The following is a 144179-nucleotide window of genomic DNA, read 5'->3' on the forward strand; positions in this document are numbered from 1 at the left end:
CGCAAATAACAAAACACACAAACACGAGTCCAAAGAAAAACAAGATATAAAGCAACAGTGCTGACTTTCTGGATCCAGATAGCGTGCCTACCAATATGGCGGTGTTAACAACAATCACATGACCAGTGACGTCAGCTACAAGTTCTGAATTGTGCTATAGAAACTTGATAGTAACAATAGATAAGGTATTGTTCTGTCTACAGGTTTGCCTAACAGTGTTACACTGATAAAAAAAAAACATTAAAAAAAGGCAATAGATATTGCAAAACAGACATATTAACCTAAATAAACATTAACATAAACCCCCTCTTGAACCCTTGCATATAAAATAGAACACAATGACTAAAATGTCCAGTACCCACAATGCAATGTGGCAGACTGGCACTAGTCATCACTCTGTAGAGTTGAATTTTACACTGCATCTGTGCAGAACTTTACACTGACTTTTAACTCTACTTTTCAAGCTGGTTACTCTATATAGAGCTATAAATACTCTATCTAGGTTAAAATAGCCTGACTGCATTTTTTTTTTTTTTTACTGTATAGAAGGTTTTACAGGAATAAAAGCCTCATGATTTTGATCTGATTTGCATGTATTTATTATGTTATTAAAGGAGTGATATTTTGCTTTTTTTAAATAAAATTACGCATTTTAAAACATTTCCCTGTGGTCTACATAAACTGTAAATGCTATGCTTGAGTCTGAATTCTTCATTTATTCAACTCCACAGGTCCATCTTCAACCCTATGTCTGAGTAATGACACTAGAAAGGGCATTTTAAGCGCTGGCCCTTTAAATGCACATGAGTCACTTCACACCCCACCCCCTCCAGGTTGTTGACTGTGCTGCTCTGTCCAGTTCAACCACTTATGTTCATTAGTACAACCAGCTACTGAACATTTTAGGTAATCAGCTGAAGTTTGGACAGATTTTCAGTTTTTACTACAACCACTGCTGACAAACAGTTATGTTACTCGGAGAAATGTTTGTTGGAAGTCTGGACCTCATATGTGCAAATGTTTTGACGTAACTAGTTAAAGGTGTAACAAATTAAGCAGGAATTAAAACGGGTTGTAGAAATCCACTTGATTTTTGATAAATGAGTATAAAAATAGTTTTGCAGCACCTGGAGGGTTCAAATTCGAACTTTTTGAAGTGTTAGGGTCCAAATACACAAATAAATGTACCAAAGACTAATAAAAGTGGGTTTAGAAAAATATGACCCTTTAAGGATTGTGCACACCCACTCAAGCTATGTGATACCTAATACAATATACCAGGGGTGTTGAATTTATTTTAGTTCATGGGCCACATATAGCCCATTTTGATCTTAAGCAGGTGCGCCAAGTAAAATTATGACTTGATAACTGATAAATAATAGCCCCAGATTTTTGTTTTTGAAAAAGTAAAAGTGCAGTTTTAACAATATTCTGCCTCAGCTTCTCATTTACACATGCGTGTAATAACTTAGAGATCACAGATAATCTACAAAGACACAAAACAGTTAGTAAGACATAATATTGTTAAAATTCCACCTATTTTTCTAAAGAAATTTCAGGTTGTGCATGGTTGTTTAGACTATTCACATTTTTAATTCACATTTTTTTGTGAAAGGATTGTTATTGTAATTTTTGCATTTCACAGATTCATACCACGGGTCAGATTGGACCGTTTGGTGGACCGATTTTGGCCCGTGGGCCATATGTTTGAAACCCCTGCTATAAAAGGCTTTCAGTACATCGTAGGTTTTTTAGAGGAATTTTTTTTAACTTGCATAAATTGATTTTGTTATTTAAGGACTGTCCATATTCACACCGGCCATCTGATACTTAATAGGGTGAATTGTCCTAATGTGGGACACTGCCTAATGTGGGACACTTAAGCTTTACATTATATATCATTATTATTCTTTCATTACCATATCAGTCCAAAATACAAAAAATGTCCAACATTAGGGTAATACACCCTACATTATACACTGCTGTCCATTAAGTTGGAATAATTTTTGTTTTCAGAAAAATTCCCCTCTTTTATTCCTATCTACACCTATACTGAGTCCCAGTTATACTTCATCTGTCAAAAATAAATCACTTTCTCACAATCATTTCATGACTGATATTTTAGTCCAACTTTATGGGCAATGGTGTATTTGGAATAGAATAGAATAGAATAGAATAGAATAGAATAGAATAGAATAGAATAGAATAGAATTGCACAAAAACTGCTGCCCTGGCAAACTTAAGTCCACATGGAAAGACAATCAGTCTGGGATCAAAAGTGATTCTACTGTGCTCACTCACCATCTCAGTCTTCCTGTACACTTGTGAAACTAAGACTGTCAAAGAAGAGCTGCAGGAAAGGGTACAGAACATGGACCACATGACAACCTGCTTACCGCTGTTACAAGTGAAAGCTAGGGTGGTATGGCACACATTACCAGATCCTCAGGCATTACAAAAACAGTTCTGTAAGACACTGTACAAGGTGACAGGAGATGAGGGAAATAGAAAAGATGGGAAGATAACAGATAACAGAGTAGACTATGGAATACAGTATGTGATAATATGAAAGAGAATTAACAAGGTTAAAAACATCACAGTGTAAGAACAGGTACAAATACACAGTCACAAAAAAAACCAGAACAAAATCTAAAGTATAAAATGTAACTATAAATGAACAAGGTGCAGTAGAAAAGCAACAGGATGCATTTTTCTTGAGCCCATTGCACTGCGTCAAATGTAGAATATTTGCAGTTTGACGTGAATTTTTAAAATGCAATACTTGTAGTTACTTAAATCATATTAGTATACTTTACTTATTTCTCACTATCTTCTTAATTTAACTCATATACTTAGAGTATTTATTCATTTTCTCCTAAAGAAGTATAAAACTAAGTTTATCTGAGAAAACTGGACTTGAAACTTTCTGTTCATGTATTGAACACCCTTTGGAGTCGGACTCCAGTCCAGTTGGTGGCGTTAATTTACTGACACAGAAGAAGAAGACACAAGGCACTTCGTGACTTTTGATGAGCAGGAGGGGAGCACTGGAATTTTCTGAAGTAATGTGGAAGGTAATTTTAGATGAAAAAAAGCGTTAGAATTCTGAGAAACACCAGAAGTAAACAAACACATGCTACCGTGTTGTGCTGTAACTGCACAAACACACTAGTTGCTTTTCCATTGGACATCTACGCAAAATTTTACCGATATTTACTAAATGTAAAAAAAAACAGAAGTGCGTAATGTCAGTTTTTCCATTAAATCACAAATGCGATGATTTGTTTGTTTATTATCGCGAGATGACACGGGAAGTCATTCCATAAACATGGTGACAACATATGGTGTTGATTTACAGATATATTCATTATTATTTTATATTAGCCTTCTATCTCGTACTAAACTAAAAAATGATTGGGTTTCCTGGTGCGTCCACACATACCACAAGATTTTTCTTCTTCTTCTTCTTCTTCACTTGTTGTAATGTCCGTCAACATCCATTTTTTTAATTCATCTGACTCTAGTTGCAAAAAAAGATCATTCCATTGCAGTTTTACATGATATACCATTTGCGCTACACCTGAAAAACCACCTCTTGCCAGCGCAAAAAGTTTTAATTGAAAAATGAGACTTTTGGTGAAATTGTCATTTTTCCATTAGGGAAATTTTTATGCGCAAATTATATTTGCGCAATTTGAGGGTCAATGGAAAAGCAACTACTGGCTTGAACCGCTGCTTACATTTCAAGGTTCCTTTAAGTTTACCTGAGCAGTCAGGCTCCACAGGTGTGCTTAAGCTGTTCCACCAATGTGATTGAGGGTGTAATCAGCCAGAACACCTGTTCTTGGTGCGGCCATTTTGAAACACCATGAGTCAATGTGACCTTCTCATTGTAGTGTGCAAATCCTATTTATTCTTAACCTTTTGGCCTCTCCCTTGGGGAATGCCTTTCTCCTTTGTCTCTCATGATGAGAGCCTCTTGTGAATGAGACAAACCCAAAACTAAATAGAGATCCATTCAAAGGTAGATTAAAACTGTGTCATTGTGTTGTTTGCCTGTGTAACTGTCCTGTTTTTCCAGAGCTCTGTGTTGATGGGCACTTATCAGCCTGATTGTGAACACCTGCTGGAAGTTGTGGGTTGGCCCATATAAAGAGCTCATTTTCTTCTGCTACCCTCTCTTCTTCCTCAGCTCACTGGCACCAGCTTTTGCTGTTTGTTTTGTTCCTATTCTTTTTTTGTTTTGTTTTTATAAATAAACCTTTTTTTGCATCCAATCTGGTGTGGCATTCCTCATTATGTTGCAATTCTGAGCCAGTTGTAACAATTTCAATGTCCTATTCCCTTCACTTCCTTTTCTACCTACCTTTACTCTTGCCTAACTACATAAAATTACCCATGTACTGCTTGTGTGTGTGTGTGTTGCTGTTACAGTATTTTGTTTGAATAAAAAAATAACCCTGCAAACAAATTGGTCTTTGTTGTGCTTTCTTCAGTTTTGTTGCTTACACTGAGAAAGATCAATTTAATCGTACATGACATTTTTAAGTAAAATTAAATAAACTTAACTGGTAGACATGAAGTAAACTGAACTTAAAGGGGTCATATTTTGCTAAGCCCACTTTTATTAGTCTTTGGTACATTTATTTGTGTATTTGGACCCTAATAGTTCATAAAGTTTGAATTTGAACCCTCGAGGTGCTGCAAAGCTATCTTTATATTCATTTTGGAGAAAAATCAAGTGGATTTCTACAACCTGTTTTAATTCCTGCTTAATTTGTTACATCTATAACTAGTTCCGTCACGACATTTCACAAATAAGGTCAAAGACTTCCGACGAACATTTCTCTGAGTACGCCATAATTGTTTGTCAGCAGCAGCGGTTGTAGTAAAAACTGAAAATATGTCCAAAATTCGAGCTGATACCTAAAATGTTCAGTTGTTGGCTGATCGGAACAGAGCAGCACAGCCGACAACCTGGAGGGGGTGGGGCATGAAGTGGCTCATGTGCATTTAAAGGGCCAGCGCTCAAAACAACCTTTCTCCTGTCATTACTCAGAAGTAGGGTTGGAGATGGACCTGTAGAGTTGAATTAATGAAGAATTCAGACCCAAGTATAGCATTTACAGTTTATGTAGACCACAGGGAAATGTTTTAAAATGCATAATTCTATTTATTTATTTATTTTTTTAAGCTAAATATCACTCCTTTTAAGACAAAGGATCATGTTTACTTGCCTGTTTTGAGTGCAACATGTGTCCATGTTACACTACCGACTGTATTACATCCACTGTTGGATCTGACTGTACTGTTTATGATGACATTACACTATTTGCTGCTTGATTGTGCTCAAAATCATTACTTTTGTTTCTACACTTACACAAGTCAAACATATTTTTCTATTCATGGCATAACTCATACTTAAAAGAGTTACATAACCACCTTCCCTGTAGTTTTGGTTTCTTCTGTAAGTTACCAGTGTGCGTGGTAGGCATGTACACAGCACCAAAGACAGTTCATTATGGATGGGGAATCTTTGCCAGTTCTCTGTAAGACTGTGGGGAAACACTGCCTCAACCTTAATGAATGGAAACCTGTAAATTACACAGTTACCTCTATTTAAGAAACACTGCTGACTTTATAAGATAGATGGAAAGCACAGCTAAAGATATTAGTCACCCATCATTTTGTTTGCTCCGCCTTCACATGAAACTGATTTTTTTTTATTACCAATATCTCAGGTTCTAGTTAAAAAACGCTGAATTAATTTTAATATTCTCTAATCAAGATGCTGAGGAAAATCTCCTGTTGAAAAAGATAACACTCCAGCTGTTTTTGATGATGGTGATGATGATGCATAACAACATGATGATGATATAGTTAATGACAGTAACGGTCACAGGTCGTATGTACCACAAGGTTAGTGTTTTTATTGGCAGTGGGAAACAGCTATTACCATATTGCCAGGTTCCTTTCATCAATGGCTTTATTATTGCTGATTTATAAATTGTATTAATTACATTGCATTGTAGATATAGCGATCCTATATGAATTTATACTCTGTAAAATGTTTGAAGCGAGGTACATGAGACGTTACTTACTGAAAAAATGTGGTGGTAACGTAAAGACAAGTGAATACGTGAGACTGATTTTGAATAACACCATTTGATGTTATGGACATAGGTATTTATTTAACATAAAGTAGGAGATTATTGAGCATCACAGATTTTAAAATGCTTTGTTTCACTTTTTAAAATGACAAACAGTAAATGACCCATGAAACAACATCCTCACTGGACCCTGAGCTTTCAGACTTGAACTATTAATCAAATCTACAACAAACTTCTAAGGCCCAATCCCAATTCACCCCTTGGCCCTCCCCCTTACCCATACCCCTCCGTTTTGCCCGTACATGTGAAGGGGTGGTGTTGACCCGATTCTCGATTAGACTGGAGGGGAAGGGCTAATGCAGAGGGCTGTATAGCCCTCAAAACAGATTTTTCAGGACCACACTATGAATAGAGGGGTACGAGAAATTTCCCATAATTCTGCTTGAATCATTGGCAAGATGGAGGTAAACACAGCCAAAAAGTGCAGCAGTGTGAAAAAAGAAACACATAAATGTACGTGTTTTCTTCATAAACAACTTAATCATTTGGTCGACTGTTTAATGCCATTTCAGTGTGTTATAGATTGCATTTCTGTGGTTTATAGTTGATGGCCACAAAAAGATGCCCAAAACCCAAGCAACAGAGATGGTTACAGCTGCTGATGGCGTGGTGAATTCTTTCAGAAGCAAGGTTGTTGCATCTGGTAATAGCGGCATCGATGACTGCTGATGATGTAACAAGTCGCGAAGGGTTGTCCCATTTCATAGGGGAAAGTTTCAACCCCTACCCCATACAACTCCATTTCAATGGGTAGTGCCAAGTGCAAGGGCCAAGGAGGAGGGCTAAGGGGTGACTTGGGATTGGGCCTAAGACAATTCATGTAACTATATGTTTCAGTGAAGCACTGACTCACATGTGGAGCTGTCTCCTATAATATTGTATCAAAATGGCCACATCTCATGATTTCCTCATTCAAACTTAGGATTTAACCTTAGGCACATAAAAAGAAATGTGTGCACACTATTGTGCAACAAGAAGCAAACAGCACTTTTTGATTCATTCTTCAGTGCCAGGTTGTTTATTTGAGCTGTCATAAAAGCATTTCAGCATCAGCCCCAAGCAGTATTTAAAAAAATGTCATTCTCTGTGTAGGCATTTTGAACTTGGCACATAGCATAAATGTCAGGCAACTGAGGGGCTGAAAAGCAGAGTAAGGCCCCCTGCCTCTCACAGATACTCCTGCTCAACCAAGCATCTGAAACAGCCATTGTCATGCGAAGAGAAGGAGAAACTTGCCCAGGCTTGCTTGTATCTCAGTGTGCAAACAAGTCCTAAGCAACAGTCCTGAGACTGTGGCCAGCAGTCTTGGGACTCATCACATGTATCACATGTACACATGCACCCACACCAGTGTAGCGGGGTGGTGAAACATCATGCTGTAACCATGACATAGACACTGAAGGATTGGGATAAAGGTAAGAACATCTAAAAATGCCAGAGTTCTACTTTAAATACAACTGCTGACATATGATATGCTGAAGGTCATATGCCTGCTTGAATTCAGTCCATTCTCTGCAGTTATTGTGCCTTTCTTTCTTCATGATGCACACAGGTGTATGAACCTTTATTTGAAAGTGTCTTGTGTAGCATTTTTTGTTGCAAGCTGTTGCACTATTGATGCCGACACGTGGGCACAATAGGGGCATAATGGAGGGCGCCCACATGGTTCACCCCACTGTCTGTCAGTTTGTCTCCTGAGGGGGCAAACTGCTGATCCCAGGGGTGTGAAAGTCCTGCATCAGCTGAATCTTGACAAACAAACACAGTGGAACTGCATTGCACCCCAAACACAAAGAGACAAACACACACAACAATACAAAACTCACACACAGTTACAATTGCACAGAGTGGGACTGTGAGGTGATTTTATCCCACGTGGATCAATTTCACTCATTAACCTTGTCCTTCCACTGTGGCATGTTAGGAGCCACAATGGCCTTTAATAGCAACCATGAAATGACCACAAAGACATGTAACGTTTGACCACAATAGGCTTCTCTTTGCATCAGTGCCCCTGCTATTCTTCCTGCTGAGCTCTCTGAGACCCACATTATAGACATAGCAACAAAGTGTGAATTCACTATCACAATTCAGGTTTCATGTGCACCCAGTGACATTATTAAAACTTGTATTTATAGCATTACAATTCATTAAACCCATCTTTTTTACTGATTTGTGACCATAAAGTTTTTTGGGGGGGTTTTCAATGTCAGCATACAAATACTTTTTAGACATCATATGTCGCTCCTTATTTAGTGCATAATGTTATATAGTTATAATTAAGCAATAATATACTAAAAAAATATAATCAATTGCCTAATGTGTAACAACTGGCAGAAGCTCAGAGACCACAACACATCTCGTCCTAGGATCTGCTGAGTCAGGAAGTACTGGGTCACAAGATTGCAACAGACCGCTCATCCGCAGTGACAGTGTGTTTTAAAATGTCCCTAAAACTGCTGCAGTTTTTAAGTATCTGGTGTATTTGTAATAAAGCCTAGTTATGGAGTGGTGATACATGTGAAAGTGATACATTTGCTCTTTGTTTACAGATAATAACAATTAGGGGTTATTTAGGATGAAATGTTGTTCATTTCTTCTTCTGCTATTTTTAGCTCACATGCCTCTTTGTCGTCGTTGTCTTCATCTTTGTTAGCAATTTCTTCAAAAATCATCTCAGACGAAACTACCGGTTGGATTCATTTCAAATTTTATATCTAGTTTCCTTTGGACAATGGCTACAAAGTTTGTTCATAGAAGAAATGTGAGAAATTTATGCTTTTGACTTTTTTATGAATTTTTTAAATATTAAAAATTGCCCTTTACCTGTACTGGACCATGTTTTGATGGCTTATGACATGAAAATGGTTAGAGATATCAATGTAGTTACCATTGGACACTGATAGGAAGTCATGTGCGGACTTTCATTTATTTTGTTGAGTTCTCCTCCAGTGAAAGTACCACTCACTTCTGTTGAGAGATTGATCACCTGCATCAAGACCACAGGACTCTAACATGGCGGGTGAACCTGACAACCTCGCTCATTCAACTTGGTATTGATTCTTGATAGAACATGCCGGTGAGCTACAGGGTCATTGGTCCTATTTTTTGCACCTGGCTTGGCTATTGCAGACAAATAAACTTGTGCAGATGGAATAGTTTTTATTTCGATATGTTCACATGTGCACATATGGGTACGCACAAAGTGTCCACAAATAAACAAGGATTTGTGTAATTCTTTGTGATTACTGTGGGGCCAGGTGTCTCTTTATCATGCTGGACAGAGATCAGAGAGAGGATGACATAACTCCAACTGTGTGTTTATCCCCTTTTCTCCCTGTTTACCTTCATCAAGGGGTTGCTGTCTAGTCCTGGGCCAGCTCCCACCCAGTTTTGGGTGCCTGGCCTCCTTGGCCCACACAGCGGGCTGCCTGTGTCCCTGCCGGGCGTCACTAAGGTGCTATGAATAGGCACTGGCGTATGCTCAGCGTTGTCAGCTGGGCATTGGCACGTGTGGCTCATGTCAGTGCGGCCGCAGCGCAGTGCTCCCAACTGGCGTCACTACGCTGACAGCACATTTGGGTCGCCATGGAAACAGGGGTGAGCAAAGCTACCTCTGCCCTAACATCCAATGGTTGTATTTTCCAAACTCTGATCTGTCTCTCACTGTGTATGTTTCTTCCCCTTTTACCAGCTTCCCTCTGCTCTTTTTTTCTTTCCTTTCTTTTCCCTCTTCAGTTTATGTGACGTGGCAACACTCAGCAGGGAACTCAAAGTTTGAGGTTCTGTCTAGAGGGGTTTATATTGATGAGTTGCAACTGTCTGCGTCACTGCCATCCTGTATTCCCCCCGATGAAACATTCAGAAACACAGTCTCAAACAGGTCGTGCGTGTTTGATAACCATTAAAGAATGTTATTAGTCTTGCTGTACAAGCTCAAAGTTGGATTCCCCTTGGATACTGTGTAATGTGTGTCAAACAGGAGCTCCTTAGATACTCCTAAGTACATGGGGTCTGTCATGTATCTCTACTCCTATGACTCACTCTCATAGCCTAACTTCTCTCTGTTTCATGTCAGTTCAGCCGTAGAGGGATGATGTAGGAGTTAGAGGCCAGAGAGACGGGTGTGTGGGTCACTGCACTTTTCGTGGAGGTCCAACAGCTTTCTCAGGACAAATGAGCAGATTGCAGTGTTTGTACTTCTGCTCCATTTACCACTTTGTGTTTAATCACATATCACTGACTGTGTCCTGGCAGGCCGGCAGGAAGCCAGATGGGAGGAGGGACCAGGTACTAAGTTAAGAAAACAAAACAAGGAGTTACTCAGCAGCTGCATTCACTTCCTAATGTTGCAAATTTTTTAAGTGATTAATCTCCCCAAAGAGTGTGCGTCACAAAAGCCCTTTCTAACAGAGTTTAATGCCTGTCTACTTTGTATCCCCCTTTGTAGTATCTTCATTATTGTAACATATTTTATTCCTTGTAGTATCTCCATCTTTTTTTAGTTCTTTTGCATTGGTATTTCCAATTGCCATTACCAACAGTGTTTAGTTTACTGAAACTAGTGCAATTCAATAAGCAGATAGATTTAATAGTGAACATAGAACCATGATGTACAGTACATTTTACTTCTCTCTTATCCTTAGTCTCTCACAGCGATAAGCAATACTATGACACATTCTTTTCAAAGAAGGCATTTATAACTCAGTCTTGAAGGGTCTAAGTTCAAACCCAGCAGTGTCGGGAAGAAAAAACGCACACTCATCTAACAATACGCTGGACTGAAACCAGTCTGTGAGTCAGTGTCAGTAGTGAAGTACACATTTAATGTGTGAGTATTTGTGGTGCATGTCCATTAATGTTGAGCGACAGCACAGCTGGGGAATGTGTTGGCTAAAAAGGGTCAGTAGGGCATCACTTTAACCCAACTTTCCTAATATAAAACTGAATGTATCAACCTTAGCTTAACTTTAATTTTGATTTCAAGAACAACAAAATAAACATTGATCTTCATTTATGATACACCCAAATAAATGAAACCACAGCTTACCTTGTCAAACACTGATAACTAGATTCAGCTTGGATAATGCAAAAGTTATGTCAGATGTACTGAAAATGCATAACAGTGCAGATTAGGAAGGGGAAAGTTACACCAACACAAAGAAATTCAAGCATGATGCAGATGTTTCCTGACTACGATGAATACAAAATGATATAGTTCTGTAGAATCTTTAAGAACATACATTGTATTTCAGTAATATCACATGTCCTTTAGTGAGTTCTTCTAAATTGGTTCCAACAACCCCTGCCAAGATTTATGAACTCCTGAAATCCAGTCCAGCTACCACCAGCAGATGCACATGTGCATATATTCATACCAGCTGAACTGAAGACCCACTGTTAGACACAGCAGGTGCAACAGGAACGTGCCCTTTCTGTGGAGGTATTGGTAAAAGTCAACCAGTTAAATTACTTTTTCAACATATGTCAGAAATAGCTGAAGAAAAATAATACTGTGAAGTTTATTCATCACTTGCCATCTCTTCCTTCATCACACATTTAAAATGCAGAGATAATTAAAATCATTATTTCCTTTGTATATGATTCCCATTTGTGCACAAGATGACCTCTGTGTGACGTTTCTGCAGTGTTACTTTTCCCTGGGCTCTCTCCACAGCTGCCAATTATGGCATGTCTGTTGAGGTGAATGCCACATTGAATCTCTCACAAAGCCTCTTGTTTTTATTTCTCCCTCTTTATCTGACACATGCACATATATCTACTATGTGTATATGAAGGCGAATAAGGATAACATATGGCCCGATGTTTGATCTAGATGTTTATGCATTTTGATTTCAGGTTGTGCCCTGAAGACTCCCATGCATTTCTTATTAACTCCAATTAGCAGTTTCACTGATAGAGCACAATGATAAGGGTTGCCAGGATATTCAGGTTATTAAAGCTGTGACTCTATTTTGAGACTCAGTAACTCTGTAACCCACACACCAGAGGTAATGAGATCAGTGTTTAGCGTTAGAAAGATGGTTGTGAATTAATAGCTATGGCTTGATAAAACTGATAAACACAAAACAAAATAAACTACTCATTGTTTAATTCAGTTCAGTTCAATTCAGTTCAAACTACTTTATTTTGTTTGTATTGTTTGTAAAAGTGCGTTTACTGGAAGAATGGTTTCAATTTTCAATTATTTTTATTGCAATAGATATGGTATCACAATTAGCTTCTGTAGTATAGGCACATAATGACTAAAAAATAGGGGAGAAAGAAACACACACACACACAAATATAGCCAAATCTGAGAAAAGACTGACATTTTTGAGGACTGTCAGAAAAATGAATCCATCATCATTTGGGTGATGCCATCTGCACTTGTGGCCACATACACACACAAAGAAACAAACACTACTACACACTACAGCGTCAGCACATCAACGTCAGGCAATCCAAACAGTGCTCGATGCTAGGCAACCATGCCATCCCAGTGCAGATGGTGGGGTCTGATCATGTTTATTTTACTCTAATCTAATGCACTTAAATCCCATTGCCTACCCATGCCTTCAAAATGATGTTACTGGGAATATGCAAGAGCGTGTGTGAATTTGTATTACTCATGTTATGGGGACATAAATCTGTTCACTGAGTCACTTGTTAGGACTCTGCTCCCTCATGGGCACAATATAATGTCCTTATAATGCAAATTGTTAAATTTGAAGATTAAGATGTATTTAGTAATGTAGTTTTAGGATTAAGTAAACTAAATATGGGTAAGTTTAGGATATAAGTCAATGTAATATCCAGTAAACACAATATGTCTGAGTTTATGCAAAATATTGGGATGATGCCAGTAATCATTGCTGTGTAATGGACTATTTTTAATTGATATCCTCTAACCTGATGGCTTTGCAGCTCTTTCTATTATTTGCAGTTTTAGTCTTATATTATCCATTATGAAGACTATCTGCTCCTCTTTCAATCCTGTCTTCGGCTTCTCTGCATTGTGCCCACTTAGCAGTACTATGTGGCAACAGGATGTGTGGATCTACACAAGTTTTTGCAACAACCTCAAACTCTCCACTATATCCAAGATGGAGGTGTTACAGAAGAGGGCTTGTTACTTCTATGATCTGTTTTCATATTTGGGATGAAGCTTGAATTTAATTAGTGAAATGCATCGTTTTACTGAGTGGTACAGTTTCATTGGCACTGCACAGCTTTGCTATTAGCCAAGGTTTTTAGAGATTGATGAATGAGAATGATGTAAGACTTTTCCTTTCAAAAGAGGGAAATTTATGTGTCTGCAAATGTGGTATTATGTAAAGATAATCAACCCCACCTGCCAGTAGTGACAAGGTGCCTCTATTACCAAGGAAAAGATGTGGTCATATGTATTACTATCATTTTTTAATAAAACTGAAAAGTCACAACATATCTAAATAGGAATGGGTGAGCAAATTATTAAAAGGAAATAGTGTCTGATGTGAGTTGCCTTGAACTGTTTTCATAGAACATCTGAGATACAGTAAGTCAGTCAGTGCTGTATGTTGACATACTTCCTCCTCATCTGAGGTAGAGGGGTTTGTCCCGGCAGGACAAGAGTGGGCGTACATGGCCTTCCATGGTACAACCTAATGATGCACAGAGGTTGTGGCTGCATGGTAGTGTTTTGTCTTGTCTTAAACCAAAAACAGTTTGTACCATTCGTACACATCTGTCCTGTGCCATGGCCTGCCTCAGAGCCATAACAAAAAAAACAGACCAAACACAAGAAGAATGGTTAAATAAAAATTTATTGTAAGTGGTTTAAGAAAGCAAAATAATCCAACCAAGAGACAAAAAAAAATTAAACCATGACAAACAATGTTCAAGGTACTTTTTTTTATCCCTTAGGGGCAAATGATTGTACTGAAGCAGCATGAACTCAGACCATAGAGGGTGGCTGGGGTCATTCAGGACTGATCAGGCCTGATTCAAAGTTCTGACCTTATGCAGGTGTGTAAGGTCATTCAAGGTCATTCCTGTAATTCTGCTGCACACCTTCACAGTACCCTGGAATCTTTTTTTATTTTTGATGTTGAGTCGACCAAATCAGCAGATAAAAGAAAAGGTTAAAACTGACTCAATAAAACAAGGATGAAAAATCACGAAAGTCCTGTCGACAATAAAACTAAAAAAAAACAACTCAAATAACAAAGGAAAAAAAGGTCTGAGCTGTGCAGCAACACAGCCCCAAATGAGCAGGGAAGAGACCAGATGCTGAATGCCTCTCAGGCTTTATAGTCAGATCCCGGGTGAATTCAGGAGACAGAGCACCTGCAGGCCCTAGAGCTAGAGCAACTAGATATAAACTAAGGAAAAGACAGGCAGGGCCTGCTCAAGCACTATCCACCCATGTGCATGTGGACAGACTGGATGAGTTGGAAAAATGTCTGCAGCTCCACATTCCAACTATCATAATCATAGTCAAATTAATAAATAATAACACACCCTTACATTCTACAACCAGGTGTTTTTCCTGTTAAACATGTCAGACAGAGAACAGAGAATAGTTGGAGTCCCTTCATGTGAACTTTTAACCTTTAAGATGCACATGGTATCATCATTAACATTTTTACTAATCATATACCCCAAGAAACAACCATCACAGTGAAATGTTACACTGAAAAGAAGCTTTATCACAGCAAAATGTTGGCATTACTCACCTGACATATTCAAAAACAGTATTGTCAAAACATCTATCAGTAAAATGTTAACTCTTCTGAACAATTTCAGTGATAAAAAATAAAGGTAAACAGTTGAGTGAATATCATAACTCTATGGGTGTTAAACAGTTGATTTTAAACATCTGTTTTTGTCTCATTGAAAATGAAGGAGAGAAATCCAACAGTGTGTGATACTTTACATTAGGGCCAAGGCAAACATGATCCCATTGGTAGAACTGGGTACTTATGACTGGGATCCTCTAGGAGCCCAAGGTATTGGCTCAACCATATTGAGTCATTAGGAGCAAACTGATCAACAAAGTCATGAAAAACTGTAATAGTTATAGTAAGCTCTATTATTATTAGTTTATATTATATGACATTACAAATATTATAAAATATTTTTTTCAAAAACAGTAGCTCACACTGACAGTCATGGATCAGCCTATACACTGGACACATGGGATGAGATGTAGATAATAATCATTCCAGTGCAGACGTTTATCTTTAGACCTTTACTTAACCTTCAACATATTCATATACATTTGAACCCCAAAGCAAACTGACACACACTCATTTGCAAATATTTGACCTGATTCCATTTCTGACCTCTGTTTGTCTACCTTTGAGCCATATTTTTCTATCTGCACTCCTGTCAGTCATTAGTGTCAGTTTCTCAGGTGTGTCAGTTTGTGCACCCACCCTGCACCCCGCCCTCCCTCGCCATTTCAATTTGTTTGAAACTGAACATCTATTTATACAACATGGTTTTCTGGTTTTCCTTCGGCAGACAACTGTCTGTGGCAGCAGACTGGAGGGGCTTTAAGCTCTTCATCCCCCCTGGTGAGGCTCTGTCCCAGCAGGCTTCATGACACAGGCACAGGCAGCTGCCATGAGGCTGGACAGGCAACAGATAAATTGCTCTTTCACCACCAAAATAATGAAGCTGTGCACAGATACGGTGGCGCATATAGAGCTACATACCACAAACACTAAAACATCAGGTCACAAGTGATGGATAATCCTGGATTGTGGAATGGTATTTGACAAACGGGGCTTGGTCGATACTTATGCTCTGCTTGGGTTGAACTAATGTGTCGTGTTGGTTATTAGCCTCTGCTAATACAAATGTGAGACTTTGACAAGACATGATGAATGGACAGTGGAGGAAAAAGGACTGCACCTTAATCACTTCATGATGACTTCTCTAACATAAAGGAATCCTATAATTCACCAACAGTGCAGGTCAATGCTTCTATGATTTCCTCTGTGATTTAAAGTGACACATTATTTCTGCTGAGGACTTTCACTCAAGGTATTGCAGGATCTATTTTTGTCTTGTCGCTGTCATTAATAAAAGATTAGAAGTGTCTACTGGGGAATATGAATGGGAGAATGTCAGTCTCATACCATTATTACTTGCCACATAAACACATATGCACACAGTTCACACTGAGCCACATCCATAACTGAGACCAGTTTATGCTGGGGTCTCATCTCCTCAATATTGTGTGCTCAGCTGTAACACCTAAGAGCCAACTACTGACAGCTATTACAGCCGTACACAGCATGAGTGGCCCTGGGGCTGTGTATGAGACTAGAGCCAGTTAACAAGGAATAAATGACTGATGTTGTTTGTCTTCCCTATGTTTTTCTCAGAAAAGCAATGTCATTCTCCTTTTTTGTAGCTGTTTGCATGGCTCCATGCCTCTTCTACTCCTTCAATCCTCTGCTTATTTCATGGATTGCTTTTGACCAACCTTGCCCTCTCTCCGTACTGTTCCAGTAAGTTGCATAATCTCAGTGTGTGTCGTTTGGGACCTCGTATTGACATCTAAGCCCTCCACTGTCCCACTCCAGCATTGGCCACCCCCACCCCAGAAAGCGGGAAACCATGACACAAAATACGTGGGAAATTATTGATTCTATGAAGAGTGTGTTTGTGTTACTATGCTGCATGTGTGTGTTTTACATTTGACCTAGCTATCAGCACGACATAACTGTCACTTGGTGCCTACCAAATTTAAGTTATATAACCTGTCATGTGTGTTGGCTCAAAACAGTCATCAGTTGATGTTATGTGACCAGTGTTGACTGCAAACCAGAAAAGACTAGAACTCAGGGATTTAATACACGCTTAGCCCTAGACTGACATACAGCACACAATTCCTCGCTGACCTGATTCTCCTTATCTTGTCACAGTAAGGTGGGTGGGATTACACTGATACCTGATTGCTTAATATGAACTGAAGACAACCAGTTGACCCTCACTGAACACGACGACATTTGTCAACCGTAAAACTGACCTGGCAAATTACGTTTCTCAAAGCATTTTTAGCTTGATTAAAAGTTTATATCTTTGGACTAAGAATGTTTCATTAAACAATATGTATTTTGCAAAAAAAAAAAAAAACTTAGGCATTCTGTTTCTGCACTTACTAAACTCACTAAAGTGTCAGTATGAACAAAATCTGTAACTTAACAGTCACAAGTGCAAGACAGTTTTAACAGATGCAGGAGGCTTGGATTGAGGAAGAATATGGAAATAGCAATTAAATACAAAAAATAAAATTGTACAATAATGTGACATGCATTATACATGATTCATTTTTCACATTTACTATCTGATATGAAAAGTGAATGTGATCAGTAGACTGTATCCAATCCCAGTATGCACAGCCTATAGCATTTTAGTCAACTCCACTCAGGTCCAGTCTGTGTGTACTGCGTTGGCGTTGTCCTGCTTGGAGATAATTATACCACTGCGTCATCTAGTGGTAAATCTGTGAAACGCAAGTTTAAAATCAGAACAGTAAAATTTCAACTGTGTAAAGAAAAAGGTTGCTGGTATTTGATGGAAGCAATATCAGTACCATAAAGAGGTGATATAACATTTTATTAGTTTTAAATCTATATTCACATACATGTAAACATCTGAACTGGGAAAATATTACAGAAACATTTTATAACAGTACCTGTGCATTATTTTTTTTAGGTTGTAATCTGCTTCTGTCCCTTTGTAGAGAAAAAAGACAAAAACATCATGATACAAAATAAAAAAAAACTTGACTTTAAATACTTCTCAACCTGACCCAAAATGTACCTGTTTTGACTCCGCTCGATGATCCTTAATACATCAACTTCAGCCTCAACTAATGTAAAGTCCTATGTCTGTGTGTAGCGGATAATCTCACTCAGGTCGTATCCTGTCACTGCAAAGGCATAGCCATCACCATCACAGAACTTGGCGCCGCAGATTTGTGTGTCTGTCACACACTCATTGTGTAGATGGGCAACCTAAGTGGAAACAAGAAAAGTATTAACAGTAGTAGCAGTTAGAGAGTTTGACAAATGGGAAAGGAGGGCATAACTGTAATGTGATGACCTTATTATCCATTTATTTTATATTTAAATAACTGTTACCTCAACAGTATTGGTCTCTGGGGTTAAAGTCAGATGCCACACTCTGACTAGAGAATCCTCTGCAGCAGACAGAAGCTAAAGCACACAAGCACAACATTACACAAAACAGTGAAATAAATTAAGTAGGACACTTACGAATAATATAATTTCCCCTTTTTAATTTAGAATAATTTGTCACTGTTAATGAAGTACAGAAATTTTCTGTAAGTCTTTAATTTTTTCATTAGTAATCATATAGTATATAGAGCTCACCAGGCCAGAAAAAGGAGCAATGTCCAGAGAGTAAATCCAGCGAGCATGAGCATTAATTTCAACATGCAGAATTCCCGTCACTGCCTCATACAGACGGATCTGGCCTGTACCGTAACCTGCCGCCACTGTACCTTTCCACAACTTGACAGATGAGCAGCTCATACTGAGTTGAGTGGTGATGATGGAGGATTATTACATTTAGGAAATAAAAAGGAAAACAAATTACCAGATTAGACCAGGGTAAGAAATGACACAACAATAAAATTAAATTAAACATACATATAATATTGTATGACGAAAGGAAGCAGAGGAAGTAAGGATAGTAAATTAGTTTATAACAAGTGATGACTGATTATAGGAAGTCGCGTCATATTTGTTGGATGTTAACAAAGTGCTGTCTCATGGCTCAGTTTTGTTTGTGTTTTTTTTTAATTTTCAAATAAGCAAACGTCTTACTCAAAACCAGGGATCTTGTTCAGCAACTGAAATTCCTCCCCAGACTTCCACACACACAGGTTACCTCCATCATCTGCACTGACCATATCAGCTATGCACTCCTGAAGAGAAGGGAGGGATTATGTAACAATACGGTTGTAATTCCCAGAAGTATTATGTAAAGTAGCAATGCATTTATAATTCAATGTAGTAGGCTATCTTGTAATTAAAACATGACTTGGATGGATAGATGACAGACAGCGCACACATTAATTGTGCACGTATTACCACTTGCCTGGCTGCCAGAACACTCTGATGCTATGTCAGTGATGGGCTCCTTGTGCTCCTCCACGACCTCAGACAAGGTGATGTTACTGCCTTTACTGGGAACATCAAATACTAAAATGGCGCCAGATGACACGCCTGAAGAAAGAATGAAGAAGGGAGAAATATGAAGGGAGGAATATCATACCATGTGCATGTGCAATCACAATGTAAATATGTAAATACTATTTAAATTTCAAAATGTTTAATTCAAATTCACTATTTATATAAATATTTATATGAATACCAAATTTCTCATTTTCACTTGTATTTCATTTCTCAATTGTGGCTTTTATTCTACCTGTATTTTTCTTCGCACTTGTGCGTTGTATGTTACTGCTGTCAACTGTGAAAATTTCCCCATGGTGGATTCAATAAAGTCTCATCTTTTCTGATCTGATCTTATCTTATCTTATCTCATCTTATCTCATCTCATCTCATCTTATATAGTATTGTGCAGGGTTTTCTAATATAGTTCTAAAAAACAGGTAAAAGTATTTTACTCAATACTTACCCACACATATATAGTTCTCCCACACTGCTGATATCCCTCGAGCAAACACGGCTTGAGCTGGCAGACAAATGTGTTTGTTAGCAACCTAGATTTGGTATGTAAGTCTGAAAGAAGTTTCTCTTCCACATGCACACATACACTATATAGGACTGAAACAGAGAGAATGGTGTTAAAAATGTATTTCAAAAATCAGCCGGTGTTCTTTTTAAATGTGTAGGTATTATACTGTTTTATAATGAATGACTGGACAAGAAGAGAGAAGAGTACACATTAAAAATGTTAAATACATTAACAATATGTGCAGGTACCTGGTGATAATTGGTTTAATTTTAATGATCATGTCCACCCTCTGAGGTCTATTTTATTTTATAATGACTGATCAGTTGTGATGAAACATTTACAGTAACAACAACTTTACATGTATTATAATATATCAAACAAATTACATTAGATTAATGCATAAAATTACATATTCCATTGTTTAAATTTTTCATGAAAGTGAGACAGATGGTCCTTCTATAAACAATATGTACGTTTACCTGTAGGTGTTTCAGGAGTATCCAGAGCATGCCAGTATACCATAATGGAGCCATCTGATTCATACATCTGAAATGACACATTTACATACCAATAAAAGGCTGCTGGAACCATTCTGGTAATGCTTTCATTTAGATTCATGCTCAAAGGGTAATCAGTTGCAAATTCTGTCTGGGCTCCTGCTCATTCATAATACACAACAACAATATATACAACAACAGGGCTGTGGGAAAAAAGTAATACAAGAAACAGTGGGTTTTTCAAACATGACAACTCCTGATGACAGCAGAGACAGAGCAAACCCACTTCAAAAGTTACCTGAATGCCCTTCTGAGATGTCACAACCAGCAAATCACGAGAAGGCAGAACACAAAATGCAGCCTGTCAAAGAAAATACAGATTTTTATTTTTTTTTTTTTTTTGCTTTTTGTAACACAGCCTGTAATTTGAGATTTACTTTTTTTTTTTTTTTTTTTTCAAATTAAAAATAAGGCTTATCTTGTGTTAGTATAAAAGTTTAGAAAAGCAACTCACACACACACACCTGTAGTGACCTTACCTGCATGATGAGGGATGTGCTTGTAGCCACATTGGGCTCCTTGGATTGCAGCTGACGGTGGGAGTAGTTCAGACCATCCCAGGACGCACTCACCATGTTGACAACATTTGCGTGGACCACCGTAAAGTATGTGAGGCGCCGTGGGGCGATGCGTAATACGCCAAGGTTGTTGTACAGCGCCGATGCACTGTTTTTTATTTGGATGCTTTTTTCTTTATGATACATCAGGCAATCTTCTGTGAACGGTGCAGTTAGTCGAAATGGCAGTGGGTGCTGTATTATCAATACATGAGAAGGAAATAAAGGTCAGTGCAACTAGAGAAATAAGTTGCATTAAAATCACTGTAAACATACAATTCAATTGGACAACAACTGGTGGTAGAAGGTAAATCCATTAGCAGCTAGCTAGGTGTGTTAGCGAGAAGGCATCAGTCACACAGCAAAGCAATACACAGAGAAAACCGTTATTCATTTTATGGTTTGACATGTTTCTGCGTCAAATTATCAAATGGCCAAATCTGTAGGAGCTGCCGAACGCAATTTTACAGATCCAATGAATAAGAAATAAGCACTTTTAAGGTTAACGTTAGCAACAGGATTACCTCCGCGTCCTACGCAGCCATAGAGACAACGCAACCCGTACGTCCTACGTCATCCATGCGTACTCAGTTGCTGAGCAACCAACGACACAGAGAAGTGGATACAGAAGGGTAAGGATACGAGCAAAGTGGAGCTGATAACTTAGCACTAGAAAATACTGATAAGTCGTAAGCCATATATTGCTGGTCGTTATCGAACTGCGGATAGAAAGATTAACTGTGTGTACATTACTGACAATTTAATGATAAAACAGACTGACGATCCTGAGGGTTTTAGAGACACCCAGCAAGGGCTAGGCTAGTTTAGCTAATGTTTTGTCCCAGACATCCTTTCCTTAGAGTTCTGTCCTGTGACTGCCCAGCGATATGATATATCTACGGAAGAGGATTGGGGTCACTGGGGGAAAAAGGGCAGAAAAAATGATAAAGGTCCAATATATTTTTACTATTATCATTCTGAGATTAAAGTCAGAATTCTGACTTTAATTCTGACTTTAATCTTGGAATTGTGACTTTTTTCCTCAGAATTCTGACTGTTTTAAATATTTTCTTTTTATTTTTGTTCTGAGATTAAAGTCAGAATTCTGAGGGGGAAAAAAAGTCTGAATTCTGACTTTTTTCTCAGAATTCTGACTTTTATCTCAGAATTCTGACTTTTTTTTTGTCTTTTCAGAATAATAATATAAAAATATATATATATTGGACCTTTTTTTTTCCAGTGGCCCTAAACCTCTTCCATATATATCTTAATAATATTTGCCTTAAAAAAATTTAAAGTGCAAACCCCAGGCAGAAGGTGTGAGTTGAAGAAAGTGAAGGGGTTCCAAGACAAACATTCACAAAAACATAACTATTGTGATACTTAGATACAAGTTATGAAGCAACCAATTAAAGTAGGACTTCTATTCACAATGTATCACACATTTGGGCAGTTCTTATATGGTATAAAACGTTTAATGCTGCATTCAAGTACTGTTTGTCCATTTTTGTTCCTTATGAGGAGATGGGACCATTTAACACTTATATTTGATTAGGTAGACCTATGATGACCCTTGGCTCTACTGTCTAAGCTAACTAAACCATTCCTCTCATCCTCTCAGCCATTGAACCAAGATGCCCCGCTCAGCAGCAAAGTCCCAAGCTGACAAATGTGGACGCAGGTCATCTGTCCAAGTGACCACACCTCAAATGCAGGACTTAGAAGTGGAATATATTATTCCTGGTCAGTTAACACAGAACCAATGGATGGACATGTTAATGCATGAGGAGGCAGAGGAGACAGTGGGGGAAATCATGGACGAATTGATGTGCAAGGTCATGGAAGGTTGTTTCAAGGTCTACATTGAAAGACAGGTAAAGTTCTAAAGTGTTGTGCATTTTATTAAATTTTTTAAAAATTATTATTTAACACATTGATGTTGAAGTCACAGTACATTTTTGAAACCAGGCAGTTTTATTTTCACTCATGACTGTCAAAGAGAAATCCATTTTTAGTACAGTTTAGGTAAGTATATAACCAGTAATGTTGGCTATCTTTGTTGTTAAGATGGCACCTTATTCTGCATTGTGGGCCATAACACACCTCACAGAGATTGTGACACAACAGTTCCTGTGCCACGATGAAGGAGAAAAATCAGAGGAAGCATCTAAAACAGAGGACTCAGAGCCTTTGCCAGCAATTCCAGATTCTTGGGCTCAAGGATGTGTGCCAATTGTATATCCTATGCCACCATCATACCTCATTTCTAAAACGGTAATTCTTCTAAAAAAAAATCCATTTCAGTTAATTATTTTGCTTTTTAGAAAGATTCCGTATAGAAATATGTTTTACTTCTGTAACTATCTGTGTGTGTAACAGGAGGATAATATTAACGAATTACCGAAGGAAACCGAAACAAGAGTACAAACAAGAGAACAGCATCATCTGATGGCCCAAACTAACATTTCTCCAAAGCTGTCAGTAAAGGAGACAAGTCCCATCAAACCTACTGATGACAGGAGCTACAAACGGTTTGTTCTCCACCCCCCACCAAATATTAATCAGAAGAAAAAACAGCAGAAGCATTCCCTTTCTAAGACTGTTTTGGGCAAATTACTCCCATCTCTGTCCCATTCATCTGAAAAAAAGGTCATGAAGACAGAAGCTGAAGAGCATTCCGTCGTCCATGACCATTTGCCAAGATTAGTAAATCAACATAAAGAACATCAGTCAATACCAAAGCTTGAATATTCCCAACTCCCTCGACACTTTATTACTCCCCAGTATGAGATTGTGGATAACAACTACACAAAAAATATCTCCAAGAAACCAAATAGAGACTCCAAAGTAGAACAAAGATGTAAGAAGCAGGAATCTGAATGGGCAGTTGTGCCCCAGAAGCCACAAACAAGTTATGTGAATCAGCCAGCAAAGAGAAGAGATGAAGTGGATGTCTTGGTGAAGAGGGTCTCTCTCCCTAGACCTAAAGGAGAGGGGATAGTGACCCCTGGGCCTCTCGGGACAAAGTGACCTTGGCCAAGGGTGTTTCTCTTTGGGAAGGTCAGGCACCAGAAAAGCCCCCTCAAATGCAGTCTCTGATCCATCCCATCAAGCAGACGCCTATAAAAAAACGTAATCTAGCTGTGCCAATGTTTTCTATGGGCCATTTTGTCAAACTTCCACCATCACTACAATGTGTTTCAGCTTTAAAGATGTTACACTTTGTGTGTTTTATTGCTTTTGTACTTATTTTTAAGCAGGAAAAACAATGTGTTGATTAAAAACTCCACATTGTTTACTGCTCATTGTAGACTATCTGTGAAAGATGTGTGTCATGTTTTTAAAATTTTGCCATTTTTTGACTTAATTTTCAGCGTCATTTTATCTATTCAATGTATCTATATTTGCACTGTATTGATAATATAAAATAAAGATATGTGTACTACAACTGATGTCGATGTCTCCTGCTTAAATATATCAAATATAGAGGCAGATCCTTTCAATATATAGATTGCAGCATTTTTAAGGACAAACACTGTCAAGTGATAAGGTGCAGATAATAAAAATAAAAAAAATAAATGCCCGTAAATACATAGTCTACGCTGAAAATGTCAATACTCAAGCAAATGAAATGGTTTGTAGAAGACTGGCGGTCCTTTGTATTGACTTTTTTTATGTAAGTTTTTCCACATAAATTGAGAATTGTCTTAAATTATATAGTTGATGTTCTTCATTCACACATAGCCTACTCTGAATTTACCGTAGATCTGTCCACTACGTCGTACTTGCACGCTAAACGTAAATTGCTTATACACCCAACCCTGCTAAAACTGAACGAACATTTCGGACCAATCACAATTCACCCCGTCGCTTCTGGACCAATCAGAGACGTATTGTGCAAGCAGCAAGTTTGCTAGGCCCTTTGCACATGTGAGAGCATTAGGAAGCGGCGCCTCTGTGGATGAAAAACGTGAATATATTACAATAAATATTATTTTATCAGCAGATCAGACATGAAGAAGAAAGACACAGCAGCAGAGGACACAACCGAGGTAAAACACACGAAGTTTACCGCCACTTAACCCATTAAACACATCTGTAGTATACGGATGTTAGCATGCATCCATTTACCAACACTCACATGAGTTGTAGATAGATAAACACTGATATATAGAACAGAGCTGCACAATTAAAAAGCAGTGTAATTGTTTAGTTTTTGTATGGTGATATTTTGGATTCTTTGTCACTTAACGGAGAAGTAATCGGTGAAACACGAATGAGAAGTAGTCTTGTTTTTGAGTTTTTTATTTACATTAACTCAAGTGTGTTTGTGTGAGCTCAACGAAAAAGATATACATAAAACTTAATGAATAGATACATAAGTTAGCCCATTTTCCTGGATATCCATGCAAATAGACTCAAATAGCAAATCACAACACAGTTATTACAGTATGACTTTCCAACAAATACATTTTTATATGCAATCTGTGGCATACGTTGGAATAACGTCCTATATCCGATTAGTAATATGATGGAATAATAATTTTTTATGTGTAACAGCAGTGGGTAAAAATATTTGTTATATACTCTCCAGACAAATGCTGAATTAACCCATAAAGACCTAGTGTGTCTTTTGTGGTAGCTCCCAAATGATTTTTTTCTCTCTATTTAACCTTTCTTGAGTGATTTGGTACCAATTATTATAATGTTATCCTCTGTATGTTGCAAATTTTCAGTGAAAATCAAGTATTTTCTGATATGTAATTTACTGATCATGTGAATGTTCATAAATGCTCATATTAAAGTTGAAGGTTATTATATTCTGAAACAGAGAAAACTGAAGAAAAACTGACTTTTTCAGCAGATATATCAATAACTGAAAATAAATCAAGTGTCTCCATCCACTGTCATTGATCCAAATCCATGGGTTTTACTGGTGAATCAATGTTGTAGAAGATGACGGTGTTTCCACGTTCACTATGGAGCCTCTGAACGTCCGAATGGGTCATACCTGATGACCATGAAAAGACGACAAACTGCATTTTGCACCAATTAGTTACATGGATTGATAGGGTTAGTGGATCAACAGGTATAGGAGTTTATATCAGTAGATGCTTTTGGTCGACAGTGGATGTTTGGGTCTTTATGGGTTAAACTAGATCTGCAACACTAATGCATTACTTGGGAAAAATGATTGACAATTTTGATGATCAGTTTAGGTATTATTCCAAGCCAAAATGGCATTTAATTTTCTAATCAAATGTGCCCGTCAAGTTTCAGGAAAAAATTTTACCCCTGGAGTGTTCATATTTTGCATTTGTCAATACCCAGATGATTCCATCAGACTTTTCTCATGAGAAGGAGGCTGACAAGGAATATGAGGCTCCAATTAAAGCCAAACGAAGCAAACCCGAGGATGCTGGAGGGGACGAGTTGGTCTATCACCCAGTGAAACTGTCCAGAAGTGATCTGTACAGACCACCGACAGCAGAGGAGCTGAATCAGCTGAAAGAAGCAGAGAGCTTGTTTCATTGCAGCCTCCTCAAAATGCAGGTGAGACCTTGCCGAAATGAACATTCTTAAATAAAACAATAAAAACTGTGACACAATTCCATAGAAAAACCGACTACATAAGTTTACATCTTCAGTAAATGTTGATGTTTTCATTAACAGATGGAGGAGCTACTGAAAGAAGTTGTCCTGAGTGAACGAAGGAAAGGGCAAATAGATTTATTCATTCACACAGTCACAAAGCTGCTCCAGACTTTTTCAAATTCCCAAGAAGTTGAGGTATGTATTCCAGACTGTCAATAATGTTGTGGAGTTGAACACAGTGATTCTGAAATGCTATGTTTTTACCCAAAATTGTCTGTGTTTTTAGATAAGTGATCTGTCATGGCTGTCTGGTGCAGTTCAAGTCCCTTTTATTATGGTCCCAAAAACAACAAAAGGAAAGTTCCACATGGCACCTCCTGCTTCTGTGGATCTTATTGGCAGCTACCCTCTAGGAACCTGCACCAAACCACATGTCATGGTGGATCTGGCTGTTACAATCCCAGCTGTAAGTCAGTCTCTCTTCTGTTTTCATCCTTGTAATGTGCTTCAGCAATACTTGATGCTTTGAGGGCTGTATTATCGTCCTGAGCTATGAGCAATAGGACACCAGAATCATTCAATTTTCACCATTTGTGTATGTTTGTTTGTTGTTTGTTTGTTTATTTATTTCAAATTTGCATTAAAACCAAACAACAAAAGGATTAAGTCCAACATTCCAAAAGGAGCGGGATGAAGTTTAATTTATAATCTCCCGCCCCCTTACCCCATCCTTCAACCTACCCTAATTTCCTACACAAAACACAAAATTGCTATACATATCAAGGATAGACTGTCCATTTTGCAGCAGCATTTCACATTAAAGTAAACTCTGTCCTTTTCGTAGCAGTAATAGTGCACATATTAAAAAATACAAATAAATTCTGTCCTGTTCATGACAATAATAGACATATTAAAAAACAAAAATACACTGTCCATTTCATGACAATAACACACATATCAAAAACAAAAGTAAACTATTCATTCCATAACAATAATACACAAAAAAATAAACAGTCCATTTCTTAGCAGTAATATACTCATCAAAAATAAACTATATCCAATTTATAACAAATACCCATATAAAAAACTAAAATATACTGTTTCCATTTCATGACAATAATACCCATATAAAAAAACAAAAATAAACTCTGTCCTTCTCATATTTTTAGGACATCCTCCACCCAAAGGATGCCTTAAACCAGAGGTATGCCCGAAAAAGGGCTCTCTACCTGGCAGGCCTGGCTGAGCATCTCATTTCCTCTTCTGACATTGGAACCATGCATTACTCCTGTCTGCATGGGAACCGCCTACGCCCTGTTCTGCTCCTGAGACCTCCAGGTTTATCTTCTTTATAGCATATTGAATCCAATCATTTCCTGGTCATCAGTCATTTCATTTCAAGGCATTATCACACTATTTTGGTGGTCTTGAGAACACAAGATGTGTTATGGTGTTGTCTTTCAGGCAAAGAGTCATCTAACTTCACTGTACGTGTTCATGCTTGTCCACCTCCTGGATTCTTCAAGCCAAGCCGCTTCCATCCCCAGAGAAATAACATACGAACAGAGTGGTACACCGGTTTGCAGACCTCTCAGTCTGGTAAATAAATATATATTACTGGATATTATAGACTTATTTATCTATCAAATGTTTCATCATTTTATCTTCAGTGGTGGTTATCTCTGTATTCTTGACCCATTTCTTTTACCTGTAATGCATGCAACACTCTAATTTCTTTGTTGTTGTTCTTTGCTTCTTTTTTTTGTTGTTTGCAGAAAGCACTGAGCCTCCTACACCACACTATAACAGCTCTATTCTTGGGGATCTACTGCCCAGGGCTCACCTCCAGTTTCTTTCTGCTGTCAGTTCTCAGTGCCCAGCCTTTACAGATGGAGTGGCTTTACTGAAAGTCTGGCTTCGTCAAAGAGAGCTTGACCAGGTAAAGGCTTACAGTGGCTCTGTTGTTCACTGGACTTGGCTTGTGTATAGTTGTCATGTACACAGGAAAAAAATCCTGTCCAGACAAGCACTATTCTAAGAAAAATCTATAACCACATGAAAATAAAAAAACACAACTGAAACATTATCAGCAGCATATCACACAAACAGTTGGAGAGGGTTGGAAGAAGTTATGTGTGTGAACTGATAGCAAATATTAGGCGCTATTGTACTTACTCCAATACTCTAGGTCTTGTCTTAGTATAGTACCCTCTGTTTCCAGCTCCCTCATGACAAGGATATCATGACCATCATTTAAAAAAAATTGCTATGGGTGATTGGCAGTGGAATCCAGCTGCAAAAGCAGTCATTTCTGAATAGTTTCTCCACCATTTCTGTCTTCATGCTGGACAGATTTTTCCAGAAAGTAATTTTTTAGCGACCCAAGGCTTCCATTGCAAGTGGATGGGTGAAACACATGGATAAATTTATAAGTTATAAAGTCCCATGGACCTGTGGACTTGACACTGCTGTATGTATACTTATATATTCAAGTATTATTCTTATGCTGCTCTTTAAATTTTTCAAGGGCACCGGTTGTTTTAATGGATTCCTTGCTTCAATGCTCATGGCTTATCTCCTGACGACTCACAGAATCAGTAACACCATGACAGCTTATCAGTTGCTCCGAAACAGCTTGAACTTCCTGGGTAAGCAAGCTTTAAATCTGCATGAACTAAGATATAAAAGTATAATGTGAAGTTCTGTTTACTGTGATTCGCCTATCTAGTTACTTATCCACCTTTCTTTCCATGCTACAGCATCCACAGATCTGACAGTGAATGGAATTAGCTTATCCAAAGATTCTGATTCTACAGCTGTGAGTGGTCTTGATTAACATCCAAAATTATTAAATGCAGTTGATGCACAGTCTTATTTGCCTCTACATACATTGTTGTATTCCATCTTTTTTCCTGTAGCCATCTCTTTCGGAGTTCCACAGTGCTTTCCAGGTTGTGTTTGTTGACCCATCCGGGCACCTGAACATGTGTGCTGACATGACTGCTTGTACCTACAAACAGGTATGTGCTGTAAACAAATAAACACTTTCAACTGGACTCATTCTTAGCACACCTGGATTAACTTGAATGTTTAACTCGTCCACAGCTGCAGCATGAGGCATCAGTTTCGATGCAGTTTTGGGACAACCCTACGGTGGATGGGTTCCACAGCCTCCTTATGACCCCTAAAACAATGATAAGGACAAGTGACCATGTCTTCCAGTATGGCATCTTTTTTTTTTTTTTTTTTTTTTAACATCTTATCTGTTAATACAGCATTAACTACCAATATCTGATGTACTGTTAAGGCATTTTACTTCAACATTTCCCCACACATCTTTGATATTCATCATTTTCTTTTGTTCCTTGACATGTCATTGTCTTAACTAAAACTTTTTAGATAGACAGACAGATAGGACTTATGTGTACAGCAGCATAACAATGCAGCTTTTTATTTTCCTTTACATGGTTTCTGCGGGTCATTAAAAAGTTTTAAGTCATTAAATAGATTTTGCAAAAATTAAGACCTTAAATGGCATTAAAAAGTATTAAATTCGACATTCGAAGGCATTAAAAAAGTAAATACACTTGATGGAAAAAAAATGTTAGTTACGATTTATTTTGATTATATAAACATTTAATCATTTTGATCAGTAGTGTGATGATTGACAGGTGGAACCCTTTAATTGGATATTGTTTACGGCCAGTGCACGAAGTCACAACACCAGATGCTTGGAATGCAACATGCTGTGAGCGTGTTCATGCTGTGGCAAAAGAGCGGAGGGAATATTAGCAAATGTTGGAAAAATGGGAAAATGCAGGTTTCAGCAGAATTGATTGGAGGAGGAACTATTCAGAACCTGGTTAAAGCCTGTCGAAACCCTGCTTTAATTGTATGTTCCTTTATTGTGCTGTTTTGCCTCATTATCATCAGAGTGGCCTCACTTCAGTTCTGCTCATCTCCCACTCAGGTTATGTGAGCTAGTGAAGCTTCAGTCAAGCTGTAAGAAACTGAATCTCCTCAGTGAGCTGATGGATTACAGTGGAAACTATGTCCACACAGCGCTCCCTTATATTCTTTCACTGCTTCAGCAAGGACTGGGCCAAAGGATCCATCTCCTCACCCACTCCCTCCCTCCTGACCCTGAGGTACATGACATTTCTTTTCAATGAACAGACTCATCAGTGTCTCTACCCTGTTCTATGGCATTTCCTGTAACATCACCACAGGTTTTTCACGTGTACTGTAAAATATCTCATCTACCAAATTAATCTGACACAATTTTCCACATGGTTTCAAGTGAATCCTGTTGTTTTCATATAACAGTCACGTTACAGTTGGATGTTTTAAGGAACGATTTTAGTAAACTCTCTGAACATTTCGTCATTACAGTGGTCTGTGGAGAGCGAAGCACCAAAGTACAAAGACCAGCCTCCTCTCTCCTTCGGTTTGCTTTTGAGGCCAGAGCTGGCAGTGTCTGTCCTGGAGAGAGGCCCGTCTGCAGACAGCCCCAAGGTTAACATCACCAGTCTTATGTCTATGCATAAGTGTGTGCCGTTATCCCAATAGGGTTAAAAACAAGCAACTTCATTTTACTCTTAATTAGTACAATGGTAAAGAAATGTACTTACAATACTTTACACATAAGATGACATTTGTCAGGAATCTTACACTTTACACAAGCTCAGTAATCACCACAGATATTTTCATCACCAATGTGGCTACAAATCTTTTTTTTCAATTTCTTGTGAACAACTAATCTACTACGTACATTTCCGTTTGTGTGTGGAATGTGTTCAGATGTTTTCTTCCATATGGCGGTGTAGTGTCTTTGCTTGCTGTTGACATCCTTCATAGTAAACACTGTTCGTGATCTTGTACCAGGCGGCTGAGTTTCGACAGCTGTGGGGCTCTCGCTCTGAGCTGCGTCGTTTCCAGGACGGTGCCATCACTGAGGCTGTGCTCTGGGACGGAGAGAAGATCTGCCAAAAACGACTGGTCCCGAGACAGATCATCACACACCTGCTGCTGCTGTATGTACTTTTAAGATGCTGTACTTCAATATAGAAGCAAATGAATACAGAGAGAATTTATTTTTACCTGTTTTTTTTAGAGTCAGTTTTGTTGTTTTTTCCAATGCAACAACCATGTACAAAAACCTCTACGATAAGGTATCTGTGTCACTAATAGCTAAAGTTTAGATGCACTTTGCTAATCTAGACTAGACAGTTGGGGCATGCTTCGATCAGATATTAACTGACAAGAATACCTTGTCTCCTTTTATTTATGCAGTGTATTGCTGACAAATTTTCTCTGGCACAATGCCCATTTTTTCAGCCCAGTGTATCAGTCTCAACTGACAGTACAACTGACAGCAGCTGTTAAGGGGAGTATTTTTCACTTTGCTGACAGACCTTTTCAGCACCAGCAGGTGTAAAAGTTTTACAATGGGGAGTACTTGCTTCTGACCCAGTTTCAGTATCATAAATCTTCTTTGTGTAATGTAATTTACATATTTCTGTTAACAAAGATCATCATGTTAACATGCTCTGGGCTAAGTCTGGTACGCATCATTGCAAACGTTTGTCCAGTATCAGACAGTAAAGAAGGCAATGACACTCCAGGCACACACAGATAGTGTCGTGCCAGAGTTGCCAGTTTGGGGAATCGTGGTCCATTTACCTTCCACCAGTCAAGAGGGTTAATGTCCAGTGAGGGAGCAATGTCTCTCAAATAGTAATCAACTTGAGCCTCAGAGTCAGTGGCATAGGAGGAACTATAATTGTCTCCTAGCAGTAACATCATGGTGTTTTTTGTGTCACTTCTCATTTGTGAGGGCAGAGCCACCTGGCTAACATCGGGTGTAACCAGAGTCTCCTGCTGTTCGTCTTTTGGGCTCACTGTATTAGTAATCGCATCTAACCTTGAAACCAATTCATGCAGTTTAACTTTTGCAGCCAGTCGCCCTGTTGGTGTCAGGAAGCTAAGATGTTTGTGACGAGGGTCCAGCATAGAAGCAATCAGAGCTGGTTTGGAGGCTAGGTCATTAGAATCAACCTATAAAACAATAAAAAGAAAAGAGCATGTGGATAAATAGGTGAGAATGCAGAATATTCATAATTTATGCACACATAAATATTCCTTTAAAACAAGTTCCACTAAACTCACAACCAAATAATTCATTCTCAGTTGAAAGTGACTGACATTAATTGATGCCTACCTCCATGTGATTTCTAAGTGACTTCTGAACTTTCAGCTTGAACTCAGAAACTTGTTCAACATCACTCTCCTTTGGTATGAGGTGTATTTGTATGAGGCTGAATGTGATTGGATAGATGTTTGATATGGACACCTCTGTTTCAGCAGATATAACTGTAGTTGCCCATTTCAGTGTTGCCAGCACTGGTGTGAAATTCTCAATGATTTGCCAGTAATCGTCTTCAATTTCAAGGGCTTGCGCCTCCTGTCTGTTTGTGACTGTGCGATCTGAGAGCACCGCTTTAATCGCCCACCGTTGCTCAAGCAGCCGTTCAAACATGTCACATATAGTGTCCCATCTGGATTTGCTTGACTGGAGGAGCTTGTGTTGAGGTAGGCACATCTGAACTTGCTTTTGCTCCAAGGCCTCACTTGCGAGCAAATTGCTGTTAAAGTGCTTCACTAATTTTCCTGCAACTACAATAATGTGAAGTAGGTCATTATTAAGGCCATCATTGACTGCCTGCTGTAATGTAGTGGCAAAGCAGGGAGCGTAGCCCCAGGTGACATGGCCACAAGTATAGGCTGACACAATGTCCTGTGTGTTATGGACACATGCTGTGACCTTCTCTTTGATACCCCAGGTGTGCACAGTGTTGAGAAGCCTCTCCGAGACACTGTCAGCAGTAATGTGTGTGTCTGATGGAAGCTTGTGTGTTTGCAGAACAGCTGACCTCCCCTGCCAGTCTTCAGTTATGAATGAACAGGAAACTGTAATGTACTTCTGATATGGGAGAGCTGTCCAGCAGTCTGCAGTTAGAGCCACCTTCTCCACTTTACTAAGCTGCACCATGAGTTCTTCCACCTTCTCATGGAAATGTCCCTCAACAAGGCGCAAAATATCACCCGCAGAAGGCATTTTATAATTATGCACAGTGTACGCAAGCAGTTCACGAAAACCATCCCCATTAACCACAGTGATGGGCAGCATGTCCTTCTGTATCATTCTGGAGATGAGCTCGGTCACTTCTGCATGTGTTGCCAGTGCCATGCCGTCATGAGGCATCGTGTCTGAGTGTTTGTTTTTGATGTGGTACATCATGCTGGTGGTGCTGCTCCTGTATTTCAGCTTTGTGTCACACATGGTGCAGTGAACCTCGTCGTCCACTTTGATGAAAATGTCCCAGACAGAGCTGCGTTTCAGGCGCTTTCTCTCAACACACTCCGTTCCACGCTCAGATGGGCCGGTCACGTTTAGATTGGGCGCCATTAAAGAAAGCTGCATGTCTGAGTTAGCACTACTGTCCTCATCGATGCACTGGACGGCGCAGATAACGGGCTTCTCGTCTTCGTCTGCCATTGTGTTAGAAGGATGATGCCTGCTCATGTGGTTAATCATGGAGCTGGTGGCTCCACCGCAATACTTTAACGTAGCGTTGCATTTCGTGCAGCGGACAAAGTTTCCCACTTGCTCAAAGCAGTCCCACACAGAGCTACGTCTCCTCCCCGTTCGTTTCATGTTTTCCTCTGGCTAACGCGACCTGGATGTTAGCAGGCGGCTAACGTTAGCACCGACTCTCAGTGGGTCTGAGATGATCAAGATTACAGTTACGGCATGTCTCACCTCAGCTGACAGGCTAACGTAACCTGAACGCGGAGTTTGTGAGGACGTGATTTTCTTAAATTCTTTATTTTTTTTCATTTTTTTTTTTCAGCCATGCAGATATTCCTGAGTCCTGTGTGCGATATGTTGGGGCGATTGTCGATGACGTCATCAAAATGGAACGCAAGGTAAAAATAAATAAAACTTAAAATGTAATACCTGTTGTAAAATCAAAGAAAGAAAGATTATAGAAGACCAATATTGTGATCTAAACCCTATGCTCTGCTTCTAAATATTGTACTACATACATATATTAGCTTTTTTTTCCTGATTATTATTTATTGTGTTGCCTAAGAGCTGATTTCATGAGTTTATAATATTACTTGTATTGACTCAAATGTTATTATGTTCATATCATTCATTGTTGAGATATGATTACCAGAAAATAGTCAACCACAAGGGGGTGTTAGTGGCATGTTTCGCCACTACTGGAATCCCTGCATCTGCTGTGCGATATGGATAGACAGTATAAGTCTGATGGTTTTATTCTCCTCAGGTGCCTAGTACTGGAGAGGAGGAGGGTTTATTGGTTGTGCAGTCATTCGATGACCTGAGTAGAAAACTTTGGAAGCTAGAAGGGTTGCCCCTCTCCATCACATCTGTCCAAGGAGCCCATCCTGCACTTAGATACACACAGGTAAAGAAGAAACTGGGGACAATATGAGTTAATGCGGTATTTATGGTTGTGGATAATAATAAGAAGAATAAGAATAGTAATGTTAACAATTTAAAAGCAAAAAAATGAAAGTTGACATTTCCTTGCTTTCAGGTCTTTCCACCTCTTCCTTTGAAGTTGGACTACTCATTCTTTGACAGAGATAAGATTTCTCGATCACTGATGCCAAAGGAAGGCAAACCATGCCCTGCTTACATCACTCCTATCACAGGTTAGACACCAAACCAACTCTTTGAAACATGCTTACTCTTGTTTCGCATCACTAGTTTTTGTTATTTATTTCTTGACATGGCATGAAAAAGGCCAAGCCAGAGGTGTTAGTTATGCAAAACCTTCATTTTGTGTTTCAATGTAACCTGTTTCTGCAGTGATTTGTCACATGGAGGGAAGTGGAAAGTGGCCCCATGATCCACTCGCCATTCGCCACATCCGAGCTGCGTTCCACATCAGCCTGGGAGAATTATTAATAAGCGTCATAAATATGCATGCAGACCCTGCTCCACACACTTGGATGTGTGGAAGGTAACTTTTTGAAACACGCACAGTACAGTTATATGTGTAACATTACACCACTTATAGAAGTAATTCATTTATTGTTTTATGGTCAAACTAATTACTGGTGCATAGTATCTCTTGTGTGGCCTTTTAATAGAATAATTTTTGTATGTTTCCTCCTATCCAGGATGGATTGTTGTTCCGCATCCAGGTAGCTTACCACCGTGAGCCTCAGGTTCTGAGGGAGAGTGTGAGTCTTGGTGGGCTGCAAGTTGTGAGGGACAATGAGGAGGCTCAGGCCTTGGAGATGGCCACTATACACAAGCCTCTGCTTACCAGCACGTTGCATGGGTGGGATTAAAGTTTTATCTGTTATTTTTCTGTCTTGCATCATCAGTTTCTTCATTATTTCATCATCTTGTACATTTTATTTTGCTGTTTTTGTTTGACAGGATCCAGCAGCAGCACACGTGCTTCGGAGCAGTGTGTCGTCTGGCCAAACGCTGGCTGGGTGCTCAGCTCTTCAGCAGCGACATCACAGAAGACACAGCAGACCTGCTAGTGGCGTCGCTTTTCCTACAGCCTGCACCTTTCACTCCTCCAGGGTAACAGCCAGTTTTGTTTTGTCGCGATCAGACTCACGTGTGGCTATGCATCCTTTCACATACCTTTGTTCGTTCAGTAGGTCATGTGAATGAAGTTCAGTCTTGTTTAGCTCTCCTCAGGTGGGCTTCCTTCGTTTCCTTCATCTCCTCTCGTCCTTTGACTGGAGGAACAGCCCGCTGATAGTCAACCTCAACAACCAGCTCTCAGGCAAGCACAATAACATATCCCCTCTCCCTCTGTGTCACACAAACAAATCCTTTCTGACCTTTTTCTATTTACACACACGGCATACTTTCACATCCTGCTTGTATGTATTATGGTTTCCAAGTATAATTGTTGTTCACCTCTATGTCACGTGTAGTTGCCGACTATACAGAGATCAAGAATGACTTCATGGCCTCCAGAGAGTCTTTGCCTGTCATGTTTATTGCTACGCCTAAAGACAAAAAAATATCGGTGTGGACCAAGCGAGCGCCAAGTGTACAGGTCAGAAGAAACACAAATACAAGTTGATATTACACAGTAGCATATTTAATACATAAACACTTTCACTTGAATTACAGTTGGTTAAAATTAAAAAGACACAAAATAATACTTGAATACAGACATCAATTTCATAAAAGCCTATAAATATTATATATATACTAATAATATATGTTTTGTTTTTTAAGATATGTAAACAGGAATCACAAGCAACGATGTAGAAAAGAGTTGCATGTTCTCGGCAGAGCACAGTCGCACAGTTTTCCAATCCTGGAGCCTTTCCTCAGAGCACACTGGTCTCCTGGGTCACACTGAAAAATATGAAAACAATATTAGCAGTAAATAGAAGTTACTATGTTTCTAGAATGGTTATAAATTTGCTCAGAGAGACTAGCTTGAAATAGACAGAGTAGATTGAGTTTCCAGATGGAACGAGTTGTGGCATTACCTACCATAGGCAGATAGCCATGCTTTTTTTTAAGCGCTGGAAATGGATTATTCTGAAGTCTTTCCAAAACCCCATGTAAATCACTGATCTGAAAATATACAAAGGCAGTCATGAACATTCTAGCATAATGTAAAACAATAATTAGCATTCTAGAGAATATGAGCAGTGATGAGAGCAACTACAACTCTCCAGTTGTCTTAGAATTACTGCTGTGTTTTTAGGAGAACGTCAGATGTTGCTCACCAGTTGCTTTTCTTTGCCCTTATCTGTCGCTGTGAAATAAGTTGAATATTTAGTTTTGTATTCCTCTGTTTCGACAAGACCATGGCTGTAAAGTAGTCCAGCGGCACATAGTAGTGTACAGAAGACGTACACGCACCAGCTCCCCATGATGTGTAGCTGACCCACATAAGCTTCCTGTTCTCACCCACTTCACTCCTTCTGCAAGTCCAGGTTTAGCACTGCGCCTCTGAGAGTCCTCCTTTATAACAGTGGCAGAGGGCAGGACCTGTGTGCTCCATGACATCATCATGGGCCATGTTCACCATACATTAGCATTTGGATGTTAATTATGTTGACCTATCTGGAAGCTTAAGGTTTGTCTGATAGTTGGTTTCACATCTTCAACAACAGCAAGACTCAAAGCAGCAAAATCATAGGTAATGTTAATGATCCTGGACTGTAGTATTTGTTATTTGCTGAATGACCACTAGAGAACAGGTTGTGATAAGGGGGAATCAATTAATAAATTATCATTGGAGTCTATTTCTTAACCTCCAGAGAAACAGATATGGGTTTTTGTCCAAGTTTGAGAGTTTTGCAGCTTTTTAAAAAAATAAATCCAAAAGCTGAGCAAAGAAATATGTATCTGGAAGAAGTGTTGCATTGTGCTGTTTTCACTCGACATTTTTTTCATGCAAAAAAGAGGAAACTTGTACCGTCTTGGTTCTCAGGAGGTTAATGAATGTTTGTAAAAGCCATCAATGTCTGTAATAGATACAGTATGGAAATATAGCTTCGGAGAGTACTTGAAATATTAAACATGTCTTTTGTTTTTTTCACATGACCACATGCACAAAGAATATAAACATTTGCACTTTTAACAGGCCCTGGTTAAAAACAGTCCAACAATTATTCAAAGATTCTTTATTGTCAGTTCACTTGATGCATAGAACATACAGAGAATTGTGATACTGTTTCTCTCTCACCTTGTTCAATGTCATGTGTTTAAAAAAGAGATAAAAATTGAATAGGAATAACTAAATGGTATAAAGAATAAACTAACTGGATATAAAGTATACATGTCAATCTATTTACAGTAGCAGCAGTAGTGCAATGGGGGGGGGGGGGGGGGGGGGGGGGGGGGGGGGGGGGGGGGGGGTGTAGAGTTCAGCATCCTGACAGCCTGACAGACAAAGCTGTATTATATGTACTGCTCTGTAATATCTAATTTATTTTCATCAATTATTGGCCATTTTTTTGATTCTGAGAAATTAGTTATATTAATGCTACTTTACAGCAGGTGTGAGCCATGGTCTCATCTGTTTTGTTTGTTTGCTTAAAATGGGATTTCAGATGCTGCAGCGGGTAGTGATGGTGGCTGCAGAGAGTCTTAAGGTACTGGAACATCAGCTGATGGACAGTAGCCAAATCCAAGATGTCAGGGTAAGTCAAAAGTGCAATGTTCACTTCATTATCTCCTAAACTACCCATCCTGTGATTTATTCATGATCTGAAAGGTTGATTGTTTTTAGAATTATGACGCTGCTGTCTGTGTTTGTGTAGGTGGTCTTTCGTCCTCCTCTGGATGTCTACGACGTGTTGATTCACTTGAACCATAAGCAGGTCCCCCTACTCAACCAGGCCGTGGATCCACCTGCTGTCACCTTCAGCAGGGGCATCTTAACAGACAAGTCAGGGGCCTCATCAGGAGGGGCCTTACCCGTTGTTGACTACAACCCTGTGTCCCTCTACCTGACAGAGCTCAGAGTGAGTCTTGTGTGTTTAGGAACCGTTGATATGTAGAAGACTACGTGGCGCTAAAACAGCTTATTGACTGAGGAAGTGGGGAAATTTGCATGACAGGATTTACGCATACAGGTTTCAGCTGTTGTGTTCACAGCAGAAATATATTCTGCATGACCTGCAGCAGCCTCATGACAATAAAATGAACTGGGAAGAAAAATACTAGGTTGTAGGTGCATTATTTCACAACAGACAAAACAACAAATACAAGTTTAGGTCCGTTAATGTAGTATCATGAAGTAAAATATAATTTAAAAAAGATTTTAATGTATGTTTAATGTAGTTCACCTCCATCTCTCATCGTCCCGTCTCTAAATCTAAGGTATAACAAGATGTTTACTTCATCACCTTTGGGGGGGAAATGATTTCACAAATTTATGAGTCTCTTTAAAGTTTTGGAAAGTTGATCTTAGTCCCTTGAATCTATTCCAATTTGTTTCCAGGAGGCTTTTGGAGACCTGGCTCTTTTCTTCTGCGATCCCTACGGTGGAACAGTAATCACTGTTTTATGGAAACCGAAGGCCTTCACACCAATGCCCTTCAAGGTAAAAGCTTAGTCTCTCATGTTTTAAGACATCAGTGCAGGGAAAAACCCCTTTTGGACTGTTGAGAGAATTCCACAGAAAATGGCCTTGTATCATATGTCTCCTGCTCAGTTCTTATTTCACTTACATGTCGACATCCGCCGCCTCGGCCCAATTCTCTTTCTCTTTCTATATCACACAGACCTCACAGGCATCCGCTCGGAGCGTGGAAGTGACTGGAGAAGTCGTAAATACTCTTCCCAACGTTGAAGCGATACTGGAGGACTTCAAGATCATTGGAAATGGTTTGGTCAAATCAGTGGAAGTCAGAAGTGAAAGATGGTCTATTTAGATAACGCTGACAACACACAGACGCATCTTTTTCTACATAAACATTACATATGGCATCTGACAGTCGCAACAGAGAAGTTGCTTTGCTGTATTCTTATCGGAAGAGAAAAACGGGAACACGATTGTACATCTTGTTAACATTGTTTTTCTGAACATTGTAAATCTGTGTTAATGTAGCTGCCATAGACCAGTCATGTATTTGTTTAGGTGATGCTGTACTATGTCTAATAAAGACACGTCTGCCATTTCCAATATTTGATTTCCATGCCTGCCCATAAGTCCAACAACTGAAAAGGAAAATGGTTTCTGTGTGTCAGGATATTTCTCATATTTGCTACTGCTTCTATATGTAATGGATGCACACATACCATATGATTCTGTATTTAAAGGTAAAGAATATGAATGAATGGAATTATTATAACAAAAGGGACTGTGTAAGGTCACATTTAATCGCTGGTCATTAATATTAAGAAAACAAGACAAGAAATAACAAAATTTCATGTGTTGCAATAAAGATAGGGTGTTTTTCTTTGGTAATAAACTGAATCTTTTGGTAATCTAATATGACTGATTAATGAGAATACTAAAAAAAAAACTTTGTAGTTTATACTCATTTATACCTGTTTTTCTTGAGAGGTGTGGTTAGATACAATATATATGTGGCAAATCATTGCATTCTTGTTTGTCACTAACATTGAGGCACCAATTCAATTCAATGCAGCACATTGAAAGACGGTGAAAGACATTTTAGGAAAAATTGAATTAAGTTTAAAGTTCAATTCTTGGGTCATCTGTAAATTTCTGTAGTGAAGAAAACTCCTGACTAGATAGTATTGCTTTTACCCCCAAATGTTCATATAACACTAAATATGGTTAAAAGTATGGTACATATAAATGCAGTGTTCTTATATTTTGATGCATTATTGGTGGAAATCAATTTTATAACATGCAAGATTTCCAAATCTAGATTCCTTGTCATTACACATTTCTATACAATGAAACTCTTTGAGTCACAGCAGCATAAAAAATGAATAAAAAAATCACAGAAAATCTGTTAAGTATAGTGCTAATGTAAAACAACAGAAATACAGTTGTTCATTCTTCAGCTTTTCATATAGAAATTTCATAAAAAGGAAAAAAAAAAATCCATCGGAAAAAATGTACAAATAAGATAAAGTCCTTCCCAACCCTTAGCCTTGGTCTACAGTGTTTTACTGCAAAGCTATGTAAGGAAACCTATCATATTGTTAGCTTCATAGCATAATTGCCTAAGTCATATTTTTTTCAGGTTATAGCCAATGATGAAAGATGAGTCAGCAGTTTTAGGAGAGGGAAGCTGCACAAATATCACAATTTGGACAAAAATATGATTTAAGGAACAATACTATGAGGCTATTAATACAGTGTGTATAGAGAGGAGAGATAAAGACATTATTATTTAGCAGGATTACAATAAGTAATGCAGGCAGATGATACATTTTCATTGCTTCCTCCTAATGCATATTTATTTCCCTGCAGTCTCAAAAAGCATATTACGTATTTTTGTCATTTTTGTGTTTGAGTATTCACTGGTCCTTATAAAATCTGATATTTTACAATCATACAAAACAGATAAATTATATGTTTTAATCAGAAATGGCAAAGCAAAATAACATCCTCCCAAGACCCAGGAAAGTACAAGTTTTGGCTTTTTTATATTAAATAACTGCCTTTATTGGAAACAGCACAATTCAGCAGAAGTTTTTTCAGATGCATTTTAAAAAATTTTATGGAATGTCCTTTGCAGTGGACAGCATTTTGTTTTTTTGTTTGTTTTTTTCAATAAAGCTGTGAAACTCTTATCACCTACAGAGGACAAAAATGCATTGCTGAATCTCAGGAGGATATCAAAACAATATACACCCAATGAAAACTAAAAAGTATGTAATGTGAGCTTATTAATGCTCTACGCCAGTGGTTCAACCTTTTTTGCCTCGTGACCCCATTTTAACATCACAAATTTCTGGTGACCCCAGACATTCAAAACGGGGACTTTTTTTTTGCAAGAATTTATTTGTTTTTGATCACGTAAAAGTTTGCGATACTATGTTGCAAATAAACATTAATCTTAGATGACATTTAGTCTATATAATGTATGTTATTATGGACAGAGGCAGAAAAGCCAGGTGTAGATTACTGCACAAAGTGAGAATTTGATTTTCCTTGGTCAGGATATGTACAGTCAGTCCAGCTTGGATTTACAAGGCTGACAATTAATACTGAACAAACAAGAACTCAAACTATGAATTATGAAAGAGCTGCAGCATCTGAAACCGACCACAATGAACATTTGAAAGATAAACAGTACCACAGTGCTTCAGTTTCAGCTTCAGAGTTTGTCATGTCTTTTATGGATTGTAATTGTCTCTCTCAACTCACCATATATTTTTTATTAGTAATTTTTTGTTGTTGTTTTTTTTCTCAATTACTACAAATTTCAGGCGACCCCATTTGAATTCCAGGTGACCCCGACCCTAAGGCTGAAAAACAGTGCTCTACACCACACCATATCCAACAGCCTGTAAATAATGAAACATTATTTTGTTTCCTCCACCTACATGCACTTCTGTGAATTACTGCCCACTGACTTACCAGGAAATAGGGTATTTCAGTGTTCACGTTGCAGATACTCACCTCAGTCACCCATCAGTGTGTGTCTGTACTTGCATATTGTGTAAGATGGCACAGCAGACATGATGACTGTCAACTCTTACACAATCAATAACAGTAAAGAAGTAGCGAGAATAAACAATACAGTTCTGTGTTATCTAAAGTGACTAATGCAAATGGGAGTACCTTTTAGTATCTGTAATGGCCTATTGCGTATACAGTAAGTGGTAAAATTATCAGGTTCCTTTCTGATATTGAAAGTTGCACCATTTTCAGATTGCTGTTTGCGTGACAGTCTGCATCTTGGCTGGATTCAGCTCTCTATTAAGTGCATCTAATATTTCAGTTTGAAAGGCGGACACAGATTAATGGAAGGGAAATAAAATCTGAGGTAAAGGCCCCAGGTTTTGTTTGGAAGAGGTGTAAAATGAAATGGACTAACATAATCGTTTAAGTCCATAGTATGGTCTAGTAAGAGAGCATTTGCAAATATAGTCTTCAAGTGTGATGTTTTTAATGTGTTCTTTAAAATGTAAAGTTACGAACACAGACTTTTCCAAATACTGAACAGACCATGTAGCTGAAGGGGTGGGGGTGGGGTTGGCTTGGTAGGGGACACATTAGTTTCTTATGTCTGTGTGTTACCTCATTCCAGACATGTTGGGACATTTTATAGAATGCAATAAAAACTCACTTTATTTAACTGCTAAAAGTATGAAGTATAGATTTTCAAGGTTTTGACAGGCAAACTTAATTGTATCTGAAAAATAATATCTAGAAAAATAAATATAAAGAAATATATTTGTCTACCATGTTCAAAAAAGTTATGACGGGGGTGAAATACGACTGAGAATTTTGTACAAGTAACGCTATTCTGTAAGACCAGGTTACCTATGGTTGTCAAATACAATGAAAGGATTTTCAGTAATTTAACCCACTGAGACCCAAACAGCCACTAGCAAACAAATCCATCTACTGATCTAAAATATGCAATACCTGTTAATCCACTAATTATATCAATACATGCAAATAACTGGTGTAAAATGCAGTTTGTCATCTTTTCATGGTCATCAGATTTTTTTCTTTTTTTTTTCTTTTTTTTTATGGGCTCAGCTGGCTGACAGGCAGCTGTCTGTACCGATAAGGCAGCAGCCAACACCAACTGTACTCCCAGTCATCATTGCCTATTTTTCTGACACCTTTGCTTGTGTATCCTCTTTTATTTGGACATTTTACCAGGGAGTATCTCACACTACTTTTTTTTTTTTTTTTTTCTACTTGTCTTGTCCAGCGTCCTAACAGCAGAATGGTAGTCTGGTTCCTCCCGGTGCTGAACAAATTTGCTTTGCCAAGGGTAACTTCATAAAGTATATGAAGCACCCTTTGATATTCTACTGTGTTTATTATGAGTTTTGTTGAACCACATTTCAATACCGATGGTTATCAGATATGATTCATTTGGACGTTCAGAGGCGCTGTAGTGAATCTTCCGCAGCATTGATTCACCAGTAAAACCAATGGAGTCTAATCAGTGTCAGTGGATGGAAACACTTGTTTTATGTTCAGCTAATTATAGATTTTACTGAAAAAGTCACTTTTTCTTCAGTTTTCTGTTTTGATATAATAACTTTTAAATTTACTCAGAACTTTTATGAACATCTACATGATCAGTAAATTAAATATAGGGGAAAATATATGATTTACACCGAAAAAACATAACATAAAGAGGATAATATTACAATAAATGGTGATATATTACGTTAAAAAGGTTAAATATAGAGAAAAATTCATTTGGGAATGGCCACATAAGTAGCACTGGGTCTTTATGGGTTAATAAGGAATACTTTTCTGTCATAATTGCTAAGAATTTATGTCTTTCACCATCTACAGTAAATAATACTGTGATAGATTCAGGAAGTTCAGTGAAATTTCACTTCATAAAGGCGAAGGACAGACATTGCTGTTGAGTGTGGTGTCACCTTGGTGCCCTCAGGTGCACAAGAAGCCATTATGCTACCGTGATGAATATGGACACAGTGACTCAAACTTTTGACATTTAACACAATCAGTTGTTGTATCCAGAAGCAATCTGCAACTACACACACAAGGAGGAAGATCAGAATCCATTCTGAGCTCATCTCAGATGGACAGAGGACAGTGGAAACATGTACCACAGGTCAGAGAGCCCATGAAACAGACATTCAAGATCATCCAGAGTGAAAGAATGAAAGGGACACAAGTAGTATCTGTGATGGTGTGGGGCTGCATCAGTGGCCACATTGCAAACCTGTATATGTGTGAAGGCACTGATTGGAAATTTAGACATTCAAGTCGACATCCATCTGACGTCCATGATTATTTCAACAGGATGATGTCAGGCCTCATTCTGCCCCAGTTCCGATAGCGTGGCCTCATAGTCATAGTTTGCATGTGCTGGACTTTCCTGTCTGTGTCCGCATCTGTCTCCTGTTAAAAAGGTTTGGACATCATGAAGAGGAGAATCAGACAACAGTGACTACAGATGGTTGAGAAGCTGAAGTCTGGCATATGGTATGATTAGATAAAAAATGCATTTGCAGAAGTGAAATATTAGTATCTTCTCTTCCCAAACTGTTAAGAAAAGGCTAATAAAAAGACTATAACTGCCTCTGTTCTACATTTTTTCAATGTGCTGCAGGCAGCAAAACAAAAATGTGTTTATATTCACTAAATAGAATTATGTTCATGGTTAAAAGATTTAGAATATTTCTCTTGTACATTTGTCAGCTCAATTAAATGAAGTCATACTTTTTAGATTTTATTGCATTTTAGAAAATGTCCTAACTTTTCTAACTTTTCTATTAGTATCTCTACTTCTTATTTACTTGAACCACAAGGTACATATACTTTAACTTTTGATTTTCTTTTATTCAAGGTTGAAATTCTAACAACTGAATTTAGTTTGTAATGTTCTGTAGTCATGTGAAAAAACAGGAGTCATCTGTCACTGCTTTAATTTTCGTGCTCTGCATGTGTGCAAACCCCTTTGCCCGATTGTAAAACCTTCAATGATCGAAATACATCAGTAAACAATCATCACTGTGAAGAGACACACAGTTAACAAGACACATTGTTTTGATTGATGGTTAGTTTGTCAGGAAATGGGTACATGTTGGTGTGTTGCAGCTGTTGACAGGACATGTTCTTTTGATTACAGTCTGATATAATTACAGAGAAAGCTGTGAAAGTGGAAATGTGTCAGAGACAAACATTATGCACCACCCCGTGACTCAGGGGGCTATAACAATACGGTGGGCTACCAAAGGACACTGTCTTTGACAAAAAAAAAAAGACGATAAATAAGGAATGAACATACTTGTAACATAGACGACATTTTCGTTTTTGTGGTTCCTGTTAATCTTCCTATGAATAAAACAACGCAGAAAGGTGTGACTTATTTACTCAGAAGTACCACAGACCTCATGTGAAAAAATCATTTCTTGATAAGCCTTCTGCAGTGATTCACCACAAACACGTCAAGTTTCAGTGAAATAAGGAAACAAAATACCATTAAATATGTGGTAACACATGGATTATTGTTCCAGGAAATGACATTCAGCCATTAAGCAAAGCAAAGAAATTTGTGAAGAAAAGTTATAATGAATAATGAACTTAAATTATGTTTTAAAGAGGATTCATGAACGCTTTCTCTGGAAAAGTGGGACTAGAGATGTATTTTTCATCATTTTAGGACTGTTGTCCTGCAGTGAAGAGTGTATGTGTCATTTAATGATGATAATAGTTATTAATATAATTTCTGTCTGGTCTGAGCAGTTTGTTTTGCCAGCCTGTGCTATCTGTGAAGGAGATATTATTCATTCTTCACCTGTCTACCATCCGATGGAAAACAAATGCCACTCTGGCACTCCAACCGGAGGCAAACACATCTGGTGGACACATGGTGCACATGGCAATCAATCTCAAACATTAAAAACAGTGATCAGCACCGATTAGACACCTCAGAAGTATGAAAAGAACAGACCAAAACAAAAAAATTGTTATTGCAAAATAACCTGAGACACATATTAGTTTTATAGCTTTCCCTAATGTGTGTGGGTACTACTATTCTCTTTCCCATTTACTGTCCTGTTTCTGAGCCAAACCATTCTCGGAAAAGTTGTTTAAAACCATGTGGCCCAAATATGCAGTTCCTTTGCCCTTCATGTTGGGATTCCTCCTGTAAGTCTGAAGTAATAAAGAGGAACATAAAGACCAAGTAAGTAAAATTATGTACATGAATACCTCAAAATCGATCTTGTAGGAAAACAGCAGTGAACATTTAAGTGTTAAAATGCTGCAAAGAACACTGTTATCTGATAGGATTTAGATTATAAAGCAACAGAGTGGATTCATTCATTCATTCATTCATTCATTCATTCATCTTCTGAACCCGCTTTATCCTCACTAGGGTCAAGCCTATCCCAGCTACCTATGAGCAAAGGTGGTGTACACCCTAGACGAGTGGAACACAGTGCATTTAGGTCTTAAATTAATCAAATATTAGTGACAGTGTGAAGGCACAACATGATATTCCAGTATGAACAAGCATTATGAATTGCTTTCTGAAGTGCCAAACAAATAAAGCATGTTGTGAACCCGCAAAATCCTTCCAGAAAAGCAAAAACCTGTTTGAACATGCAACAGGTAGAAAAGCAAAGAAACAGCCCGTGAATAGCGTTCCAGACACGGCATCTGTAATGATAAGTAGATTCTATCACTGTGACCTCAAGAAACTCTGCAAATTTTATGAATTTCTTCCCTAAAATGATTCATATTCAGGTTACAAGCACTAACCTGAACCACTTTTACGCAGAGCATGCATTTTAGACGACTCATGGTAAAGTATTGCACAACGTTCGTGACGCAGATTTGGTTGACGGTGGCGCTGTGAATGACATGACTCAGACCGCCTCGAGGTTCTTCACTGATGAAACTTGTCAGTCATCTGTAATTTGCAGGGCTTTTGTTTTCCCGTGTTTTTACTTACATGTATTCTGCATGTGAATGAAGTGGAATATTTTCACAAAATGGATACAAGTACAATGACTCAGTAAATGGAGTAGTAAAACATGACATGGGAAATTTTTTTAAAGACTTTCTGGATGCTTGCTATAGAAAGTGGACTATCCAAATGCACAATATTATTTTGCATTTTTTTAAATTTAATTTTATATTCGTCTGCCATTCAGCTGATTTAAGATGATCATGTACTCTCCTGAAACAAGAAAACAGGCATAGCTCAAGCAGAACAAAAGCCCTCCAAACCCACTAAAGAAATGGTACACTGATTCCTACTGATAGAGGCATGGCTGTGGGCTTTCAGTAGTGGAAATGTTCTCACACCTCTATTGAATCCAGACAAAGAAAGTATAATATGTGGTGATGAAGTTTCAGACAGAGGACAAAAGAACAGGTCAGCAAAAATGAGGTGAGGAAGGAGGAGAGTGATGTGTGTGAACAAGTGGGAAAGAACGAGTAAAAGTTGCAAATTAGTGCAGTTTTGGGTTTTATGTATTCTGTTTATGCTCTTTTCAGGATTAAAATGTGCATATGCAAATTATAGTTTTAGAATCTTTAGGATATTTTTTGCAGGTCTCAGATTTGGGTTTAGGATTGATAGATCATAAAAGAAAAAATAAGGACGGCAAGACAGCTTTTCTATTGGGTATGAAAGGTTCAAGTTAGAAAACTATGAAGAGTGAGAAAGAATGCAAAAAGAGAAGATGTTGCATTTATCAAATTTTAGGCACTGAGGTTGTGATAGAATTTGTTAAGAAGTTTTGCAAAGAGGTAAACTTGAATTTGGTGTGAGATGAACATAGAGATTGTTCACTGCGAGGAAAGCGTGTATCATTTAACCCATAAAGACCCAAACATCCACTGCTGACCAAAACTACTGATCTATAATGTTTAATACCTGTTGATCCACTGACCCTATTAATATATGTAAATAACAGGTGTAAAATACAATATGGCATCTTTTCATTGCCATCAGATATAACCCATTTGGATGTTCAGAGGCTCCGTAGTGAACATGGAAACACCGTCCTCTTCTACAACATTGATTCACCAGTAAAATGCATAGATTTTTATCAATGATGGTGGATGGACATCTTTGCTGAAAAAGTAACTTTTTCTTCAGTTTTCTCTGTTTCTGATATAATAACCCTTAACTTTAATTTGAGCTTTTATGAACATCTATATGATCAGTGAATTAAATATTGGAAAATGTCTGATTTTCACTGAAAAAATGCAAAACACAGAGGATAATATAACGACAAATGATGATAAATCACTTAAGAAAGGTTAAATAGAGAGAAAAATCCATTTGGGAACTGCCACAAAAGTTGCTCTGAGTCTTTATGGGTTAAGTTAAAAAAAAAAAAAGAAAAAGAAAAAAAAACCCACTTTTAACAGCAAGAAACTAACTTTTCTTTTACAGATTCACATCTTTGCAGCAAAATAAGGACCCTAAAGTGTCAGGTTGCAGGGATTTATTGAAAACGATCAGTACAGGAGGGATAGCAGTGTATTCGTACATGTGTGGACAAATGTGTGTTTAAGAGCCAGAGACCAAGTGATGGGAATAAAAGAGTATGAATCACACTGTGACAGGCAGGGAGGTGTGGTGCAGAGGGTGGTGCCAAGCCTGAGCCTGGCCCCACCCTGAGCCTGGCCCAGTCCAAGCCCATCTTCACTCTATAAAGAGCAGCCCGGTCCTCCCAGTTTCACAGCCACGCAGGAAATCGATCTACTTACCTTGCAGGTCTCCTCCACCTCTAGAGAAGCAAACATGGGCAGACAAAAGGTGTACTTGGAGAAACTGTCTCATTTCTTCCAGATTCGCAACTTGCTGCTTCGTCAGGCCCTGGCAGAGTGTCTTGGCACCCTCATTCTTGTGGTAAGTCTATGTGCTGGTTTGTCTATGTAGAGAATGAAGTGGAAGACTCTTTTTTTCTTTAAGCAAAGGCATAAGTTCATTACATTTTATTTATTTATATATGAAAAGGTTAAAAGTAACACATCAATATGTTAAATGTAAACTTGCATGGCATTATTTAAGTTAAATGCAAACCGGCATGACATTATTTAAAACCGGTTTAGTGCATGTTCCTGTTCTGCAGTGCACAAAGAACACAGGCACAATTGCAATACAAACAAAACACAAAAATTACAGAAGCAAAATACATGAAAATGTGAACAATTACAAAGACATTATAATAGAAAAGTTAAATGGAGTTTGATCATGAGAAGGTTAAAAGTTCATACGTTGTGGTATAATGTCCTGCATGTTGATATTAGTTGGACTCTGTCCCTCTCAATGTCTTTTCACTCATCAAATATTCTCCACATGACATTTGTTTTTTGTCATTTTTCTGTTGCTATTCTTAAAGAGTGATGAACGACTACAAAAACTGTATGCACTAGATAAGGTTTTCAATCACTTCAAAGGTACTGAGGTGACACTCTTTTTATCATAATAGAGCCAAGTATTATTTTTACAATTGTGCAAATGTCACACCTGTTAACTCGGGAACAAACACTGAGAGGGTTGTTCAGGGTTGTGCACACTCTTGTTGAATTTACAACTTGGCAACAGTATTTGCTTGCTTTGGTGAGTCCTGGATCCTGGAGTCACATCCTCATGATGTTCTTTTGTCACTTTACTAAGTTACCTGCATCTATACATGTATGACAATGGAAATTCCAAGTAATTAAACACAGTCACCAGAATTATTATTAATAAAGTGGCATAATGAGGCAATAAAACAACAGTAAAGGAATCTCTTAACACAGAAACAATATCTGCACCATCACAGGCATTTATAAATACAAATATGAGGTGCTTTAACTATCTTGGCAGAAATTTGGCATCTAAGTTGAGTTTTGCAATTAATAATTTGAATACTGATCCAACAACCACACTGGTGGGTAGCCCAAAGGCTCTTGTAATATTTCTGCATTCCCTGTGCAGATTCAATGACTAATTTAGTTAACCGCACAGTCATTAGGCAGGCAGTTTCTGACAGTATAGAAGAAAATATTATTTAAATTTTGCCATTGACAGTGTTACAGAGAAACACAGGCTTCACAGGTTAGGTCATGCCTGAAGCAGAGTCGGTAGAATCAATAGCATCACATATATCATTATAATAACATACATTTCTGTGGAAAAACAGCTAAACAAAAAAGACACAAAGGGTTAAAATAAAAACAATTCCATGAATGTTCAGCAGCGTGCATTGTGACTACTGATGGGCAGGAAAGGTGTGGTGCGTTCAGTGACACATGTCATTGGCAGCACTGGGATGGTCAATGGCAGAACAAAAGTAATGCATCATAGAAATACCTATGTGATTATACTTCCTCTATTAGATATTAAACTTCACTATGTTATTATCTTTGCTTACCATCTTGTCAGGAAATATAAATCTGTCAATACTATGTTCTGCAGGTGCAAATATAACTATGTGTTAGTATAAGATGTCTGAGGTGTGAGTTCATACCTCTTTTTTTTTTTTTTTTTTTTTTTTTTGCACTGTCAGTAGCTGTCGGGGGCTTATTCTTGTCTGTACCACTACGTCACATAGTCCTCACCTATAGGCACATATAGTTTTAAAAGATCCTGATGTAACTTTTTCCCCTCAATCTGTGTTAAAGCAGGAGTCTATCTGAATGCCCTCCCTCTGTTATTGCAAAAGATTACCCAGGTAGTGATTTAGAAGCTGGTTCCAGGCCAGCAGATTTTTGCCTTCAGCACCTACACAATTGCCAAATGTGTGTTTTAGTAAATCAACTGCTGTGAGTTTATTATAATCTCTCCAACTGTGGTAGAAGCCAGTTGGGGAGTGGTGCAAGGATGCATGACCAGCTGAATTTAATATCTGAATGTGGGCGACAGAAACTGTATTATAAAGGGTTGCTATTGGTGAATCATTGGTGAATCTGCGCAGTTTAGAGTTGGAATAATGCTCATTTTTCCTGAATTCAGTGTTGGATTTAAATGAGACCTTTTTGCTGGAATGTGATCTGGTTAAGCCAGTCAGCACTAGTAAGCTAATGGCCCATCATTGGCAATCTGATCCCTATGGCATTTAGAAAAAAAAAAACTCTCTAAAGTGAAAAGTCTTTGCGTTTTGGCGTTGATATTTTCACATCACTCAAGCTCATTATGATATAACATCAAGAAGACATTCACCCCCACTCCAAAAAACCAAAACACAATGCGGGCTGATTTATGTAGTACTTTTCCAGCAGTGGAAGGCTGGTGTCATCAGGGGTGGAAAAGAGTTTAGACTGAACCCAGTGATGATGAACGCCCCTCAGGCGCCAGTCCCTCTGAGTGTGGTTCCCTTAAGCTAACCTCAACATCAGAGTCCTGTGGTCTGACTGAAAAGCATCCTCATCAGGGGGCTTAAAGAGCTGCAGCCTAAGCATGGACCACACATCATTCTTTTACAGAGAACATAAAAACACGACACAGTTGTACACACACAACTAGTCACAGTATGCCAGACATACAGAATGACACCTGCTTATTCTATTGCAGCACATTCTTTAAAACCACATTACCCTGTTCATTCATGTAACAGGCACAGTCTGTTTTCTCCTAATGATTTGGGCTGTGGAAGGAACAATTCTACCCTAAATCAAGGTTAACACAGTGACCTTTCTGTACATGCGGTATACTGCACTCCTGAGTCCAAATATGAACACAATAGAGCTCATTTATTTCTCAGAGGAGCTCATTTAATGGATCCTTGTTTTACTGGTTTCACTGATTATGATCACCTTAGCCCTTTGCTTGACCTAGAATGGCTGACGAAACTCTAAATATAAGTTTGTGTGTCTAATAATGAGAATCTGAATACATTTGAAGCCCTCAAGTGGCCTTTTCATGTGACAATTTTGTTCCTTCTTTCTCTAAGGAAAAGAATAACACATGAAACTTTTACATCATATATTCACCATTACAGTTTTACAGAAATACCCATGAACATTTTGATAATTCTGCCTTTTTTTTCCCTTCCTTCAGATGTTTGGCTGTGGTGCAGTGGCACAGCTGGTGTTGAGTGGTGGTACCCATGGAATGTTCCTAACTGTCAACTTTGCCTTTGGATTCGCTGCCACCTTAGGCATCCTGGTCTGTGGCCAAGTATCAGGTACATAAACAGTTATTGAAGATGTCAAATCAGATGTGTCAAAAACTCATTTAGCTGTATTTGGACTGCATGGCATTTCTTTTTCATGAATATACAGGGTGGGGAAGCAAAATTTACAATGCACATTTAGTTGTTTTTTCTCAGCAGGCACTACGTCAATTGTTTTGAAACCAAACATATATTGATGTCATAATCATACCTAACACTATTATCCATACCTTTTCAGAAACTTTTGCCCATATGAGTAATCAGGAAAGCAAACGTCAAAGAGTGTGTGATTTGCTGAATGCACTCGTCACACCAAAGGAGATTTCAAAAATAGTTGGAGTGTCCATAAAGACTGTTTATAATGTAAAGAAGAGAATGACTATGAGCAAAACTATTACGAGAAAGTCTGGAAGATACTATTAAAGAAGAATGGGAGAAGTTGTCACCTGAATATTTGAGTAACACTTGCACAAGTTTCAGGAAGCGTGTGAAGGCAGTTATTGAGAAAGAAGGAGGACACAGAATAAAAACATTTTCTATTATGTAAATTTTCTTGTGGCAAATAAATTCTCATGACTTTCAGTAAACTAATTGGTCATACACTCTTTCAATCCCTGCCTCAAAATATTGTAAATTTTGCTTCCCCACCCTGTATTTCTCAGACTTCAATTTTTAGGGCCCACTTTGTACCAGATCTGTCTTTAGAGCTTTAAAACATATGCCATTGTTATCGTACTATGTTGTGTTATCCTGGTCTGTCATTTGTTCTGACATACTGCCATCTTGTCCAATTACAGGTGGCCATCTGAATCCTGCAGTGACCTTTGCCCTGTGCCTTCTTGGGAGAGAGCGCTGGAGAAAGTTCCCCATGTACTTTCTCTTTCAGACAATTGGTGCTTTCTTTGGTGCTGCTGTCATTTTTGGCATGTACTATGGTAAGAAATGACTCCAGTTTGGATGCCTAATTGTATATCATCTAGATATAATTATAAACAGTACAAACGTGTTTCAGATTTGAGGTCATAATTTAAACCGGCCTAAATAACAACATCTTCAATCTTTTTTTTTTTTTTTTTTTTTTTTTTGTGTGTGTGTGTGTGTGTGTGTGTGTGTGTGTGTGTGTGTTTAGATGCCCTGTGGGACTTCCCTGGGTGTTTCAACATGACTGGATCGTCTGCCACAGCTGGTATCTTTGCTACTTACCCCGGAAAACATCTGACTATTGTCAATGGCTTCTTCGATCAGGTAATCTTTTGAGTCATGAATTCAATGCACATTTATCAAACACGGATGATTCGATTTATGTGTTAAACTTACTCTTTCTCCTTCTATTTTAACTTCACCATAGATTATTGGCACAGCAGCACTAATTGTTTGTATCCTGGCTATTGTGGATCCATACAACAACCCCATCCCCCAAGGGCTGGAGGCCTTCACTGTGGGGTTTGTGGTTCTGGTCATTGGACTGTCTATGGGCTTTAACTCTGGCTATGCTGTCAATCCTGCCAGAGATCTGGGGCCACGTATTTTCTCTGCTATGGCCGGATGGGGCACCAATGTATTCACGTAAGTAAACAAATCACATGCATTTATCATTGTTTGTCTCTATAACTAACAGCTGTTCATATAGTAAATGTAAAAACAAGTATGAATAATGTGTTTTTTCTGCTTGCTCAGTTTTAGAGATGGATGGTTCCTGGTGCCTCTTTTTGCCCCGTTCCTTGGTACCATCATCGGCGTCATTGTTTACCAGCTGCTGGTTGGCTTCCACGTGGAGGGTGAAGTTCGTGACAAAGAAATGGCAGAACAAGAGAATGAGAGAGTGAGACTTACTAATGTCACCACCAATGACAACTCCAAAGACGGCAACAAAGAAATGCACTAAGTGTGTCTGCGAGGAACTGCACACTCTAAACCATTCTGTAAATATTAACACTGACCAGCAGTTACAGCCACATTTTTTTTAACCAAACTATATTTGCATTTGTTGGGATGTGAAAATAAATCACTATAATGTCATTGTATTATATTGTAGAAAAGTGATTGTGTATGTGTGTAGAGGAGGGAAACACAACTTATAAAACACAGAATTACATTAATTCTAAAGAGAAATTTAATTTCAGATCACTCAAGTTTTCTAACAGTATTGTATGCTTTATACCAATGTAGATTTACGTAGTTTCATAATATAGTTTTGTACTTATAAAATACACTGTAAATGTAGATTTTGACAGATATTCTGTATGTGCCTTTCCCACCAGTGCTTCTGTTTGTCAGTCCAGAACTTTTCAATGTTAACATCTGAATTCAGGGAAATATCAGGAAAAAGGGAATCACCCAGTTTACCAAAATCTACTTATGTAAAAGTCTTGAGAATAAAGTTGAACATTTCAAGTGTGGTACAGGCCAAGGAAAATATTGTTGTGTAGGTTATATCAACACTGTCTCTGCTTTTTAAAGCTGACAGACAGTGGTGAAACTAACCTTTCCACAACATTCTTCATTTTGCTAATGGTACCACAAAGCAGCTTTATGAAAGCCACAGACATTTTATATAAGCCATCGTTGCTGTATAAAAGCTCCCATTGATATCTCATCAGAAGGCAGATGAGGTCCTCTCCACCATCCCCTACAAATCTGAATTCTCGCTTGAAAATGTAAAATGTATTTAAACAAGTAACTTGTTAAAATGAAAAATCAGACACTGCCCTGAAATGTATTTCTGTCTATGCCTGTTCATATGTCTGTACCCTCAGTATGACTCCGTGGTCAGACGCTAAAACAGACTGTGAGATAATATCTGTTGTATGTAGGTTGAGGGGAAATGCTTTTGTTCGAATACAATAAAGATTGTTTTTATCGTTCCATAAAGGTGGGTCATGTTACTCTCTTCTTACTGTTCTTTCTGGTTTGTCAAAAAAGCTTCTCATTTTTGTCACTGACTAGTATAATCAAATTACATGAGAACACACCTGAATGTACTGGGTCTTTCACTTCTCCATGAACAAACTGTTCAAAACATCCCTCACAATTTACAGTGGGACATATGAAACAGTCTGTCTTCACTCAGCACAATTAACCCATAAAGACCCAAACAGACACTGGTGACCAAAATCATCTACTGATCTAAAATGTTTAATAACTTCTGTTACATTAATTCTATCAATACATGTACATAACTGGTGTAAAATGCAGTTTTTTCATCTTTTCATGGTCATCAAATATGACCCATTTGGATGTTCAGAGACTCTGTAGTGAACATGGAAACACTGTCATCTTCTATAACACTGATTCATCAGTAAAACCCATGGAGTTGGATCAATGACAGTGGATGGAGACACTTGTTTTATGTTCAGTTAATGATAGATTATGAATGATATATTTTACTGAAAAAGTCATTATCTTAATTTTTTTCTGTTTTGATATAATAACCTTTGAATTTACTCTGAGCTTTTATTAACATCTACGTGATCAGTAAATTTAATATGGAGAAAAATAATGATTTTCACTGGAAAAAATGCAATATCCAGAGGATAATATTATAATAAATGGTGATAACTCACTTCAGAAGGTTAAATCTACAGAAAAATTTATTCGGGAACTGCCACAAAAAGTAGCAACTTTTAACTTTATGGGTTAAATGATTCTGATTCTATTTCAATTCTTCTTTAAAACTTTCTTAAGCTGCATATCTTGCAACATTGCTATCGAGAAGATTTACACATATGAAAGAATTCACACAAGTTAAATATTATGGAAACCTATAATTAAGCAATTAACTTTGGGGGAAAAAAAATACAAGACCACAAAACACCACGTTAAAAAGTATAATCATGGTCTTGGATAGCTTGGATTTTTTTGTATTCGCAAAAATATTTGTGAGACCAACTTTAGACAAATCCTGTGTTGTTTGGAGTGTAAGAGCCATGTCTGGAGTATAAAGCCAAGCAGAAAATGAGTCTGCACACAGTGGTCAATCCTCTCATTCTGCTGGCCTCTTGAGTTTATGTTCCCAAAAGGAGGTCTGCTCCACTATTACACAGTGTACAGCAGTGCATTAAAGTACTATTTCAAGGTTGCAGGCATACTACAGTGTTCATGAACTAGACGAATGAGTCAATGGCTCTCAGTGCATAAATCAAATCAAGTAAACCTTGGTTTTCAAAGGCAGTGGTTCCTTGTTTTGTAGTAAATCTTACATTGAATATCTACAAAATATAGAGGTATGTAAACGGGCTTACGCTATACTTTAATATATTGCACTGTAATATACAGTAGTATGCAAAAGTCTTAGAGCACCTCTAGGTTTGTTGTTTTGCAGGGTTGAAATGAGTGTATACATTTTTTTCTTATTCTCTTTTCCTCAGACACAACAAGAAAATACAGGGGAAATGTGCAGAACCTTAAAACACACACACACACACACACACACACACACACACACACACACACACACACACACACAAACTGAAACCAACTGAACTAAATGGGTTTTAAAAGTTAAAGTGACTATTCAGCATGACCCCTGACCCCATGACACACAAACAGTTAGAAACGTCTGAAACATCTGACATGTGTTGACTGAAATCTGGTACAAAACATCAGAAAATTAATGCAATAAATCTCATATTTTCTGAACAAAAGGGTTAAAAGCATGTTAAGCACAAAGGGATGTCACACTAAATACTACCACTTTGGTTTATAGAAACTGTTTTCCCTGAAACTTTTGTTTTTACTGTTCTACCAAACATTAATAAAGATCGTATCTTAATACAGAGACTGAGATACAGTATGTGTGGTCACTATAACATTACTAAACCAGCAGAACTAATGTTGGCCTTGGACTTTTGCACAGTACTGTATATTGTGAACCTTATCCAGAATAGTCCTTATTACTATGTAAGGGTTGTACAATTACAGACTTGAGCAAGACTTGCACTGACAATTAATTAAATTCTGTTTCTGTAAAGGTGTGGCAATAGGAGTGGAATTCTGATTCACAGTTCCCTGGAATAACTTGGAAAAAATCTAAATTCATTGTCTAAACTCGTCAGTTGTAAAATTAGGTTTTCACCGACATGACACAATCTGGAGTTAATGTCTTAAACCTGCAAAACACCCAGCATGGTCCTTTAAAAAGCTTGTTTGCACAGCATCCACCAACCTCAAGGCTATGGACATGTGTTTTTTATCATGAGCTGCTCTGCTGAATAGAATATTCTGCCTAAGCCTCCACTGGAATTCCACCATTAGACCAGAATTGATGTATTATGGTTTGGTTTGGTACGGTATTGTTTCAGAAATGCTTCACCCTTTTTATTTTTATTATTTTGGACTCTGTGAGATGCACCTGGTTTTAAATGTGGCAGCTTTCCTTTAGCACATTTAAGGCACCAAATTTATCTGGATTCACTGGGTTTGGTTAGTACTGATCGTCAACAGGTGCACATACAGATTATTCTTTCTGTGTTGACAGTCACAAAACAGAAATACAAGGTATAGCAATGACATTTTAAGCAGTTCCTCCACACTTTTACACATTAGAGATTAGGCACATAAACTTGTTTTATTAAATCTTGCAACAAAACCTCCTGCAAAAAACAGCCATTCCTCTCTACATAGAATGTCTTCATGTCAAAAGTGTATAATGCTCTCAATATAACATCCTACATACCTACCATACTCCTTTTCATAGGAACTGATACTGAGATACCTGTAAAATCTCCATTATATCCCCCAGGCCAGGTTGCTCATGCCAGGGTTTCATCAAAGCAGCTGCTCCTGGCTTGTCTTCAACAGTGTATAACACATTTTCACAGCAACAACAAGCAGATGGATATGTGGGAAACACTGGCATTCTTCAAAGTTATATTACAACGTCTGGTGGGCTGATATGCCAACATTTGTGGGTCAGAACTGGTCATTGCAATAAATCGTTCAGGTAAAACACTGCAATTTAAGAAATGCAGAAATCAAAAAGAAACAACTGTTGTATAGACTTCCGCTGTGATTCTGCATAAACCTTGTGTTTTACATTGCAATAAAATGTATCTTACATAGTTATATGGAATGTCTGGTTCAGACTGTGACTCTAATGACCTGTTTTGTTTTTACATAGGATGAAACACCTGAGGGAAGAGTTTCTACCATGTGCAGACCATGTGCGATAGTAGCCCTATTTGCTCTGTAGTTAAGAAGCTACAGTGAATACAGTTTAGGAGGATAATGAGGGTTGAATACAGATGTTTGAGAGAAATTGATGATTCCTGTTCATTTAGAATATTTTATTAGAAATATCTGACCTGGACAGACAGAAACAGAATATGAGCACATACACGTGTTGTCTTTCCACAGTCTTTACGAGACATTGCATTGACTTATATTCATTTCCTGCAGACTTACTCTAACCTCAACAATAACTACAACATGCTCCCCATGATCCCATTATGGGGGACAAGTACTTTGTCCCCTAAAGGGACACACAGGCATTTATATCACCATAACATGCTACAAGTAACACTCATTACACGCTCTTTGTGGTTTTGAGCATTAAAAGACCTGTCACTGAATAATAATCAATAAGCACAGTCATGTATTTAACTCATATGAAGTCTTAAGATCTTGTAATGTTAATTGCCTTTTATAAAGCATCTTTGTAGCTGGTGCACAAAGAAATTGAGTGGAGAATTTTGTGACGTTTAGGGAAAATGATCAACTTCCATTACCCTGTGAGTCAATGACAAAAACAATGGCCATAGTATGCCAGTATGTTTTTGTTTGACTGTTGTGTCTTGTTGAGAAGAAAATAGAGTGCTCATAAATCTACTCAGATCACATCTGTTTGTTGTTGCTTGTATGTCTTCCTCTTCCTCCCTTTCATCCCAGTTTTAGTGCAGATATGTCATCCACACAACTTTACAATTTTACTCTCTCTCACTGGCTGACTGGTATTTATCTACAAAAACCCAAACTACTCTTCCTAAAGGTCATACGATGGTCAAGGCACCTCGTGAATCCTGCTTTGTCTGGTTTCACTGTCTCGCGGTACAACTGTATCGCTTAGGGCGATGACGCAGGATTATTATTGTGGTTACTTTTACTGTCTTCAGTGTCTGTGAGAAACTGAGGGTTTACATGGCCCAGTATCCAGCTTTGGATGGCTCCAAGACTGTTCCTATTTATTTTGAACCTATTTTACATATTGGTGAGCTAAAGAAAATATTTCATAAGATCAGACAATGACAGTTTGATCCATTTTAATAGCTTGGACCACAAAAGAAAACCCTTAGAGAAAACCATTTTTAACAAAGCAAAGAACACACAAACTAAAAATTTCCAAATGGATTGCTTTGTCTGGAAACCGTGGAACCAGATAATGTATACGATGTACCAAGACTGCTGAGTCAGTACTCTGACACACCCATTTAATTCATACAGGTGGCAACTTCTCACCTCACCTGTAAAAAAAACACGTCCATGCACATACAAAACATTATGTCATTATTGGAAAGTGACATTTTTCCTGATGTGTTATGTTTCAGCTCTACTGTTGAAACACCTGATTTGAAGTAGTGTCAGGGAGTTTAAAATGTTAACCTTTACCTTTACGGTGTTTCAGGGTGTTCACTGGAGCAGTGCAGGAGGACAATGATAGGGTTCCTCCACAATCCAGCCAATGTGTATGCAAACCCCTGCAAACTGCAGGAACAGTCAGGACAACCATTGTTATGATGGACAATAACTTAACAGAAAACATGCCACTTTCCAAGAGCACAGTAACATTTTGTGGCGGCTCTGCAATAAAAACCAGACAGTAAATGGATGATGAAAAGTAGGAAAAAAATTGTTTGGTAACTTATAGGATACTTTTGTTAAAAAAGGAAAAAAAAAAAAAAAAACATTGTGTTTTTTTGTCATCAGGCATGTGGATGTGGTTTGGAAGGGTGTGGGATGCCATGTCATTTTCAGAGTACTGTGTGCTGTTCATTAAACTCTGTGCCCTCTCATTAGTATAAATGCTACCAGCAGCAGGGACAACATGTCAGGTTTTTACCAAAAAAGAACATGTCATTTCAACACATATATTAACAGAACTCAGTCTTTTAGATTATACTAGAGAAGGAATGGTGCCTTTCTTCTTTCTGTCAGTGTTTGTTCAGACACAGATCAGCTCATTACGGTTGAAATAAAGAACAGATCAAATTAACCTGCCGAACAACACCCAAGCCTCTCCCAAAAACAGTAAAACAGCCTTTGGTTTTCTGCTGTAAACAGTCTCCTCCTGCTGGGAAGTTTCCGTGCCACAGGGAAAAGCCCTCCATCAACACCACCATTAACTTAACATATCTGTGATTATTACATTCCTACAGACGGCAACTGGTGCATTTGTCAACAATCAACACCTCCCCCCTTAATGCAGGATCATAATAAACTATGCAAATGATGAAGGGGCTACAGGTTTATAACAGCTGCAGAGGTACATATAATATCACATGAATATAAAACAGTCCAACTCAGATGGCGGTATTTCTCATTTTATTATGAAGTTAACAATGTAAAAAGTACAGATCTTTTTAAGTTAAAAAAAAAAATTAGTAAATGTAAAATATTTTTCATCTATGTTAAAGAACATATGAATGAAATGGAAAAAAACAATGTCCACTCAAGGTCCATTTACTCAATGGTCCCAATGGTTTTGGCAGAGTCACACAGCGTTCATGGTCTTAAGCTGCCATGAGGATGTAGTCCTTACAGTAATACAGTAATAACAAAAATATAGAGAAGATTGAAAGCTCAAGTGGACCTTGACTGAAAGTTATTTTGCTGCTTAATGTTTCCAAAGCCAAAAAATACAATCCAAATATCATTTTTTTTAAAGTTTAGAGACATCAATATTAACTCAAAGTGCATTAAAAATGAAGTGAATAAAACTGAAGATGAACAATTCCATCTAAAGTGGTCTGCAAGATAGATTTGTTTTCTAAGGTTACAAATATAAAGTACACTTCAAGTAGTATTTCTTGTAACAGATATAGGTGACTGAAATCTGCAACTACAACTGTAGTACTATTCTGTTAATTCAGATATTAAAGGCATGTCAAAAGCCAAGGTGTGTATTGATTTGTTCTTAATAGAGTTGACAGATTAATACAAAGCACATACTGACACACACCTGAGCTGAATCTAAAGCACAAAAAAACATGTAACCAGGACAAAACAAATCTTTACTTAGTGGAGCTGGGTTTAGGGAAATAAAGATTAGTATTCTGCGTATGTTTCCAACTAAAAGCCTAACTTTAATCTAACCGGTGGTTTTGTTAAGCCCTTAAACGGTACCCATAAGAAGCCTTCAAACAAAGACTGAATGCTATAAAATTCTCTCCAAAGTCCTGTCATCCAATAAGCTTTCCCTCACTTTCTCAGCAGAAAAACACTCAATACCTCTGAAAACCCCTCATCCATCTCAAATCAATTTCCCAGTTCTGGAAGATTCCCAACAATTTTTATCTTCTCTGGCACCCAAGTCATTCAGATGTTTTGAACTTATTCCATGGACTTTCCAGAAACTTTGTGAAACGATCTAGTATGTGCCATGAAAAGACTATTCAATAACAAAACATTTGGACTTTTCTTTGAACTTTTCTTTAACCTTTACACACAAACACTCTTGTAACCTTCACGCCTCATACAGCGGAGTAACAGTACCATCCTTCCACTCGATCAGGATTTCTCCTCGTTGTAGAGTGGGGGAGGAGTGTGGGAGGCGCATGGCATGTTCTGTCAGAGGTGCTCGTTCGCTGGGCATCGGAGAACCAGGAACACTCACCTCCTGCCTGGGCGTGTATGACTTCAGAACACACACCACCTTCTTCCTTCTGGCAGCGCATGACAGGAAAAAGAAAAAGACACAGGATGGGTGGAGGTACAACCTTATTCCTTTTGTTAGAGAGCTCTTTGAAATGCCTTGCCCACGTTCCTATTTATTTATGAACTCTCTCTAGGGTTTATATTTATGAAAGCTCTAAGGCTGGCATTGGTTGTGTGTAGACGCTGATACAGTTTCTTCATAATATGTTTTTGAAAATGGATAAGTTCAATAGATTTCTACTGATATTACATACCAGGATTGAAGTTTGTTAAAGGGGTCATATTTTGCTAAACCCACGGTTATTAGTCTTTGGTACATTTATTTGTGTATTTAGGCCCTAATAGTTCATAAGGTTTGAATTTGAACCCTCCAGGTGTTGCAAAGCTATCTTTATATTCATTTCGGCAAAAATCAAGTGGATTTCTACAACCCGCTTTAATTCCTGCTTAATTTCTTACGTTTTATAACTAGTTATGTCACAACATTTGCACATATAAGGTCAAGACTTCCGACGAACATTTCTCCAAGTACGTCATAATTGTTTAGCAGCAGCAGCGGTTGTAGTAAAAACTGAAAATATGCTCAAATTTCGAGCCGATTACCTAAAATGTTCAGTTGTTGGTTGTATTAATGAACACGAGTGGCTGAACGGGACAGAGCAGCACGGTCAACAAGCTGGAAGGAGTGGGGTCATTTGCATTTAAAGGGCCAGCGCTCGAAAGGACTTTTCTGGTGTCATTACTCAGAAATAGGGTTGAAGATGGACCTGTGGAGTTTAATTAATGAAGAATTCAGACCCAAGCATAGCATTTACAGTTTATGTAGATCAAAGGGAAATGTTTTAAAATGCATAATTCTATTTAAAAAAGCAAAATATCACTCCTTTAAGTGTTTCAGTCTTTTGCACAGAAGTAAATTCTGAAAATAAATATGGTGTTTAATATTGGCTCTACACAACAGTATAATTCAGGAAGGGCCTTGGATATTATATTTTCTGATAATAATGGCATGCTTTTTAGTGGTAGTAGTAGTAATTTATTTGTCCATTTAACAGAACATGATATATACATACAGTACATACAGTTTGGATTTCTATATTAAACATTTTTATTACATTTATATTACAGGGTGCTTGCTGTTTATACAAGTAAAAATTCCACACTTTTTCCAAACTTTTTCAAACCTGCAATTTTTTTCCCCAAGACCTTGACTTTATGTACTTTTATACTTGTGTGCCTACTTTTTTGGTTCAGATTCTACCTGTTGTGTGTAGTAGAAAAGTTTGTTTTAATAAATGTATGAATGAACGAATGCATAATTAGCAGGAAATTATGTTTTACATATGAAAATCACAAAAATGCATGGATATCACACAAACAAGTTTCACTACAATCATTCCAGTACTGACCCATTAGCCAAATCATATCAGTTTTTTATATGCTTCCTCATGTATTTCTTATCTTACAAGATTATGTGCCTTTGAGTAGACTCTAAAATTTGACTATGAGAGAAATTTTTTTTCAAACTTTATTAAGGCTTTCACACAAAATCCCACACTTTTCAAGGTCTGGATAACAGCATCTCAAGATTTCATACTTTTTAAGATTTTCAAGACCTGCACAATCCCCCTGTTATTACCTAATTTCATTGTACACACAATGACAATAAAGGCAATTATATTCTATGCTAAATGTATGTGTTGATATCAGTGGCGATTTCTCATAGACTGCAAGGGAAGCTCGGCTTCCCCTAAAATTATGAAAATTAAATGGTTAAATATGTTCGGTTGTGTTGACATTTCATTGACTACAAATGTGTTAGAACACGTTCATCTCAAAGACGAGTTCGTTCAGAATCAGCTTTATCACAAATCAACGGACTCGATGTTGTTCACTTCTCATACATTCCTGTTGCGCTGTTTTCTCATTCGATCTCTGCTCAGTGCATTTGCCCGTAGACGCCGGGCGTCCATGCACTTCAATGGGACTGAGTGGAACAGATTTTTTCATTGCCTCAAAACTGGACGGTAATTGGATAAATGCCACGATGTTGTCCCGCCCCCAGACACTCGGCGTCTCTGGGGGTGAATGGAGCTGTGGGCAGAGCTCGGCCGGGCTGGACACTGGGCTTCCACATGCTGATTGGAGAATCAGTCAAAAGGCTGAATCCCATTTGATTGACAGCTATTTTGAGCTCTACTCCTTCACTTGACACAGTTCAGTTTAATACCGTCGTGCATTCTGCTGTGAAATCGAGAGAGAAACCACTACCAAATTACTTGTTCATTTCTTGCACTGTGAATAAAACACACTCATTGTTCTTCCTTGTTTCAATTTAACATAATTTCACCGTTTTCTTGTTTACTTGGTAAACAAGGTCACTGACCATTTTCTTAAAAAGGAACGGAGGGCCAACTTTATGTTTAAATAACTTAACAATTTTTTTTTAATGTAACCCGACAATGAACTTTCCCTCTCTGAAAGATGAGCAGCCGCCACTGATTGATATCATAATCACTTTTTTTCATGTTTTCAATATTATTTCAAAAAGAGCAGCTGAAATGCAAGAATTTTAGACCTGATCGGACAATGAAGTACCGATCTCACATTGTTGAAGGAATTAGCACATAGGTAACTGAAAGGTACTCCTTGGAAATAAAATACTTAAATAAATAACTGACTATCAAGGTTTTAATTCATTGATGTTATCCTGAGCACCTGTTTTACCTATTTTTATCCAAGTTGTGTGGTGATGTGTCTGTTTAGGAACTCACCTATTGGCGTAAACATTAAGGACCAGAATCACGGTGCCCAGGACCAGAGCCAAGGAGCTCAACACCAACATGGTTACTTTCCAGGCCATACCTACAAACAAGGCAACCCAAACGAAACATCTCAATTTACAAGACATATTTACAGATTTTCTTAAACATAATCATACACTGTTAACATTTACATCAAGCTGCAAATAAATATACACATAAATCCCAAGCCCAATGTAAACATCCTTATAGCTTCCTAGGAGACCTACGCCACCTGGTGGTGATAAATTATTTATACAAAGCAAATGGTTTTCTCTTCATGCCAGTCTACATACATTACAGAATCAACCACTTCCACTTGTACAAAAGGACAACACACATACCATAGTCCATACTGAAGAATATCATGGTAGGATCTGCTGGGGATTTAGTACTCAGAACTGAAAGAGACACCTCATTTATAGAATATGTTCCCGTGACCCCAGCATCTGTTACACCTTCAACTAGACAGGAAAGAAAAAAGAAAAAGGCAAAACATCAGATTTTTGGGAGACATACAGAGAGAGAGACAGCCGTCACACTGTCCCCTTCCAGTACTGAGGGGGACACAAATTCTTATTGTACTAGTCACAACATGAATCAGCTCTGCCATGACTGTTTTATTGTGGAGTTTCTGGCTGGCTTCCAGGATAGGGAAAATATTGAATGGTCAAAAGCACACTTAACCAAATTAAATCTAGCATCAGGCTGGGCAGCATGATCTAATCTGATCTACAGTCTGTGTAATGTATGATGATAGCAGATAAAGCACCTGGGATTTGGATGCATCAAAAATACGGACTGTTTTGGGTATGTTTTGTGCTATAATTTCATGCTAATAACAGTCACCACCAAAATCATACTATATATTCTGTCGACTATTCTTGGTTAGTATCCGTGTTTATGTTTTTAAATCACAGAATCTTATCAATCTTATGTATGGAAACAGGGTTGAAAATTTGTCATTAGCAAATAACCTATTTTTATTCTAATACTGTATGTCTATGATAGTCACACCTTAATTTTTATCTCAAGAAGGTCATGATGCCCTGTGTTAAAAAAGTTTGACATTGTTTAGCCTCAAATTTCATGTCAGATCACACAACACAATGCTGCTAATGACAGTGCTTTAGCAGATCTAACATTAATAATAATAATAATAATAATAATAATAATAATAATAATAATAATGATAAGAAGAAGAAGAAGAAGAAGAAGAAGAAGAATACCAAGTGGTGCCGGGCACAACAAACCCCACCCCTTGCACTATTGTAGCTTATTTTGTCATCAGTCCAGCTGATGTCATCATGTCTATGCATGTGCTGATGTCAGTATATCAATTGCCTCTATATATGTGCCAAGTGATTTAAAGAAATCAAATAAATTGAAACTAAATTGATGTTTTTATAGACATTTGAAATTTTACCCATTTTAAGTACATGGGAAAAAAGATTTTAAAAATTCCTAAAAATTTTTAACTTTGACCCATTTTTCCCAAAATGTAATCACATCTGTTCTGGGTCACTGGTAATGTATAAACCCAATTTGGTATGAATTCAACCAAGAGTTTTGCTGCTAGAGTGTTAACAAACAAACCAAACCTAAAACAATACCCCTTGCCTCTCCTTCGGGGGTGGGGTAGTCATCATCATCATCATCATCATCATCATCATCATTATAACAACATCCATTAAATTCTACCAATAGGGAGCAGAATCTGAAGGACAGCCCCCATGTCCCTTACAGTGCACTTCAACATTCAATTTAAGACCTTGTGGATGACATTTACAGCTCTTAACAGTCTGGCCCCTTTATATATTACTGACTGTATTCACTTGCATTCAGCTCGTAGGCCCCTTAGACCTGACAGTAAAGCTCTGTTTGAAGCCCCTCCTACACGCCAACAACAAGTTGAAGGTAGTGAGAACTTTTGCATTTGCTGCATAGTTGTGGAATGAGCTGCTGTTAGACACTATATGCACTCCTTCTATCTCTACTTTTTAATTTCTTAATACTCTGTGTGATATTTCTTATTTTTTATTTATTTTTTTTTCTCATACAGTCCCTTTTGCACTAAGTATTTTGCTGCTAAATATTAACTGAGCTGCTAAACTGATTTTCATTGTTCTTGTGACAGTGACAATAAGGATCTATTCTATTCTATTCTATTCTAGATTAAAAACAGGTAACTTGATAAAGCAATGGTTATTAGAACATATTCTGTGTCTATGTATGGATATTTTTTTTTTACCTCTTTCACCTGTTCATTCATTATTTTGAAGTAGGCTTAAATGAAAGGAAAGGCCATCAGTGGCACTGATATATAAACTTTGACCACACACTGTTTTTCTAATGCTTGTGCTTTGTGAAATACAGAAGTGAAAATAATAAATAAGGCCATACAACTGTTTGGATGTTAAACATAAGTCAGTGAGCAGAGCCCCATAATGATCAAAACATTAAAAATATCAAAACTAGAACAATAAGAATAGCCACAACAAAGCTAATCATGAACTCTCACAAAGCACACCTCCTTGTGTACAGGCTTCAATTGAATCCAACATGAAACTTGCACACAAAAACCACACAGAAAAATGTACACGAAATTTAGACTAAGAATCTACATGAATGTGATCAAATCCTTACGATGTTGAGCCTGCTCATCCACAGCAGAAACAGCAGTGTGAGAAACCACAGGTTCTGATGATTTCCTCAGATGGTTCTCAGGTTGGTCTTGGTGATGTTTGCTATCTCTTCCGTTGCACAATGTCTGGCTGTCAAGTGCCCGCCACCTGCTTCCCTGCTTGAATAAAAGGTAAGGCATTAAAAACAAACAATGACTATCATTTTGTACTCACTTGTTCAGTTTCAGTTTATTGTCATTGCCATAAAGATGAGATGTCGTTTGACCACCCGACAGTTGGCCTCACACCCCAGTGCTCAGCCAGTGCAACAGCTTCTCCATAAAGTGCACAATGTGAATCCCACACATATTTACAGTACATTCAATATACATTCATATATATTAGTAAATACTTACTTGGTAGATAATTCTTAAATAATCTGAATAAGAGAGAAGGAATACAGTATCCTCACCTGCTTATGTTCCCTTGAAAGAAAGACCAACGTGGATTCTTGTGTGGCACTTAGATGTAGACCATTCTCGATCAAAGTAAGGTGGCCTTTCTTGGAGCAGGACCAAGCCTGATTACTGGCCTCTCTGTCCAAATCCAGTGCTGCCAATCCACCACCAGTTTCATCAGTCTGAGCCCTGAAGATGCAGGGCTTCAGGTGGACACCCTCATACTGTCCTCCAGGAGCACTCAGACACTCCCCAGTGTGTTGACTGCTCAGCGCTTGGTTCTCAGGCAGCCAACGCCATTCCTGTGTGGATGCATGTGGACTGCAGTCCCCCAGTGACACCCGACCTCCCAGAGTCCCATCCTGCACCTGTAGACATCTACCCAGGAGCTTGTTCTGAATCTTTAAAGCAGAAGCTTCTGTTGTGGGAGAGACATGAGGAAAAAGGCATGGTCAAAACTACACAGATAAAGGTTATCGGCACATTTTTAATGGTGCAAACAGACTGTTTTGACACTACTATGTTTTGTGCATGGATATAACTTTATAATGTTTAAAAACATTTAATTATTTCCTTCAGAATGACATTACAGGGCTTCAAAAAAAACTCTTAAGCTTTGTCTCTTTCCTTTATATAATCTGCTTCTGTAGATTTATGGCAATTTTTCATCTTTATGTCTATGTATAATTTACACACCTTTTCCTATTGATGCAGCACACATTCATTATTTGCTTCAGATTTAGCACCACTGTGCTGTCATACTACTACACACTGTAACCTTTAATTTGTCGATTTTAGCCTATTTTGTTAATGTTACTGTGTTCAACATTATTGCCCATGATACTGGCTACATCGTACTTAATCTTTCAGACATTTCTCTAAGTCAAAATATATTATTGGTCAGGGTCAGTTTGCATTAACCCTTGTGAATCCCTCTAATTTACAACCCACTGGGACCCTCAAGCTGAAAATGTTCACACACAAAAAACTGCTGTAAAATCACATGTCAATAATTTTTCAGTTTCTTTTCTGAATTTCTTCCAAAAGGCTTCTAATTTCAGTTACTCTTAAAGGTCAACTATGCATTACTGACATTTTTTGCACCCCCTGGGGAATCCTCGAGCCAAAAATGTACACACAAAAACCATCATATATCAATATTTTTTCTGCTTTCTTTTCTTGCATAAATCTCTTAAACCACTTCAGCTCTGCTCAAAACAACCAAATGTCTATTACATGTGATAGGAGTCTTGGATATGTCAAAGTAGCAACAACTTTTGATAAAAAAAAAAAAAAAAAAAAAAAAAAAAAAAAGTGGTTTCAATGTAAGTTAATGAGGGTTTTTTTTGCCATGAGGGTTCTGCACTGCACAAAAACTATTCATGCAATGAAAAAAGTGGTATTGCTAATCTTTGACATGTCCAAAACTGCATAAAAAAACGATTTCACATCCCTCCATCATGTATTATTTATATATATATATATATATATATATATATATATATATATATATATATATATATATGTGTGTGTGTGTGTGTGTGTGTGTGTGTGTATAAAAACATTTGCCATTAAAGGGTTAAAAAAAAAAATCCTTAAAAATGATTAAACATTTGGTGGTTTGATGTAAAGTCTAAACAGTAACTGACATTAGATTCAATAAATACGTCTAAAAATAAACATTCTTATATAAATCCATGCTATAAACTGTAACAGTCATAATGATCACCGAATAAAAAAATAAAAGTGATTAAAATGTACAAAAGGGTTAAGATGCAGTAAACATCATTTTAGACGTAAAGCCACGTACGAGGCTAATTCACGTAACTAGAAAAAAGTCGTAAAAATGCAACTCCTCTCTCTGGGTTTCACTATAGTTTAACTTTTGGAGCTATCTTTTGCTAATTGACTTCCCTTACCTCTACAAATAAGGAACAGAAGGACACAGACAGGGAGCTGCCGTCCAGCCATGGCGATGGCGATGACAGACGCAGATAGTCCGGACTCTGTCCCACACTCCCGCAGACATCTATTTAGCAACAGTAGCAACAAGTGCAGGAGGGCGGGGACAAACCTTGGTGCATCCCGCCCCTGCGCATCCATCATTTGGATGGATCAACAGCGGGAAGGGGTGGTGAGGAATTCCTGCTAAAACTATTAAAGGGGACACGCTGCTTCCCAAAGTGGAGATTTTACAGAGCTTAAAAAAATACCTATAGGCCTGAGTTTGTTTTCACAGATCAGTGACTGTTGAATGGAAAAGATACTCCCTACTTACACATAGTTTTTTCTTTTTTTCCTTTTATTTGGTTATCTGCCTTCTTTTCAGTGTTTGGGCATAAAACAAAAATATTAATTTGGCATTTAGAGCAGACAACAGATATATGATATATGTACATATGATGTACTGAATGCGAATGTCTGATACTGAATGTCAATTTGAAAAAATAAATTGTTTAGAAAAAAAAAAACAAAAAAACACCATTATCATTCATTCATTCTCAAAACTGCAATGACAATTTTAAATTAGTTATGATCGCTCCCACTTGTGGCTATTTCTTCTGCAGTACAATAAGAGGTCAGTTTACAGAAAAAAAAAACCTCTCTGTGATTATTTGTTTTCAGTTTTGCATATTCTATTAAGTTTCCTTCCCCTTACTCTGGAGAACATGCTGAGGTTTTCCGCAGTTTATACAAATGTGCTTACCTCTGTGGGAGGCAAGAAAATCTGTTTACAACTACTGTGCCACGACTCCATGGACTACCAATTAGATTTAAAGATCATAAATCTGTTAAGAGAAAATAGTGTTCAGAGCTGAATAGGATTGCCCACTTGTTTCGGTGAGAAATGGGACAGCTTTTGTGGCCTGCGTGGTCACATGATGTTTTTCTGTATCATGATGCACCACAAAGAATGTGGGAAGTCTTGATCAAAATACATGTACTTAAGACTATCCAAATTTAGATGAAGTATCGAAACTATGCCCTTTAACAAATATATTTTGATAATAAAAAAGAAAAAACACACAAAGACGGTATAGGTGAGGAGTGTAGAATCGCACATAGATTTTACAAGAAGTGGCACAGTAATAAAACATATCACAGAGGCAGAGGAAAGGGGGAAGTGAGCGGTTCTATGTCTATATAGGAAATGAGTTGAATGTCATTTATGTGGAGTTTGAAGCCTACAACACAGATTCCTGAAAAAAAAAAAAACTGAACTAGCACATGATGAGAATTATGTGCAATAACGCATAAACATATTTCTCATTCTCTTTTCTTCAAATAGAAGAAACATCAGGACATATATGCACAGAATTAAAAGACGCACAGAAAACCTGAGCTAAATGGGTTCTAAAGGTTAAAGTCACTATTTAGTGTGACCCCTGACCCCATGAAAAGAAGCAGCACAAACAGTTAAGAAGCATATGACGTGTTGAATCAAACATGGTTATAAAATGTCAGAAAATTAAAGCAATAAATCTCAATCTCATCATCTCAAAAAACATTAAGTGCAAAGGGAGGTCACATGAAGCTTTTTTTTTTTTTTTTTCCAAAAACCATTGTTTTTACGGCTATACACACTCCCCATATGTCCAGATTGCATCTTAATACAAAAACTGGGACATGAATATGTGTATCATTACTATTTCCAAGAATTCAACATTACACCCATCCATTAGGTTCTGCTAGACCTCAGTCTGATGATTCATGATTGTTTGTTCATTATTTTCCTTTATTTTATTTTTTATTGATCTGATGAAAAAAGTGAAGGTCCTCCTGGGGATCAATGAAGTTCATCTGTATCTGTATCCATTATACTGCCTCAATGATTACACAGCAGAGCTCTCACTACATTTTGACTGCTCAAAAATCATCTAATTATAGTAAGACTATGGGACAAATCTTCACCTGACACCATTCCATTTCTTGCTACACAATCATCACCCATCTGGCAAATAAGGGCAGTAATATCAGAATGTATGTCATTGATTATAGCTCTCTTTTCAGTGCAACCATTTCTTCCAAACTCATGCCAAGTCTACACAAAACCTTGACCTCATTCTTTTGTTGTGCAGCTGGATAACAGACTTCAGAGTTTATCTTGGCAAGAATGATTCTTACACTCTCATGAAAACAGGCACCCTCGAGTACTCAGGATAATACTGTCCATCCTGTTTACAAAACACTGTATTGCTGCATTAGCGCGCAGAGGGCTATCATTAAAATGAGCAGATACGGTCCTTGACCACTGATAATAAGGCAGCCTGAAGGAAGAAAGAGCTGTGAGTGAGGATACAAAAATGCCTCCACGTCTTTTTTGCATCTGTGAAATATAAAAGAATCACATATACACTGATCATATATAACATTCTGACCACAGATAGGAGAAGTGTTATTAGTTTATTTACTTAGCTCATCACCAAATACATGGTATGGAACACAAACATTATGAAAAAGAAAAAATAATATACATTCAATAACAAAATTCACAGAAAAAGAGGTAAAACCCTTTTCAAAAAGGCGCCTAATTTATGGACTGTTTTTGGTTGTTCAGACTGAAGAAGCATTACAACTTTATGCATTGATGGATGCTGTAAGTAGTATTTTGGCAAATAGCTTTGCCTAAATTCAACAACCTGTACATTAATACATTCATTTTTTGTATTTTTTTTTTTAACTTGTCTTGTCCAGCATCATAAAAGCAGAATGGTAGTCTGGCTGCCTTTTTGTGCTGAACAAATTTGCTTTGCCAAGGGAAACTTCATAAAGTACATGAGGCTCCCCTTGATATTCCACTGTCTTTATTATGAATTTTGTTGAACCACATTTCCATACCAGACCTGACATGGAGGAACAGGGGGGATGATAAGAAAGGGAGTGAAGGGAAGGAAAGAGTGAAGGGGGGAGAAAAAGGAAGAAGTGTTGTGCTGTGCTGTTGTATCTAGACTAAGATGTTAGCAGCAGGTCCCTGAGAGGTAGAGTCTCTATGGATCAGACATATTTATCCAGCACCTCCCACTGATGATAAACTGTCCTGAGATTGGGATGTCCTTCATAGACCATTTTTGGTTGGTACAAACCACTGCAGACCCAACAAGACCTGTAGTTGTGGAGATGCTCTGACCCAGTCATCACTGTAACAATATGGACCTGGTCAAAGTCACTTAGTTCTTTACATTACTTAACTTCAAGGACAAAATGTTCCCCTACTGCCTAATATATCCAACCTAACGAAAGGTACTATTGTAATAAAATAATCAGTGTTATCAACATTTCAGTTTGTTTGTTTGTTAACATTCTAGCAGCAAAACTATTGGTTGAATTCATACCAAATTGGGTTTATAGATTGTCAGTGACCCAGAATAGACGTGGTCACATTTTGGGAAAAGTAGGTCAAAGTTAACATTTTTAAGGAATTTTTAATTTTTTTTTTTTTTTTTTACCTCCCATTTCCTTATAATGGGCTAAATTTCACATCTATAAAAACAATTTTGTTTCAATTTTTTTCAAACTTGGCACATACATATGCTGACATCACCACACGCATAGACATGATGACAACTGGATCAATGCCAAAATAAGCTACAATATGTGCAAGGGCTGGGGTTCGTTGTGCCTGGCACCACTTATGATCTATTTTTATAACTGAAACAGTATCTCAGTATTTTCAGTGCATCTCTGTGGCTCTAAAAGATGTACAGCAGATACCATTGCCTATTATCTGTGTTATTCTTCCTACTTATAAATTAGAATAATCACAAATGGAATTTTCATCGAGTGCTTTATAACAATTCCATGTGTTGCTGTGACATTAAAAAAGTCTCCCCTTTGCTGATCTGTCATCTCCGAGAAAGAAGTAATTTGAGGAACCTGTTGCATATTCTGGATCACCTCTAACAGATAGTATTTATCTGGTTTTGTTAAGCTTCATAAGGCATGGCAAGTTTGGTTGAAATGTTCGATGGAAACTATACAAACACAAATGTACTTAACAAAAAGGAATTTCACAAACAAAAAGAACACGGAAGGAAAAAAAATAGAAGCAAATCGGTTGAAGAATAAAACTTTAAAATATAAAATATGTACAATATGATTACAAAACACATAAAAATAAAAGAATTAATAAAATAATAATAATATAAAGCATTCTTTAAAATTTTAAATATATAGTAAATACATAAGAATAGCAACAGATTTCAGATTGAATAACAGGTACATGAGGATGCTGCGTCTATCAATATTTGCAGTTGTAAGAAGCATTCATGCATTATTTCCTTGTTGTAGCAAAAAAGCCAAATGCAGCTCCATTGTGTTCAGTTTGGACTACAGTGGACCTGAGCAAATACAGATCCACCTCCACTGACCTAGTCTTCTTGAATGTTAGAAGCCAATCACAGTTTAAACGCAAATGGAGATGAAAAGTGGTCCTCCTGAGACATTATGGCTATATTTTTTAGTTGACATAACATTGTTTGGGTGAGTGTTTTGATTTAGTTGGTGAAGGTAAAATCTGACTATTAGCATACCAAGATGTCAGAACTGGACATCACTACTTTTGTCTCAACTCACAACAAACTTTCAGTAAAAGTGCATGCAGCAACACATTTAACACTTTTTTCCTTAAGGTAACAGGTTAATTATTTCATAGCCTTGAGATGTCCAATGAAAACATGCTTCGTAATCTTCAGATAAGGAGGTATTGAACTCACTATCACAAGAAAACCACTACTGATTGTCAAATAATTACCTTGTGACCTTGAGATCGAGCCCTAACAAAATTACCTAACCTTCAGGTTTCAAGGCTCTAGAGTAATCAATAAGAGACTACTTGTACTGATTATTTTGGTTGGCAGTGTAAAACAAACAAACAAAAAAAAAAACCATGATAAACAAAGGTAAGTGAATCTGAACTATCTGAACTGAACTATATCACATTTGGACTATTTTTCAGATTCCTAATCCATACAAATGTCACAACAATAAATCAGAATGTCTCCGACTTTAAATCTTATGAAATACATTTTCCTACTGGCTTAAAAGTAAGGACTTCTTTATACTAATTATTTTCTACTCGTTATTGTCTACTTTACATATGTCAACAACATCTGGAAAACTAAACAAATTAGGAGTTTCATTGTGTAGCTGCTGCACATATTATAATAAAAATTATTTTACAATTAAATAATTTATACCTTTTGATTTTTTACTTTGTACTTTAAATTATATACTTTATCCGTTTTATCTGTTTATTATCTGTTTTATCTATTTATCTGTTTTTGGTTTTTTTTTCTCATGCCCATACTTTTCATCACTTCCCTGCTGTAATGTTTTTAATGTTTTATGTAAAGCACTTTGAATTGTCTTGTACATGAAATGTGCAATATAAATAAACCTGCCTTGCTTTGCCTTGCCTATATCCTTGGTTTCTGTCCTTAACATCAGCCTCATCTACAAGAAAATCTTAAAATACCTGAGTGAAATGCATAATAGGAGAAACATACATAGGAGAAAACTCTGAAGACAGATATTTCACACACTTTGAGCTGAACTATTCTCTGGGACTCAGCTTTTTTGATCATACCCTGTCCCACTGGCTGGGGTGGTGATGGGGGGGTAAAGGGCTGTGTAGGATGGAGGATCTTCTCCTTGAGAAAACTGGGGAGGAGCATTGGGGGTTTGAGGCTGCCCTGAATAGAATGGGAAAGGGGCAGCTGGAAAACCATACTGAGTGGGTTGCTGCGGCATCTGATTGTTAAAGCCGCTTGTTACGCCTGCATGTTGATTAGGAATTGGTGCTGGGTAACCGTAAGCACCTGGACCTGCAGGTATGGGAGAGGATCCAGGGAAAGCAGGGGTAGGGGCCGGAAAGTCACTGTAGCTTGGTCCCATGGCAGCCCCCGCTGGATAGGGACCCCCAGCCTCATTGAACAGACTGGCAGCAAGGCTAGGAGGGACGATGATGAGTGGAAACACGACTTCTGGGTCAAATGCAAAACTGATGTCCACATATACCTGGAAAAAAGAAACGTAGGAATAGTCTCTCACATCTGAACTGATCAAATTGCACTTTACCATGTAATTAAAACATTATTCACACAGTACTTGTAAAACCTGTAGACCTGTAGTTATTTGTAAAAATTGCAGAGATCGTCTGTGATCTTAATCACATGTGAATCAGCCATGTCTGTAATTTATTAAGTAACTGATTAAACCTATTGCAGCAAACACAATACCTCTGTAATTTGCTTGAATATGCTCCATTTTTGTTCTCATACAGGTTTTAAAAGCGTTTTGGGTGGAAATCCAGGCTCATATTGTAATACAACATGGATATTCACTCAAAAAGCAAACTTAAATCCCTCAGAAAAGCAGCACCTCAAAGGATGAGAAGGATGACAGCTGTAGTATGGAACACTTTTCTATCATGTAGCTTCTTAAGCCCAGTTACACCTGTTACTGAGCTCAGTCGCAGTTCTGTCTGTGTTGCCATGGTGATACAGCGCAACACTTGTAGCAATACACATTCTATACATCCACGTAACCTGAAGAATGTCTGCTAAAATCAATGGACAACAGAACACAATCTAAACAACAAGCACTTAAAGGGACAAATATCCAAAATAAACTAACAGTCTGAGACCAGTCATGAATTTCATAAAACAACAAACCAATGAGACAAATTTTGCCGTGTTAAGCAAACACAGAGCAGATCCTACAGCACAAGGGTTATTTCTCTATCAGTAAAAACAAGTCAAAGAAGAGCAAAAACAAGGGTCGCATTATGACGCGATGATTACAAATTTTTTCTTACCTTTGCTGTTTTGTGATAACTTGATTTTATACAAATGAAACTTCCGCTATCAGTTACTCCACTGTTTTGAGTTACACTGAAATGTATGTATGTATTCTGACTGGAAACAAATGACCCAAGGCTTAACAGATAAATGGTCTGAATTTATACAGCACATTTTATAAAAAAGCGCTTTACAATTCCACACACACACACACACACACACACACACACACACACACACACACACACACACACACACACACACACACACACACACACACACACACACACACACACACACACACACACACACACACACACACACACACACACACACACACTAGCGGGTGACTGCTGCCATGCAAGGCACTGCCTGGCCCTACTGGGAGCAATTTAGGGTTCAGTGTCTTGCCCAAGGATACTTCAACATGTAGACAGTCGGAGCCAGGATTCGAACCGCCGACCCTTTGGTCATTGGTCATTGGTTTCCGCTCTACCAACTGAGCCACAGCCGCTACGTGGTGAACCTGTCTTTGACATCAGGACCTGGGAATCATGTCAGTAAATTTGTATGAAAGACAATTATGCCATATGAAACACAGACGTGGGGGGTTAATTTCCAAATCACCAGAGGTCCACAGATTATACTAGGCCTGTGCAAATATTTAAATGAACTCTGTTGCTTTTTTGCAACAAGTGGATGTGGACTGTTTTTCTATAGTGTATTTTCCTACAGCATTATGCACTGTACTTTAAAAGCTGCTGTGCTGGTATGCAGTTGTCAGTGACTAAAAGGACTGTGGTCTTATCTGATTTCATGGATTTACATGGATTTTTTATTCAAAAAAAGCCCAATTTTCCTTTCATTTATGTCTGCTACAGACATTTCCCTCCCATACTCAAATAAAATGCTGTGTAATGCACCATTACTACATACCTTTAGGTGATACTCGACCGTGATGATATCACAGTTGAAGAGAGAGTAACCAGCATTAGCAGGAACTGTTATTGGGCAGGAGACAGTTTGCTCGGAGTTCGGTGTGATGGTGTTTCCAACCAACTTGCCCAGATTTTCATGACTGTATTTATGAGAGCCACCTGCACGGTACACGATTCTCTTCTGCAAACTGAATTTGGAGACCATCTCTTTGGAAGAGGAGTTTCTGATTTTGGCCACAACAGACAAGGTTTCTCCTGTGACAAATCATAACAAAATGTCAAATGTCATCTTAGCATAAAATCATCATAAATATGACAAAGAAAACTGGATTTTTTTCTATATTTCATCAATACAGTTATGCAGTAGTAACATGCAAAGAAATTTACCTGGATAGCAAATGTTTTTGTTAACAGTAGCCTCAATGTGGACCTGCCCTTTGGAGAAAACACCGACCTCTTTACCCACTGAACCAACCTGTGGACACTAACACATCACAGAGGCAAAGATTATTTAACACAGTGACCATGATCTATTCATTTAATATTCACTGAGAAATAAGAAAGAATATAACAAAGCTATCACCTTAGATTAACTTTTGATGAACCCACTGCTGTCTAAATTAATGGCACAGTAAAACAGCTTAAAGAACCGGTAAAAGGAGGTGTTGAGAACTGTAGAACAGAATCCAGTTCCTGTACTACCAGTCTGGTTTTCGACTGTTTTTATCTCCTGCTATAGCACACTGCTGTTTCTCCATGGCCCACTGCAGTTTAGTAGTTTTTTATACACTATTGTTATAATTGTTTACTTGCTTCCGTATTCCGAAATACTTCCGTATTTCATCCAACTATATCCAGACATTACATGATCATCCTCTTTCACTGTCAATCAGGAAGTTTCTCTTCTCTCCTGCATTCATTATAGAACTCTACAAATCACACATTCTCTATCTTTGTATCACATACCGTTATAAGTGAAGCAGGACAATCCAGTCCAACATGTTTTTTTGTGATATTCTGTTTCCTCTAACAACTTTGCAGTGAATGTGAAGTTGCCTCCTTTGTTTAATAAGGTTACCCAAAGGTTTCATCTTGTAATAATAATGTTTTTAACAACTACCTACAGGTAATATGTTAGCGCTTCAGTCTTTGGTTCCATTTTGTGAGGCACAGTGTTTTCTCTATTCCATGGTGGAATAAGGGGAAATCACTTGCCGCACTCTTCTACTGGCAAAACACAACACAAAACAGCAGCAGGTCATAGGGAAAATTGGAAATGAGTATCTAAATCTGCAATACCTGCACTGGAGGTTTTGGTTTTTTGGGCTTAAAATCCTCAGAAACTCACTACCACTTTTCCACGGCCTGCATCAGGTCAACTCACCTCAACACAGCACAGGTTTTTGGCATTTCCAGGCTGCGAGAGCAGGGACCACTAAATACTGAACCGTCTGAACAGTTGTAAGTTTTTACATTTTGCTTCAAATTTGTTTTTACATCTTGTGACATATTTGTTTGCTTGTTTTGGTCTGGTATCATAATTGTTTTGCATCATTTCGTCAGGTATATATTTACTTATGTTTTGTTTGTTTTGTACTTCCTGGATATGTAGTTTTGCACTTGGTTTTGAATTTATTTTGTATTATCTTTGGATGTATTTTGTTTGGTTTGTCTGACTTTATAGCTGGTTGTGTATAGCTAACCATTAAGGCTATTATTATTTAGAAGTGAGCAGGAAATATAATAAAAGATTTCCTTCATCCTGCTCCTTTTCAAGCATGGGCGTGTAAATGTTTGTTCACCTGATGATTGTTGAATGTCTGCTGATGAAATGCACAACCATGAACAAAATAAATGAAATGAAATACCATTAGGGTTAGGGTTAGGACTAGAACCACCTTTGTTGAGATTCCAAGCAAACCAACCAAGGTGAGGTACGATACCTGTAGTGCAAATCCAATGCACTTGGAGCACTTGTTAGTTTACAAGGAATTACTTTGCCTCCAGTACTAGGTGGAACTTTGACATCATACCTTAACACCAGTCATAACTTAACATAAAATCCCTCTCTTGTTTTATGTAATATTACCACAATTCAGGATATCCTGGTGATTCCAGACTGAACTACTGTAACTATTTTCAGGATATCCTAATAACTCGAACATACTAGAATGCTGTGGTCAAAATGCTGATTTATCTGAAAATTATCTATGAAAATGTATCTGAAAAACTCAGTCTAGAAATCAAATCCATCTGCTAACATACAAAGCCCTTAATGACAAAGCTTCATCCTACCTTAAGCCTGGCTCTGACATACAGATATTTTATAATCTCAACCGATGTTGAAATCAGGTTGCACCACACCCAAAGGACAATATTCACAGGTATTGTAATTTCTAACCTCACATACAAACACTAGGAGATCTGAAAATAATGGGTTTTATTTACATTATTCTGCCTCATGTACTCTTATGAGGATGCAAATGTAAACAAATGAAGAATAGCATGGTGAAACAACTTGCTTTATGTAGAGGTAGATGCACTGAATCATTTCTTTGCCGGCTGTCAGGTGGCGTGCATCTGTTGTCCATGGGCCTGAATTTGGTGTTATGTATATGATGTTAAATTGAAAAATGAATTGAATAAGTCAACTCTTCTGACTACCCAAAGAAATAGATGTCTTAAATGCTCTCATAGATCTCTCTGATGTAACCAAAGTCTACAGTCTGTGTACTAGTGGGAACATGTGGACATAACATATAAGTAAAAAACAGGAGGCCTTTTTGGTGTATACCCTGACAAACAACTGTCCATTAAAGAAAGCAGACCGAATCCAATTCATATAAGACATCCATGCATCATATGTAGACCCTCTATACCAAGGGTGGGCAGTCCTGGTCCTTGAGAGCCAGTATCCTGCATGTTTTAGATGTTTCCCTCTTCCAGCACACCTGAAGGTCATTATCAGGCTTCTGCAGAGATTAATGATAGGCTTATCTAATGAACCAGGTGTGTTGGAAGAGGGAAACATCTAAAACATGCAGGATACCGGCCCTCGAAGACCAGCATTGCCCACCCCTGCTCTATACCCTCCCCTGTAATGTTCTCGACCTTCGAATGTGGGCGGTGGAGCTTCTGAGAGGGCACTGAAGAGAAGGGTGTGTTTAGTACCGGTTCAAACATCATATAATGCTTCATCCACCTGTGTTTGCATAAGAACCTGTTCTCCCTGCTTTGATTCTGTGTATGTCTGTCACAACTCCATGTCCAGTGGTCTATCCTTTTCCTTCTGCCAGCAGTTCTCCACCCTCATCACTCACCCCTGTTAGAGTTTAATTAAAAATTCATTAAAAGAACCTAGAGTTTTTCTCCTCCCACTGTCATTGAAAGAAGCCTGGACTATCAACAGGCCTCTCATGTGAGCATGAAGGATAAGTTATAACCCTTATGTTCTGACCTGCTCACATATTTCTTTAAGCTTGTTTCGGATGTCAAACTCAGTACACTGAATACAAAAAAAGGAGCCAAAGTGGAAACATTATTTCATACGTCATACCACATAATATATATTGTCCCACTTACCTTTATCTGGCCAAAGTATGGAGAAGACCGAGGAACAAAATTTAGATCCATTTGGACTATACTTGGAAGGTGCCAGCTCCTGGAGATCTTTGCTTCAAGCACATAATAAATATTCCCGTAGTAACTCTTGAAGGGTGGTGGCATGTTCCTGTGAGAGTTAACCAAAAGCAGATCTTTGACACAATCAGCAATGGCACAATGTTATTACACAAGAAGAGAATTTCCCACTTACCCTGTTGGTATTTGAAGCGCGTACTTGAAACAGTGGGTTCCTTCGGTAAGGACAGTAGCTGCAAGACAGAGGTAAGTAAGTGACACTTCCTGTTGAGGATTTACCAATGTCGATACACCAAAACCACACACAGCCCTCTCTGAATTCTAATAATGAATAGAGCTGCAGCAATTAATCAATTACTTATTTTAGATTCGTCTTTGTCTTTATGCGCTTATCTGGGTCTGGGTCACGGGGGCACCAGCCTCAGCAGAGGAGCCCAAACAGCCCTCTCCCCAGCCACTTCCACCAGTTCTTCCAGGGGAATCCTAGGGCATTCCCAGGCCAGCCCAGAGATATAATCCCTCCAGCTGTCCTGGGTCAGCCCTGAGGTCTCTTCCCAGATGGACATGCCCGAAACACATCCCCAGGGGGGCGTCCAGGAGGCATTCTCACTAGATGCCCGAACCACCTCAACTGGCTCCTCTGGACATGGTGGAGCAGTGGCTCTACTCCTAGTCCCTCCTGGATGTCTGAGCTCCTCACCATATCCCTAAGGCTGAGCCCGGCCACCCTGCGCAGGAAAGTCATTTCGGCTGCTTGTACTCACAACCTCATTCTTTTGGTCATTACACTTAGTTTAAGATTAAATGACAAATATTCTGATGATCGATAATATGTTTAAGTAATCATTTCTTTACTTGTGAAAGTAAACTATATATACACTATATAACATATTATTATAGGTTTTATTTTATAGGTATTATAGGTATGATATATTTAGCTTTTGTAATAAATAGACATTAGAGGACATCATCTTGCTTTGGGATGCTTCAGTCGTTTTTAGAGCAAACAATTACTCAATTAATGGAACAATAATAATCAGGTCAACCCATAAAGACCCCAACAGTCATTGGCGACCAAAAGCATCTACTGATCTAAACTATTTAATACCTGTTGATCCATTAATTCTATCTACACATGTCAATAATTGGTGTAAAATACAGTTATTCATCTTTTCATGGTCATCAGATATGACCCATTTGGACGTTTAGAGGCTCCGTAGTGAACGTGGACGCACCATCATCTTCTACAACACTGATTCACCAGTAAAACCCATGGAGTTGGATCAATGACAGTGGATGAAGACACTGGGTTTATGTTCAGATAAAAATAGATTTTACGGAAAAATTAACTTTTTCTTCAGTTTTCTCTGTTCCTGATATAGTAGCCTTTGAATTTACTTTGAGCTTTTATGAACATCTACATAATCAGTGAATTAAATATAAGAGAACATATTATTTGCACTGAAAAAACTCAAAATAAAAAAGGACAATATTTCAATAAATGGTGATAAAGCACTTAAAATAGGTTAAATATAGAGGAAAAAAATCATTTGGGAACTGCCACAAAAGTAGTACTGGGTCTTTATGGGTTAATTCACAACGAAAATAAAATAGTTACAGCACTAATATTGGACTTGACATCACCTACATTTCATAAGAGAGCTGTATAGTCATATGTGTAAATCATCCCAGATAGCAAAATCATTATGGCTTAAATCTGGCCCAAAACTGGCATGCCATTTTGGCAAAGTTCTGGGTGGATGTATGGGCCCTAAATTGGCAAGCCAAAATCAAACCAGAAAGAAGCCAAAATTCACCCAAAAGTAATTGTGGACTTCCAAAATATAGCCATAAATGTCCCAGAAAAGCCCCAAATCCCCATAATCCAGCCAAAAAGTAGCCAAAACTGACCCAAAGAGAGCCCAAAAGGAGGCCAAAATTCACCCAAAATTTGTGTTGATCATGCTTTTAAAATGAAGTGGGTTTTCTTCTGGGTAGAAATTCACGCTCTTTGCGCAGTGCTTTGGCTTTACAGAAATATGCCAAAACACGACCAAAACACAGCCATATATGGAATAAGATGTTGCCGCTCTTTAGTCAATCTTCTGGCTTGCCATAAACATGCCATACCATCCCTATACTTGACCCCGCTCTTTGCCCAGTCTTTTGGTTAACCACACATATGCCAGAACTCAGCCATATATTGCTGGTGCCTCCATATCTATTACACTGGTCAACAACAAATTTATTGTTTAAGTTTTTTGAGCTGATTTAGGATAATTTTGGTGTGCTGAATCCAAAAATCACATTAATTTTGCTCAATCAGGTCAACTTTCTGAACTATGCTACATATTGGCTTTTTAACATTTTTGCTTACATTTATGGGCATTTTCAAATCATATGATACAAAATTCTTTCATATTTCTTGCAGTAAACAAGTTCTGAAGTTCTTTACTTTTGCCAATTTATGATTTTTTTTTTTTTTTAATATTACAGGTGAATGAAATGGCTTCAACTAGAAGATCTTGCAAAAATAAACCTGACGTATTCTGCTACATCTACGGTGAATACACCATTGTACCTAACAGGAATCCTGTTAGAGAATGATTTTTTTTCCTCTTAAAACCTATTTTGGATGAGAACTATATAAAAAAAATCAACTGATAAAGTCACAAAAATGTAAACAATTTTGTGAGAAGATCAAATTTTTCAAAATCAAATTAGCAAAAAAAACCTGACCTGATTGAGAAAAACAGATGTCATTTTTGGATTTAGCGGTGCAACATGGTCCTAATTCAGTTAAAAAACCTAGACAACTTGCAAAAAACATTTTTTGTAACCCAGTGTAATGGATAATCTTAATCATACCATAGTTGAGCCTAAAGGTCTTCATAATGCCAAAAGAAAGCCAAAAATGCCAAATGTATGCCATAATACTGCCAAAATATTTGCCATCTGGGATATTGATTCCTGATTAAGATGACGTCACCTTTGTGATTACATCACAGTCTTGATTTTGCTAGGACATTCACACATTTTCATTCTTACACATCTACAGTGTCCATATAAGACTAGATTTTCAATTTTTTTTTAACAGTGGACGTTAAGGAAGGGTGTGACTACAGGTTAATGCAACTAGAACTAATGCCTTTCAAAAAAAAAAAAAACAGACTTCTGCCCAGGTGTCGATATGAGAAAGCTACTCAGATACGCAGATTTCTTTACTCACAGTCTGAATTTTCTGGAATCAGATCCAGTTTGACTTTGAAATAGGTCCTGACTGCAGTGTGAGACCTCCTCCTGTCTCCAGATCCTTCAGACCAGTGGACCCTCGCACCCCCTTTGGCTTTGAGTTTCAGACGCTTCACTTTGGTTTCTTTAGTTAAAGTAAAAGTAACTGCGCCTACTATGGTGTCTCCATCTGACACGGTGCCCTGGTTGTTGAGAGGTTCAAAACTAATGCGAAAGTCCTTAATCGGAGACATGTTGGATGTTTCAACAGAGTGAACCGAGGACAAGCGACGCCTCTGAGCTAATAATGCGACTTCCGCACCAGTCAGCTGTGCTTATGAACCAGTCACCTGTGGGTGTTTTTTTTTTTTTTTTCAGTCACCAGTGCGTATGAACCAGTCACCTGTGCTTTTTTTTTTCCAGTCACCTGTGCTTATGAACCAGTCACCTGTGCTTTTTTTTTTTTTTTTTTTTTTTTTTTTTTTTTTTTCCACTCACCTGTGCTTATGACGCATCTGCTTCCGGTCAGGTGTGACAGCTCAGGTTTCAACATCTGTGGTAAGGAAAAGCAAATCTGAACAGCTAATTTGTTTTGGGAATGTGCCTTCTGTCAGATTTTTTGGTGTGATATCAATCTTTTTTTAAATAGAAAGCTGGATATTTCTTTAAACTTGAAAATTGAAGATATTTTATTTGGTTTCTTTATTAATGATCTGCCTGCTAAGAAATTATTTATTCTTAATCTCATTTCCCTATTAGTCAGATTTCATGTACATGCCAGCAGATTTGCCAATCAGAAACCCAGCTTTGTGGTCTTTAAATCTTACTGAAAATCCTACTTAGACACACTTAACTTTTGCACTTACCCTAAAGCGGTGAAGACTAAAGCCTTATGTAATGAGTTTAAGTTGTAACTTTTCTTTTCTTTTTTTTTTTTTTTTAATTATTATTTTTTTCTCTTCTTGTTTATTCCTTTACTTTTATTTATTTAATTTACTTACCTATATACAGGGTGGGGAGGCAAAATTTACAATGAACATTTAGTTGTTTTTTCTCAGCAGGCACTACGTCAATTGTTTTGAAACCAAACATATATTGATGTCATAATCATACCTAACACTATTATCCATACCTTTTCAGAAACTTTTGCCCATATGAGTAATCAGGAAAGCAAATGTCAAGGAGTGTGTGATTTGCTGAATGCACTCGTCACACCAAAGGAGATTTCAAAAATAGTTGGAGTGTCCATAAAGACTGTTTATAATGTAAAGAAGAGAATGACTATGAGCAAAACTATTATGAGAAAGTCTGGAAGATACTATTAAAGAAGAATGGGAGAAGTTGTCACCCGAATATTTGAGGAACACTTGTTTCAGGAAGCGTGTGAAGGAAGTTATTGAGAAAGAAGGAGGACACATAGAACAAAAACATTTTCTATTATGTAAATTTTCTTGTGGCAAATAAATTCTCATGACTTTCAATAAACTAATTGGTCATACACTGTCTTTCAATCCCTGCCTTAAAATATTGTACATTTTGCTTCCCCGCCCTGTATGTATTTATATTTAATTTCTTCCTCCCTCACCTCTAGCATTATGTTTTCTCCATGCCATGTTCTGTTCTATTGGTATATGGTATTATGTAAATAAAGTATGAAAAAAAAAAAAAAAGCAAATCTGAACTCAAGATTTTACATAGTGTATATCCCGCCAACTCGATTTTCTGAAGTTGAAGAAGTATGTAACTTTTGTCATTCTTGTCCTGAAACTACTCTACACTTATTCTTTCTATGTGAACACTCTTCTAATTTCTGGTCCAAAATTGAAAAATATGTCATACTTAAAGTAATGAAAAGATAACTGTAACATCCCAAAATGTAATTACATATTTTAAACATGACATTCGTAATTTAGAATTTGTTGTCAATTTGATCATTTTATTTGGAAAATTTCATATACATAAAAATAAATATACCAAAACACACCCAAATTTTAAAATCTTCCCAATGGAATTTGAAAAATATATTAAATCTTTAGAATTTATCTTTAACAAAAAAAAAAAAGCTCTAACACCCTGGCAATTTATAAACAATACTTGAAAATAGACTGAACCCTGTTGCATTTATTTATTTATTTTTGTTAGATTTATTAATTTTATTTATTTATTTTTTATACTATTACTTGTCTATTCTACTTTGTGTCTTTAAATCTATGCATTATTTTCTTAAACTTAATTGTTCAAATGCTTTTTCCTTTTTGACATCTTGTTGTTTGTTTGTTCAAAATTTATGTCTTGTATACCCAAATTTTTTCACTAAAGTTGAGAGAGAGAGAGAAAAAAAAAGCAAATGTGAACTCTACCCTTTAAATATTTAATAATAAACAAGATAAAAGAAGTTTCTCCCAAATTAATTCATTGTTTCTATCCTTGCAAACTGTTCCTACAAAGATATAAAAAGGACATCAGTGTGGATTGTTCCTTTTGTAATCAGTCAGAAGAAAATTTATATCATCTGTTTTGGTCCTGTCCCTTCTCAAGCAGCAAGATGTCTGTTTTTTTATTTGTCAAAATATTGATTCTGATTTTTCTCTAACTTATGCAAAAATGTGGTTTGGTATTTCCTCATGTCCTGCAAACAGATCAATATTACATCATCAATCTAATTCTATTTTTAGCAAAATATCACATTCATAAATCCAAATTCTCCAATCACAAATTTTCCTTTTTAATCTTTAAAACTGAACTTATTTAAAATATTTCAAGTATTCAATTTTCTGAAAATAAAAATGCTATCAAACCCAGTGTTCTATGTAACACTTATGATCTTTGCGTAAACTGATGCATTATTTCTACCAGCATATTTTGTCCCCAGGCTATGTTCTATTCTGTTCATGTTGTTATATTAATATTGTATTTTTTATATTTCCATTGTACTCTGTATAACAAAAAATAAATGAATATGTAAAAAAAAAAAAAAGAAGCAAATCTGAACCACACAGATTCTAAAACCAACAATTTATAATCAGTCTTCTTCTATATTTATACATAGGAAGATGTATTTATTTGTTTATTTGTGGAAAGTTCATATTCATAAACACACATTTTTTTAACTTAAAATTTTCATTTGTGAATCCAAACTTTATTTTGATACATTATCCATACGGAACTCATAACATAATCTTTTAAATTACTGTCAGGTTCAAAACACCTAGATATAAAGAAAGACACAAGAACACACAGGAGTCAAGTATCTTTTGCTCGCGAGGAAAGTAGTTGACAGAACACTGCTCAGTTACAATGTCCCAACTCACTCTGAGGGTCCTGCCCTTGCTCTCCTCATTTATTTCATTTGGGTGTTCCCTAGTTACGAGTGTGATTAGTCTGAGGGTTTACGTATTGATCACATTGTTAGTACATGGGTGCATGATTATTTTCCTCTTATTAAATGTCAAAACTGAATCGTCCAGACACATCTGTGTAGGCTTTGTGTGAACTTCTGCTTTCGATCAGACGACATGGGTCAACTGGTCTCCAAGGCATGGTCCCCATCCTCCGAGGTGCTTTCACTTCTGCAAAACCTGAAAAAGAACTCTAAGAGCACTTTGCCCTCATTCAACATAACATATAATAACATCATAAGTATGGCATGAATGTGATAACTTATGTACAATTATTCTAACAATTACTTCATTAAATAGTAATAATCATTATCATTTAAACAAAAGAAAAAAGAAAATAGAGACTAAAAGAATAAAAAGGCGGGCAAGGCAAGTTTATTTTTACAACACCATTAATTCACAAGGTAATTCAAAGTGCTTCATAAAGGCGCAGAAATACATTGAGTAAGGGAAAATGACATTCAAATCATTTAATTAAGACAAAATAGATTTTAAAAAAACTACAGCAATACATGAGCATTTAAAGATAAAAGACATTAAATCATTAAAAAATCTTAAAATCACTGAATAGAACAAGGTATTAGGTGAATAAAAGTGCATTAAGGAAAAAACAATGAATTTATGAGACAGCTGCCGTAAAGAATGATGAATTCAATGAGCTGACAGTGTGAGCAGACCTCAAGCATTCAGGAAGTTCATTCCTCAGCTGAGGAACATAGTAACAGAATGCTCTTTCACTTTGGTTCTGGTTCTGAGAACACACAATGAGCCTGCCCCCAGATGACCTGAGGGGCCTGGATGCTTCATAGGGAACTAATAAATCCATTTAGTATCCTTTGGCTCACAGGAAGCCAGTGTAGTGATCTGAGGACTGGTGTGATAAGGTCTAGTTCTCTGGTATTTGTACGGACTCTGGCAGCAGAATTCTGGATCAACTGCAGCTGCCTGATTGATTCTTTTGTTAATACCTGTAAACAAGCCATTACAGTAGTCTAACCTACTAAAGATGAATGCAAAAACTAGGTTTTCTGGGACTTGTTTGGACAGAAAACCCTTCAATCCAGCAATATTTTTCAGGTGGTAATTTTAAGTGATGTGAGAAAAGGAGATGGGTGAGGGCAGAGGTTGTCTTCATTCACAAAGAATATTATAACATCATATTAGAATTACATTTTTGGATGACAGTAAGACTATTTAAAGGCACTTTTGTTTCATTAGAATGTAAAGATGATAATTTTCTGTAACAGTAGAGATGCGGGATTCTCACTGGAGCCTAAGAAATGGAGCTTCAAATCAACAATTTATCAAGCTGTAATAATATTCACAGATCTGAGTTCCTGGGTTCAATAACTGCCTGAAAACCTGCACATAGACACTGGTGGAAGTAGTACAGCTTACTTAGATGAAAACCAGGGAGCTTCAACATGGTATGAATTCAACCAGTGCATGGTTTTGAGAATTACTACATACAGTTGTCTAAAAAGGAGTGGAGATGGATGATCAGTGTCTGAAGTGCAGGTGTGGATGAGAGACGAGTGGTTCAGGGGCCTCCATCTAACAGAATCACTAGACACATACACACACCATAATGAGCATCTGAACTGGTTAGTTTTGCTTTTTGGAATGGTTTTACCTGTTCATAATTCTCTAACGATAACAAAATTTTACATGTACACTGTATTTCCAATACTCTTGCCATGATTCCTTGCAATCAAAGTCCTTTCCCACCAAGAACTGAAGCCCTGAAGTACTCTTACAGCAAAGTACACCATCAAAGAAAAGCTGCACTTAAAATCTTTTATTTAAATCTGTCAGAGAAAGTCCAGAAAATTGCTGAATATAAGTCCAGTTTGCAAAATAGATTATATTGAAAAAAAAAAAATATACAGAGGGTTCAGTAGTTGTGAACTTCAACTGCAGATAAATGAAAATATATGGGCCTCTTAAACAATAACATTATTTATTAAAAAAAAAAAAAAAAATACTGAAATGATTGTTTCTTACACAGAGCAAAGAGGTAGCCTGGCAGATTTAAACTATAGTAATATTAAAACTTATCTACTGTTAATGTAGGACACTTGAGTTCAACATGTCACATAAAACCACAGTATAAACAGAGTATTGAGCACTTGTTAGCAGCTGGAGATACTCAATTATACCTTAAGCAAAGGAGTTACCAACAATATGCTAAATACCAAACAGTCCCATGCATATAAATACAAACGTTTACATGCGGAGAGTAAAGACTGCACAAAATGCCCATTTCACCTGAACTTTCTGTAGCACTCATAGTGTTAGCTAAAGACATCATGGTGTTTCATATTACCAGGTTGTACAATTACATGATCATAAGGCATACACAGTTATTTGGCAGAGTTTTGAGTCACAGAAAACAGGAAGTGGTATTTAATATTTCACTTCCCATTTGATGATCACTGTTTGATCATAAGGCATACTGTCCATACACTTACGCCACATTTCCAATATGTGGAACCGGCTCAACTCAACTCGACTCAGGTACCAGGTACTATTCCTGGAGACCGTTTCCATTACAGGATAATACCAACTTTAGAGCACCTGGACATCATAGCAACGCTGCACGTAACTTCCGTGATGTCTGCTCAGAAAGTTGCTGATAAACTCACTTGTTACATGGTGTTCTGTCAAGCTCATGCTGAATTTTTTTGTCAGCCACCAAGGACAGAAATGTCTGAATATTCTTGATCAACCAAATGTGTAGTTTTGCAGGCTGCCATCATGTGAATTAACCTACTGGGATATTTACTGTAAACTTCCGCGTCTGTTTTTAAAAAACAAAAAATAGCGGGTCACACATTGAAAGTGCAATGACGCAGAGAAAACTGACCAATTAGTGGTCTGCAGTGTTTACAGATCACGTTTTAGTATCTCTTCCCTCGTCTTGGAACCTTGGTGAAGTAGATACCAAAAAACTAGTACTGGGTACCAGATTCCAGGTTCTTTTACGTAATGGAAATGCAAAAAGGCCGAGCCAAGTCGGTACCAAGTAGTCAAAATGTGGCATTATTTGGCAGTTTGTAGTAAGAAGACAGAAAGTTGTATCTAATATTTCACCAACTATCTGATGATTAATATGATTTATCATAAATACGGTATTCAATTATTTTGCATCAGAGTTTTCAGTAGTTGAAGAAGGGAAAAGGACTGAATAAGATGGAGGAGCCTCATCTGACTGAGACAGAAAGTCTGTGTTCATCATCGGTGCAGAAGGCATAAGGTTGTTTGTGGTAGCATTTGGGGACGTGTTGAACATCGTTGGAGCAGAAGGAAACTGAGGCATTGCTGGGTCAGTGGAGGGTGGATGAAACGCTGGGGCACTTGGAGGAGGGTGAAGCATAGAAGATGATGATGAGGCTGAGAAAGGGGATCCGTATGGATAAGGCTGCTGTGGTGGCGGGTTGTACCCCCCTGACATGTGCGTGGGCGGAGCAGGGTACATTCCGGATGTACCAGGCACTGACGGATAACCTGGGTAGACAGGTGGGGGTGCTGAATAGGCTGGCGCTGCTGGGTATCCTGGAGTGCTTAAATGTGCAGCTGGAGGAGGGAAGTCACTGTTACTTTGACCTCCAGTCGCCCCAGGTGGATAAGGACCCATCTGAAATGCAGGGGGAGTGAAGTCGCTGTGACTTGGGCCCGCACTTGGAACATAGCCTGGAGTTAAATCACGAGGAATAATGACCACTGGAAACACAATCTCTGGATCAAAAGAGAAGCTGATATCCAGATACACCTAAGAAAAATAAATTCTCATTAGTACATCTTACAGGTCTTCTTTTTAAAAAGACAGCAGCAAAATCACCCACAACCTTTTTCATTAAGTAAGTTTTTAACACTATATAAGGGTCTAGTGTTTTACATGATTTACTGATAATTTACACAATGAACATGGAGCTTACCTTTAAATGGTACTGCACTGACAACACATCACAATTCTGAATTGTCTGTGGAGTCTCAGGGGAAATCGTCATTTTGTGTCTGATATCCTTCTGTGTTTTCTCATTAATGCAGTCACCAACAATTTTGCCGACAACGCTGTGATGATGTTTGGTATGCCCATTCGCACGGTACACCACATGCTGGTTTAAACTGATTTTGGGTGTCATGTCTTTGGATGATGAATTGTTGATTTTTACAACAATAGAAACTGTATCACCTGCATAGGTTAAAAAAAGAAAGAAAAAAAAAAAGCTATTTCAATAAATCAGAATATATGACATTCTTCATGTACATAATCCAAATGTCCAGTCTTCTTTGTTCATCTAAACCAGGGTGTCAAACATATGGGCCACTGGCCAAAACCCACAACTACAAGTTGTAATGCACATGTGTAAATGACAAGCTGAGACATAACATTTTTAAAACTGCACTTATTTTTCTTTAAGAAATTTCAGGTTGTTTGTGGTTGATCATGTTATTCACATTTTTGTAAAGAATACTTTGTAGATGTAAACATTTTGATAATGCCATTTAACTTTTTTCGTTGTTATCATTTCATTGGACTATGGATTGTATGTGGCTCCTGAGCTAAAATGAGTTTGAAACCCTGGCTATAAACGGTTACTGACAATAGCCTGTATTAATAATAAATATTTGCCATAAATTGAATAGCTATGGAATTCATGTCAAATTCAAGTGTGTTGTAGCTCACAGATGAGACTAAAGCCAGTGTGCTCCTTAGCAGATCAAGCAAAGGCATGAAATGACACCAATAATGGCATGTCTCAGGAGGCCAGCATACACAGTAACAATGTCTATGTTTACAAGCACAAATATTCTGTTTTTTACACTAACTCCAAAAAAGACTCTGCACACAGTAGGTGTGCTTCTCTTTTTAACTCCACTTAAGAGCATGCATCTTTGACAGAGAGGATTGCTTTCTGCTCCAGCTGTTAATAGTGTATCACAACCCTGTGGTAAAACCCTCAAATTCTGAAAGCTCTGCGCACACACACACACACACACACACACACACACACACGCACACACACACACGCACACACACACACACACACACACATATACAGTACAGGCCAAAAGTTTGGACACACCTTCTCATTCTTTGCATTTTCTTTATTTTCATGACTATTTACATTGTAGATTCTCACTGAAGGCATCAAAACTATGAATGAACACATGTGGAATTATGTACTTAACAAAAAAGTGTGAAATAACTGAAAACGTATCTTATATTCTAGTTTCTTCAAAGTAGCCACCCTTAGCTCTGATGACTGTTTTGCACACTCTTGGCATTCTCTTGATGAGCTTCAAGAGGTAGTCACCTGAAATGGTTTCCCAACAGTCTTGAAGAAGTTCCCAGAGATGCTTAGCACTTGTTGGCCCTTTTGCCTTCAGTCTGCGGTCCAGCTCACCCCAAACCATCTCGATTGGGTTCAGGTCCGGTGACTGTGGAGGCCAGGTCATCTGGCGCAGCACTCCATCACTCTCCTTCTTGGTCAAATATCCCTCACACAGCCTGGAGGTGTGTTTGGGGTCATTGTCCTGTTGAAACATAAATGATGGTCCAACTAAACGCAAACCGGATGGAATGGCATGTCACTTCAGGATGCTGTGGTAGCCATGCTGATTCAGGTTGCCTTCAATCTTGAATTAATCCCCAACAGCGTCACCAGCAAAGCACCCCCACACCATCACACCTCCTCCTCCATGCTTCACGGTGGGAACCAGGCATGTAGCATCCATCCGTTCACCTTTTCTGTGTCGCACAAAGACACGGCGGTCGGATCCAAAGATCTGAAATTTGGACTCATCAGACCAAAGCACAGATTTCCACTGGTCTAATGTCCATTCCTTGGGTTTCTTGGCCCAAATAAATCTCTTCTGTTTGTTGCCTCTCCTGAGCAGTGGTTTCCTAGCAGCTATTTGACCATGAAGGCCTGATTCACGCAGTCTCCTCTTAACAGTTGTTGTAGAGATGTGTCTGCTGCTAGAGCTCTGTGTGGTATTCATCTGGTCTCTAATCTGAGCTGCTGTTAATTTGCGATTTCTGAGGCTGGTGACTCAGATGAACTTATCTTCAGCATCAGAGGTGACTCTTGGTCTTCCTTTCCTGGGGCGGTCCTCATGTGAGCCAGTTTCGTTGGAGCGCTTGATGGTTTTTGCGACTGCACTTGGGGACACATTCAAAGTTTTTGAAATTTTCTAGACTAACTGACCTTCATTTCTTAAAGTAATGATGGCCACTCGTTTGTCTTTACTTAGCTGATTGGTTCCCGCCATAATATGTATTCTAACAGTTGTCCAATAGGGCTGTCAGCTGTGCATCAACCTGACTTCTGCACAACACAACTGATGGTCCCAACCCCATCAATAAGGCAAGAAATTCCACTAAGTAACCCTGACAAGGCACAGCTATGAAGTGAAAACCATTTCAGGTGACTACCTCTTGATGCTCATCAAGAGAATGCCAAGGGTGTGCAAGGCAGTCATCAGAGCTAAGGGTGGCTACTTTGAAGAAACTAGAATATAAGAGATGTTTTCAGTTATTTCACACTTTTTTGTTAAGTACATAATTCCACATGTGTTCATTCATAGTTTTGATGCCTTCAGTGAGAATCTACAATGTAAATAGTCATGAAAATAAAGAAAATGCAAAGAATGAGAAGGTGTGTCCAAACTTTTGGCCTGTACTGTATATATATATATATATATACACACATACACACACATACATACATACACATATATATATATATATATATACACACACACACACACACAAAATCCATAATATTGTAATTACTTCAGGATATCCCAAATGTCTGAGTTGGAAATTGCCTCACACAGAAAGAAATCTAACTTATAATATCCAAATGGAATTACCTGTTTATATGACACCTGTCAAATTAACAATATAGTCAAATTGGACAAATAGTGTGATTTTAAAATACATGTAAATATACTCAATGAAATTACTAAAGAGGAATTTTACTATACCTGGTGCATAAGCCTGCTTGTCAATAATAGCATCCATGTGCACAGTTCCTTTACTGAAAATCCCCAGTGTTTTAGTTTCTGAACCAACTTGCTGTGACTACAACAAAGAGGAAAACAATTATTTTCATAACATGAAAACATAAATGTTTAGTGCCAAAGTTATATATAAATTAAGTTATATATAAACTATCAAAATTGGTAGGTCCTTGGGACCATTTTGGGACCAATAGACGACTGCTGCTCTACCTCTTGAAAAAGAAAAAAAAAACATGTGTGAAGTATGGTCAATTGTTGTTGAAGGTTGGAAAAACTCAGGTGTAAACTCAAATTCCAATCACTTCTGTTGCAGTTTAGGCTGATTTATGCTCAACACCACTATGAGTAGTTGAGCCCCATCTGATCCATGGTTTGGTGAGGTTTATGTAATTATTTTATAGCAGCTTATGCCAAAGTTTGAGTACATAAACCCTTAAACAAAAGGTAAAAGTTACTCCCAAAGGACATGCTCTCAATCTGTTTATGCCTTTTATTTGATACTTTACGTACAAACAGGTGCTGGATGTTTGGAAATGCCTTGGAGACAAAACAGATCTCCTTTTCAACTGTACGGTCCATCTTCCAACCTCTGGCCAGTTTGGCTTCAAGTAAGTACACAATTTTTCCATGACTTCCCCTGAAGGATGAAGGCATGCTTCTGTAAAATGAAAAAGTATGGCAAAACATGTTTTAGAAATAATTGGAACAATATGAAACTGAAGTAGTAGTAAGCTAAAATGACTGAAGTTTAAAGAATATTTGATAGGTTGTTTGGGTAAATTGTCTTACTTACCCTGTTGGTAATTTAAAGGAGAATTTATAGATATGGCTCCCTGGGGGAAGGACAGTGCCTGCAAGTAAAACATTTGTGTTAATTCTACTGCAAGTAAGTGCTGTGCAGTTATGTTCCAAAATTAAGGAATGTTGGCAGGAAATGGTATAGTACTGCAGGCAAGTCTGTCAAATAATGTTGATGTGGAACCAAAATTGTTTGTCTTGAGTATCTATTCAGAAGGACAAAGAATAAGATGTAGAATTAAATTAAATTATACATAGACCTCTGGACAAACAAGACAGCTTTCAAAGCATCTGGGGCCCAATTTTAAAATAACTAATATTTTACTAATAGAACAGAAAACTCTGGTTATTTAAGATGAACCATGTTTTTTTTAGTTACCTGAAGATGGATTAAACTACAAACTTACATAATACATAACATCGGTAAGGCCATTTCCACATTAATGAGCACTTTAATGAACAAGTTCTTGTTGATAATACTTAGTGATCCTATGGTTGGAGTAAAGTGGTGATAGATATTACCTGGCTACCACGTGTTTAGTGTTAACGTTGTATATGGGCGATGTCTATTACCTGGCTACTACAAGCGTCAACGCTGTGTTAACAGAAACAAACAAGTGACAAAAAGAGGGAGGGAGTTAAGGATGAAAGCATGTGTCAATCCAACAGGTTAATAGAACAGAAATATTTCCGCATACCACTGGTGTTCTCTGGGATTAAAAACTGCTTCAACTTGAAAAATCTCCTGTGCGCAGAGTATGAGTGGTTTCTGTCGCCGTGTCTTTCCGACCAGTGCACATTAGCATCTCCTTTAGCTTTAACGAACAGGCTTTCAACTTTGGCCTCTTTATCTAAATGCATTTTCAGTGTTCCAGTTATAGTATCTCCTTCCGAAAACGTCCCGAAATCATTCAAGGCATCGTAGGTCAGCGTGAAGTCCCTAATCGTAGGCATTTTGGCTAAAGTAGTGTTACAGAGACTGAACAAATACGGAAGGCGTTACGTTTCAACCGACCAGCGTGTTCACAAATGTTTTAGACCTTAGAGATTATTTTGGCAGGAGTTGCACTCTCATGGCGGCTGTTCTGGACACGCCCTGTTAGTTTACTGCTGTCTCTGCCATGGACGGTCTGTTCTAACACAAGGGACCACACCGGAAGTCAATGAGGAGTTAGGTCCACTGAGGACTGAAGAGCCCCTCCTAGCGGCCAAATGTAGGAACATACAGGGATCTCACTACACTGGTACAAGTAAAAGGCTTCCACAGCATCAACTTTGAGTCACCAATAAAGAACAATTAAGTCTAAAATGCTGTTTTTTTTTCTCTGACCGTCTCTTGTCAGATATAAAATACTGAGAATTAATGAGAAAACTGTAACTATTAATATTTCTGATATTGTTACAATGATGATAATGATGATGACGATGATATATATATATATTTTTTTTACTTACAATACTTACAAATTAGTATTTCTATTTCATAAGTGCCTGTTTTTACTTCTGTTATCAAATGTGTTTTTGTTATTTTATTACCCCACCCCTCAAAGGGGGAAGCAAGGGGTAATGTTATTGGTCAAGTTTGTTTGTTTGTTTCTTTGCTAACCTTTTAGCAGCAAAACTGTTGGTTCAATTCATACCAAATTAGGTTTATAGATTGCCAGTGACCTAGAATAGATGTCATTACATTTTGGGAAAGGTAGGTCAAAGTTCAATTTTTTTTTTTTCGATTTTTAAAAATCTTCCCATTTACTTATATATGAAAAATATGTGCAAGGGGTGGGGTTTGTTGTGCCTGACACAACTTGTTTTCCTGTTTTTTTTTTTGTTTGTTTTTTTAATCTTCTAGTTCTTCTTATATCTGTACATACAGTACTGTGCTGCTACTGGATCCTTAATTTGAACTCTCTGCCAAAGGGACCAATAAAGCTCTAGCAATCTAATCTCATCTAGAATGAATGAATGAATGAATAAACAAACAAACATACATACATACATACATACATACATACATACATACATACATACATACATACATACTGTACATAGGTATTTTATTCCTATTCCTACTCAAAAGGACTGTTTGTCTCAGACCTACCAGATCTACTTCAAAACATTGTCTCCACTGCCACTTCTCCTGTTCTTCCTAGTGGAAGATTTATAAATCTTTTGTATAAATGTATGGGAACCAACCATTGAAACCATCAGGTAACCAGCACTTTTGACATTTGTTTTCCAATTCATCATATTAAAGTATGTAAGATTTAGCAAGTTTAATCTCTGAGGAAGATGATTTCTAAAAAAAACCAAAACAAAACCAAAACAAAAAACAAACAGAAAAGCACTTGGAGAGCGCAGACCTCCGCCAAGGCAAATTTAATCAAAATCCATCCACAAGTTTTTGAGTTACCTTGCTATCAGACATAACCTCTGCCGTTCCTTGGCAGAGGTAAAAATTTAGACCAGTGCAACAAGCACACATGGTGATTGAGTTCAGGTTAGAATGAAATTTGTCAGAGAAAATGCATTCATGGTACTTTCAGACATTTGTTTCTCAGATTTTGTCATGTCGGCTTTCAGACTGTGTCTGGATTTGTCTGTCTTTTCTGTGTTGTCTGTCATTTCCTGTTTTATTTTGTTAAGTTTCCCTCATGTGTCATGTCTGGTGTCTTTACTTCCTTTCCCTGATTGTGTCCACCTGTGCTGATTACCTGACTCCTCCCTGATTGTCTCCACCTGTGTCCAATTGTCTTCCCGCCCTCTTGTGTATTTAAACCCTGTGTCTTCCCCTGTTTGTTTGTCAGTTTGTGTTCTACAACTTGTTGTGCTCACTCACCAGCTTTTTTGGATCCTGTTCATTTGTCTGCCTGTTTTCGACCCGTTTTTGTCCCTTGACCACCAAATCTGCCTGTTCCTATCCTGCCTGCTCGTCTACGACCTGGTTTGTGTACCCGACTCTGTCTCTGCCTTCTCCCTTTGTTACCTCAGCCTCCACCGGTTACCTGTGCTTCGACCATTTGCCTGGATTACTGACCGTGAGTTCTGCCTGTCCCCCATGTACTGTTGCCGTATTGTTTGTTTCCCTGTGTATGACCTGGCTTGTTTTTTGACCTCCCTCTGTTTGCTCCTAGTTGGGATTCCGTTGGGGTTTCCCCGGCTCGGCCTTGCTGGTCGTGAGCCATTTCCACCTGAAGCCCAGACGTTTATCCCTGGACTCAGTGACTTCACAGAAATAACATTCTCTCTGTGTTGTATTTGTTCACTTGTTAAAGTGTTTAATAAAAGCACTCAATTTTACTTGTGCTCTGTGGTCTTGCTTTTGGGTTCAGCCTTTGTACTTAGCCCGTTACAGATTTAAAGAAAGTATCTTAGTGCTAGAGATCAGATTTGTGATATCACTCATTCATTCATTTAACCCCGAAAGCATACTGATCTAAAATTTGTAACAAGTGGTGCCAGGCACAACAAACCCCGCCCTTCACACGTATTGCGCCCATTATAAGTAAATGGGAAGATTTAAAACAATTCATAAAAAAATTTGAACTTTGACTAACTGTTTCCAAAATGTAATGATATCTATTCTGGGTCACTGGCAATCTATGAACCAAATTTGGTATGAATTAAACCTATAGTTTTGCTGCTAGAGAGGAAACAAACAGACCGAACCAAAAACAAGACCCCTTGCGTCCCCTTCTGGGGGTTGGGGTATTAATTGTTGTTCCACTAATCCTATCAATACACTTAAACAATTAAGGTAAAATGCAGTGTATCAGCTTTTTAGTGGCATCAGATGTGTTTGTTTGTTACAAACACTGTCATCTTCTGTAATATTGATTGACAGTTTGACAAATTGCAGTTGTTGTAGTTGTGCTATTTTCAGTTTATATTTTGCTGAGGGCTGTTGAAATTGCTTTTTACAAATTTTTTCCACAAAATTCAAAATGAAGAGTAAAATATAATAAATGGTTTATTTATCACATAGGAACAGAGAATACATTGATTTTCAATGGTGCCAATGTATGTAAAATAAAATAAATACAAACAGAACATGAGGCATAAAGGAAAAAAACACGAAACAAGTCAGGACAATAACTTCAAAACTTGCCACAGTTGTACAGTGCTAAAATAAGGTGAAATACAACTAAAATCAATAAATTTAGCGACTAAACCTTGAAAATGTTCTAATGGTATAAATGAGGATGGCTAAAGGATTACTGAAGTGGCTAAATGCAGACCTTCCCACTCAGTATGTGTCTTTAACCCCTGTAAAGTGAGCCAGGACTGTGGTGGTGTGATGTTTCGGAGTAGGTAAGGTAAGAAGCAAGCTTAACTCAAAGTCTTTTATGTAAATATTAAAACAAATGTTGATCTCTTCTTTTTTGCAAGGGCAAGGAAGCCAATTTAATGATATCGCAGACAGTAGTGTGTGCCAGAAAATGTTTGAGCCTCTTAAATGATGGCATTACTTTTACTTAGAAGAATACCATACTTTAGAGTTCACAAGTGACAATTATCTTGAATTTTGTTGGAAAATGTGCTAAAAATTCCAAGTTGATGGAAAAATACACTTATACAGGGTGGGGAAGCAAAATTTACAATATTTTGAGGCAGGGATTGAAAGACAGTGTGTGACCAATTAGTTTATTGAAAGTCATGAGAAATTATTTGCCACAAGAAAATTGACATAATAGAAAATGTTTTTATTCTGTGTCCTCCTTCTTTCTCAATAACTGCCTTCACACGCTTCCTGAAACTTGCGCAAGTGTTCCTCAAATATTCAGGTGACAACTTCTCCCATTCTTCTTTAATAGTATCTTCCAGACTTTCTCGTAATAGTTTTGCTCATAGTCATTCTCTTCTTTACATTATAAACAGTCTTTATGGACACTCCAGCTATTTTTGAAATCTCCTTTGGTGTGACGAGTGCATTCAGCAAATCACACACTCTTTGACATTTGCTTTCCTGATTACTCATATGGGCAAAAGTTTCTGAAAAGGTATGGATAATAGTGTTAGGTATGATTATGACATCAATATATGTTTGGTTTCAAAACAATTGACGTAGTGCCTGCTGAGAAAAAACAACTAAATGTTCATTGTAAATTTTGCTTCCCCACCCTGTATATATATTTATACATATATATATATATATATATATATACACACACACACACACACACACACACACACACACACACACTATTAAAGGACGCTTGAGTTTGACATGAAAATAAAATCTGACACTACAAAGCTTTACATGCAAAGAATCAATACTGTACAGAATGCTTGTTTAACTGAATTTCTTGCAGCGCTAATGATTTTCCCCAGCACTTACCTTTTTCATGATTATTACAATTATATGATTAGAAAACATAACATTATTTTGCATTAGAAGTTAGTATCACAAGACGGAAAAAGAGCTGAATATGATGGAGGAGCCTCATCTGACTGAGATACAGAGTCCGTGGTTCTCACTGATGCAGAAGGGACAGGTCTGTTTACAGGCACAGTTCGAAATGTGTTGAATGATTGGTGACTGTTATAGTCCTGCGTCATGTTTGAAGCTTGAGTGGGGTAAATGCCCGACATACCCAGCAACGTAGGGTTACCTGGGCAACCTGGTGGGGGTGCTGCAAAACCTTGGGCTGTGGGGTATCCAAAAATGCCTGAATGTGCAACAAGAGGAGGGGAGTCAACGTTGTATTGGGCTCCTGAAGCCAATGCTGGATCAGAATCTCCTCTAGGACTATGGTCAGGAGATAAGTCAAAAGGAATAATGACCACTGGGAACTGGATCTCTGGATTAAAAGAAAAGCTGACGTCCAGACACACCTGAGGAAATAATTTTTTTTTAGTATGTCTTACTGTTCTCCCTTGCAAAAAGATAACAGCAAGATCACCCATAATATTCCTATATACACTATATGTTACTTTAAATTATCTAGTAATAATTTCGATAATAAATCTAACACTATCTTTCTTACCTTTACATGATACTGTACTGATATTATATCGCAATTCTGGATTGTCGTCATCTGATCAGGAGGAATCTTTATTGCACATGTGATTTCCATTTGTGTTTTTGGGTCAATGCAGTCACCATGTTTTTTGTAGACAATGTCGCTTTCATTTTTGGCATGCTTATTGGCACGATAGACCACATCCTGGATTAAACTGAATTTAGGTGTCATTTCTTTGGCTGAGGAATTGTCGATTTTTGCAACAATTTTCATTGTTTCACCTACACAGAAAAAGAAATAAAAATGTTTTTAATGAATTGTGTCATGCTTTCAAACTCTTTACAGGCTTTTAACAGTTTTTGTGAAATTCAAATGTGTAAATAACATCGCAGATAAAGCACAGGTATAATATGTTTCTGGTGGAAAGTATGCACAAAAACAATGACACACAACATTTTTTATGAGAAATTTTTACCACCTGGGGCATAAGCTCTCCTCTCAACAATTACATCCATGTGCACAGATCCTTTGCTGAAAATCCCCAAATGTTTGTCTGTTGAACTGATATGAGACAACTAAAATAAAACAAAGAAAAACAGTTACTTTTGGAGGTTTATAGTGTGAAATGTAGTACAGCAAAATATAAACCTAAATCACTTCTAGATTAGTAGTTAAGATTTCAGAGATATTTCTTCTTAAAATTCAGTGCACAAACCCTGAAACAGAGGGATAAAGTTACTGTCAAGGGCTCTACATGCCATTTGAGTATGTCTCATTGGACATTTTACGCACCATCAGACGATGAATGTTGGGAATTGCCTTGGAGACAAAAGTGATCTCCTTTTCTACCATACGATCCATCATCCAACCTCTGGATAGTTTGGCTTCAAGCTTGTAGACAACCTTTCCATGATTCCTCTTGAAGGACGAAGGCATGCCTCTGTAAAATGACGCAGTGTTTCAATCGTCATTTTAATAACATGAACATTATTGAATCGATTCTAGCCACTTTTACACAGAGATCCCAGAAAAAAGTGAGATGGTGATCCCACCTTTTTTCTACCATTGACTGATTTCCACAGCCAAGCCAAAGGAGTAACAGAGGTGGGACAGGTTGGACTTTAATACAGCATTCCAGAATCAAAGGGATGGTGACGCAGAGCAGTGTATAGTGTGACGTATAACTTGCGTGTTGGAAATACCATGAGCATAGTGGTGTTGCTAACCTCTCCAGAGTCTTTCACTGTTCCACAAATGTTAGCATGAATAGAGTCCTCCGCTCAAAGTGACAGCAGCTCGCGGATCTCCCCAGTTTGAAATCTTTCTGGTCGTGTTGATATGTTTGTCTACTGTAAACAGCTGGTGCTCATTTTTAAATCTCACAGAGGTTCGCACACGCAATACATCATCAAAATGTCACCTTGGATGCGAAATGAGAGGTGTTCCTTTTACATAGCGTTCCGGAATCATGATTCCACCTTTATCACGGTTCTGTTACTACCTCTATAAAGGTGGGACCAAATGATCCCACCATTTTGTTTACACAGATGTCGTTCTGGAATAAAGGTGAAATATTCCTGTAACAGAAGTGCTGTGTAAAAGGGGCTACAGAGAGTCATCTGCAATGACTGAAATTGATAAAATGTTGTTTGGTTTAAGTGATTTACTTACCTTTCAGGCATTTTAAAGCTGAATTTAAAGACATGGCTCCCTGGGGGAAGGACAGTGCCTGCAAGTGAAAAGTTTGAGTTAATTCTACTGCTGTTACAAATACTGTACAACTGACCATTCAGTTTTTTAAAAATACCTGTGTTCTAGAGCTGCACAATATATCATTTGAGCATTGACATTGGGATGCACATGTGCACAATAGTCACATCGCAGGTCCTGCAATGTAGGAGGCAAATGAACTCAACATGTTCTCATCTAATTTCAAGGGTACCTGACACACTGCACACAGTGATCCACCAATCGCAATGTTCTTAATCAGTTTGGAGTGAGTCACTGGTAACAATATTGAAAAATGAGCAACAAACAAGAGAAAATCACTGTAGATGAAGACTTGGTGCCAAAAAGAAAAGCAACGTCAGCTATCTGGAATTATTTTGGCTATAAGAAGGATGATATTGAAACATGTGTTCTGTGTTGACAGTGCCTTTCACCTGTTGCCACAACTAGGGGAAACACAACTAATCCGTTTGACCATTTACATCAACACCACAAAGCTTTTATATCCTCCTGAGTATTTTTTCATATCACAATATATATATCGCAGGGTTAAAAAATATCTCAATGTCAGTTTTTCCAATTTCGTGCAGCCCTGCTGTGTTCTATTATATCCTTGTGTCTGACCTAATATGTATTTCAACATTTTCCACTATAAACCTATTTTTGACAGTTGGAAACTCCACTTATTCTGTTCAGGCCATTTGACCATAGCTACTAACACATGATTTCCAGGTGGTTCTCATACTGACTACAAATTCTAGATGTTTTTGCTGTATTCTTGTTGCATTTACACTGAAATACCACATTTGACAATCACTCTGCATCCTCTACATCACAGGTGTCAAACATTCGGCCCGGGGGCCAAATGCGGCCCACCAAAGGATCCAATGTGGCCCATGGGATGAATTTGTGAAATACAAAAATTACACTGAAGATATTAACAACCGAGGATGTCAAAATCATTTTAATTCAGATTCCACATACACATCAATTAGATCTCAAGTAGGTCAGACCAGTAAAATACTATCATATTGAACCTATAAATAATGAAAACAGCAAATTTTGTCTTTGTTTTAGTATAAAAAATTAAACTTACATGAAAATGTTTATATTAAAAAACTTATTTTACAAAAAATGTGAATAACCTGAAATGTCTAAAGACACGTGAATGCAATTTTACCAAAATTCTGCCTGTTATTAAATGTTTTGTGTATTTGTAATTGTAAGGCACATATGTGAATGATAAACTGATAATCTGAGGCATAATATTGTTAAAATTGCAGTTGTTTTTCATAAGACGTTTCCAGTTGTTCATGTTATTCCAATTTTTGTAGAGGTTAACATTATCAGAATTTAATTTTACTTTTTTCACTGTTATTATTTTATTTGTCTGACCCACTTGAGATCATATTGGGCTGAATGTGGCCCCTGAAAGAAAATGAGTTTGACACCCCTGCTCTTCATCAATCTCACATATGTTACCATTCTTATTAACTGAAATATATTGAAAAAAATGTTGTTGTTTATGAAATATACTCCATTCTTTTTGGGAATGTCATTTTCATCTGGTACAACAGATTATTTGATGGTGAAGTATTTGAATAAACTGCAAACATACACTCTCAAAAATAGAGGTACCAGCTTGTACTTAAAAGTGTACAAATGCTTGTCACTGGGGGTGTACTTTTTTGAGAGACATTTCTGTACCCTTTCAAAATGGTCCATTTTTGTACCTGAAGTACTTTACATAGAAAGAAAACTCTCGTATAGTTGATAATGCCATGATGTTTAAAGTTTGAACCGGTGGCCTAATTGAGAAAAAATAAAAAAACGGCATAGGCAAGCTACGACATCAAGACATGGAGGTGTGAATGGATGTGTGATCTCTTGATAAAACAGAGATTATGGCAATAATCAGAGGTTCTAATAAGCTAAATAAATTATTAGGCTATTATCATTGCGCTAATTGGACTATAAAATTAAAACACAAATTACTATTAAATATAATATAGAGTATTACAGTATGATATATAATAAATAATGTGCTAAGCCTAATGTTTTAACTATAATTAGGCCTACTGTTCAGTTATCCTAGCCTATAGCCTATTCTCATGGTCTACACACATTTTTTAATGCTGGAGGGTACCTTACAGTCCAAATTTGTACTTTACATAACTTTGGACCCTTTTTCATAGTCTAAAGGTGCAATTCTGGCCTCCTAAAGACCAATATTGTACTTTTGAGAGAACATTCTTAAAAAATGTACTTGTAGGTACATAAATGTTCTGATCTCGTACCTCTATTTTTGAGAGTGTAGATTAAGTTTTGAGACAATATAGCCTACACTTTATTTGCTATTCTGAATAACTTCACTGAGACACATTTAACCCTTTCATGCACAAATTATGAGAACCTTAATCAAAATTTTTTCCTGAGTGTTTTTATTCCTCTTTAGGCATGAAAAAAACAATGCGACTGAAAAATTTCTTCTGAAAAATAAATAAATAAAATAAAAATAATTGAAAAAAAAATTTAAAAATACATTTAAAAAAAAATAATGAAAAAAAAAAAATTTCTTATGAACCTATTTTTCATGAAGTTGCAAAAATGCCCACTCGGCTGGACACCACACGTTTAATTTTTAATGCACAGAAACATGTACTGATAAATTGTGTGAAAACTATGGGGAGGGCTTGTAATTCTGGGGGTTTATGATCAGGAGAGATCTACATAATGTTACCAATTCATGTCAGAAAAGATACGTAGTGTCTTAAAACTTTAATAAAGATATGTGTTAAAAAAAACAAAAAACAAAAAACGAAAAGAACAACAAAATCCATGAATATACAAGAGAACAGCTGTATACCTGTCCACTGTAGTGACCACTATGCATGAAAGGGTTAAGTTGCAATATTTAAGTTTTGGATTAATAGGAGTGGGCCATGACTATTTTGGGAGTGCTATCCAGAAAAGAAGTAACAGAAATGACAATAAGTTGTTCACTGTGCAGCCAGGAAGTGTTAGGAAAGGTTAAGAGAAGAATGTTACCTTGTGTTTCCTCTGGGATCAAACACTGCTTCATCTTGAAGAGCCTCCTGTGTGTAGAGTATGAGGTGATGGTACTGCTCCTTTCTGTCCAGTACACATCAGCGTCTCCTTTCACTTTTACAAACAGACTTCTAATTCCGATCTCTTTTTCTAAATTCAGGGTCAATAATCCGGTTAAAATGTCCCCCTCAGAAAACGTTCTGTCCTTATTCAGCGCATAGTAACTTATCGTAAAACTTGTGATCGTGGGCATTTTGATTCAATAGCGTTAATGTTAAATAAATAAATGAGGAAATCCGCCAGTAGACCACCGCACTCACAGCTGTTTGTGCTGTTGTTTGACAGTCACACATTCATGGCGACTGGGTCTGGCACGCCCTGGAATTCCGCTTTAATTTTTTATTTATTTAATTTCCCTGAAGAAAAAAAAAAGAGAAGTTTTTAAATAGTGTCTTTTATCGAAAAGTGATGGAAGAGTGGATGATGAGGAAGGCTCCGCTGAAACCGTCTTAATTATATAAAAAGGCTTTTATTAAAGAAGGAAAGTGCATATCAGACCAAGCTTCACGGATTGCTTAGGAGAGTTTCTGCCATAAATGTCTGTCTCCGATCTGTGTGTCTTACAGAGTTTAGGTCCGGGGTCAGAACATCCTGTGTTTAGTTAACCCACAAAGACCAAAACATCTGTCTCTTCTTGTTGTGAAGCACTTTGTAACATGTTTTAAAAAGTGCTATATGAATAAAACTTTCCTTACTTACTTACATCCACCAGCGACCAAAACCCACTGATGTAAAATGTTTCATACCTGGTGATCTACTAATTCTATCAATACATGTAAATAATTGGTGTAAAATGCAGTTTGTCATCTGTTCATGGTCATCAGATATGACCCATTTGGACTTTCAGAGGCTCCGTAGTTACCATGGAAACACCGTCACCTTCTACAACTTTGATTCAGCAGTAAAACCCATGGAGTTGGATCACTGACAGTGGATGGAGACACACGGGTTTATGTTCAGTTAATGATAGGTTATACTGAAAAAGTCACTTTTTCTGCAGTTTTTTTTTTTTGTTTGTTTTTTTTTCTGTTTTTGATATAATAACCCTCAACTTTACCCTGGTGCTTTAACCCTTACATGTATACTGGTCACTACAGTGGACACTTATTCTACAGCTGTTCCCTTGTAAATTCATGGATTTTGTTGTTTTGTTTTTCTTTTTACACATATCTTTATTAAAGTTTTAAGACATTACATATCGTTTCTAACATGAATTGGTAACATTGTGTAGATCTCCCCTGATTCTAATAGTTATAGTTTTCACGCAATTATCAGCAAATGAATGTTTCTTCACTTCAAAAATTAAATGCCTGGTGTCCAGCTGAGTGGACATTTTTGCAACTTCATGAAAAATAGGTTCCTAAGAATTTTTTAAAATTATTATTACTATTTTTTTAATGTATATATATATATTTTTAACTTTTTAAAATTTATTTATTTTTCATAAGAAAATTTTCAACCGCATTGTTTTTTTTCATGCCTAAAGAGGAATAAAAACACTCAGGAAAAAAATCTTGATTAAGGTTCTCATAATTCATGCATGAAAGGGTTAATGAACATCTACATGATCAGTGAATTAACCCTTTCATGCATAGTGGTCACTATAGTGGACAGTTATTCTCCAGCTGTTCTCGTGTGTATTCATGGGTTTTGTGGTTGTAGCTGCATAAGAGCCAACACAGTGGACGCTTATGCACCATCCCATAAACTGTAATTCATACCATTACTGTAACTTTATGTTCTTAGTAAACCTGATCTGCAGTTACATGATTCAGTGTAAACCAATTGCCAATTGTTATTAAACTGTAATTAACAGTTTTCTTAAACAAAAAGGATTTTTTGTGTATTATCTCCATTAAGTGAGTAATAACTAGTATTGGAGTATGATAAAATGTGAGAAAACATTAGATTAGCTGCATCAAAAATGTTTTTATTTCGTAGTTTTCACGCAGTATATCACTTTCTGATGTTGCGTTTTAAATTTATGTTTCTTTGCTTCAAAAATTAAGCACATGGTGTCCAGATGAGTGGACATTTTTGTAACTCTATTACAAAAAGGTTCAATTAAAAAAAAAAAATAATAATAAAAAAAAAAAAATCAATCAATCAATCAATCAGTCAATCTATCAATCTACCACATTGTTTTTTTTTTTTTCATGCCCAAAGAGGAATAAAAACCCTCTCACTCACTAAGGTTCTCATAATTCATGCATGAAAGGGTTAAATATAGGAAAATACATGATTTTCACTGGAAAAAAAAAAAGCAAAACACAAAGGATAATATTGTAATAAATGGTGATAAATCATCTAAGAAAGTTATTTATTATTTTTATTTTGTATTTTTTTCATTTAAAAAAGGTTAAATCTAGAGAAAGAAAATCATTTCATAACTGCCACAAAATTGCCACTGGGTCTGTATGGGTTAAAGAAACTAAATATAGACCTTCCATATTCATGTACTCATGGTCTGTTATTTATACAGTACGCCTCTTGACATCAGCTTAAACAAAGATAATATATTGGAATGATGAAAATGACCTATCTAAACAGAATATCTGTTCCCCAGCCTATGTGGAACACATCATTAGTCATTAGTCCCTCAGGACATCTAAACATGCTAAACCTATGGACAAAACACGTACAACACAGTTTAACCTCTCTAAGTCCCAAATTCAAACATGTGATGTTAGTTTCAAAACACTGTAATGATTGTTTACAAAATTACAAGATCCCTCTTTTTTCATTTGGATGCATGGATGAAATATCTTGCCAGGAGTAGATATTCAGTGCGATGTGAGTCTTTGTGTCTTTAGAACAAACACAATATTTTGTCCCTTATGTGAGAAGCTTGTTGATGAATTTTTTTAGGGACATTAAGAGGATTTCTGACAATATACTTATTTCAGTTCTGTCCCATTAGAATTTTTTTTTTAACCCATATAGACCCAAACATCCACTGGAGACCAATATCACTTACTGATATAAAAAGTTAAGTAACTGTTGATCCTCTAATCCTATCAATCCATATAACTAATTGTCTTTTCATGGTCATCAGATAAGACCCATTTGGACGTTCAGAGGCTCCGTAGTTACCGTGGAAACATCGTCATCTTCTACATCATTGATTCAGCAGTAAAACCCATGGAGTTGGATCACTGACAGTGGATGGAGACACATGGGTTTATGTTCAGTTAATGATATATTTAAGTGAAAAAGTCACTTTTTCTTCAGTTTTCTCTGTCTTGATATAATAACTTTTAAATTTACTCTGAACTTTTATTAACATCTATATGATCAGTGAATTAAATATAGGGGAAAATATATGATTTACACAAAAAAATACTAAATAAACAGGATAACATTACAATAAATGGTGAAAAATCACTTCAGAAAGGTTAAATATAGAGAAAAATTCATTTGGGAACTGCCACAGAAGTAGCACTGGGTCTTTATGGGTTAAGAAGGAATACTTTTCAGTCTTAATTGCTAAGAATTGAGGTTTTTCACCATCTACAGTAAATAACACGGTGACAAAGTCAGGGAGTCCAGGGAAATTTCCCTTCATTCAGTACACTTCAGTTTTCTCTCTTTTGATATAATAACCCTCAACTTTAACCTGAGCTTTTATGAACATCTTCATGATCAGTGAATTAAACAAAAGAAAATACCTAATTTTCACAGAAAAATACAAAATACAGAGGGTAATATTAAAAAAAAAAGTGATAAATCACTTAAGAAAGGTTAAAAATAGAAGGAAAATTCATTTAGGAACTGACACAAAATTAGCACTGGGTCTTTATGGATTAATATACAGTGCTGTGTAAAAGTCTTAGGGCATCTTTACACTTTGTTGGTTTAGTAAAGTTACAATGACCAAACATATGCATTTTCAGTCTTTGTATTAAGATACAATCTGGGTATATGAGGAGTATGTACAACAACAAAAACAAAAGTTTCAGGGGAAAAAAAAAACAAATTCTATAACTCAAAGTGGTATTTAGTGTGACCTCCTTTTGCAAAACCCTTAAAGACCTATAGTTATTTTTGTAGTGGTTACTAAAATGTTTTGTTTTTTTTTTTCTCCACATTCAACCATTCTGAAGTGGTTTATGACAATTTATCATAATATTATCCCCTGCATTTTTTTCAGTGAAAATGAGGTTCATTTACTGTACATGTAGATGTTCATAAAAGCTCAGAGTAAATTCAAAGGTTGTTATATTAGAAAAGACAAAACTGAAGGAAAAGAGACATTTTGAGCAAAATATATTATTAACTGAACGTAAAAACCAACATCTACAAACACTGTCATTTGTCTAACTAGACTGGTTTTACTGATGTATCAATGTTGCAGAAGATGACACATTTCCATGTTCATTATGGAGCCTCTGAATGTCCAAATGGGTCATATCCGATGCCTCTGAAAAGCTGAGAAATTACATTTTATCTGTAAAGTGTGACTGTACTGACCTTTTTAGGCATTTAATAATTAGTAAACATTTTAGATCAGTAGATGCTTTTGGCTTGTTTAGGATATGAAGGGTTTAAATATGTCTTTAATCTCTGTCGTTTATCAAAAAGTGATGATGTTAGGATGATGAAGAAGGCTCAGCTGACACCATCTTGATTTCATTAAAAGATTTTATTAAAAAACCCCAAAAAAGTCTGGCATCAAAAAGGCACTGTGGTGTGCCTGAAAAACATTCGTCCAATATGAATGTCTCCCCTGTCCATACATCTCACGCAGTTATATTGGTATGTTGTTTACAGGAACTGTCTACGGACATCTGTTTTGACTGACAAGGTTATAATATGGCTAATAAGGATGTCTGATTTCCTCAGCCTAGGAGGGGCCAGTACCATTGTGCCCCTTTAACCTAATCATACTGAACACATGGGCTAATGACATATGAACATGCCAAACCTATGGACTCAGACCAATCAAGACAATTCAGATACCTCACCTGTTTGTTCATATAATATGAGATTTACTGGATTACTTTCCTGAAGTTTTATACCAAGTTTCATTTAACACATTTCAGATGTTTAACTGTTTTTGCTGCATCTGGTCATGGGGTCAGGGGTCATAATAGTCACTTTAAATTTTAGAACCCACTTATTTCAGTTTTTTTAAATGCTGTGTACGTATTTCCAGTATTGTCCTCTTGTACCTGAAGAAAAGAAAATGAGAAAATAATGTATGCTCATTTCAACCCTGCACAAACAGCAAAGCTTAAGACTTTTGTACAGCACTGTAGTCTGTAAAGTAATTCTTGCCCAAGTGCACTGTGACCTAAACGGCCCCCTGGTGGTTAATCTTAGGAGAATGTGCGGATATAAAATAAAGAGTGTGATAAACATGTAGCTCAGGGGTGTCAAACTCATTTTCATTCAGGGGCCACATTAAGCCAAATTTGATCTGAAGTGGGCCGGACAAGTAAAATAATACAATAATAATATATGAATAATGTCAACTCCAAACTTTTTTCTCTGTTTTAGAGCAAAAAAAGTAAAATTATTTGATTAAAATGTTTACATCTACCAACTATCCTTTAAAACAATGAGAATAACAGGAACAAACTGAAATTTCTTAGAAAACTAAGTGCAATTTTAACAATATTATGTCTCAGTTTATAATTTAAACATGTAAATTACAAACTGACAGATCACAGTGGATCCACAAATACACAAAACATTTAAAAACACGCAGAATATTGCTAAAATTACACTTCAGACATTTCAAAATGTTTATATTTGTTGAGGTTATTCGTGTTTTTGGGAAATGTTAGTTTGTTTTAGTGTAAGTAAAACGACATGAAAATTTTTACATTTACAAAGAGAAAAATTTGGAGTTGTGAGTATTTATGGGTTATTATGATAGTATTTTACTGATCTGACCCACTTGAGATTAAATTGGTCTGTATGTGGAAGCTGAACTAAAATGATTAATATCTTCAGTGTAATTTTTGCATTTCACAAATTCATCCCAGGGGCCAGACCGGACCCTTTGGCGGGCCGGATTTGGCCCCCGGGCCGCATGTTTGACACCTGTGATCTAGCTGAAAAAACTGAGGTGAAGCTTGTCGGCCAAGATGCGTTCAGGGGAGGCAGAGATGTTGTATTTTTATTGCATTTGAAAGAGTGGAGCGTTAGGAATCAAACTTGTAAAATAATTAAACTCATTTGTCAGACAGAGTCAGTGGAAATACTTAATATTAGACATAATATCAGTGTCTCCCTTTTAGAATATTTAAGAGCGTCTCATTCTTAGAATATTTAAGACTTTAGAGTATATACCTGTGTACACTTCAATGGGCTACACGGATGTAATCTACTGCGCATGCTCAACAATCAGTGAGCCAAAATCAAAGTCGTGGGAAGTTTCTCCTGAGTTAAGTAAGTTTTTCCGAACGTTTTGACTCAGTATTATTAAATATATCTATAGTCTACATACACAGTTTTCCCCGATATTTTGTAGACTAGCTGCAGTTGTTGAAAACAGCCTTAATTAAATACAAAACCAACTAGCTAAACAGTTTTTCGTCTTAATGAAATGAAATTTAACCGGGAAAAATAGAAAAAAATCCACCAGAAATGTAAATAGTAAAAGATACACTGTGGACCTTTTGGCTTCAGAGCAACGTGAAGCCTCATTAACATTTAGAAATGTCATTTTGTAACAAAAAAAAAAAAAAAAAAAAAAAAAACCACTGTGGATTTTGCATAAGTAATGTTTAAGTTAAACCAACAGTGGGGATTACATAGATTACCGAGGGACATTGGAAGTTTAGATCAGTAAATAAATGTGAAAATTGTCATTTGCCATATAAAATGCTAAAAATCAAATTCTAACTCATTCTGGAATAAGATGTCTTCGATCTCAGGTGTCAAACTCCAGTCCTTGAGGGCCAGTATCCTGGATGTTTAGATAGTTCCCCTCTTCCAGCACACCTGGTTCAATTAATGATCAGCTCATCATGCAGCTCTGCAGCAGCCTGGTAATGATGGAATGGCTTCTAGGTGTGGATGGAAGAGGGAACTATCTAAAACATGCAGGATACCGGCCCTCGAGGACCTGAGTTTGACACCCCTGTCTTAGATGCTAGTTAGTGGAAAGTGGGAAAAAAAACATTTTTAGAGTTCTCAAATCCTTAAATGAACCATGACAGTATTTGTGTTTGGGATAATGGCCTTCTAACATATCTGTGGCCTTCTTTCCCCTAAAGTTTCTCATAGTTGAGACAGGCCAATAATAAGCTAATCTCAAACAGCTCTTCAGCTGTCAACAGAAAATACTATGGAGACTGTTACCTTGCCACTGGGGTTTGTGCAATGGGTGGAGGAGGTGGCAATGAAGTCAAATAAACTAAAGGAGCACAAGAAACAATTGTTTTAGATGAGGAAGTGTCATTTTTTTAATAGAGAGTGTGGAGGTTGTTTGGGGTAAGTGTTACTTGGGCTTGTCTTATATTTTTTATTACTTTTATTGGATGTAAAAGTAGGCTACATTATACAAAACACTTGTGTCAGCTAAAATTTACCTAGGGGGTCAAATGAGTGGCCATTTTTGTAAAAAAAAAAAAAAAAAGTTGTAAGAAATGCATAGAACTGTGTTGAAATAATGCTAATACATTTGTGCACAGACTACTGATATTATTTGACAGTGGAAGCTATATTTTCAGAAATATCGGATTTTGAATAGCACATGTATGTGAAAACTTTTGCTGGTGGATGGACGTGACAGTGGACGGACGGGACATTACCCATGATGATCTGGTCAGTACCAGTACTTTATTAGTAATAAACTTATATACTAACTATTGCTAATTCTCCTCTTATTCATAAATGTTAGTATTGTGGATCTAAAACAATAACAGCTTAACAAAAACACAAAATGTGGCAGTGGACGGATGTGACATGGTTGTTACGGATCCCATCATACTGATGCTCGGCAGCCATGTCACCATTTCCAGAAATGATCCCTGTGCAAAAACTAGTATCAGAATTATTTATTGTATAGTTTATCATCATACTAAAGAGTAAATAACAATATAGAATTGTTATTTCTTTATAAAAATGCTTATTATTAGAAAACTATTGATTTAAAAAGTGACGTGTGACATTCTTAATGTATGTATTCGCGTAACATAAGCAGGATGGATCAGCACCATACTCCATATTGCAACCTGTAAAAATAAAACGTGATATGTAGTATATAATCTTGTAAGAAAAATTGGGAATCTAAAAGAATAAAATATTTGTTTTTCAGGTAAATTCAGTTAAAATATAACTTGGCCATTTGTGACATGAAAATATAGCATTAATTGTGATAGAATTGGACATTTTTGACCTGAAAACATAGTTCATATGACCATCAACATGTTGCAACGTAACTGTAAATGTAAATCCTGTAAATGTGCATAACTTGCATTTCCCAACACAAAGTTCCTTTGGGGATTCACTTATATTGATTTCTTATGCACAAAGACATAAATAAGACCTCTAAGCAAATTTTAGCCAGTGTGTATCATGTCCTGGAGTGTCATTTATTGTTGTTGTATATCTTGTGTCAAGATGTTGTAACTCGGGGTTGTGATTCCAGGACAGAGTTGGGCATTTTTCCAAATACTTTAAAATTTTAATGATATGTCTCCCGTAAAAACACAGTTAGGGCAATCCTTTCCCGGAAAGAGCCAGACAGAGCCAAATATGCAGAGACTAGAAACACACAGTGGATCAAGAGATGTTCATCAGATAAACCTTTGGATGGTCTGTGGGAGCACTAATTCAGGTTCTATGTACAGAAAGAAGAAACAGCATCTCCTACTGGTGTAACTTATTTTGTGGCGCTTCATGATGGCCATTTACTGCCCTTTAAATTTATAATTTATCTTAATCAGGAGGTTTTAAGGACATTTTTATGTGGAGTTCTGTTATGAGACAAAAAGAAAAATCTGTTGACACTTACAAGCTTTCTCTGCAGTTAGAATTCAGTCTTAGAAAGGAAATAAGCCTTTCAGCCTATAATGTTTTATTTTTTATGAAGTAAGTGAAATGAAACATGTATTCATGTAAAGAAGCTATTGTGTTGTTCTTTTTATGTAAAAATTATCTCGTATCCTTTGTGTGAATTATGGAAATTACTTACCTGGCAGCCAATCGTGAACAGTTAACCTCTGAATAAATATAGAGATAAATTTTAAAGTGGTTAAAATGAGTAAATCAGAACCTTCTCAGAGCTCCCATTAGACATATAACAGACTTACAAGTGTTGTTAGGCCTCTACATCAGACAGGTGGATAAAATTGGATGAAAATTTGTACATTATGGACCATATGGGAGCCATGTGCAGCAAAACAGCAGATGCAGTCTGATATCATTCAACAAAAGGAGTAGTTTTTTATTCAACTTGACCTGTGTGTACTCATGGATATTTATATTCTCCAGAAAAATGTAAAATCTTGAGTTGGGCCGCACACTTTAGGTAAAAAGTAAGCACTATTATAAAAGACTTGTTCTTTAGTAATTGATCCATTAATGGCAAAGACTTAAATCACAGCGCTCGGTAGAAGCTCATTAATCTCTGCTGTGTATATGCTCCTGGTTGGATAGGTTGTATCCCTGCATTGGAGAAAGGGTGCCTTGGTCAAGTCCAGTCTTTATTAAGATTAATGAACAGCTTGACATTTTTAGTCCTCTGTCTGAATCGATAATTTTAATACTCATGAGGGCCAATGGGGATCTAAGCTTGCGGAACACACATTGTGGCCACAGGGCGCATGTTAAATGTCCAAGTGGTAATCAATGCAAAGAAATTAGCTATTGATCTCTTATAGTTTTGTAATAGGTTATCTATTGGTTTGCTCTTTCGGAAAATTCCAATACCAGTCGGATGGAATTGTGTTGGTAATATTGCTTTGGGGTGTGTGTATGTTTGTGTATGTGTACATGCAGCTTCCGTGTGTGTGTGTTTGCATGTGTGTGCAGGGTCAAATTCTAATTAGCATCGAGGGCAGATTGTAAATAAACATGTTGAGGAGAATATTGGTGATCTGCATCAGATCCACACTTCATAACAAATAAGGCTGGGAACGAGATTTTTATGCAAGAGGGCTGCTATGAGGAAACAGCTAATTTAGTACATTTTTACTCTTTTTACATTATTTAGTTATTTTGAACCACATATATGTATTCACAGTGGCAGTTAAAGTATCTAATATCACTCCTTAGATATAAAAATATGTTTGTCTGTATGTCTACAGCTGTGTGGGTGGTATTTACAGTTAAGGTCAGACGTTTACATACATCTTGGCTAATGCATTCAAGCTCAGTTTTCTTAAAGCCGAACATTTTATTTCAATATACACCTTCCTCTGTAAGTTCAACTCACCCAACAGCTTTATTTTGCAGGGTTTCCCTTTCTATTATAAGGCTTTATAAGCCATTTTAGGAACCCTCAAAGACAAATAGTGTGAGATCAATGAGAAGAGCCAACACACGAATTAAACGGCTTTTCTCAGATCTAACTGTTGCACTCAGTTTAGAAAGTTTTTAAGCTTTTTGTTTATTTTATTTATTTATTTTCATCTGCTCTTGTTTTTTCAAATTTTGCACACATTTACGACACTGAAATTGATGTGAAATTTTCTATTTCTTTTTGGATCGAATGTTTTGTATCCCCACTTGTGCACTTAAGTCATCAGTCCGCTCAGACAGCACCCAAGGAAAACACTGTTTTAATGATGTGAAATTTCATGATAATAGTAGAAATAATTTAAAATGTATATTATCCCATTCTCTGGGGGTTGGAGGTTTATTTCCATCCTGGTCTGTGTGTCTTCAGATATACCTCTGGAATTTGGTGTCATAACTTTCATAATTTTCTCTACTTTCTCTCTAAGAGGGCTTAGGTGTTGTCTGGGTTCCAGCATTTCCCAAAGGTTTGTGGAAGACACTCACATTGGATGAGAAAATGTTATATTTACAAAAAAAAAGTAATTTCACATAATTTTCAACCATTGTGTTGCCAAATATATGTCAAAAAAGGGAGAAGCTATAACAGATAAAAAATTAATCAAAGTTTCCCACAATGAGTTTGATTTAATTTAGCTGACCAAGAGTCCAGAGTGGCTTGGGTGGTGCACTTAAGCCTTATAATGATAAGAAAAGCTCTGACTTTAGAAACTTAAGATTAATAGTCAGTTTTTTGTACATTTTTGGCTGTGGTCCAGTATTCTATTGCTCATCGTCATGTGGAAATTTAAGGAAAATGTAGACTTTCACAAGTGTAGTTTCTCTGAGGGAGAAATTCCAAATTGTTGAATGTAACAAATTCATGATCCATACAGTAATAATTGTACAAATTGTATCGAATAGTGCAAATATGAACATGAGGATTGATCATACGGCCATAAAGTCATAGTGGAAGAGGACATGTACTGACCCTAAATGAATCTTTGAGCAGAACAGTGATTGTGAATATACTTTAATTATGGTAACATTATGGCTTAAGGCCAACAAAATAATTTTTTTTGGACACCATGAAGCCTTGACCATAACCCAATAGAATTTGTGGGCTGAACCGTAAAAGTGGGTTTGTGCAAGGAAGCCCACAAACCTGACTCAGCTGCTTGAGTTCTGCCAGAAGGAATGGGCCAAGATTCTTGCAGTGTGAGGAGTGTTAATTGAAGCCTGTGGAAGGCTACTCCAAGAATTAGATTCAAGTTACAGTTTAAGGGCAGTGTCACCAAATAACCAAATGTATGTGAACTTTTGACCCTTTTTAAGAATATGGTAAAATAATTAAAACCTGATTGCAATTCTCCCTACTAGTTTTGTAAAGTTTCATTTCATCAAGGTGAAATTAGGGGATTAATTTTTTGATGTTTGAATGTTTCTGTCACATCTCTCTTGTGTGTTTATGTTTCAGAGCATTATAATATGGATCTACTTTGCTGGGGTAATGGGGAACTGGGCCAGACTGGACATGGAAGACCAGGCGAGACCTATCCAGAAGATGCACATCTGAGAGAGTTCACAGTGGATAAGATGGGCAGAGTGAAGCTCATGGCATGTGGATCCAGCCATTCTGTTGTAGTAACAGGTAAATTTTTCCGTTTTACTTTTATCCGTTTTTTTTTTTTTTTTTTTTTTTTTTTTTAGATCCAGGAGGCCCACCCATCTTTGCTGCTCATGTTGACATTCTTAAAATGGTTAATATTAATCATTTATCATTGTTATTCATTTGTATTAAGTGGGAGATACAGAGTTGTTTTGGCGTTAATGTCTGGCAAGTATGTTTTTGGGAGTTACTGAGTTAAAGTACAATAACCACTGACTCACTGACTCCACTATTAATTTACTAAAAGCAATTTTCCTGGCTCTAAAATGTTTATACAGCAGCTATATTGTCATGACATACATAGTGTCTAATATTTGGATATGAACTGAACTACAGTGCTGTTCTAATGCAGTGCTTGAATGACACGAAGAAACATGCGAGAGCAAGGAGATAACTTGTTTGAGGTTAAAAATGTTATGAAGTCATGTAAGCAGAGTTCACACACAACAGGAAATGGCTTCCTCTATGCCCATGAGGTAATACTGCCCTACTTATTTGCCAATTTGATAGAAACCCTGACGACAGGAAGAAAGGAGGCTCCTTTTGTACATTAGCTGGCAGTAGTCATAAATCAGTAGCATAGATAAGTCTTATAGATCACCCCAACACGGGGATCCTATACCTCTACCATCATTACAGGAAAAAAGGTGACGTTTTTGATTGATTAAAATGGTGCAGGCTAGCTTAGGTTAAATCATGTTAAGTGATGTGACATTGCAGTTTCACATATCATATTTCTGTCAAGACAATGATGGTGGAAAGCATTGTCAAGGCATGATATCTGACAACAGCAGACATCTGTGGGGACCGAAGGAGATTTATGAGAAGGTTTTAGTGGTCTGAGGGAGATGAGAGAGAGTAAAAAGTGGTCCTTTTTTGTGCATTGTCACTTCCCGAGTGACTGTAAATTTTACTCCAGTGCTGTTGGGAATTGGAGACATTTACACATCCTGACAAATTGCCTGCTGTAAAAGTATTTACTGGTCTTGTCCTCCTTTATTCTTGGCCAGCTCACAAATACACCCTCCTCAACGCACACACACACACAAATATTTACCCACAGCAAATTTATGTGACATACATTTATGTGGTGTACCTGAGCTCGAGTCCAAGATATGTCATAATAGTGTCGTGGTGAGAGTACTAGTCTGCTGTTAATGTTTTAATAGGAGGTCTTGAGTAGGTCATAATGGATTTATATCAGCCACATTGTCTCCAATTACTGACCATTTGGCCCAGTTACGAAAGAAAGGCCTTGTTTTTTGAAAAGTAGCTTGAGAAGTAATCCATAATTTTCATTGACAGGAAATCTACAGGAATATTAGAAGATGCATTCACCTTATAACTTAGAACCACAAACGTATTCCAATCATTATCATTAACCATCATCCAGTGATCACCCTAGGTTTTCCATGCCACTTTCACATAAAAATGATTATTATGGGTTCTCTCCATGTTCAGATTGAAAAGTATGTATGAAAATGATTAATTTGCGGTGTCCTTCTTGACATATTTTAAAAACGCAGCTTAATGAATAGTTCATTTTGTGGAAATTATGGACAGTAAATTGTGAGTTGTATGTTTCTTCATGGGTTTTGTTCTCACATAAGAGTGAGATGAATGTTTTTGGGTAAACCCATTCGATGTTGATATTCAGTTATAGCTGAAGATCTGGAAAAGCTTTATCAAATGCTGCCACTAGGTGGTACTGTTAGACTGTCAATAGGAATATGTAGTTGAGGGGTGCTAGTGGGGGGAGCAGGGAGAAGGGAGACCCACACTTACCTCACACTCAGACAGAGCTATAATTTACTAATAGTGCGGGAGCCGCCATTGCTGTTATCTTTTAATAGATTTGTACGAGGGAAAGCAGGTGCCTGTTGTTAATGTGTCCAATTGCCCAAGTTGCCTACAGAATTTAGGGCATCCATCACTGTCGTCGGCGGTGACACCCTGTCGTTCTACTTCGTGCGGCGGGCCGGCCGGGCTGGGCTGGTAACAGATGAGGCTTCTCTCTCTTCCAGACGCCCACAGTCACACAGAGACGACCGCCATACGTGCTTGCACATTCATATATACACAACAATACACACATCTATACCACATTTTAGAGGGCAAATCTAACTCTAATCTGCTGTAACAGCAAATACATACATTTATGTTCCCTATCCATTAAAAATGTATAATGATGTGGAAAAAAGCAAGTTTGATTACCCTTTAGCTTTTTTTTTTTTTTTAATATGTGCTTTGTTTACAAGTACCATTAAAAAATAATCTTGGTAAACTTTGCCCCTTATTGCTTTGAATTCCTGACCTTCCAGCTGCACCTTTAGCTTAGCCAGGGGCTCCATGTTGCTTGCAGGTTTGCCCTCCGCCCTGGAAAACAACCCGTGCAGCTGTGTTTCTGTAGACCGGGGCTGAGAGTTGGAGGGTATACAGAGGTGCCTGCTAATACCTTGTTAGGGCTGTTTCAGTTGCTGGGTCTCAGCGAGGTCAGTGTCAGTACTGTTTTAGTTCGAGGCCCTTGATCTGCTGGATGTTGGATGAAGCCAAGGACTCATGTGCTGGCCGTTAGTGACCTACCCTGGTTTTCTAACAGAGGCATCGCACTTGTGGGACCCTCAGACTGTGCTGAAAGTCACATGTTCATTTGAGATAATGAATGTGGTTTAGTTGTGTTAATGTCAGAGGTAAAAACTACTGTAATCATTATATTTTTTTGTTTACGGGTATTTATTTTTTTTTAAACTGATGGACTTATTGGACTTTTTTTCTTCAAAATGTTACCCTTTATTATTATCATCCAACTCTTGTTCAATAAGAGTTGAAAACCGATTGGTTGTTGGTGTCAAATGAATATGCCGGCTTCAACCCCGCTCCCTAACCCTCTTTCCTGTCTGATGTGTCTTAACATTAAGTAGAGCCATTGGTCTCGGAGTTAATCTAACTATCACTTTTTTTGTCCTAAGTACTTTTAAGTTAAACATCCATAAAAACTCATGTTGTTTTGTAACCCTCTAAAAAGTTGGGCATCAGTGACATTTCTGTCACTATTGAAAAATACATTTATAAGCAAATAATATTATTCCATTTGCATTGTTAATTTTTTCCAACTTGTCATAAAAAATCCTCCGCAAATACTAATAGAAACAAAGGACCATCTATTCAGTTTAATGATGACCAGTAAAATAGATTACAACAGGCATAGTTTCCTTTCAATTACTTGGTCTTGAAATCCAATACCTTTTTTAGAAGAAAAGAACCGGGATCAGACCGTTGACCCGCCATCTACCTGATCCTTATTGGCATTCAGGGCACAGTTATATCTCTTTGGAATCAAAGGGGTGAAAGAGAGGGACAGACAGATGGAGACAAAGACAGACAGACAGACAGTCAGTCACAATGGCAGGAAAAAAAAAATAAAGGTGCACCCATGACGGTCCTTTTTAAATCACCAGTCGCGGTCAGGTCCTGCCTCGAGGATAGGGTTCATGCAGCCTTGAGTGGCTACTTCTGTGAACGTGTAATTCACTTGGACTGTCAGAAAACTGTTGTTAATATGGAGACCTATTTTCTCATTTTCTCTTTCCTCTGGCCTTTCTTTCAAGCCGTCGGAGCCCGTAGGCAAATTCACCTTTACCTATGTATTTTATTGTCTTGTTTAATGTTTGTCAAAGAGTGCAATACTCAGAATAATTCTAGGAAAGTATTGGCCATCCCCCTGCATGACAACTCCAATATGTCTGCTTTGGACCCAGCACTAGGGGAGCTTTGGTAATAATTTGCCATTTAGCTGTGTTGATATTTTTCTACAATTTCCCAGTCGGGAAAGGTGAAGGAGCGGAAAAATGGGGGAAAAAAGAACCCCTGTTTTTGTTGCTTCTTTTCCTCTTCCACTCGCTGTTTTTTCTCTCCTTTTTTTTAACACCCCCCCCCCAACCCCTCCTTGATCTCGGTGCTAATTTAGTTGAGCAGGTTGAGCGTTCAGTTTTGCACTCTTTGGCTTTTTAAGGTTAATCGTAGGACAGAAGTGTTTATGTTGCTGTAATGTGGGCTTAACTCTCTCTCAGCGAAGCATGGAGCACTTGAAATATGGAGTTCGCCGTCCCACTGCCCCTGCCTCTCTTCCCCTCTGCCCCCCCCTCCAAAAAAAGACAAACGTTATGCAGAACAAAAGAAGAGGGAAAGCCTTGCCAATTAGCCGCTAATGAGACAAGCTTGTGAGGATATCCAAATCCTCAATGTGTTAACGTTTACAACCCCCCTCCCGATCTCCTCCACACCAAACTCTCGACTCCCTCAACCTGCGCCTCCCTCATCTGCCCTTGCACCCAGCCTCTTGTAAGGCGGTGAGGGCACCTCGGAGGCCCTCTGTGTGATTATTCACACATGGCTGTGGCCCTGGTGCTTTGAGCTGTGAACAGGAGAGGAAGAAAGAAATGCCTTATGTATGGCTAATGTAAAAATGCTCAACTGACACATGGCCATGGTTCTCTTCTTATTTTTTTTAATATTATATTATTTTCCCTTTCCTCTTTTCTGCCCCACAGACACTCATGAACTCTGCCCTATCCTTTCTAGATGGATAGATCGATCCAGTGAGACACAGTGTCCCTCGCCATCCGTTCTCAATTTTCCTTAATATAGTAAAGCCAGGAATTGGGTGGGTAGGTTGTGGTTGGGTGGCTGGTGAGGGAAACACATTTGATAAGTGAAAAATAATATGCCAAGAGAAAAACCAGTCATCCCAGTTGCCTTTGATATGCTTTTTATCAGAGATGTCTGTGTTGGAAGTGAAAATAAAATCTGCTTTTGTAATAGAGATCTTTGGACAGCCTTGAATGATTCGCCACTACTCCTTTCCGGCCTCATTTTCTCCAGAGTGTGTATTGAGAGCGAGTTTGGAATCTCAGTGGGGAAAATCAAATATGAGTTGGCCTGGAAGTGTTGCAGTAAACAGTGAGAAAAAGCAAACACAGGCCAGATCAGGGAATATCATGCAGAGTAATGTTTGGACCAAAAGAAGAAATGTGTAATGGAACAGCACAAATTCCACTCTCTCAAAGGGAGTTCTAATTGATTCTGTGCTTCATTACTAGTTTTCTCGGGGAGGAACGGACAGCTCACTTTATTATGAAAACAGAGCAATAGACATTTAAATGGATGGCATGGTGATTATTGCGATACAGTTTTTGCAGCTTTTGATTGCTTTATTACTTTAGCATTTTCTTGAATTGTATTATTTTTCCATGGAGGTAGCAGGGAGTAGCAGTTTGAATACAACCTTAACCCTGACTGAAACAATTAAATGAAAAGCAGAGAATTGAAAGAGAGCAGTTTGGGAGCACAAAATAATCCAGGGCTCCACTTGATATGTTATTTGTCAGGGGCAGTACATTTGTGCATGTTAACTAACTGTGCCACTGGACTTGGCCTGCTCGTAATAGGGTTCTATGCAAACATTTTCTCTCAGGGATTTCTATTATTAATTCTGTCTGAACACATCCATAAATGAATAATGAAATAAATAATGAAAACGTTATTACTTTTGGCAGCTGGGTCATTTCTCGTTTCCTGGTTTTTCCTCCGCTTGTTTCCTGCTAATTAACTTTCCAAGGAGTTGTCCTCCTTTTCTCAAAATGAATTTCATCAGTACGTTAGGCAACTATAAGTGTGTATACACATTCTTGTGAAATGATAACAATCAAAACAATAAACAAGTCCTTCAGCCTGTTAGCCATTTAAGGGGGGATATATTTATATGTATGTGGATGTCTGAGTCTGTTAAAGTTAAACACAGCTTGCACAGAGTTACTATATGTAGTTAGCCTGAATTTAAAAAATAGCATTATCTAACAGACTTATTTATTTATTTTTTTTACTATTAATTTTAGATAAATATGTAAACTTTGGCCCTGCAGGATGGTGCACTTAACACTCATATGAATGACTACAGCATGTTTGTACATATATTCATGGAATTGTTGTTTACAGTAGCAGGAATCAGTTTTAAGCAGTATTTTATTCGGAAAACCCTTCCCGGCGCCTCTACCGCTCATCTCTCCCCTTTCAGATGGCTGCCCTATGCCCTGCGCCAGGCTGTTAAAGGCTTGCTGGGACAGAGGCTGGCAATAAGTAGCCCTCATTTAATATGGATCTTAAAGAGGGCAGTAAAGCTAGAGGCTCAGTACTCGTCGCCCCATCCCTCTGGCATTAGTATATAGATGACCCTTCTCTCGGTCTCTCTCTCCTCATTAGAGTCATTGCAAACTCTTTCAAATTGCTCCCTCCTTTTTTCTGCATTTTACTGTTAATTAGTTTGCTTTGTAAGGTTAGACACACGGACGGAGCAACTTTGGGAGTGTTTGGCTACCATCTGTGTGCATACAGCTCTAACTATGTACAGATGGTGTGTGCTTACAGACAGGTTGCTTCTTGTGGGGGGAAAAAGCGCAAGAGATGGTTTTGGTTATTTTAACAAGATTTATGGGCATTCTCACAGGTAACCGTTTGAGCTGTAATGATGATTGTTAGTCAGCTGTCAAAGAAGTATAATTTAAGGAAAAAGATAAGAGAGAGAAAAATGTATATTTAGTCATTTTTACTAGTCTGTGACGAGTTGTTCAGAGAAATTACATTCTTAGAATAGCTTTGTTAAATTTTTAACCGTAAAACATATTGAACCAATTGTGCTGCGGCTACTTCTGAAAAGCTCTCATAATTTAACCAAGTTAAACTATCATTAGTCACTCAGTGAACCAGGTAAGCAGAGAAAAAGGCAGAGATTGCCAAATAATTGCTTGACAAGGTAACAAAATTAGCAAACATAATTAAATAAAGAGTCGGCCCGATTATTTACGGTTTTGCTTCTCAGCAAAGAAATGTGGCATTTAAGTACTCATAAAATGTGTACATGAGGTTCAAATAAAAACGGCAGAAAATACAAAACAGTAAGTGCGATATATTACATATACTTGAATTATTTGCAATTATACAACCAGTAGAAAGCAACTGTAAAGCACGACGTGGTCAGTTCTTTTTATTTTTTTTGTATTTGTCTTTCTTTGTGTTAGACTTCTTGGGCTGCCTACAAGGTGCCTCTTGCTGGTGGGAAACCTGCCCTTGTCAGTCGCAGTTCAGTGGCTAATGCTTTCTACTGGGTATTGTGAATGACCCTCCCACAATTAAAAACGGGTTAGTAAAATTATTGTTGGCCTCATGCCACATATTTTATGTGACTTAGCAGTGGTCAGAGAAGGATTGTTGAGTCCCCAAAATGTGACTTTTTCTGTCAGCCCACTTCTCTGAAATTGCCTGGTATAATTAGCAACTGGGAGCAAATTTACAGAAAAGAAAATGTCAAATAAAACAGGCTGAGTGTATATTTGTGTTAAACTGATGCTAACACTGTGAACTCTGTCGCTGGTCACATGTTGAACGTATGAAGTTATTTTATTGTAACTGAAAAGAGAGAGGACGTATAGGAATGTGTCCTGTTGGAAGAGCAAAACACCTTTCCAGTGACATATTATTCCGTGAACCTCTAAATATCTAAAATTAAATCCTACTGGACCCGCTGCTATGAAGAATGTCTGTTTATAAATGCATTTCCACTGTGACGAGAATGTGAGTAAAGTAAAACTGGTAATAGCCAGAACTTTCAGATGGGAAATAAATCTGTAGCTCTGTATACATTCTTGAAACAGACATAAAATGCCTTTTGTTATTTATTTGAGAGTTAAAGATGAAACAGAGGAGTAACTAGATGTGAGAAAAAGTAGAGCTTTTTCACAGTAATTGTCACAGTTTTGTCAAACACCACTGAATAAAGGTTTATTAACGATTATAATTTGCTGTGCTGACACCTTTTTTTTTGGTGATGAAATGGAGTGTTCAGGCTTGGCTGAGAGGTATTGCAGTGCAGTGTCAGCGCTTATGGAGTCAGTTAGAGGAGAATCTGTCATTTCATTAGATTTGCAACAACATTATTCATTATCCTGTATTGACGCATGTAACTTGGTGAGACAGGTCACAAATAACATATATAGACATTTATGCTACTCAGTGCTTTCCATGCACAATTGTTCAGAATACTGGAAAATTAGAAAGAGATGACATTTTAAGATTACAATGTGCAGTTCGTCTTTATGGATTGTTCCTTTTTTAATACTCACCTTGATTGAATCCACACAACACAAATCCTGGTTTAAAGTGCGTCATAAAACTGCTTACTGATGACTGAAACAATTTACATGTATGAAAAACAACAGCTACCATTGTCCAATGAAAGCCCCTGTTAAAATTTCAAACACTCTGCCTGAGCAAAGAGGATCCCCTACAAACGCCTGAGAAAGCAGCCAAAAATACTAGCGAAAAAGATTGCTTTGTTCCATTACTTTTCTCCCCCGCTTTCTCTCTTTCCCACTCTCCCTAAGGTTCTATTAGGAAATAGATCCCAGGTGTTCGATAAGCCTGTAGTGGACATGACAGCAGTGCAATCAAGTGTATAAATTTAATTGCAGGCTCATTTTGTGCCGTTTATTAGCCGTTTAGGGGCACATCGCTCCACTTGAACCCTGTTATTGCCAGACAGAACAGCTGTTTGGTTCCTTTTTAACTGTTTGTCTCATCGCATAGTTTTGAAAAAGTACACACTTAAATGTCATGCTTATAAAATGTAGAATTACATTTCGGTGTGTGCCCATTTTTACATATGTCACAACAACAACAACAAAAAAAATCACTTTAAAGATAAATATTTTTAAAGGCAGCTAATATTGGTTTTAATTCATTTTATAGTAACTTAAAACTAAAATCAATATACTTAAAAAAATAAAATAAAATGTCTTTATTAATTTTCCCCTATGTTATATTTTAAGATTTATACAATCCAAAATGTATAGTTTTCTGTTCTGTATGTGCATATACAACTTAGTACTCACACACATAATCTGAGGGAGTTGCTAGTGTACTGTATATGGGTCTGCTCAGTTAGTCTGCCCTCCATCTAAACTACCGGACGGTGCCACACACCGTGAGGCCTGCAGATGTACTAGCTTTGGTTGAAACCTTCTTCTGGTGCGACACCCCATTAATAAAAAGCCTAGAGAAAGCTGTGTTAATTGTTACCATGCACTTGGCCCCGGCATTCCTATAAATCAACCGACTAATTGCAACAAATTGTGGGCTGACATTAAGCTATGATTCCGAACCGGCAAATATTCATCAACATTGCAACTAGCCCCATAAAACACACAGCGGCCATTTCCCAGGCCAAACATATATCTAGCATCCATCCCCCTTATTATTTATGGATCTTTCTTGTCCTCAGCGTTTAAGTGCTGCATGGTGAGTGAGTGAGACACCATCTTGTATTTATTGTATGATACAGCCCAAGTATGGGTGCTCATATGACCAGTCCCAGACCTTGTTTTCCATGTTACCCTTGGAGCCTGGCGTTGTGCTCACTGCTGTATATTGATTTCTGTGTTGCCTGTCATATCAGAATTGGCTTTTCTGTAAATGCGCAGCTGCCTAGTTATATTGCAAAGTATTAAGCATTAAAAAGTGCTTTATCAGGACATATCTGACATTTACCTTAAGGAGACATTAGCTTGAAATCTATAGTCTGTCAAATAACACAGCCTGCTTTTATTTCAATGTCACTGCTTATTTGTTTAGCAAACTCTCTTACTGTAGATATTTAGAAATAGGAAGTGGTTCATTTATCTCTAAACAGTCATACTGTATGTAGGAGCATTTAACCTCCTGTACAATGTTTATTTCATGCAGACAAAAGGCTAGTTAAATCTCTTTCTCTATGGTCTGACAGGCTCCATAACTGTCACTGCAGGTGATCTATTTCGTAGCCCAATGCATTACTACCACTAATGTTTCACTATCCTGCCAATTCACCGTGGTACCATTCGAAACACCTACAGTATGTGTCAAAACAGTGCTTAATAGGCCGTCCCCCAGGTGTGCATCAGCAGCTAAAGATGTTGGAGCCAAAGGTCAGGATCTGATTTGTTATGTAGGAGTTCACGGGGAATTTTGATGTGCACTGATCAATTCCACACCCCAACGTGTACATAAATCAATTCTGCTTCTTGAAAGTAGATATACATGCGTGCACAATGGTGTATGAGTGCTTGTATAGACACCCCCCCATACACACACACAAATGGACTTTTTGTAAATTGTGTAATTAATCTTAAATCACTATCATTATATTGTGAGGTTGTTTGTGTCCCTCTCCTCTACTTTCTTTAATTTTCCCATGTTTATATGTCTGCTTCCTCTAGCAGGTTTCATTGAACAAATGACTGGTACTACCATGGGGGGTTGGGGATGACTGGCTGAAGAAGAGAGCAAAATAAAAAATTCCTTCCTTTTGACACTGTTAAACATTGACGGGCTTATTACCGTGTTCTCTGATTCAGCTGGATGTGTTCAAGGATCTTCTCTGCGGTGAAAAAGGTCAGCTGCTCTTAGTTGTGCTCAGCTAGAATACTAATACTGTCCTTATTCAAATGATCTGCTCCAGCGCTTATTAAATTGATGGCCCAGGCGCTCTAATTTAATAGTGTTGCAGTCCAGAAGAGGGACACAGCTGCAGTCACCGGTGAATTAGGTGCTTCTGAGGCAAAGTTCAAGCAGGAGCCCCTTTTGCTTTTGGGATGCATTTTTCCCAGCAAATTAGCAGTCAGTGGCAGTGCACAATTAATTAGCGCAAACCAGGAAAAGCTTGTCATTTAATAAGGTGCTTTTTTCCACTTACACCTCTCCCACACAGAAATATCTCTTCCTATCTTGCCATTCCTCATTCCCTGGCTCAGTCGTTCCCTCCCTTTTTTTGTGTGCATCTTTCTCTCCTCTACTCCCTCCCGTCTTCCACTCCACTTTACATAAACAGAGGGAATTGATCCATTAAGTGGTGTGCTATTAATACCATTTAATGTATGTCTGGTTAAATGAAAGCTGTGGGTTGGATATTTTCTGTGGCGTCAGACTTTCAGAGCTCCCACTGGGTTGGCTGCTGAGAATGAAGATGGTCCACTGGTCGATTTCATCCCATAAAGAGTGGTGATTGGATGATGGATTTAAAAATGATGCACAGACAGACAAACACTAGATATGTTCAGGTGTTTGTGTGAATTTTTGCATATGTTTATGTAATTTTTTCATCCTCAATGACACGTGTTTACACCATAAAATACACAGCATGGAAACTTGAGTAAAAGAGCTTGACTGAAAATGAAATACAACTTCTGATTTTTAGCATTTTTCCATGTTTGTAGCAGTAGGAGGTTGTAAGGTGCAGCACAATATCTCAGAATCTAATCTTCCTATGTAAACAGCAACAGCAGGACCACAACACTATGGTGTTCATTGTTTGAAAAGAATATGTTAATATAAGATAAGTTATTAAATCAGGAATATGTGGTCTTTCAAAGCTGACAAAATATGTAATAAGTCAAGATAACCTTGAAACAAGTAGCTTGTAAAACCAGATGAGCTTACAGTATCTTGTACTGTACACCACACACATTCAGACCTCTGTGCCATTGTCTATTTACAGGCTGAAGGCTGAATGCTGAACATGGTATACTGAGGGTCATAAATAAGAGTGGTGGGGCTCTATCAGTGCTGATAGAGGCCCCCCCCCACTCACACACACATACACAGGGCCTGGCCCCGTGCCTGCTCGTTTCCCCCCTCAACTAATAGACTCTGGTGAAACCAGTCAGCATTGTTGTTGTTGGATTGATGTGACCTTGATGCCGCTTAGTGCAGTGATTTGTTTATTGGCACTTATTTTGATGCATGTGGAAGTGAGCCTTAAAAGCCCTACCACAGACACACACGTACAACCACACACCAAGTGAGGAAGATAAAGATGGAAAAAACAGAGCTAGAAAGATGGAAGGAGAGAAAAAGTGACGTAGATGAAGTAGAAGAGATATACTCCTGGGGCAGATTACATAATACATCATTCACAAAGCATTGTTGCCAATATGTCTTTATACTCCTTAAATTGCTGTTGCCATCCCAGGGCCCCCTCTGCGCTTTGACAAACACATCACAACACACACAAACATATTGTATTCTCTCTACAGTTTGTGTACAGTTAGTGGAGTCTATCACAGGCCTCCTGGGACGCTACTGTGTGCGGAGAGGAACTTGTGCTGGGGACTACTGTACAGTATTGATGGAGCTGTGTTTCTGTTAGGCAGTGAAAACAAAGTCTCCCTGATGCACAGTGTAGTGTAGGGGATCAATACACGTGGAGCGCTTCATTTCCTCAGGCTTCTACTGAAGAAACACTCACTGATGTGTCAGGGCTGCTGGAGTTGTTTCTTTGACAACAAGGAGTATCCAAACCATCAGGCTGTAGTGAGTGGGGAGCGACAGACACATACATATTCTCATACACACAGATCCAAAGGCACACTTTGGATGTGTATGCACACATATGACGAGGGAATAAGAAAATGAAAGGACAGTTGTGTGTTAGAATAAGGGGGAAGGGTTTAACTGACACACAGGATATAACAAGGCATGAGTTTGAGTGATGGGGAAGGGTTTGGCCACCACACAGGATGTAACTAGACATGAGCCTGTGCTGGGGAAAGGTTTGGCTGGTGCATGGGATGACACAGGGCCAGAGCCTGGGGCAGCCAGGGAGAGTGGAGAGCCCAGCTGTCACCTCAGTCAGCCCCTTCTCTGGGGGCAACTGTCAATCAGCAGCCTCTCATATCGCTCCGTCATTGAAGCTAATTGCTATTGTCAACCCCAGAGACCCAATGGATGCTAATGCTAGTGCAAATGCCCTTTTGGAGAGAGAATACTGCCTCCAAACATGAGATAAAGAATATGCAGGAAACCCAGAGAAGTGAATCAAAGGTGGTTCTGGTAGTGCATTAATAAGGCATTAGTAAAATTAAAGGCAGGATCACAAAAAAATTACCTCAAACAGCATACATCCAGGCCCATGGCGCAAAACCTGGACTATAAGGGAATGTGGCTGAGTGGAATTATTCAGCAACACATAAATATGCATGCAGTTACACAGTCAACTCTAACATAGACAAGTATAGACAAACACAAACCAAAACACAAGTGCACACGTATGCACACAGCAATAGACCTAATGAAAATAAGATGGATGTTCTTTGAGAGACGAGTGGCTGTGTTATTAATTGCTGTCTGTCCCCTCCTACTGATAATGATGGGCTGTATCCTGGCGAATTTGCAGGAAATAGATTTTATTTGGAAGGATTATTTATTGTCCTTCTCATTGGAGGGGTGGTGTGTTTAGAATAGTGAGGGTTTAAATAATGGCCTGTGAGAGATAAGTCCTCATGTTAATTCCTCTTGTGCCGCTTCCTTCTTAACCATGCCATCCCCATTATATAGATTTATCCACCCAGACAGTGAGGCTTCAAATGTGATATTTACAGCTACACTTTCCACTATTTTCTTTTTTTTTTTTTTTCTTGTTTTTCCTTTTTTTTTTTTTTTAGGCCAAATGGAAGAAAATGTTTAGTTTGATTTGTTGATAGGCGTTATAAACAGTTCTCACATGTTTATAATCTCCCACCAATAGTATTGATATTCTAATCCATCATGACTCACTTCTCTTGCACTGCCCTTTCACTAGCGGGCATGCAAATTTAGAGCAATTACTACAATAAAGATTACCATCCTGTCTGCATGTAGAGCCAGTTGGCTGAAACAAAAGGACCATGTCACAGAGAAGACAAAAAAGAAGAAAAAAACCTCTCTTCTCTTTTGCTTCTCGCCTCTCACTCTCTCACTCTCTTCATTTGTGGGAGTACAGAGGGACAGCATTATCATAAGATAACACTGCCCCCCACACCTCCATTCTATCACCCTCTCACAACCCATAAATCAGGATGCTGGTGTCATGGCGGCTGGAGGCGTGGTAGTTGTGGTGACATGGAGGATCCTAGTGTGGGTGTGAAATCACTTGACCCCCAGCATTAACCTTTCTGAAGTGAATGGCCGCTGCTCTCGTCGGCAGGCTGGGAACAAAAGCGGCCTGGTATTGATTAAACTCTGCCGCGCGCACTTGATATTAAACACTGGCTTAGACGCCTGTGTTCCCTAAACTCTCTTTGCACGCTGCCACTGCGTTACCTCACTCACTCATGAATAAGAAAATTCTTTAAAATGCATACATATGTTGCCATCATATCTCTCGCAGGCTTGAATGGATGACTTTCAGATCCCGAAAAGATACACAAACTAATATAGACACAGTGGGTAGAATCCGCGGGGCTTTAGGTTGGAGTGTCAAAGGTCACAGAGAATGATGGAGAAAGAGAGAGGAGGGAAGGTCTAGGTCTCCGGGGTGATCAGTGTTTTGTCATCTGGAGCGGTGTTTACTTTTTCTCAGCACAGGTTCTCCTCCCTTTATCTCCTCCCCATCTTCCAGATCGATACTCTGCATCCACAGAGGTCCGGCAGAATGCATGTGAGTCAGTCAGCACTTAGCGAGCTAAAGGCAGCGGACTTTGAAGTCTCCCAGGCCATCTTGATTGGATGAAAAATAAAGGTAAAATAAGAAAAGGAAAAAATAAGTATAAAAGCAAATAAATGTACATCTACATATGCCAAACTTTTATTATTCATTTTATCCTATTTTTATTGATTATACCATCATTAGAAACATTAGTAAAGAGCAAATACGGCATATATACTATAAAAAACAAATAAACAATATTAATAAAAAAATGAAAGCCCATTAAAACTAATTAAGCATGCGCAGACAGTAGTGTGTGTTCTGCTTAGATAACCTTTCCGAGAGAGCTCTTCATTTGCTCTTTTATTCTTTAATCAGCTGAAATGCTTTTCATTCAAGTGGCAATTTCATCAGATAAAATAAAAAAGACTTGAACATTACACTCTACTTGTGTTACCAGTGTCCCTTTACACTGTCATCCACCAATCATTCAGAAAAAGCAACAAGAAATTAATTGTTTACTGTCATCTAATATTTTTATTGTATTCTCTGGTTTATTTTAACGGTTGACTTGTCCAAAAAAAAAAAGAAAAAAAAACATAGATCATTAAATTATAGTATTTTATTTCTTTTATTGTAGGGTGAATTCCACAATATTTCCATCATTTATTTTCGTTAACACCTGTCAACAACAGATAAAGTTTTTAGTGAGAGAGCTTAAAACTATTGCACAGAAGCCACAAAAAGTAGAATGGTGGGCAGGACCTGAACAATAAAATGCATTCAGCTCCTCAGACAAGCCTCGCTGGCCTTACAGGCATACTTTCTCTGAAGCTGCCCTGTGATTATAAATGGTCCATCACAGGGCTGTTAGTTCGTTTAGAGGCAGTGGTAACTCTGCTACGCACACCTTAACCTCGGAGGCAGGACAGGGCTGCTTTTCACAGGGAACGCCAGCATCTGTTCCAGGAAGTGCCCGTCTCGTTCAGGCCTAATTGTCGTTCCTCTATGAGAAAGCTGGTAAGTGAGAGCAGGAGGGGGGCTGTCACGTTCCCGTCACATCCCAATGGTCCGGTAAATAGAGCGTGTGAGTGTACCCCCCCCTTCCTCGGTTACTGACGGACGAATAGCCCATCCCTCCCCTTCTCTCGTCTCCGTCACCCCTTTCTTGAGGTCCCCCCTCCTCCGTCCCCACAGTTCCACTCTAGCTTTCTCTCCGCTTATTTATCTTTACTCTGTCATGTTCTTCACACGAGTAGAAAATAATTAATTACTGCACCCAGTGATGATTTATGATATTACTGACATAATTAATGATACACATCAATTTTCCTGCTTAATTGAAGGGGGCTGCAGTGCCTATCCTGGCACCGAAAAAAGGCCACTGCCCTGAGAATATGAAACACCCCTTCACACTAATACTCCCCACCCTTAGGTTACTCCTCTTCTTCTTTTCCCACCCTTACTCTTTTTCTCACCAGTTTCATTCATAACCGCTACAGTGGTGTAGAGGGTTTCATCTACCAGGCCCGCTCAGCTGAAAACCATAATGCTCGTCCACGTGTTGTAAATAAACCTCAAGAGCTGGACAGTTGTTTTCACATATAGATATAAATTCATACATATCTTTGTCTTGTTATGTGTACCTACATGTGTGCATGTGGACTCTATAATGGCCTCTATGAGTGTGTGTAGGTATACATTGATATATGATTCATGAAGATGCGTGTGAGGCATATGTAATTCCAGCTCTACCCTCAGGACTAGAGACAACAAGGTAGTGCATGAATATTTGATTTGCAGGGAGAAGGTATAGGATCTATGAGCAGCATTTTAAACAGACAACCTCGAATATTCCTCTTAGAAAGCTATACACTCTAGGTTTTCCATCATGCAAATATGTGTTTTTTTAATTGACTGTCCCATGCACTTAGTATTTTGGAACAGGAAAAGTGTATATTTTATATTTTTATGACAATGCTGCTGATATCAAGGGCCTTTACAGCTAATGAAACCAATTGTTTTGATAAGAACTTTGCATTTTAACACCACATTATTGTAATTCACACTAATTTATTACATGCTTCATGAGAAAAACTAATTAAACCCTGGCTGACCAAAACTAACACTAAATATATATTTTTCTCAATCATATAACACAAACTAAGCTGGCAATATGTGTACAATATAAGAAAAAAAGTTTACATTAAAGTCTGTATTTGTGGTTTCTCTGTGTTGGCACAGATGTGTGTTATAAGTTAGAGAGTGGCGGAGCCCTCTTACCGACCTGGAGTACAGCGAACTCCATTTGAGAGCTTCCCGGTGGCTCCACCAGCCTCCAGCTAAATGTGTGATCAGGTAGTTTCAAAAACTGCCTGACGGTGTCAACACACAGAATGTGGACTGGAGGTACGGGAGGGAGTTGTGGGCTCGGATTAGTCTCCATAGCAACGGCGAAGTATCCCTGTTTGTAGACAGACAAATTCTGCTACATGTGAAAATGATTGGCAGGTCTATTCCTCTACAGCTGACCCATAGAAATTGGCAAGTAAGCGTTATAATACCCGGCTGCATTGACGGGGTCTCCATACTTTTTAAAGTCCTCTTGTAAGTGCTTCTCTTTGGCATTTGCATAAGAAACATGGCATGCTTATTGGAGGGGGTTTGGGGTTGTTGTGGGGTGCTTTCATATCTTTGGCTTGACGGCTTCTTTGTGATCAAGGGGTTTGAGGGGAGGGAGGGTTGCCAGATGAGAATAACTTAATTTCCAAAGCTCTAAGATGAGAGAGAAGAGTTGAGGGTATAAGTTCATGATGCAGTCTCACTCAAGCAGTAGTTAAGGGAAAAATCAACAGTGTCTGTGTGTGTGAGATTGTGTGTAAGTCTGGGAGTTTATGGGGCAGTGAGACTGTTCCAGCAAGAGAAAACGGTGAGCGTATCAAATGATCTTAATTATCAGCATTAAAAGCCTCCTGATATTGATTGAGACTGCATTTTATTTTTCCATAATTTTGGACCAAGGGCACCCGCAGCCAATGCACACAGACCAGCTGACACGGAAAAAAGTGTGTTTAAAGAATTCAGCCTTAATGGCAGAAGTGATGCCTGTAAACATATTTGTAGATTAAATGTTGGGGGTAAATGTTTAACCCAATTAAAATTAATGATGAAAAATCAACGGTACCCGTCTCACTGATAATTTCGAAGATCTGTTTACATGGAGGTTATCTAAATGTTGTTGATTTGGAATTAATTTGAGCAGTTTTAAAAGAAAATAACTGTGCCCAGTTTTTTAATGCAGTAAGTATAGGAGTAAAATCAAAATGTGAAACATGTAGAGGGCTCTGAAAGGAAATGCATTTCCTGTCAGCTATTATTGATTAGACATAATTTTAATCAGTGTTGATCCAGTCATATAATTAACACTAGGGGGCACCAGTGTTCCACACAATGTTGTATTTCTATTGTGGAGTCACTACTGGAAAGGGAAATTATGCTCTGATAAATGATGTGCTTTTGGCATCACAACACTTGTTCAAAAGTAAAAGGAAATACAAAGTTACCTTAAAAATATTTTAATTAATTTTGACAGTCCTTTTAGAATAATTCAAACTCAATCTGACACACTAAATAAATTTACTTTGTAGATACAGCAAATGAATAATTTTATTTCAGAGGAAATCTCTGGTGGAGAGTTGGGGTCAAGGTAGATACAAAGAAACACTAATGAAAACAATCGCCTTTCATTAGTGGAGTATTTCTCATTTCTATTGGCGTCAGTGAAATCAAAGCAAACGATTAACCAATCAAGTTTAATGGTGGTTTGCTTTTTTTCAGCTAATTTCAGTGATTTCTTGATCAAATGGTGTAAAATCAAATTCTGCTCATTAATCCAGTCTCAAGAAAGAAAGAGAGTAAAATAATATATCTTTATTATTTAAGTAAATAGCACATTTATTTTACCTAACATGCATATGTAATAGAAATATAGAAAAGATACAAACAAAAAGTCAATTTTCATTTATTGACTCTAGGTGTTTTACCTTAGTTTCATTTCTTAAATAATGCCTAAACAATTATTTTCTTGTAGTGCTCTTATAGTTTAAAATGGTAGTCAATAAAACTGTTCAAACCACTATGGTCAATTTTATTCTTTTTAAAAGATTTAAATAATGCACCTTAATATATAACTTTTTTCTGACTAAAAGTACAGGTACATTGTCAGTAGTTCAAGCTTTGACTGAAATATAATTTCATTTTATCTAAAAGTGTCTAATGAATAAGAAAGAACACTAAGCTTGTTTTTTTAGTTGCAACTTTGTCTTTGAGTTAAATGCATGAAATAAAGTGTATTTTCCCACAGTCATTTATCAGGTAAATAAAAGGATTAAAGCTTTAAAAATAATGTATATTATTTATTAAAATTTTTGAGTTCATAAAACTGAATGCTAGGATAGATACAACCTTTTTTTTGGTAGTTTCTTTTATTTTACAAAATTGCAGGTTTATTTATTGAACTCAGTTTAGATACATCCTAAAAACACATTTAGCAAATGTAGACGATAAGGATTTTTTTTTTTTTTTTATAAATAGGAGTTGTTTTAATTTAATACAACTTTAAAACTGGTGAAATCATTGAAGTGCTATTAGTTAATGAGAAATAAATATTATCACTTTTCACAGTAGTAAACTTTACGGTCACTTTACATGGTTTCCATCGGTTTCCAAGTTTTTATTAATGTTGAAGTCACCTCAAAGCCACACTTTATCGCCTTTTTCATGAACATACTCCCTTCTTTATGCTAAATGATTAGAAAAATACTACAAAAATATTAATCATAAAAGGTTTGTGTGCTTTTTTACTCTTTCTCTCCTACTGTATACCCATGCTTGTAGTCATGCGTACGCCTTTAGCTCTCCGAGTGATCATTGTTTAGTGTTTCTGGTCAGCATGTTGTCACCTGTATCCCATTAAGAACATTCTCACCTCTACATAGTCACACACATACCAAATGTCCCTCACTCACTCGCACACACACATACCTCTCCACTCACCCGTCCTTCTCTCCTTTCCACTATTTGTACCCACAATTCCACACCTGGTGTACTGCCCTTTTTTTTCCGCCCTATGGTTTTGGAGCTGCCCTTTTCCTTCTGTGTGTTTGTGCCATGTATTGGTGAGACCTTGAGAATCACTGCTCTTCAGCACATACCCAGGGCTTTCTGCATTTTTGCTTTTCATAGAATTCTCCTCATTGACCGAAAAAATTTGGTAGGCTTGTGAGGAGGAGAGTGGAGTACAGACAAGACATCTGCAGAGTGTGGGTCCCTCAGGGGCTCGGGTCATGGGCCATCACAAGCCACACCCTTAACCATCCCTACCCACACCCACCGGATCCTGATTGGTTAACAGTCTGAGGCACGGGAAAGCCTAAATTGGCTCCCTTACTATCCCTCAGACTGAGGACTTAGAATAATGGAGCTCCAAATAATCAGACAAAAATCAGAAGCAACATAATAAAAAATGGTGTCCTTAGGCATGAATTATGACAATCAAAGCTTAAATTTAATTTGATTAAATTAGATGATTTTTAAACTAATAATAATAATAATAATGATAATAATAATAATAATAATAATAATAATAGATAGATAGATCTACTGAGAGTAGGTCAAAAGAAGTACTATTTAATTTTGAGTGAAACTTTTTTTTAAAACTAAAAGTAAGTAAAGAAATTAAGGAGAAATTTTTATTTATTTATTTATTTTTTTTAACTTTTTATCCACTTGAATTATATTTTCCTCCCTGTAGGTGTAATTTAGTATTGACTACGGCCATGATTTGACAAATTGAAATAAAGGACTATTCAGTGCTCTTCAGTTAAAACATTTTCATGTTTTAACATGAAATTATTTCTTTTTAATTTCCACGTCTTTTATGGCTACACACATAAAGCTTCTTTTATAAGGGTGATTATAAATTACAGATCAGGATCATATTTCTGCGAGGTTCAGTAGGTTGCATTTATGTATCTATACGTCTTGGCTTTGCATTGTATATGAAATTGTGTGTGTTTGTGCACGTGTTATGTGCATACTTGCAACCACAATGCAGCAGCGCCGCCCGTGCCATTGTTGACTGGGGAGCGGGTACCCTGTCCTCATCATCTGGTTGTGACATCCGCTCTGTGGGACATGGCAGCTTCCTTAGAAACCGGCCGAGTTCCAATCATCTACATGCCATAACCTTACGGCCGCCTTTGTCCACACCTCCGCCAAGATTCATTTGTGTCGCCCCAGCAGGTCTGACCGCTGAACAATTCCCGGGCGGAGCAGAAGGGAAATACATTTCACTGATTAAAGATATCTGGTGACTGTTCTACATGCTGTCAGCACCCTGTTAGTGTTCCCCAACCCCCAACAACCCCTCCTCTCCTGCTCTCTCCACTCACCTAGCCTTGCTTCTCTCCTGTCCTCTTCCTACCTCCTTTACCTCTTTAATCTATCCCACCTATGCACGCATGTTATAGAAGCTCACTATTTTTGTACAGATTATTTTCTAAAGTTTAGTAAATACCACACGTTTCGACACTTTCATTCTCTGCTAACACGATTTTCTACCACAGACAACCTATTTGCTTTCTTGAATTAATACAGAGATGTTAAAGCAAAACTGGAAACAAAACTTGGCTTTGTGTGGGATGCAGCGGATACATGGAGCCTGCAGTCACCAGGGAATGGAGTAAAAGCAGCGTTAATGTTGGATGAGCAGAGTAAAGATAGAATATGATCTGTATGTTTTTTTTCATCAGCGTGTGTCTCATCTCACTGGCTGTGTGGCCTGACCTTGGGCTTTTTGCAGTATCCTCCTGCAGCTACATCCCAGCCAGTTGTAAAATAAAATGGAGGACGGCACGCACACAGTAAATCAGAAATAGCTGGGCCACTGTGCACTGTATGTGTTTAAGAGTCCCACACTGCAGTCGAGGGGCCTTGCAGCAGGGGGTGAGGTAGGGTGAACAGCGCTGTGTAAGAGATATGGGGCATCTACTGACCGTCTTCCCCACTGTGATCAAATATCAGAGTTGAAAAGTTACAATTGAGACTTCTTTCTTTCTTTTACTCCCTTTTTTACTTACTTCCTTCTGTCTTTAACTCTCTTTTGGTCTTTCTCGCTTGTCCTCTCTGATCTTATTTTCCAGACTAAAAAGGAATAAAAAAAAGTAGACGTGTGTTGTAATGACTTTGAGGCATTATTTTGCACATGTAGCACTTCTCCAGACCAGCAGGGGACAGTGTTACTTGACATGTAAATTGAGATGCTCGAACAAATATGTATGCACAGTTAATTAAGGAAAACATTCTCTTCTTTGTTCTCTTATTTGTTGTTGACTTTGTTCACATACAAGTTTTGAGCCTATTTCGCGTTATTAGTTTGACTGATCTGCCCTGCCTACGTTGGCAGAAACACAGAAATACAGAGTGGCCTATAACTTCAAATGACTTGATTGTTCTACTTTCTTACTAGGTACTCCAGTATATGGGTCACAAGTTTTGGAAGGTGGAGATGGAGGGGGTGTGGGAATTGGCACATCTTTTTTTGAACATTTTGCCCATTTCCATTTCAGGAGTCACCTCCAAACCCTAATTAACAGGGAAAGCCATCAAATCAAACTTTACTAATCCCAAAGGTGCCATGGGTAGGCAACTGGCACAGACATTCTCAATACCACTGTTTCAGCCACCTTTTCATCCATTCTTCACTCAGTCACCAGTGTGCCGTTGCTTGTGTATTTGTTTGTGTCGGGCCTGCTAGGGAGGAGTATGGGGGTGCGGAGTTAGAAGAGAAAAATAAGTGGTGCAGCTGGTATGAAGAGCAAAGAGCTTAAGACATCAAACATCTTGCAGTCCAATCATTTATGTGTGCATTTGTCTTTGTGCATTGCTAATTTACTGTATGGCATCTGCAGTAGCACATCCATGTACACACTAAGCGTTTGCGCCTGAGCGTTTTTGTATGCACTCTCATACGTCAGAAACGACAAGCGAGTGTTAGATGTCAGCTGAGGTTAGGGACTGTGGAATATGGAGAGCAGAGAAGTGGTGCTCAGTGTGACACCCGTGCTGTAGACAAGGGTTAAGCAGGGAATAGGGAATAGTCCTGAGGTAATAGGATGGGGGCGGAGGGTTGATGAAGGGTGAACAAAGGTGACGCAGTGTTTCACGACACGACACCCTGATATGCTTTGTTGGCTCATTTGATAGGAGCATGTGAGTGAAGGAGCGTGCCCTCGAGGGAAATTTAATAGCAGTCAACATCAGCCTTTATGCTATGAAAGTAAAAAATAGGGTAAATATACTAGGCAGTGAGAGTAGAATAATTCAGCAATGTACTGTAACTGGTAAACTGAGTATCTCTCACTTTGATTAGCCAGTGGACCTAGATGTCCATGACTAGCCTTCATTTCAGTTATCATTCAGCCTGTGTATAAATATGAAAGCCATGGTGTGCACATAGTAAGGGCACATTTCATTAAACAGGGAGACTCCAGGGTCTCTCCTCAGTGGTTCGTTTCTCTTCTCGGCCTATCTGTTTGATTTATCTGATATTTATCTGCAAAGCCACATTATGCTTTCTTTCTCCAAGTCTAGACAGAAACCAAAGGCTGTGCCTACCTCACATTGCAGACCATAGAGGTGACTTACACCCATGTGTGAGAAGAAGCCTCTCAAAAGAAGCTTATGGGCTCTGAACTTCAAGTTCTGTGTCAGGGGCCCAATGGCATCTAGAAAAGGGTAGCAGGCGAACACTTGACCTTCCATTAATTGTCTCCCATGCATAACCACTTGTTAATTACTGGCAGAGCCAAAATGGCTTCCAAAGCTAGTTATAAAAGGTCACTTACCACTGGGTAATGAAGAGTCTCGGCGGCTCTCAAGTTCGCTGGTCTGTTGGTCTAGTAGTCCGTCACAGGCTAAAGATGTGCGATGTTGTAAATGTACATGCTGCCTTTGAATGAGACGAAGTAGAGGAAGGTACTTTGTCTTTCAAGTTTCTTTGACGATTGTGGGAATTGTCTGTCAGTTATAGTCAGAATCATAGAGCAGAATATAATCTCCTATATCCTATTCAACATTCATGTCAAATACTGTCGTGTTAAAGTGGAATAAATGTAAGCCTCACGGACGTGTGAGATGCCAATTAATGACCCTGTGGTTCATAACTTCATTGTATGCGCTCCCTGTAACACACACACATAGACACACACACACACCCCTCCCTCATCTCATTAGCCTCTGTCCCCATTCTCTTTATCTTTTCCACCTAGTCTGCATAAGGAGAATATATACATTCTTTGTAGTGACAGTATTATCAGACAGGGTCATCTTTTTTGCCTTTCCACACCGTATAACGATAAGCACTTGTGTTATTTTAAAGAACCCGTTCAAAGAGAGACGTGATAATGCAGTGATAATGTGATTAAACAGAAAAGGTTTTACATGATGCACATTAACAGTTTTGTCCTCTTTCATGTCTCAGGAATGATTACCTTTAAGTATCTCCCCTGCTCTTCACGGCAGCTTATGAAAGCATCTAAATGGCAACTTAGCAAGTAAGTGAACTTTCGAGGCTTCTTTAAGTATTTCAGATTATTCTTAAATGGTTTCCCAAAGGTAATTTTCAGTTTGCCCATTTTGTTTTACATCTGGATAAAACTTTTTCTTTTTTTTGTCCAGTTTTGGCTGTCTATTAGGTTCCCTAGGTTTCGGACCTTGATATTAAAATGTAAATTGTATTATGAGCCCTGGTGCAAAGACGTCCCTTCTCTCCACTTGATCATGCCATTCTTGGTTTCGTGTCAGAAATATACGCAGATAACTTGCCTCACCACACACTTGATTGTAGGTTTGGAAAATGCGCTGTCTTAAACCTTGCAAGGGTCTGTAACCTTTTAGAGGGGTGAACATCAGAGGTATGCAATCCCAGCTGATGTTTAGTGCTATATTCACCCCCTTCTTTCTCCACCTCTTTTTCTTCCCTCCTTCTCTGCCCCTTTTTTTAATAGCTCCTGGTATTGTCTTGGTCCTTGCTGACAACAAAGGGGATAAATGCAATGCCTACTGTAAGTCCCTGTGGTTAGGCCTTGGACATGACACGTGTCAGCCTATGATAAATTGGCTGTGTGTCTGTTCAATTTCAAATGCAAAGCTCTAGAGAAAGAGAGGGAGAGGAAGAGAGAGGGAGACTGAGAGAGGAAGAGAAAAGAACATGAT

General features: G+C 37.7%; 10 protein-coding genes across 12 annotated transcripts; 3 read left to right on the top strand and 7 right to left on the bottom strand.

Moving 5' to 3' along the window:
* Positions 1 to 17767: 17767 nt before the first annotated feature.
* wdr54 (WD repeat domain 54) lies at positions 17768 to 21584 on the bottom strand. Of its 2 annotated transcripts, XM_030144328.1 has the most exons (10): positions 21537 to 21584; positions 20935 to 21207; positions 20694 to 20756; positions 20378 to 20444; positions 19839 to 19895; positions 19296 to 19423; positions 19022 to 19122; positions 18566 to 18728; positions 18314 to 18388; positions 17768 to 18187 (listed from the first exon to the last, which is right to left on the bottom strand). In XM_030144328.1, exons 2-10 carry the CDS (start codon positions 21157 to 21159, stop codon positions 18056 to 18058), a joined length of 1011 nt encoding a protein of 336 aa, XP_030000188.1. In that variant the 5' UTR covers positions 21160 to 21207; positions 21537 to 21584; the 3' UTR covers positions 17768 to 18055. The 2 variants fall into 2 exon arrangements, with proteins under 2 accessions (XP_030000188.1, XP_030000190.1); XM_030144330.1 differs by lacking the exon at positions 21537 to 21584 and having other exon boundaries at positions 20935 to 21226.
* Positions 21585 to 22633: 1049 nt separating this feature from the next.
* On the top strand, positions 22634 to 24421 carry c20h2orf81 (chromosome 20 C2orf81 homolog). Its single transcript, XM_030143851.1, has 3 exons — positions 22634 to 22886; positions 23080 to 23281; positions 23387 to 24421. Exons 1-3 carry the CDS (start codon positions 22647 to 22649, stop codon positions 24040 to 24042), a joined length of 1098 nt encoding a protein of 365 aa, XP_029999711.1. The 5' UTR covers positions 22634 to 22646; the 3' UTR covers positions 24043 to 24421.
* A 514-nt stretch (positions 24422 to 24935) lies between these two features.
* Positions 24936 to 40327, top strand: nol6 (nucleolar protein 6 (RNA-associated)). Its single transcript, XM_030143753.1, is given in 27 exon segments — positions 24936 to 25064; positions 26344 to 26565; positions 26686 to 26802; positions 26894 to 27073; positions 27777 to 27945; positions 28072 to 28206; positions 28383 to 28546; positions 29135 to 29255; positions 29367 to 29425; positions 29526 to 29627; positions 29713 to 29828; positions 30578 to 30755; positions 31000 to 31122; positions 31492 to 31640; positions 34521 to 34596; positions 34965 to 35105; positions 35238 to 35355; positions 35513 to 35608; positions 35611 to 35666; positions 35827 to 35990; positions 36092 to 36244; positions 36355 to 36452; positions 36607 to 36731; positions 38752 to 38841; positions 38962 to 39165; positions 39645 to 39746; positions 39928 to 40327. Coding segments are annotated over 27 exon segments (3447 nt in total). The 5' UTR covers positions 24936 to 25025; the 3' UTR covers positions 40078 to 40327.
* Positions 30781 to 34566, bottom strand: LOC115425898 (zinc finger BED domain-containing protein 1-like). Its single transcript, XM_030143754.1, has 2 exons — positions 32828 to 34566; positions 30781 to 32664 (listed from the first exon to the last, which is right to left on the bottom strand). The coding sequence occupies exons 1-2, from the start codon at positions 34322 to 34324 to the stop codon at positions 32116 to 32118; spliced, it is 2046 nt and encodes a 681-aa protein (XP_029999614.1). The 5' UTR covers positions 34325 to 34566; the 3' UTR covers positions 30781 to 32115.
* On the bottom strand, positions 36818 to 37795 carry LOC115425899 (cocaine- and amphetamine-regulated transcript protein-like). The gene is made up of 3 exons (XM_030143755.1): positions 37420 to 37795; positions 37181 to 37264; positions 36818 to 37039 (listed from the first exon to the last, which is right to left on the bottom strand). Exons 1-3 carry the CDS (start codon positions 37564 to 37566, stop codon positions 36932 to 36934), a joined length of 339 nt encoding a protein of 112 aa, XP_029999615.1. The 5' UTR covers positions 37567 to 37795; the 3' UTR covers positions 36818 to 36931.
* A 9157-nt stretch (positions 40328 to 49484) lies between the features above and the next one.
* On the top strand, positions 49485 to 55786 carry LOC115426484 (aquaporin-3-like). The gene is made up of 6 exons (XM_030144627.1): positions 49485 to 49665; positions 52801 to 52927; positions 53713 to 53850; positions 54045 to 54160; positions 54264 to 54481; positions 54593 to 55786. The coding sequence occupies exons 1-6, from the start codon at positions 49558 to 49560 to the stop codon at positions 54798 to 54800; spliced, it is 915 nt and encodes a 304-aa protein (XP_030000487.1). The 5' UTR covers positions 49485 to 49557; the 3' UTR covers positions 54801 to 55786.
* Positions 55787 to 61435: 5649 nt separating this feature from the next.
* LOC115426209 (uncharacterized) lies at positions 61436 to 70768 on the bottom strand. Its single transcript, XM_030144217.1, has 6 exons — positions 70585 to 70768; positions 68680 to 69083; positions 68230 to 68383; positions 65928 to 66047; positions 65557 to 65647; positions 61436 to 62790 (listed from the first exon to the last, which is right to left on the bottom strand). Exons 1-6 carry the CDS (start codon positions 70766 to 70768, stop codon positions 62592 to 62594), a joined length of 1152 nt encoding a protein of 383 aa, XP_030000077.1. The 3' UTR covers positions 61436 to 62591.
* Positions 70769 to 75945: 5177 nt separating this feature from the next.
* Positions 75946 to 85568, bottom strand: LOC115425904 (arrestin domain-containing protein 3-like). Its single transcript, XM_030143760.1, has 6 exons — positions 85270 to 85568; positions 82216 to 82273; positions 81984 to 82131; positions 78789 to 78885; positions 78400 to 78656; positions 75946 to 76681 (listed from the first exon to the last, which is right to left on the bottom strand). Exons 1-6 carry the CDS (start codon positions 85523 to 85525, stop codon positions 76232 to 76234), a joined length of 1266 nt encoding a protein of 421 aa, XP_029999620.1. The 5' UTR covers positions 85526 to 85568; the 3' UTR covers positions 75946 to 76231.
* A 4879-nt stretch (positions 85569 to 90447) lies between these two features.
* On the bottom strand, positions 90448 to 97633 carry LOC115425903 (arrestin domain-containing protein 3-like). Of its 2 annotated transcripts, XR_003936287.1 has the most exons (7): positions 97198 to 97633; positions 96495 to 96552; positions 96212 to 96359; positions 95666 to 95762; positions 92608 to 92864; positions 91711 to 92441; positions 90448 to 91135 (listed from the first exon to the last, which is right to left on the bottom strand). XR_003936287.1 is itself a non-coding variant. In XM_030143759.1 (6 exons), the coding sequence occupies exons 1-6, from the start codon at positions 97451 to 97453 to the stop codon at positions 91809 to 91811; spliced, it is 1449 nt and encodes a 482-aa protein (XP_029999619.1). In that variant the 5' UTR covers positions 97454 to 97633; the 3' UTR covers positions 90448 to 91808. The 2 variants fall into 2 exon arrangements, 1 of the variants encoding a protein (XP_029999619.1); XM_030143759.1 differs by having other exon boundaries at positions 90448 to 92441.
* A 4045-nt stretch (positions 97634 to 101678) lies between these two features.
* On the bottom strand, positions 101679 to 107549 carry LOC115425953 (arrestin domain-containing protein 3-like). Its single transcript, XM_030143845.1, has 6 exons — positions 107236 to 107549; positions 104131 to 104188; positions 103252 to 103399; positions 102938 to 103034; positions 102484 to 102740; positions 101679 to 102331 (listed from the first exon to the last, which is right to left on the bottom strand). Exons 1-6 carry the CDS (start codon positions 107486 to 107488, stop codon positions 101888 to 101890), a joined length of 1257 nt encoding a protein of 418 aa, XP_029999705.1. The 5' UTR covers positions 107489 to 107549; the 3' UTR covers positions 101679 to 101887.
* Positions 107550 to 144179: the final 36630 nt, after the last annotated feature.

This window comes from Sphaeramia orbicularis, chromosome 9 (genome assembly GCF_902148855.1).
Source record: "Sphaeramia orbicularis chromosome 9, fSphaOr1.1, whole genome shotgun sequence".
Lineage (NCBI taxonomy): Eukaryota > Metazoa > Chordata > Actinopteri > Kurtiformes > Apogonidae > Sphaeramia > Sphaeramia orbicularis.

Excerpts from the sequence above, each read along its gene's own strand:
- wdr54 (XM_030144328.1), bottom strand. The coding sequence starts at position 21,159 with ATGTATCATAAAGAAAAAAGCATCCAAATAAAAAACAGTGCATCGGCG. Across the intron at positions 20,757-20,934 it reads GCACATCCCTCATCATGCAG|GCTGCATTTTGTGTTCTGCC; the intron begins GTAAGGTCACTA and ends TTTCTTTGACAG. Across the intron at positions 20,445-20,693 it reads CATCTCAGAAGGGCATTCAG|ATGTATGAATCAGATGGCTC; the intron begins GTAACTTTTGAA and ends GTGTCATTTCAG.
- c20h2orf81 (XM_030143851.1), top strand. The coding sequence starts at position 22,647 with ATGCCCCGCTCAGCAGCAAAGTCCCAAGCTGACAAATGTGGACGCAGG. Across the intron at positions 22,887-23,079 it reads AGGTCTACATTGAAAGACAG|ATGGCACCTTATTCTGCATT; the intron begins GTAAAGTTCTAA and ends TTTGTTGTTAAG. Across the intron at positions 23,282-23,386 it reads ACCATCATACCTCATTTCTA|AACAGGAGGATAATATTAAC; the intron begins AAACGGTAATTC and ends ATCTGTGTGTGT.
- LOC115425898 (XM_030143754.1), bottom strand. The coding sequence starts at position 34,324 with ATGAAACGAACGGGGAGGAGACGTAGCTCTGTGTGGGACTGCTTTGAG. Across the intron at positions 32,665-32,827 it reads CACTTAGAAATCACATGGAG|GTTGATTCTAATGACCTAGC; the intron begins GTAGGCATCAAT and ends ATTGTTTTATAG.
- LOC115425899 (XM_030143755.1), bottom strand. The coding sequence starts at position 37,566 with ATGGGGAGCTGGTGCGTGTACGTCTTCTGTACACTACTATGTGCCGCT. Across the intron at positions 37,265-37,419 it reads AGGGCAAAGAAAAGCAACTG|ATCAGTGATTTACATGGGGT; the intron begins GTGAGCAACATC and ends GTATATTTTCAG. Across the intron at positions 37,040-37,180 it reads AGCATGGCTATCTGCCTATG|TGTGACCCAGGAGACCAGTG; the intron begins GTAGGTAATGCC and ends CATATTTTTCAG.
- LOC115426484 (XM_030144627.1), top strand. The coding sequence starts at position 49,558 with ATGGGCAGACAAAAGGTGTACTTGGAGAAACTGTCTCATTTCTTCCAG. Across the intron at positions 52,928-53,712 it reads GGTCTGTGGCCAAGTATCAG|GTGGCCATCTGAATCCTGCA; the intron begins GTACATAAACAG and ends GTCCAATTACAG. Across the intron at positions 53,851-54,044 it reads CATTTTTGGCATGTACTATG|ATGCCCTGTGGGACTTCCCT; the intron begins GTAAGAAATGAC and ends GTGTGTGTTTAG.
- LOC115426209 (XM_030144217.1), bottom strand. The coding sequence starts at position 70,768 with ATGGATGCGCAGGGGCGGGATGCACCAAGGTTTGTCCCCGCCCTCCTG. Across the intron at positions 69,084-70,584 it reads TCTGTTCCTTATTTGTAGAG|AAGCTTCTGCTTTAAAGATT; the intron begins GTAAGGGAAGTC and ends CTCCCACAACAG. Across the intron at positions 66,048-68,229 it reads GGATGAGCAGGCTCAACATC|TTGAAGGTGTAACAGATGCT; the intron begins GTAAGGATTTGA and ends TTTCCTGTCTAG.
- LOC115425904 (XM_030143760.1), bottom strand. The coding sequence starts at position 85,525 with ATGTCTCCGATTAAGGACTTTCGCATTAGTTTTGAACCTCTCAACAAC. Across the intron at positions 78,657-78,788 it reads CAAAAACATTTGCTATCCAG|GAGAAACCTTGTCTGTTGTG; the intron begins GTAAATTTCTTT and ends GATTTGTCACAG. Across the intron at positions 76,682-78,399 it reads CGGTCGAGTATCACCTAAAG|GTATATGTGGACATCAGTTT; the intron begins GTATGTAGTAAT and ends TCTTTTTTCCAG.
- LOC115425903 (XM_030143759.1), bottom strand. The coding sequence starts at position 97,453 with ATGCCTACGATTAGGGACTTCACGCTGACCTACGATGCCTTGAATGAT. Across the intron at positions 96,553-97,197 it reads AATCCCAGAGAACACCAGTG|GCACTGTCCTTCCCCCAGGG; the intron begins GTATGCGGAAAT and ends TTTTACTTGCAG. Across the intron at positions 96,360-96,494 it reads TCCTTTAAATTACCAACAGG|AAGCATGCCTTCATCCTTCA; the intron begins GTAAGTAAGACA and ends TTCATTTTACAG.
- LOC115425953 (XM_030143845.1), bottom strand. The coding sequence starts at position 107,488 with ATGCCCACGATCACAAGTTTTACGATAAGTTACTATGCGCTGAATAAG. Across the intron at positions 103,035-103,251 it reads CCAACATTCATCGTCTGATG|TTGTCTCATATCAGTTCAAC; the intron begins GTGCGTAAAATG and ends GTTTTATTTTAG. Across the intron at positions 102,741-102,937 it reads GAGGAGAGCTTATGCCCCAG|GTGAAACAATGAAAATTGTT; the intron begins GTGGTAAAAATT and ends TTTTCTGTGTAG.